Genomic DNA, 144,179 nt, shown 5'->3' with positions numbered 1-144,179 from the left:
CATGGTGGGGAAGAGGAAGCTGCCAACACATGCTCCTAGAAGCAAAGACAGAATAATAGTATTAGTAACGTACCACGTGCCGGGTGCATCTCTACTACCTATCTCATTTAATCCTCAAAACAACCCTGACAGCTTTCTTTTTCTCTCCAAGGGTAATGAGTTTCAGGGCCAGGGTCAAGCCCCAGAGCTCTTGAGTGGCACGAGAGAGAGGCTGACCTCAGCATCTGTGTGGCTTTCTGTTCCAGCACCTCACCTGGCCTCTGGAGAGGGGACGGCCCCCCACTGAAAAAGAAATTACGGAGCTTTCAGAAATTTTGGCACCAGAATGCTTTGGGAAGAGACTCCAGGCAGTGGCTCTGATTCCTTCCTGCTAAGCTTCACCTTTACTTGGGGGTCTTGCAACTTTGATCCCACGGGAGCCAGCCCTTGTAGGGAACAGTGTGCCCACTTGGCCAATGCAAGTGTTCTTTCTTAAAGCACCTGCCTGATGTTAACAGCCTAGAACCAGCAAGACTCAAAGTCCTAGACCCTATGCATTGCTCGTTTTCCTTTCTGCTGAGCAAATTGCTATGGGCCTTTGTCCGGGAGTCTTAGAACACACAGTGCCCTGAATAATCAGACTTGGGTACATTAACAGGAAAGATCTAGCTTTTTTCCTTCCCATCGGAATTCTTTCTACTTAGCTCCAGGAAATTTTGGCTTCTTCAATTTCTCTTCAGTAAGATGTCTCTCTACTAACTACAATTGTTATTTCTCATTTTTAACATTTTTATTGTGTCAAAATACCGTTTACGTCTATTTAAAAACAACTATGATTTTCTTTTCTATTTCCCTCAGTGTAAAACAGCAGTTTTCATCTGATACCATTTATTGCCATTCATTTAGTTGCTAATGTTTCTCTACTTACACAGAATTTTTGTCATGCTTTTTCTTATCCACCTATCTTTTCTTAGAAGAATGAGGCACCAGCCCCAGCCAGATTAGGCTCCCTTATGCTATTAACCATCTGATCTTAGAAAAGTCATTACGTATCTCTGAGCTTCAATCTGTAAAATGGGAAGGAGAACATATTGCCTCCTTGAAAGCGGGAAGGAGGACGAGGTCATTTCCAACTACAGGGAGCATGATGAGTCCCCCCTCAGGACATTCTCTGGTGTTCTGTGTCTTCTCAGGTACTTGTGTCCTTTTAGAACCTTTCTATCATTATTGATCATTATCTTTGATTTTTGGTTGTCTATTCCCCAAGCCTTTGTATAAGCATTACTTTTCCCTGCACTTCTCGCAATCTCCATTTGCTGAATAAATGAATGGATTTGCTTTTTTCTAAATGCCTACCTATCTATCCACCGCCACCACCATTACCACCACTGTTCCTGTCGACTGACTTCACCTACTATATGCCTGACTTTGTGCCAAGTGTTAAACATTATTTCCATTAATTCCTTTCAACGACCCTGACAGTTGGGTATTGTTATTCCCATTTTACAGATAAGGAGACTGAGGCCCAACAAGGTGAAATGACTTGCCTGAGGTTACTCATTAATACGTGGTGAAGCCAGAATTTGGGCCTGGCTAACTCTAACTCCATAGAACATCACATCTTTGGTGGCTTCCCTGTAGCTACCATTTATCCAGCACCTGCCCCATTAGCCAGGTAGCCCACATCACCTTTTCCATCCTCCCAGCAATATTGTAAAGTATTATTATTCCCTTTTACTGCGGAGAATAATAAAGCTTAGAGTGAGACGTCGGGTGAGTTGGCCAGAGGAACACAGCCAATAAATATTCTCAGACCCTGTGTCTGGTGACCCCCTGCCCCCACCTGCTCCTTCCTCTCTGCTGTCTGCTTTGTGAATGAATCCATGAGTGGATGGGGCACCTTGCTTACTCTTTTTTTTTTTTTCACTATACTTTGCTTCTTTTATTCTCCTTCTTGAGAGGGTGGGGGGCGAGAAGAAGAAGATATGAGTTTACTCTTCAAATTAAAAATCGTAAAACATGCTGCAGGAAAAGGCAGGGTGGGGTGGTGGGCCACAGAAGAGCAAAAGCAAAACAGAGCCAGGCCACGATAACTTTCCACCCAGAGGTTACCTCTTTCCTTTCTTCCTTCTTTTTTTTTTTTCTTCCCTTCCGCTCCTGCCCTTGCCTTGGCGTCCTCTTAGCCAAGAGTCACATTCTTTCTCTACCTCTTCCAGCACAAACTCCCTTTGGGGGTCCGAGTTTCCCCGCTGCAGCACTTGGCATAACGTGCAACACACACATTTGCAAAACTAATCAAGTGTGGAAGGGACAGGGAGTCCCAGCACAGCTCGGAGAGGCAGCGACCGTGGCCACAGCAGCAGATTCCCTTCCTGGGGCCCCCGGGGTGGGGGAGCTGGCGACTGCCTCTCGACGAGCCCCAGCTGCCTCTCGCCCGGGCTGTGAAGCAACAGACACCCTAGCAACGGAAAAATGCCACCGGACACTCCAGGCTGCAGCATGTGCCGGGCGGCCCCTGGGAGGCTTTCGTTCTAAGCCAAAGTTCAGCTGAAGGGCAGTCGTCAAGCCAGAAAGTCATGTGGCTCTCATGTTGGTTAGTGTGTCACTTTGAACAGCGCTTATCTGATATTATTATGACTAACCCGGTGCTGACAGCATGGGACAGATTATAGGGGCCATGTGACAATTATTTAAGGCATCACTGAGGGCACTGGGCTACTTAGGTTAACCCTTTCTTTCCAGAATCACCGTCCTATGTGACTTGATTCCCCTGGGAGTCGTGGGTACAGAGAGGGAGGACAAAGAAACAAAGAAGTCCACTGGCCCTCCGAGGGTCTTAAAGGTCCCCATTTGGGTAGCCCCTCAGCAACAATGTATTTCTGTCCCCGTCGCTTGAGTGGCAATATGCTCTTTGGGCTTAAAGAAAATCAATGATGATGGTTGTTCATATTTCAAAACCTTTCTTTTCTTACACCTTGTACTGATAAAATCCTGTGCCTTTGCTGTTGTTGTTCTACGGTTGATCTTTAAGATATTAGAGAACTGCGCCGGAGTCCTAGCTAGAGAAATAGTCCTTCAACATTGTACCTAAATGTCAGCAGCGAGAAGGTGCTACTCGCCGCAATACGACTGGTGTCTTGGATGGTGCAAGGCAAGCATAAGAAGTGCTATTATTTATTATTTATGTGCTGCCCTGGGTGTACACGGAATGGCACAGTGCTAGGCAGCTGCACGAGGGCTGTCGCACCAAACATCAAATTCAGAGCCACTCACGTGGTCCAGAGGGATTTTGTCCTGCTCGGAGCCAGTGAAACGGTGCAAATGATCTTTATGTTGGAGTGAAAAAGGAGTTTCAGACCCTATTTGGGGACTTAAAAGTAAAGGAAACAGAGTGTTTGGATCAGAACTCACATGACGTCATCTAAAAGATGTCCCTGGGGGCTAAAAATAGAACTATGTTCAGTGGGGGACCCTGGGGGACAAATGGTGGGTTCTGCAAACCTATAGGAGATGTTGGACAACAGCCAAGTTTTGAGGATTTCCTTGGTGAGTTCATGCCCTGTTCACATTCAGCTGCAATGTAGAATAATAATAGTACCTTCCTCATGGGGTTGTTAACAAGATTTAATGAGAAGAGGCTTAGAAGGGCTTAGCCTGGGGCATGAGTGCTCAGGGGAAGGTGGCAGGTGTTATTCTAGTTATTATTATTTTTTGCATGCTCGGTAGCAGAAGGAAGAACACTGAACACAGACTTGAAATGTTGACTTCCAGATCTGCCCGCCAGGGGTGAAGCCACTCCCAACCTTGCCCTGCCCCCACCCCCCATCCCCAGGATGAGTGCCACACTTCATCCCCTCAATAAGGTGCTATTGCTTTTGTCCCTGTTGACATTTTGTTACTGTCGTGAGAGCAGGACCACTCCCAGAAAAATGATAGAGTGAGTGGGACAAGCCTGGAAGCAGCATGAACTTGCCCCCTATTGCCCGAGCAATTCAACTCTGCCCCCAAACTCGCATATGCCGCTCAAGCATTCCAAAGGTCTATGGGTACCTGAGCCTATATCCTCAGCTGGTGGCTTAAGGAACATTCCATATGATGTGAACGCATCTTTGGGGGTTTCATTCTTCCATCACACGCAACTTATGGCTTTCCTTCCTCCACATAGAATACGCTCATTTCTGTCTCATTTTCTCTACAACAGTGCTCAACGTCCTATATTGATTGGTGCTCTGTATGCCTCCCCAGCTAACCTCACATTTCATCCAGCTTTGCTGAGCCCCTTATTCATTTATTTGGCTATACTTATTGAACTTGCCTGTTTTGTACTAGGTACACTTCTATGGCTTGGAGATACAGGAGAAAAAGGACCTAGAAGTCCAGAATAATTTTGCTGCTTCCACTCTTCCACTAGAAATCATGCATTTGCCCTCTAAGGATTCTACTCACTGGCAGTGTTCCAAGGATGATGACCTTGAGAGGGGAAAACCTCAAACTCTGAGAATAGGCCAGACCCTTTTTCCTGATACCCTTATTCTGATGGGTCAGATCAGAGTTGGTATTCTGCTGATATGGCAGTCGTCAAAATATTGAAATGCTGGTGGGTGAATTACTGCTGGAGCCCTCAAGTGCCCATGTCTCTGGCACCATGGCTCCTGCTCTTAGAAGTCCTTGGTTACCTCATGATCCAGGAACCAAGGTATTCATTGTTACAGCAGCGGCCTCTAGGACACATTCTGATTGGTTGCTGCCCATTTCCATATTGGCCGTTATGATGATAAATGATTTTGAGTTGTAGCACGATTTTGTCCCATGATGTGGAAGTCTGTCACCGTGAGCTGAATTTTGATGGCAGGCAGCATAGCACCCAATCGAAGAGCCTCAGTTGCATCAGGATTCCATCCCTTCTGACCCATGTGGTTGTAGATGTACTATCCCAATGCTTTAGTTTCCCTTAGTGTAGATGGGAAGATTAGTAATACCCAGCCCCCTGCCTACCCAAGGCTACTGTAAGGATAAATTAATTAACTCAGACATCTAAGGCACCCATAGTAGTGTTTCAGCACAGTAAGTGGTCATCAAGGATCAGTGTTCATCATTGTTATTAGAGATCATGGCAAAACTCATGCTCAGATTTGATTCATTTTAAGAAAAGGTAACACAGCTCCAATTGCCCCCTTCCCTAACTGCAAAACAGAACAAAACGAGGGACAAAGCCATGAAACTTTTCATGACGATGTGAAGTAAATGTATGTGAAATTGTTATTTTACTGGCAGGATCAAATGATAGGATCCTTATCTGTGTATAGAATATATGTGCCTATGTGTTTTGGCACGAGAGAGCATGTATTCAACAATTGCTTGTTGTTGTGTGTAGGGTGGATACAGAGGTGAATAACAGAGTCCCAGCATCAATGAGTTGTCTGTTGGAGAAACAGGTGTATAAACCAGTGATTACAATGTGTGGGGTGCAGTAGTGGACAGGGACACCAGGCCCATGGGGAGTCCTGACTAGGAGGACCTAACATCCTCCAGGAGTCAGCAAGACCTCCTAGAAAAGTGGACATCCTAGCTGATTCTTAAAGGATGAAGAGGTGTCAGGTAAGGAAAGAAGGCCCAGAAAGAGATTTCAGGGGCAGCCCCCATGGCCCAGCAGTTTAGCACTGCCTTCAGCCTGGGGCGTGATCCTGGAAACCTGGGATTGAGTCTCAGGTCAGGCTCCCTGCGAGGAGCCTGCTTCTCCCTCTGCCTGTGTCTCTGCCTCTCTCTGTGTGTCTCTCATGAATAAATAAATAAAATCTTAAAAAAAAAAAAAGAAAGAAAGAGATTTCAGGGAGGGCTTGAACAAAAGCCTGAGAAAGGATGTTCTTTTGGAAGCTAGAAGCAGGGGGTAATAAGAAGTTGGACTGTGGGTGTGGGCAGGGGCCAGTCTGAGAAGGCCTCCCGGCCATGTTGAAGACCTCCTGCCAGGTCAGCGGCACCGGAATGATGCACATGGAAGTGTAGTGTGGCCAGACTTGTATTTTGGAGAGATGAGGTTGATGAGGACCCCACGCAAGGCACAGAAAGTATAATGGAAGATAAAAACCAAAACAGATTTAAGCATTATGAGGCATGAGAAGCAAGCTCCCTATTTTTGGTTGAGTGAAACTTGTTGCTACTTTCCAAAGGATGCCAAAAGCAGAGACACGAGGACAGAGGAGCATCTGGATTGGGTGAGGATGATCAGGTCTGTTTTGTGAACCTTGACCCTAGACCAGCAGGCCATCGATGGTCGGCAGCCAGCTGCTGCGGAGCCCGCGAGGGGGCATCGGGACAGCAGTGAAGGTGGTGAACACCTTGAGGGGCAGTGACATCCTCCAAGGAAGAGTGAGAAGCATGGGCAGTGTGAGCTGAGAAGGCGATCACGAGGAGCATCAACACTGAAAGGGCAGAACCCTAAGAAACAGCATTTAGAGAGGCAGGAAAGCCAGAAAACACAAGAGGACCAAGATAAAATTTAAGATGGTCGGTAGACATACAGTCACGCACAACTAATAATACTCTTTTTTTTCTCTTTGAGCTTTTTTTTAATAATAAATTTATTTATTATTGGTGTTCAATTTGCCAACATACAGAATAACACCCAATGCTCATCCCGTCAAGTGCCCCCCTCAGTGCCCGCCACTCAGTCACCCCCACCCACCGCCTTCCTCCCCTTCCACCACCCCTAGTTCATTTCCCAGAGTTAAGAGTCTTCATGTTCTGTCTCCCTTTCTGATATTTCCTACCCATTTCTTCTCCCTTCCCCTCTATTCCCTTTCACTATTATTTATATTCCCCAAATGAATGAGACCATATAATGTTTGTCCTTCTCCAATTGACTTATTTCACTCAGCATAATACCCTCTCTTTTTGAAAATATTTTACTTATTTACTTATTTATTACTTATTAATATTTTACTTATTTATTCATGAGAGACACAGAGAGAGGCAGAGACACAGGCAGAGGGAAAAGCAGGCTCCCTGTAGGGATCCTGATGCAGGACTCGATCCCAGGACCCCAGGAGGGATCACAACCCAAGCCGAAGGCAAACGCTCAACCACGGAGCCACCCAGGTGCCTCCTCAATGCTACTTTTTTTTTTTTTAATCACACTTCTCTCCTACCTCTCTGTGATAACATTTAGGTTTGAAATTTAATGGCAACTGTCTTGGCTGCCTTGACTGGAAATTTATTGGGTTTTTGTTTTTGTTTTTTATTGTTTTTTTTTTTTTTTTTTTTTTTTTTTGGTTCCCTGATTGTTTTGGTTTGGTTTGGTTTTAGTATTTTCCTTATGTATTATTTTTCATTCCAGGTAAGTATTAAACACTAAACTGATTTTTTCCCCTTCTTTTTGCCTGTAAACTAAAACCAAAATGTAAAGTGGGGCATAAAAGTGATCTTCCTATATCCCCTCCTGTCTCACCTCTTCCAATGACAACTACCTCATAAAACCTTTCATTTAAGTCCTGGACTGAGTTTAGGTCAATTCTTCTTTTTAACTGAATCTATTCCATTGTCTCTCATCGTCCTCAAAATATGTTCCCTTCTCTGCTCCTCACATCCTTTTATGAAATGTTTGTCCTAAATCTCTTTTATTTTGAGTGGCACTTATAAACTAGACTCTAGCACGGAGCAGATGTATTCATTTAATAGTTTGCTTTGATGGCTCCTTTAAGAGGCTTTATAATCTTTATATTTTACCATTGGGTTTGGAATTTTATGCTCCTTTAACAGGTGTATTACCTTCATCAGATGTTTTCATTTTAAGCTGTTGACTTATAAACACATGGCCTGCGGGGATTGATGTGCAGAAAATTTATTCACTTACAGATTTATTCTCCTATCCATTTTGGTATTTAGTGCAGGGGTATGCAGAGAAGCTCAGATTGATTGATAATGACGGTTCGTTGTTAAAAAAAATGACTCTTTCAATGACCAAAATAATGGTTTCCCCTAGTTGACAATGGGTCAGTGAAAGATCACTTGTATTGAGAGGATTTTTAGAAAAGTTAATTAAAAACAGAATGCGCTCCGGCTCCTGTTTAGTTGCCCAGGTTTGCATTTTAGGAGAAAATTGTGCTTACGCATCTCTTCTGAGGACACTTGCAGGTTTGTCTTTCAAACGATTTTAATTGTTCACGTAGTTCATACTCTTCAAGACAAAATGTGTCTTGCTTGAAATTGATGTGTCGTGTTCTGATCTTATGACCACGAACCCATCGTACTTCTATACAAGAGAGGAAAGGGGTGAAAGACGTCCTTCTGTTTGCCGTGTGAGAGGAAGGAGCAAGACTATGTATAACCAGAGCTGTAACAGACGGCCACACGCTTTATGAAACCTTCTGAGGGTGTGGATGAGGGAGGAATGCAACGGAAAAATGGAAGCTGGCCCTGCCTGGGCTGGTGCTGCCTGGAAGCGTGTGTATGTGAGGGGTGAACTGTCCAGGGCCTTGAGATGGAGTCCTGTCTAAGAAAAGAAATGGAATAAAAACAAAACAAAAAACAAAAACCCTCTTCCTTTACTTTTTTCCTTACAACCTTGAACATCTATTACTGACATTGACTGGATAACCCTTTCCTCAAACAGCACTAGTCCTTGAGAGTAGAGTGGGGAATCTCAGAGGAGAGTTAGGGCCAAACGTTCGTCTGTCTATACAGAAGGCGGCTAAGAAGTTTAAGGCTGACCCATTTGGTGTCCCACCTGTGTTGCAGTGTTATGAAATGAAGTTGATGGTCACAATCAAATCTCCCGTGACTGATGATCTGCATCGTAAAACCACTCTAAGTGATTCTACGTAGTTTGGTATCATTTCTACCCGTGCCCAGGAGAGGCCAGGACTGAGCCAGCATGGAAATGGAATTACTCTCACTCCCCAGATTCAGAAACGACATCCTTCCTTAGTGAAGGATGAGAGTGTAGACCAGCCGTGGAATGGGTTGTGGTCCTCTCAAAGAAGCCACGTGGCTTCAACCAGAGCGTGAAGAAGGTATAGAGGGTGGGAGTAGAGTTGAGAAAAAGGAAGTGGACGGATGATTTCAAGAATGAACTTTTCTGGAAAGGCCAGGGAGGGTATAATGCCTCTTTCTCATCTCAGAAGGGGAAGATAAAATTTTGCTTAAGTACAATTGGAGTATTTGGGGAATCTAATTCTAAATAGATGCAGATCAGGTTATACTCCCTTCCTTTTTATTCTGACAATACTTCGATGCACTTCTTGTCTGGTACTTATTTCATTTCCTCCTTCCTTCCTTCCTTCCTTCCTTCCTTCCTTCCTTCCTTCCTTCCTTCCTTCCTCCTTTTGCATCAGAAGCATTTGTTGGTGTACATGTTCCCTCCTGGACTGTGGATTCCTTAAGAGGAGCATCCCTACCTTATTCACACTTGGTTGGTCACTAGCATCATACCATCACACAGCAATCTTTCTCTCATTGAGGGCTCATTTTTTGAATGAATGAACAAGTGAATACTTGAATGTATAAGTGATGGGAACAGAGATACTAGAATAGGATGGTTTCTAAGTGGGTGAGCTCAGGGTTCCGTTGGCCTGTACACGATTTAAGGCTCCCAGATTAATTTCATACTTTAGTCTGCCCATCTCCCCGGTGTCTCCACAAATGCTTCTCTCACGCTCGAAGCCGTGGTGAGACACTCCATTGTTAGAGGCGAGGAACCTTGACCTCTCTCTGCCGAAAACCCCCCACTGTGGCTGGAGGCTCTATTACTTTCAGAAGAAATAACCTGGTGTTGAACGGCACCAGAAGAGTTAACAGCAGCCAGCAAAATGAAAACCAAAAGCTCCTGGGGAAAAGTCAAGAACTAGAAAACGCAATAGTTAGCTGATAAAATGTCTGCTTTGGTTTTGGCCAACTTCCTTGAACCTTGCCCCGTTGCAGCGGCCCCCAGTTGAAGTGGCAAAGAGGTGTCAGTGATAAATCACCCTGCCATGAAACAGCACAAACTCTAGTAAATTACATGTGGAAGGCAGAGTGGATACAATAATGGTGTAGAATGGGCGAGCCAGCAGGCCTCCGGTGGGGTTGGATATTTATCCCTCCTTAGCCATGGGATGCCTTCTGTTCATTCATAGATGGAAAATGAGTTGGGTGTTTTCCATTGAAGCATTCCATTGTATCCGTCAGGAGTAAACCAAACAAACAGGCAGAGAGCTGAAATGCCAGCAGGAGCCTCCACCTCAGACCAGAGAGTCAGTGCCTGACCATGAACTCCTGAAACAAACTGCTTCTGCTATTGGTTTGTGTCCAACATTAAAAATAAAACAAAGAAAAGTGAACCGGTTGAACTAATAAAGCTAATCCTCTTAAAACGTGACAGTGCTAAAAAAAAAAAAAAATGAAGCTTCCCTAGTGTGTGAACACGTCTACCCCTCCGCCGTTACTGGAGGAAGAGGGAGCAAGAAAACCCCTCGATCCCCATAGAAATTCAGCCCACACATGGATGTGTACCTGCATATCTTGGCAAGAAAGTGAAGTTGTCTTGGAGATGCTCCTTTCTCCATGTGATGGGAGGCTGAGGGCTCCCCGTCTTCTGTTGGATACCAAAGCTGAGCAATATACTTTGTTTTGGCTGGACCCAATTTCTTTCTGAGTGCCAGACATCCAGTCGTCCAGGGCCCGTTTCTGAACATGCCGAACATTTTTTCCCTTGCACCGAAGGATCTTCGGTGTTTGCGAATCATTTCCCCTATCAGACTGTGGATCCCCTGGGGGCAAAACCCAGCTCTGATTGCCCGGGTCTCCTTCCTTGCTCTGCCCACCTTCTGACGCGGGACGCACATTTCACCAACACTGGGGTATTCAGTGTGGATGGGGTGATGAGCGGCTGGCATGACTTCCCGTTGATGGGTAACGAGCGTGGAGAAAGTGACCCCTAACGTTCCCAGCAAGGCAGGGGCCTGCGGTGAGGGGAAGGCCGTGTTTCCCTCGTAGCCACACACCTGTTATGATTTTCCCTTTCTGGCTGAGCTTCCTTTTGCAAAACAGAGTCTAAATGACTTTCCCTCCCAGCGTATCCATGTGCACCGGTCTAGTTTCCCCCGCGTAGGCTCCAGGTGCCTTCTACAGAAAAAAATTCCAGAAGGACCCTGCATGGTGGGCCTCTCTTGTTGACCCCTCCCCGGCCACCTGCCCGCGCCTGCTGCAATCTGAGCTGTGGCCAGTGAAGTGTCAGGCGGGGTGGTGTGGGCCTGCCTGGGCCTTATAGGAGAAGCTGCTGGCACCCCCCGGGGGTGACCGTGGGGGCGGCCCACTCCCAGCCCACGGCCGCCCGGCTCCGCCTGAGTCCAGGGAGGCCGGGGAGACGCGATACCCCACGCGCGGGCTTCTCTTCGTGGCCGCGGCCCCAGAAGTCCAAGAACCCCCCGTCCCTCGGTTCAGCTCCCTACACCCTGCACCGCCCCGACACACGCACACACACACACACACTGTTGGTTATCTGAGGACAAGAGTTGGGTTGTTTACTCTTTTCCCCAGAGTACAAAGCCTTGAAGGGCTTAATTGTGAATGTAATCTGAAGAATCAAAGTCAGCCCCATTCCTCAGAAGAATGTGACAGTGGGAGAGAGAAGAATTGTCCCTTTGCCCGGTGCTCAAAGTGGTGTGTCCCACTGGGTGGTAGGGAGGGGGTGGGTGGGGGACACGGGGCACTCCATTGTCCTTCCTAGACGAGAGCCCCCAGCGCCCGGCTCCTTGCTGTGGCCTTGGAGGGCCGGCCCAGGCCGGGTGGCGTGGCTGGGGTGTCCTCAGCGGAGATCGGGGCCGGCTCTGGCTGGGGCAGGCTCCCCGTCGCTGGAACTGGTGTGAAGAAAGGGAGGGACCTCTTTGGTTTTTTTTCCCAAACAAGATCCGGCCGGGCTCTGGTCATTTCGATAGCAGGACAGGCAGGAAGGGGGATTCTAGGAGCTGAGCGGTGCCCCGTGAGGATAGGGGAACCCACGTCAAAGAGCTCCAGCCGGGGACGGTCTTGCTCCCCAACTTCCCTCTGCTGAGGGTTGGGATTGGGCAGCTGGGAGGAGCACAGTTGAGATGGGAAGACAAAGGCGATGTGTGTCCCACTGGGTGTAGGGGTGCAGTGGTGTGTCCCACTGGGTGGTAGGGAGGGGGTGGGACGGGGAATGATTTCAGCGTTCTTCCTACACAAGTTGAGGGTTCGAGGGCAGATGAGGGTCTGGTTTATCACGGACTACTTAGACCAAAGGGTCATGATATTTTCAAGGGAGTCGAATTAGCCAAGGGCAGGAGCCATCACCTGCCCCGCTCCCGGGTTGTTCCATTTCCCCTGCTGCACTGCCAAGCTGGCCAGGTGGTGTTCCCCGCACTTGAGTAGTTCAGCGCTGAGGGATGGCACAGGGGAGGCTTAACGACAGCATCATACAAACCAACTACCATTATGGTGACGGATGTAGATTCTGACCTTGGCTCCAATTTTTTTTTTAGACTTTAGATAGATCAAGTCATAGTAGCCAGAGGCTCCTTTCTGGGGACAGGAGCTGGGGGATCCCTGAGTGAGTTCGTCACCTGCCGCAGCAGAATACAGCCCCACCGATGGAAGCTTCTCTGCACCTGATGTTAACCCATACTATTATATTTATGAGGCTGCCTTGAACATTTCATGTTTTATCTTCTAAAACCAATCGATGGGTCTTCACAGATTGCGATGGGATTTCTTTATGCATATCACTGTCCGGGCTGAGTCAAAAAAATTATCTCACGTGGGACTCGAGGGTCACACAGAGCAAGTCAGGCTTTTGGATCTTCCCTCTTGTTGTAACCTCTCACCCACCGCTAGTGCGTCTCGCTTCCCCGGTTCTCGTTGCCTCGCTGAATGTGTTGGTTCCTGTCACATCCTCTTAGCAGGGTCTCTTATTAGCAAGGAGCTCGCGGTGCTGCCTTGATCCGTCCAAGCTGACCCACGTTCCAGGTACTTTCTCTTTGTCCTCCACGTATTCTCTAGCTCGGCGCTCTGCAAAGCTACTTTATCAGTGCATGAAAAGGGAGAATGTTCTGTCAATAACAATATTTTATCTAGGGCTCCTGACCAATTAGTGTAAGGGCCATCACTCAAATCCTATTTTCTATTAGTAAGAGGGTCGACTTTTTTTTTTTTTTTTCAGGGCTGAAGCAAGAGGAGAGAGTCACCGTTCATTTATTGGGAACTTAGACTAGAGAGGGAATGAAAGCTGAACTGCCTGCCTCTCAAGAGGATTCATGATTCATGTCCTTTTTTTTTTTTTTGAAGGGAAAACAACAACAACAACAACAACAACAAAATCCTCTTGTTTTTGCTAGATGAAAAGAGCTATTTCAAACTGCAAAAGTCCTTCTAAGGAGTCAGGTTTTTGGGGCTCTGAGACCCATTCTTTCCCCATGCAATCATACGCAAGGTATTTGTGGAGGACTCGTGAGAGAGCAAGCAGTGTGCTTGGTGCTGTAGAGGCTGAAAAGGATGAGGGCTCCTCCCTGCCCTCAAGGAGCTTTATGATTTCACTTTTATTTTTTATTTTATTATTTATTCTTTTTTTTAAGATTTTATTTATTTATTCATGACAGACACACACACACACAGAGAGGCAGAGACACAAGCAGAGGGAGAAGCAAGCTCCATGCAGGGAGCCCCACGTGGGACTCGATCCTGGGCCTCCAGGATCACACCCTGGGGGGAAGGCAGGCGCTAAACTGCTGAGCCACCGGGGCTGCCCTGATTTCACTTTTAAAAGCAAGGCATATAAAATAAAAAAATAATAATAATAATTAAAAAAAAAGCAAGGCATAGCCAAACGAAGAAACTAGAGAAGGGTGAAGCCGGACATGCCATCCAGTGCTAGATGGTGCTATGTCGGGTCCATCTATGGTTCACAAACTAGATGAGTCCTCAGATAGTTCACAAAGAACCAATAGAACAGAGTTATTCCCAAAGAATAGCAGAAGGCAGAGGAGCAGGGTCAGTATGAAATATAGGGAATAGGCGAGCCAAACACTTGACGTGCAGGCCACTTGCCCCACTCTATTCACGGTAGACACCACTCACTGGTTGCAGGACTTTTCCCAGAACCCAGACATAGTTGAAAGTTTTCCAAACACTGAAATCCTGGTAGTCATCCCACCTTTGATAGTCGTGAGTCATATTTATCCTGACGATCCACTGTTAAGAGACCCGAAATGTTTATGTATGATCTATGTGAATTTAAATTATTATTATTTTTTGTCATGTCAGAATTTTATCGGTCAGTATTTATTGCAGCGCCCGGTACATTTTGGGCACGCGGTAAATATTTGTCGAATGAATGAAACTCACGGAGAAGTTAATTGTAGCCTTGAAGAGGGGAAAGGCCAGAGTTTTCTAAGCTGAATCTATCCAACGCATGCTGGGACCCGAGCCAGGAAGTAGTATATCCGTAATATATCTCAATGTACAAACCACCTTCTTCTGTAAAATTGGTATCAGCAGGGCCCTCTGTTTCCTGCCATGCACGTTGGCTCTAAGTCACAACATTAATTAATAGAGAAAAAATTTATGGCAAGAAACGAGTAGCAATTCAAAGTTACTTGTTTTCATGTGTTTGGTTGCCCTACCAGACTGCATCCCACCAGAAATAATGTGGCAGGTTTTATTTTCAGAGAATACGTTGGCACTTTTATTTTAATACCGGTTATTAATCAACAAGATTGTAAAATTCACGAGATCAAGAACTTCAGATATTTTTAAAACTGCTCACCCACACGTGAACATTAAGCATCTACTCTTACATTTTATTTTTTTTTATTTTTTCTATTTTTAAAGATTTTATTTATTTATTCATGAGAGACAGAGAGAGAGAGAGAGAGAGAGAGAGAGAGACACAGGCAGAGGGAGAAGCAGGCTCCATGCAGGAAGACTGATGTGGGACTCGAACCCGGGAATCTGGGATCACGCCCCCAGCCAAAGGCAGGCGCTCAACCGCTGAGCCACTTGGGCGTCCCAAGTCTTACATTTTATTAGAGAAAGAGGCTACGAGGAAGGCTAGGACTTTGTTCGTGGTCTCAAGGAACTCTGAATATAGGGAGAACGATGGGAATTATCATAGCTGCAAAGTGCCACATACGACATGAGTGCCTTAGGTGGTAGGGTAAGCCCTCGGTGTGTGGATCTCACTTCTTTCATGCTCGATATACTCAACATGGGCTTAGCAAATACATTTCATCTCTCCTGCCTGTACCGACCGTTTCATAATGGTTACTTGGGAACTGTTGTCAAAAACGATCCTGAGGCCATGGGTGGGTTCCGAGAGGGGTGGCGGTGAGTGAGTATTCAGTCTTTGAGCCAAGGAGAGGGAGCCGGGTGGACTGTGTTGGGAAGAGGTGCACAAGCTTTGTGCTGAGAACTAGGCCCTTGGGAATATTCCCCAACACCCCCCCCCCAGTTCTGATGTAGTAGTTCATGTTTTTCCTGTTCAGATGTGGCATCCCTAAATGTCATGCTTCTTGAGTGATGATGTGAATACAATTAGATCGAAGCATCATTTCCAGGGAGTTAAAGAAATAGTGAAGGAAGACCTTTCAGGAGTTTAATGGCGATGCCTAGATATTTATTTTAAAAATAATGGTGATGATAGCTAACATTTGTATATTACTTTGTAGTTTACAAAGCACTTTCACAAATTGGAAACAACCTAACTGTCTGTGAATGGAGTATTGGCTAAATAAATCAAGGCACTTGCATACAGTGGAATAGTAGGCAGCTATTTTATAGAATAATGTAGATCTTTATTTGCTGATATCAGATAACACCCATGATAAGTTTTTAAAGAGCAGGTTTCAGAGCAGTATATTATATGTGTCTAGCTCTGTTTAAAAATTATATTTTCATAAACACATATCTGCATGTGGATCCGGTGTAGAAAGGAATCTGGAGATTTCTACAAGAAAAGGCTAATCGTGGTTGTCACTGGTAACTGGGGTATGGGGGATTTTAACTTTTTCTTTTCCATCTTTCTGTGAAATTTATGATGAACATACACCACTCTCATGAAAATAAAGAAGAAGTATCCACTAAAAACATCGACTAAACGCATTAACACGTATTAAGATCTCTTGATCCTTATGAGTAAGGGTAGTTGTTACCCGTGTTTTACAACTGAGGGGCTCGAGTTCACATTAACTCAGTACTTAGTCTCACCATGTGCCAGGCCATGTTCTGATTGATTTTCATAGATAAACTCATTTAATTCTCACAGTAATCCTTCAAGGGTGGTTCTGTACAGATGAAGAAACTGAGACACAGAGAGGCTAAGTAAATTGTCAAAGTTCACACAGCTCATGAGTATATGGAGCCAGGATTTAAAACCAGTTTGCCCAACTCCAGAGGTCCACTTGCTTCACAGTCATGCCATGATGCTTGGTAGAAGGCACAGGGTGGGGGGCGGTGGCCTTGCTAGCTGAATTTAGCTCTTCTGGCTCCAAATTTTGTTCCTTGTCACTACACATTTGCGTATGCCTTTTATTTCACGCTTATTACAGATTGTTAGGCCATTTATTTCCTCCCTCCTCCAAAATAGCCTCATAGCGTGGTATACTTTATTTAGGGGACTTCATGATAAGGTTCTACTGGAATTCAATATTGAAGATAAAAATCACTTTTGATCGCATTTATAGAGCACAGAGAATGGGCATCTAACCTTTTCTGGAAGGGATTCATTCATTCATGCATGCATTCATTTCTTTAAGGAATCCTTATTAAGGTGAACTCCGTGCCAAACACAAGTAGAATGCACAGGTAGTGAATGAAACAAAGCAAAACAAAATAAATGATCCTGCATGAGCCTTACATTTGTTTTTTCTTCTTGTTTTTAAATTGAGATATAGCCGACCCACGATGTCACGTTAGTTTCGGGTGTACAGTGTAGTAGTACTTCCATGACTCTATTCGTTGTGCTCACCACAAGTGAGGCTACGCTCTGACACCGTGTAACACTATTATAATACCATTGACTATATTCCCTATGCTGTGCCTTTTATTCCCATGACGTTCATTCCTTGATTGGAAGCCTGTATCTTGCACTCCTCCTCCCCTTCTGTCCATCCTCTTCCTCCATCCTTTCCTCTGGTAGCCATCAGCTTGTTCTCTGTGTTTACAGGTCTATTTATGAGCCTTAGAATCTAGTGGAAGGGGACAGGAAGCCAAAGATAAAGAATATAGAAAACTGATCAATAGCTATGGAGAAAAATACAGATGAACATGGGTGCTGATGGGGGGGCACCGGGAATGGAGGTGGGGTTATATTGGAACTGGAGAGGACAGGAAAGTCCAGTGTCTCCTTTGGTTGAATAGTGAATATTTATTTAACCTGATACATTTATATTTTCATCTGAATAGCCAGGGAACTCAGAGCTAAATTCAGAACTCGGTTATTAAAAAAAAAAAAGTGATTCATTCCAAGTCTATACAAGCATTATTACATCCTTGCTCTTTTTAACCTGATTTGATCTGGTTTTCATTCTTATTGCCTTGTTTCATGTGTCTAACTCTGTATGTAATCCAGAATCCCATTTTTGGAAAGAGGATACACATTTTAAACATAAAAACAAAAAAAATGAGTGGAGTCCATGAGAAGTACCAAACAGTAAACAGCCCATTTTCCTGTAATCCAAAGGAACCTCTCCTTCCTTTTAGCCATATTGACTGTTGAGTAATCTCATCTCTGATTTGATTGGGGATTCTTCTGTCCTGTATTGCTTGCTCCCCAATGTGCACCACATGTGCTCGCACACACGTGAGCATTCTCTCTGTCTCTCTCTTCCCTAATTTTCACTTCCAAAAGAAAGTCTAGGTTTGTGTTTCCTGGGTAGAGTGGGCTCTTTTCTTTTCTCTGACATACAAAAATCTTTACTTTTTCATTGCTGTAAACATTTTCGGTGACAGTGGAACTTCCTAGGGCCACAGTGATACTTAGTAGGAGTCGTGAGTGTTGATGGATGTGGTAGTTCTCTCCAGTAATTAAAGCCACAGTTATTTATAAGGTTCCACTTAGAATTGTTGCAATCTATAGTTGCTGTTAATTGATGACAGATTCATGCTATTTATCAATAATGTATGATATTTATATCAACATCTTCTGTTGCTATGCTCACAGTTTTAAGCATTGAAATTTTTTTCTTTTCTCTCTCTCTCTCTTTTTTTTTCTTTTAGAAAAAGAGAGAGTGAACAAGCAGGGTGGGGGAGGGAAGATGTGTGGGGAGGGGAGGAGAGAATCCCAAGCAGGCTCCACCATGCCCCGTGCAGAGCCTGATGTGGGGCTCCATCTCACGACCCTGAGATCGTGACCTGAGCTGAAATCAACAGTCAGATGCTTAACCTACTGAGCCACCCAGGAGCCCCAAGCAGTGGGATCTTGAGAACAATGCATTATGCTAGTCTTAGTGCCTGCAAGGTACTGGAAAGCGGTGGTGTTGCCTGACATCCTGGGTATCTGTGCTAGCGAGGCTCAGACCATGTTGAGCTGCACTTGTCCGGTCCTTGGTCACAAACAAGAGTTTTGCTTTCAAACATAACTGAAGATCTATCTTTCATGCATACTAATAGTATTTCCTTTTGGTTATTTTTCTTGTAAAAGGAGAGGACCCTCTCAACACATTTCTGTTGGTTGTGTTCAACATCACATTCTCAAGTTTTCGGGAAGTTTTGGAAATGGCACACTTATGCTCTGACGGGGCCTTTGCAAGACAGTGGGAGTCATCCAGTCTGGAATTGTGGTCGTTTGTGGGTAGATTTAAGGGCAGAGATAATGCGTTGATCAAATTTGTGCCTAGCAGTGTGCCTTTTACATAGTAGGTGATCAATTCGTCTTTGAACAAAGAGTAAATATATGAATTTGTGTCTATATGATTTCTTAGAGGAAAGGATGTAGAAAATACACTCTGATCCCCAGGGGTATGAAGAGAAGCAGTAGATACATTCAAATAGCTTAGACCAATGCCTGAAATGTAGTAAGCACTCAACAAAATCTAGCCGTTATTAATATCTGAGCAGGCCCAGGGTATAGCATCGTGCTTGGCACAGAGTTCACCTCCATAAATATTCATCTTGGAAATGAATGCATGTATGCGGAAATGAATGAATCTCCTTCAGAAGTTAGGTGTCCATGCTCCAGTGCTCCCTAGCACCTCCTGCATTCCTTTACTCCAGCGTACTCTACCAACATCATTGCCCCTCTTTGTTCATCTGCTCACTTACTAGGCTGTGTTGCTTCAAAGCGTAGAGTTTTGTGTTCTTTGTCCCCATAGTCCAAAACCTGGCACCATCCGGAGAAAGAGGCAATTCATGTGCTGTGAATGGACGCATATAGAGTGGATGAGTGTATACTTGCCTTCTCCATAATGCTCTGTTAGCTCAGAAGTAAAACTGTAGATATTAAGAACAGGAAACAAAATATTTAAAAAAAAAAAAGAAGAAGAAGAAGGGCAGCCTGGGTGGCTCAGCGGTTTAGCGCCGCCTTTGGCCCAGGGCGTGATCCTGTAGTCCCGGGATCAAGTCCCACGTTGGGCTCCCTGTGTGGAGCCTGCTTCTCTCTGTCTGTGTCTCTGCCTCTCTCTCTCTCTCTCTCTCTGTGTCTCTCATGAATAAATAAATAAAACATTAAAAAAAAGAACAGGAAACAATTTCCCACCTTTCTCTCCATAGCTGTACAATTCTAGTATTCATTCACTTTCATACGTCTTCTAAGTTGTTTGGTCACCATTTTAGACCTAGGAATGGAATTTTGAGTAAGTCAATTTCCTCGTCTTCATGGAGATTAAGTTCTAAATGTCTTTAAGCCTCATTTTATTTGCAGTTCCTCTTTTTCAAGAGTCCAAAACTTATTTTTGAAATCACACTAAAAATTGCATTCCTGGGGTTTTAGACATTTTGCCAATTGGAGTACTACTAAAATGAAAGACCTGTGTTTTATATGCTTATTTATTATGTGGGGGTAGGGTGGAGGAGAGGGAGACAGAGAACTTTGAAGAAATTGGCCCATTTTTTTTGAGGGCTAGCAAGACTGAAATCTGTAGATCTAAGGGGTAGGTTAGCTGGCTAGAAACTCAAGCAGGATTTTTAAGTCACAGTCTTGAGGCAGAATTTCTTCTTAGGGCAACATCTATTTTTCATTGTATGAGCTTCAACTGATTGGATGAGGCCCACCCACATTATGGGGGTGGGAGGTGTCATCAGCTTTACTTAAAGTTAACTGATTGTAGATGTTAAATACATTTACAAAACAGACCTCTACAGCAACACCTACATTAGTGTTTGAACAAACTGCTGGGGCACCATAGCCTGAGCAACTTGCCACATAATCAATCAGATGTATTATCTTTTATGATCCTTATAGAGTCTTAATAAGACCTAAGGAAAGGGCACAGTGAACCCAGTTTTACAGATAAGGAAACTAAGGCACAGAGAGCCCTCATACCTTTCCATGTGGTTATGAGCCAACGTCCGTGTCAGAGACAAGGGTATGACGCTCTGCTCTGTACTTGCTGCCCTTCAGCCCCGCCTAGTAAACCCAGAACACACTTTTGAAAACACCATCTTTTCACCTGGAATTCTCTCTCTCTTTCTTTCTTTTATTTATTTTTTTAAAGATTTTATTTATTCATGAGAGACGCATGGAGAGACACACAGACTTAGGCAGAGGGAGAAGAAAGCTCCCTGTAGGGAGCCTGATGTGGGACTCAACCCTGGGACCGTGCCCTGACCCAAAGGCAGATGCTCATCCACTGAGCCACCCAGGTGTCCCTCTCTTTTGAAAAACACCTAAGATGGGCAGCCTGGGTGGCTCAGCAATTTAGTGCCACCTTCAGCCCAGGGTGTGATCCTAGAGACCCAGGATCGAGTCCTACATCGGGCTGCCTGCATGGAACCTGCTTCTCCCTCTGCCTGTGTCTCTGCCCCTCTCTCTCTCTCTCTCTGTGTGTCTCTCATGAATAAATAAATACAATCTTTAAAAGAAAAAAACACCTAAGACATTTTCCTACTTAAAAAAACTAGCTTCTCCCGTGGAGTATCTTTTCAAACTTAATCCTAGTGACCTCCGTGTGGTTAATATTCCATTTTGTGATTGGTCAATTTGTATTTAGTTTCATTTGGGACCACAAGTCCCTGAACAGCCTCTAGGATTTCATGTTCTTAAAAATAGGTACTTTTTAGAAGCTACCAGAATGTATTCTAGTATACATTTGTGGATGAAATCATTGATACCCATCTATCATCATTTCTCCAGTCCATGATAGGTACTGTCAACATTTTGTCCAGCTGGAAAGTTGTTGACTAATTATAATTTAGCATGCATTTCTTGGTTAAGTTCATGGTCACTGATTTCAGTTTATCTCCGGTTAACAGCGTATACTGGCAGATTGACAGCCCATGAGAAAGATCATCAGGTCACTCTCAGAATTTGGTTTGATGACATCAGAATTCTCTCTTTTTAATTTTGAAGTTTTTATTTAAATTCCAGTTAATTAATATACAGTATATTAGTTTCAAGTGTATAACACTGCGATTCAGCATTTCCATACAATACCCGCTGCTCTTCACAACAAGTGTGCTCCTTAATCCCCAAAGAGTTAAATTTTTTTGGTAAGATGTCAGGTGTGTGTCAAAGTTTATCATTTTTTACACACAGGTATCCAATCTGTCCAGTACCATTTGTTGAATTGCCTTTGTATCTTTGAAACAAATCAGTTGGCTGTATTTGTGTGGGTCTACATCAGGATTCTTATTGCGTACCTGGCTCCCATCTTGAGAGTTTAGGTCATTGCCCCAAACCACATAAACGCATATCAGAATTATCTGAGTCCATCCATGTCTCTGTGTCCACAAGACTGTAAGCTTCTATTAAGGATATATTATATTTTATTCATACTTCTGAGTAAGAACAGTGGAAAATATCATTATCTCGAGAATCCAAAGATGACAAAGGCAATTATTTCTACCGAGTGCTCCCCACACTCCGCTAGACACATGCAGAATTCACCGGTGGTGAATCCGGCCTCCACTCACTCTTAGACTGTAAGCACTCTCCTTTCAAAGAAGGAGAGATGGGAGAAGGGCTCTGTTCCCATAATACCTGCTTGTCCTTTCCCATGCTCTTGCAGGCAGCCTGGGATTCTCTGTTCTCTGTGTCTCAGTCCCTGTGTCCTGCAGCTTCCTCTGTTGCTCCAGACTCATAGATTCCATTATCCTTAATACACAGTGGGCTCTGTGAGACCGGGAGCCAAGTCTACTTCAACCGTGTGTGTCATCTTTAGTTAATAAACATTCAAAACTATGTGAGATGGAAGATTCAAAACTATATGAGGAGGCAGTTTGGTGGAGGGGTTAAGGGCACATACCCTGAAATCAGACAGCCCAAGTTCAAGTCTTGGGCATGCCACTTAGTTAACTCTCTTTGTGTCTATTTCTCCATCTGAAAACAAGAATGCAGGAGATAGCAATAGCACCCATTTCATGAGATAATATGTGTGAAACACTTAGAATAGCAGTAGGGGGTGCCTGGGTGGTGTAGTCCTGGGATTGAGCCCCACATTGAGCTCCATGCAGAGTCTGCTTGGGATTCTCTCTCTCCCTCTTCCTCTGCCCCTCCCTCTTCAAATAACCATATAAATAAATAAAGCTTTTAAAAAAAAGAATAGTAGTGGGTACATGGTGGGAATCATATGTTGCACTGTACTTTTAAAAAATCACCTGCTTCCATTTTAAACAATTTTTCATTTTGTATCTGTGGCCTTCTAGTGACTTCCTGGAATTCTGTGAGTCAAAGACCCATCTTCAGTAACATCACATAACCAGCTACATCCCACCACCTAGTTAAGAGCCCAGTCTCGGCTCTTACTATTTTTCATACTTCTTTGTATTTCCCTTAGCAGCTGACACTGGACCTTGTATGATTCATCATTTGGGACTTGTTATTTCCTAGTCCCTTAGTATTGAAGAAAACTAACATTTACCAAATACTACTGGGTGCCAAGCGAGGTATCTGATCCTTACATTCTCCATGAGGATAATGGTATCATGTTCATTTTATAGATGTCCAGGGAGACGAAGCACCTGGGCGCATTTCAACAAGTCAGGAAGTATGAGAACCCGGTTCTACTCCCAAGTAGGTCTTATTCCAAAGAAAATGCTGTCTCTCCTTCATTATCCTTCCTCCTTCTGCTGCTTCTTCTGGGGGCCTAGCAATCACCCCCAAAAGCTAGAAAAATCCACATGGTCTTCTCTAGTCAAATATGCTTCTTGTAGTACTTTGTTCTGGACCCCACAACTTTTCTTGGAGGCCCCATGAATGGATGGGCAAGGTTCTGGCAAGCCACATCTCTGGTTCTCTTTATTATTATGTTGGTACCCACATAGAGCTGCCCTATATTATACTAAACTAGTAAGTTAGGACCCCCAACAAAGCAGAGCACCCATGCAGGGGCAACAAAATTTTCCTTTGAAAGTCTATTATAGTTGATCCTTTAAAGTAAACATTGAAGCAGCTATTACAACAAAGATTAGAACTCTGTTAGGCTCCTCTATACATACATAACTGAGTGATGGGTCTAGTTTTTATATTGATTACATACGGGGCAGGGGCTCCTCAAAGTCTTCGTAGGTTCTGACTGACATTCTCATTCTAGGCTGTTTATGAGCTTAATTAGATCTATTTTCAAACCCTTAACGATCCTCATCTTTCTCCCTCAACACTTGCTATTGTTCTCTTCACATGTGGGCAGGTTGGTGGTGAATCTGGCCTCCACTCACTCTTAGACTGTAAGCACTTTCAGGGCAGGAAGATATAAAATCTTAACATTGGTTAAGAAACTGGCATGCTGCTGGACCATCTTTTGGATCATAGTAAATTATTTTATGTTGCTATTGATTTACTGGCTCATAACTGCTGGTTGCTTGTCTTCCTGTCTTGTGTGCTTTCCCGTACCTGTGGCTAGGGGTACAGAGAGATATGAGGCAGGCGTGTCTTTCTCTTTGCCACAGCCTTGTGGTGCTAAAGTAGTTCTTGGACCCCAGTGGAGTCTTTAGCCAAGATTTTTAACTTTAATTTTTAGGACCAGCCTTATTTATCTTTACAAGGTAGAAAGACTGTGCACTGTTAGTATTAGCTAAGCAGAATCCAGGCGCATGAGAAGGAAGTACATTCCACACCTTTTGACAAGTCTAAAGTTACTGTCTGAGACTATAAATAACAACAGTAGACATGAATTGGAGAGATGGATTCTCTGTGGATAATTTTCTAAGCAGTAAGGTATTTTCTTTCCAGTGGTGTTGGTTATTGATAATATTTAGAAAAACAATATATGGATTTTGAGAACATATTTCTTTTCTCCTCTGTCACCCATTTAATATATTTTAATTTTTTCAGGCAGTGAGCATTTCTAGAGAATTTTATTATGCAGATATTAAAAGAAAGCTTTGGTGCATATGGATAATCTAGCTTTAAGGTTTTCCTTGGTTATTTTTTTTCTGAGTGGGAATTATTGAATGTAATCTATTTTTGAGTTTTCAAAATTTTGATTTTTCATATTTAGTCCTTGATAGCTTTGCCTTGAAATACCTAAAGAGATGACTGAGTTGGAAAGTGCAGACATCGTCACTGGTTCTTTTAAAGAAAGTTCCATTTAGTGGCAATTCACACTGCATCTTTAGTCAAACTTTTGCCCAAACTTGCAGTGACTAAGCATTGGCAATAAATCCAAATATCATTTTTTTCCCCATTGCAAAGTCGTCAAGACTTTTCTTTTTCACACGAATCTTTGATCTTTGAAAATGCCTCTGTACATGTTCCATTGAGGCTCACTCTATGCCCACGCAGAGCTGTTGTTTCTTCTCCCCTCGACACGTGGGCAAGGCACCTGCAGAGAGAGGGAAGGGTGAGCCCTGTTTCCCGCACATGTTTGCTGCATAAATTATAATGTCCAGTCCATGGAATAAAAGGCACAGAAGTCTTATTGCATATATTTCATTTTTAAAAATTCTAGGAAAAGAAGGAGAGGCTGGGAGGACAGAGAGATAGTTGGAGCTGAGAAGTGTGAGCAGTGCAGGAAATGGGCATGCGTAGTCCCCACTGCAGATGAGGCATTCTGCAAGGCTCCTCACCCACATCCCTTCAGCTCTTCCTGTTGAATCCCCCTGATAAGCCAGTGAGGTGGGTATTATCCCTTTTCTATAAGTGGAAAAGCAAAGACTGAGAGAAATTAAGTAGCTCCACTCGTGGTATTGAGGGAGAGTATATTCACTGAGGTAAGGTGTACCTCAGAGTATATCCTTGTTCCTGGTAGTCTTTGCAGAGTGCGCAGCCTCCGCACCCAAAGTATTTATTCTGTGTCCATCTGAATTCTGAATCTGCTTCAAAGTGTTTGCTCCTAGGAGCATAATTTGCATTCTGGATCCTGAATGTGAATTTGGCTTACTGCTCTTTTGGAAACTGAGTTTATTTTTTTTTTAATATTATTACCTCTGGACCAAAGGCATACAACATCCAAAGAATACCCCAAAACCAAACAAAAAACAATAACAATAACAAAAAAAAAAAACAACAAAGACATGAAGCTTCCATTCCCACTCAGTAATAATCAGTGTGGTTTTGATCGTTTTAGGTGTGGTGGTGGTGATGGCCACAGGATGTCAGAATTAATAATTGCATGACTACCTCCCCAAATGGTCATAAGCCATCCCTGTTTGCCTTTGTTCTTCTAGGTTCCAGAAAGTGTGAGGATGTCAGAGGGGGCAGCTTACTCTGTCTTTGTATGCTGGGCCATTTAGTTTGGAAGCTGGAGCATCTGGACCTTCATTTGGACCTTGGTTATAATTGTCTTAAGACCAGATCCAAAAGTTCTCAAAGCCTACATTTTTTCTGGCAATACATTCAATGGAGTTTATTTATATTTCCAAGATCAGAGGAGGTTGGAAAACCAGGTATTTTAGCCTCATGTTCCAAGAATTTGGACCATAGTGAGGTTCGAATGGCTCTCACTTACGTGATATTTTCATATTTGACCACACTTCCAAGCAAAGGCTGTAAAATACATACTGGAAGTTGATTCAATTATTGCTGTGGAGTCAAGGTTAAGATCTGTTTGCTGAGTTCTGGTGTAGAGTGAGATAAACACAAATATATGTACTTCATCGTATTGACTTGCAGAGAAACACGTCTGTAGCGTGGAAAGCATCTTTGTGCTGTGGCTTGCCACGTGGTCTTGAGATATGTTTTAACCTGGCCTTTATTTGCCATTGCCATCTTTAAAAGGAATCTCGATTTCCTTTAGGGAGAGAGGTGGCATTACCTAAGGGCCTCTTCTCCCCTGGGAGCGCTCTCTCAATGATTGGAATCAGACTCCCCCCAAGTTAACCTTAGAGGTTGGTCTACAAAGAAAGGTGCGTTCTTTTAAAGGCTCCTCTAGATCACATTCAAAGACACTCGCAGTTTGGATTCTTCGGGCCAGAGCAGGGTGCCATGTATTGGCTGGGTTCCTGTGTGAGTCGTGCCTTTTCTTAATTTCCCTGGTTGTTTGGACTAGCGGTGTGCGGCGTTTTGGCTTTCCATCAGGACGGGAAGCTGTGGCCCCCTCCTGATTTGTGGGGAGACTCCTAGATGTCAAAGCCACGTGGTCCTCGGGGGCAAACAAAAGTTCTGGAAGTCAGACAGGAGTACCTGCAGGTCCCATGTCTCCCACAGACCAGCTTTTTGTCTTTGGAAAAGTTCCTTAATCTCTCGAGGCTTCAGCGAGCTGATCCCTAGACTCAGCCTAATGGGAGTACTTGCTCCTACTGGTCGGGTAAGAAGCAGCTGCGATCTTCTGCATCACCACGCAGCACGGTGGTTGGCACGTGGTGGATGTTCACCAGGTGTGGGATGTCGGGTCTTGGTGGCTATTATTTTCCCAGCAGCCCAGGTAGCTCTGAGCTATGATGATGGCTAGAAGGTTAGGGATGACCCCGTTGCTTGGAAGTTGCAGGAGGATGGGGAAAACGGGAGCACCTTGCCTCATTTCTCATGCTTCAGGCTTGTTTATTACAGTGGCAGGTTACCATGGAAACTTGGGGGATTAGGATGGCATTATTGAGTTAAGCATTCAAGGAACACCTCGGGAAAGGAAAGCTATAGCATGTTCGCGCGCCCTAAGTAGTTTTCAAGCGCGAGGGTCATTTGGGGGCGAGGATGGGGCGGCAGTCCCCGACCCGCTCGACTCACAGACGGTCCTGGGCCCACTCCCAGAATTGCGATCCCGGGGTTGAAAGTGCGATCGACCCCCGCCTGGGCCCGTGGCGGACCGGTCCCTAAGTGGTCCGCAGAGAGAAGCCAGGATTTCCAAATGGGAAGCCGCTCTTTACGTGGCAGGGAGTGTGGCTTTTCAAAATAGATTCTGAAGTCGAAAAGGACTCCGAGGGTTTTTTTTTGAGAAGGGTTGACCTCCTTTCATGCCACTTACTGTGAATTAAAGCTGCGAGGGAGAACTAGTTTGGGCATGTGGTGGGGCCTGGAGAGCCGAGAGCCGCGCTGCCAGGGAACAAGATTTGTGTTTCTAAGGAGATACAACAAAAAGGAGAATGCTTTCAGAGCCAGCGGCTGTCAGAGTGTAAAAGTATCCACGTTCGGAAAGGGAAATAGAAGTTGAATTAAGTAATTTTATACACACGTTACAGGGTGCCCTTCTGCTAGTAATTCTTAAATGCAAAAGCAAATAGTTGTGGCCACAAAGGGCTTAGTGCATCTCAGCTGATTTTTAGTTCTCAGACTCCGACTGGATCTGGTCGGTGCTGACCTGCTCTGTGCATGTGATTTTAAGCTGATCTGACTCGGGTCTGTCATTTCGTGGGGTTGTATCAGTCACAGGGGACAAAGGGTGACATATCCCGGCAGAGGGTTGGGCAGCCACTTGACAATCCATTCTGAATAAACGGAGAGGAGGAAAAGCCCTAGTTGTACCAACTGGGGCGGCAAACAGAGTCTTCGATGCCAGTGGCAGCCAGTTTGCAAATGTGCAGCCCATTATTAGTGCAGAGGAATGTCCTGAATGGGTTCATCGGATGAAGTCTCATCACAGGACAGGAATCACAGGGAGAGTGCACCAAGGAAAAATTACAGTACAGCTATATTTACTTAGTGCCTCTGCAGTACGGTTTTATTTTCCACAGTTGGAAAGGGAACCACCTGTCTCAACTGCTGATGTCAGAGAGCTCCCTCGAGACTGAGGGCTGTTGGAAAGCACATGATACTGTATATATTTGCTCTTACGTCCATATCTGGCTAAGATTGGGTTTCAGATTTGTGCCCTATTGTGGAGTTCATTGAGCAGTGACTCCGAGGTGCCCTCCTACGTCACGTGCCCTTGTGAATTAAAAAGTAGCTCGTGCAAGGCCCCCGTCGTGAGTGTTCCCTCAGCTTGCGAGGCAAGTATTCACACTGCAGGAGAATGAATGACATGCATCTCGGGGTTATCAACTATGGATTCAGTTTTGAAAGTGAGTATCAAGAGGCATTACCTCTGCACCTAGGGGCCAATACGCTGCTGGTGTTTCATCTTCTGTTTAATTGCTAATGATCAGGAATTAAAAATATATATATATGCATCAATCAGATTTGGAGGTTTTATGTGTAGATTGCTAAAGAAGCAAAAAAAAAACAGAATAGTATGTGTTCTTTCTTTCTTCTTTCTTTCTTTCTTTCTTTCTTTCTTTCTTTCTTTCTTTCTTTCTTTCTTTCTTTCCTGATAGCATGTCAATATGGAGAAATTGTTGTAGAGTGAATAAAATGCTTAATGCCTAACTTGAAAGAACTGGATATTATGACCATGCATTTCAAGGGACCTACTGCATTATTATTATTTAAATTTTTTTTTGTTTTTTTTGCAAAAAGTTGTATCATCGCTGGTCCAGCTCTTCATGCTAGGGTGGGGAGGGGGGAGGAGATTAGGCTTTTTAAATGTTGTTCCCTAAGGAAATGTGAGGGCCACTGTACTGCACAACTCCAGGGGGCACACCGTTTGTGTCACAGTGAGGACTCACGCTTGAGCTGTCCCGCTGACAATATGTCCAATCCCAGAAAATATGATGCTATCAACATTACTCAAACATTACATAAAAATAGAATTGTTACCAACAATTGCAGAAGGCTTGCTATTAGTGAAGTTGTTCATTATTTTAATAGTGCCATGCATCTCAATTTGAATATCTCTACCAACTTGCAAATTATATGGCTGTTACAAAATAGGTGGAAAACGGAGTCTCTGAGAGTGTAAATTACATTCTTGGGCCACATCAAATCAATGTCCTATTAGGGATCAGAACCGGGGTTCATAATTCCCAGCTTTCCCATGATGCACGCCTTCAATTAAATTAATATTTGAAACGATGCTTGGTATCTTTTCTCAAATCCTAAAAATAGAGTAAATAGGGTGGGTTAAGACCCCTTGGTTCATCTAATCTTTCCCCCAGTGTAGGATTTTCCTCTGAACCATTAAAAGTGTTATAATATATGATTGATATTAATTAGTTTTCTGTAAAGTACTGCACTCCTTAACATGAACTGAACTAGAAATAAATATATTACCATGAATTAAGATTTTATTAGTTGCGAAGAAGAATTGGATGAAGGCACCTATGTGAAATCCTAAGTACAGGCGTCAAATTGAATTAATGCCAGCACTGCCTTGAGATTAATTTGAGTACTGAATAAGAAATAGTATACCATAACATAACTGTGTTTACTGAATCATTTTTGGCATCAAAAACTAAAGCTACATTACAGATGCAACAACAGGCTTTTCTCCCTTGGAAGAGAGAGGCGGGTGCATTTTGTAATTAAAGTGGATGTTATCCTCTGAAAAATGCCTCTAGTCTCCAGGAAGAAAACTGTCTTCTTGAGAACACTGCATCCCCGTATATATCTCAGACTTTGCATACTTTGCATTGCTCTGGACTTCTGCATCCTATTAGAATTTTATAATGTGATTAGTAACGTTTTCTACCCTCCCAGTCCGAGTACTAGGTAGACCTCACTTTATAAATTTGCATCTCATTATTATGTATATGTTTTGGAAAACTGTGGGAAGTGTTGAAAAGATGTATGGGGTTGCCTCAGGGATGTTCTAGAAGGGATTCCTGATTATGTAGGGAGGATGGATTACACAGCGTAGAATGCGGAGCTGTGCAAGCGGAAGACTGCAGAGCTCCAGTGAGCACTCCTCCCAGCCTGTGGGGTGAATGGTGCCCCCTAGAGTTGTGCACTGCTGTGGCCCTGCTCTCATCCCCCATATTCATTCTGAGAGTCCCTGATGCTGTATTTTTTTTTTTAAGATTTTATTTATTTATTCATGGAGACACAGAGAGAGAGATTGAGAGAGAGAGAGAGGCAGAGACACAGGCAGAGGAAGAAGCAGTCTCCATGCAGGGAGCCTGACGTGGGACTCGATCCCCGGTCTCCAGGATCACACCCTGGGCTGAAGGCGGCGCTAAACTGCTGAGCCACCCGGGCTGCCCTGATGCTGTATTTCATTAATTTTATTTGCACATACAGTATCACTTACTGGAGGAAAAGAGTGCAAAACTTGAGACAGGACTGTCAAATAGGGAAATTCTGCACATTACGTGTGTAATTTTGAATTTTCTAGTAGTCACATTAAGAAAAAGTAAATTTAATTTTAATGATATCTTTCATTTTTCCCAGTTCATCCAAAATATCATACTAACATATAGTCAACATAAATTATTAATAAGATGTTTCCCATTTGATTTTTCATGCTAACGCTTTGGAGATACTATGCATAGTTTACATTTATAGCACATCTTAATTTTCATTAGATATACTTCAAGTGCTCAGCAGCCATATGTGGGTGGCGGCCACTCTATTGGATGTGCAGTCTTTAATTTAAATGCCAACTTTTCAGCATTTCATTACACAGAAAAATGACTTGCAAGAAAAAAAATCCTTAAATATCTGAGACAAAATGCAACATATCCTTTATGTCGTTTTATCAATTTAAAAAGTGATTATATGATTGATCCCTCGTTTTTGGGAAGAGTATAGATTTTAGCACGATGTAGTTGATAGGCCAGTGGTGGCAATATTGACTTGATATTGAATTATTTTGCTCCTGTGGCTTTGTTTTCTGTTCTTCCCTCATATATATTATTACTTTAAAACACAATTTGATACTTTGTGGTTCTTCTCACATATGCAAACTCCTGGGATCCTGTCAGTTTCTATGCGACATATGGATGTCTTGTTCCTTAACAGAGAGACTCTTCACAGACTTCTGGCTCAAATAACTTTTGTGGCCAGCATAATGGAAACTAAAATTGTTTTCTGCACTTGCTGTTTCTGGTCTCTTTGGAGGTAGAGCCAGGTCAGGGCCAGTATGAGACTGGTTTTACTTTTCTTCAGGTAAACAGAAAAACCAACAGACACTTGGCGTTCCTACAGCTTAGGTGATGATTCTGTGTGTACTCTCATAGAAAGTCAACTTAAAGTAAGACTTCAGAAGAAAGTGCTCTGCATTGTTTTGTTTCTAGACCTTTTTTTTTTTTTTTTTTTGGTTGAGGAAGCCAGGCAAAGAGCAAACTTACTCTTTGTAGTGTTGGTTGATGTTAAATTGAGTTTCAAGTATTCATATGTGAATATAAGGTGTCTTTATTGAGTATTTATTGTATGTCAAGCACTGGGTTCATATACAACTCATTTAACCCTTACCACCAACCATGAAAAATAGGTGTTTATATTGCTATTTCCATTGCTGAGAATGTGAGGTCAGATAGTCCTCACCTGGGATCCCACAGCTAGCTGCTAAGTGGCAGATCTTCACTGACTGACTCCCCAAGGTCATGTTGGCAGAGAATGGGACCGTATTTTCAAACCAAGTCAGTGACACCTTTCAGTGATGAATTCTGAACTACAGGCAAAATACTAGTTTTGAAGTTGGAGGTTTCCTTCACTTACTTTATTTAAGAAATACATTCAGAGAATACATAATCCTAGCCCATCTTTTGAAAGAAAGTATATCTAGAAAGCTGAAGGGGCTTTGTCCAAGGGCAGGCAAATACACTTAGACATCAGGTCGCTTGATTCCTACTGCATTGTGGTTTGTCTATGTAGGTTAATGGTTCTTTTGAGAAGATCCATTGAACATTCAGAATTTTTTTTAAAACAAATCTAGCAATCATTGGAACTTTGAAGTATTATAGGAAGACTTTTTTCTTTCTTTTCTCTATATTTTAGAGTTTTTATTGAAGTGTGATACAAATACTGAAAAAGTGCATATAATACAGGTGTTCAGCTCTACAGATGTTCACTAACTGGACATACCCATGGAACCAGCACTGGACAGCAAGAAATAGACCATAACTAGCTTTCTGGAGCCCCTTCCCATGGCCCATGGCCCCAGCGGCCAACCATTACCAAAGGCAACCCCTTTTCAGACTTCCAGATGCATAAATTAGGTATAGCTGTTTCTGTACTTATTTATATATAAAGAATAGAATAAGGTATGCACTTTTTTTTTTTTTGGCATGTCCAGCTCCTTTTGCTTCACATTATGTTTCTGGGATTTATCTGTATTTTGACCTATCACAGAAGTTCATTCATTCTCAATGATGTACTTGGCTATAGTTTTGAAGTATGGGAGCCCCAACAACCTTACTAGTGTAAGTGGAATCACTAAGTGTATTGAACATTATTATTCCAACTGCTTTTTTTCCAGAACATCACTATCCATAGTTTCATTTGATTCAATCTAAAACACAATAACAAATAATAAATTGGAATAAAGAAACAGATAAAAAGTGTAGGTGAATCTAAATAATAAATCTTTTTACACAGCAGCAGAGCAGCCACCTTAGTGATTGTGATGCAAGGTCCATCCCAGCAAGCCACTCTTGTCCTGTGTTTTTACGCCATAGTCAACATGGGCTAATATAATAGAGAAGACAAAGAGCACAGTCTGAAAATACCCACGGGAGAGTGCCGAGTTGGAGTTCCCACTAAGTAGCTTCGAACGGCTGTGCAGAAGGTTAGGCGGGGCCTATTTTTAGGTGCCCTACGTGGAAATGGCTCCACTAAGATGGATGGTGGAAAATTAACACCTTAGGGGCTGTCAGAGATTTTTCCTTTGAATAGAGGTAGGGAAAGAATCCATTCTGATGAACTACTTGGGGCAAAGTACAACCTGGTATCCTTCAAGCATAATAAAGCGTTCGAACTGTTTAAAAGGGAAACTCATGCAAACTGCCTTTTGGAGATTATTTCCCAGGCACACAAATCAAGCTTTCTTAGGTCAGGTTTCTCATTGTTTCTTTCTTCTGGGGGCAGGAAAATGTGAAGCGAAGTGTGTCATGTCAGGGAATCCTGTTTGGACGCCCAACATTGTATGAAAATAGCTGGTGGTTTATCAAGGCTTTGTTCTTACCAAGGTTTATCATTTACCTGGTCTTACTTTGCTTACTCCATTGTCACCAGGGCTATCTCTCCAGATGTCCTATTAGGGAATTTAGCATACCTGTGGCTACTAACTCAGCCCTAAAGGAAAAATCTCCAGCTGGGTAGCATTAGATGACTCTGAAGCACAGATCTTCCATCTCCTGCTATGTTGGGTTGTATGTGCAAAGAAAACAGCCGGCCAGGAGACTCTATTGACTCCGAATGAGACATCACCTATCCTGCGATATGAACTTGCTTTAGTACATTTGCTAATAATGTCATGATTATATATTTTTGGCACATGACCTTTTCTCTCTCCACACCCTGCAGAGATATATCATGTGATTTCCTTCAAATTAAAAAGGGGTAAGGTCTCCTTTGACCAAATAGAGTGAGTTTTTCATTTAAGCAAGGGGGGTGTCCTGGTACCAGGAGGCAGAAGGGTTACTTTAAGCTCTATTTCCCTAGATGCTGGGGACCTTATTCCTACCTACAAAACCTTAAGTTCAGGAGGATCCCTCCTCTTCTAAATCTTCTTTTTCCTGGTAACACCTTTTCTTACCCTTTGTAAAACCAAATCACATGGTATAGCATGTTAAATTGCATCTATATGCGGTTTAAGTAAATAGTTACTGTCACACCAAGTATATGGTTTTCATTTTTATTGTGCAAGTAGGGACTTGGTCTCACACATGACTTGTGCTGCTTAATAGCATTCATGATAAACAAGATGAAAACTTGCTGTTTATCTGGGGCAACGGCTGGGGTCTGTAAGAAACTCAGGTCTGCAGAGGCCAGTTTTCTTGTAGTCAGTGTGTGTGAAAGTAGTATTTCGTAAGTTCTCCTGTATGCCGTTCCTGGAATGGTTAGGAAGTTAAATATCCATATTGCAAGGAGGTGATGAAGCTATGCTCTTTCAACACAGTTGAGCACCAGTTACTTTTCTTGCATAGGCTTCCTGATTCCAGTGTCTTTGTGCAAAGCAACACTTGGGTTTGCTTTGTGCAAAGAGGTTCTTCTAAATTTCCTGTCTGTGTCAAGGCAGGAATATCACCGCTTTTGAGACGTGGTGGGGATCTAAGATGTAGTTGAGTCTGGCCATCTTTTTGACACGTAAGGAAACTGAGGCTCAGGGCCATGAAGTGAACTGCCCAAAGCTTAACTGTGGGCTAGTGATATAGCTACATGAGGACCCATGTTCTCCCCATCATCCTTTTCCTTCCATCTTGGGCTAAATCAAGATCCACAAAGTCCCAGTCCTTCTCAGATAGAGTTGAGTCACATGTAATGACTTTTTTTTTTTAATTTTGTTTTTTTATTTGCATGCAGTTGACACACAACGTTACATAAGTTTCAGGTGTACAACATAGTGATTCAACAAGTTTACATGTTATGCTATGCTCATCACATGCATAGCTCCCATCTGTCACCACACGAGACTATTACAGTACCATTGACTATATTCCTCTATATTCCTTTTGCTGTGCCTTTTATACCCATGACTATAAATCTCATGAACTTGGCCTTGGTTCCAGCCTCATTACCCCTTTTCTCATGAAAATTCTTAATAGTCAAAATAATGATCATCCAAGTGTAGGAAGAATGCTTTGCAGGAAAGGACCACCACGAAACTATGAGAATGCTAACTCCAAGGGGCCAATGGTAGAGCTTTGTTCCTGTGGAGCTAGGGAGCCTTCCTGTGAAAAGAGGATAGGTCAACCTCCCCCAGGGTTTGAGGAGGGTCTAGAATGAGCTTCCTGCCCAAGAACAGGGCTGCCACGTGACAGCACGCACACAGAATAGCTGCACATTTAGGAACAGATAGCATGCCAGAAGTTCACTTGCAAGTCACAGGTTTGCAACTAGGAAGCATTTTTCTCACCTTGTCTACTTAGGTTCTCCAGAGGAGGTCGCATCTACAAGGACTCTTCCCTCACTTTCCAGGACTGCCCTTTCCAGTTCCCCAAGTGCCAGACTCGCTTCCTGAGTAATCTGCTTGCTAGCATAGCCACACCACTCTGAACACATTTACTATTCTTTTTCTTGGTCTGTGCTTCTGACTGCCTTTAGATGCCAGGAAGGAAGAAAAAATATGTCTAACAGGTAGATGCATTTGTATACATAGCTGGAATCCCTTGACCCTACTGAGGAGGATGACATTTTTGAGCTGAAAGTTTATTTAACTTAATTGATGAAATTTCACATTGAGAAACAACATGAAGATGCTAGAGGCATCTGAGGGTCAGAGATTTGGGGCCCCCTGTGAGGCCAGCTAATCAGAGTTGAGAGCTCTCCTCGCCCTATAGTTCAGGGCTCAGAGGCTTTTTCCCAGTGCTGAGGAGTGACTTCTCCCAGTTGCTCATGAAGCTTGCCTCCTGAGTGGAGTGTCTGTTACATTTGGTGTGATAGACACAAATGGCTTCCTTTTAAACATGTGATGAGTATTTGAGACTTATATTGGATGTCAGGGGCTATTTCGATTTGCTACGATCCCTGCATGTTAAGAAGACCTCCCTATAAGCCTGAATCTCTCTTTCTTTGAGAAATAAATTGTTTCCTTTTTATTTTGAATGTGGAAGTTATACATGTTTATCAGAAAAAATTCAAAAATTACAGAAAGACATACACACACACACACAAAGAAAATTAAAAAGAACTTACAATATCCTCAGACACTGTTGAGCACTTTGTTCCCCTGGTCCTCCTTCCTCTTTTCTTTCTGAGTGTATATATTGATATGTAAATTGTTGTGATTATATTTTTTCAAACACAATTTTAAACCTTAATGTATTTTGAACATTTTCTCATTTGCCATTAAATGTATTTTGCAACAGTTTCTAATGTTAGAATTGAATATACATATATATAATGAATATATAGAAATATATGAATGGATACATATATACCTAGTGCCTTATAATTTATTTAACTGGACGATTACTGTTGGACATTTATCCTGCTTTCAAGTTTTCAGTGATATAAATAATGCAGCATTGGCTCTCTTCACACCAAAAATCTTTATGCACATCCCCCCTGCTGCGTCCTTAAGATGAATTGCTAGAAGTAGAATTTCTGGGTTTATGGGATGCCCATTTTTAACATTTTTGATACATATTGCCCTCTTGTCCTCTAGAAAAATTTGTACCCATCTATAATCCTACCAGTAGTATTTGACATCTACTTTTGATTGAGCTGCTAAATGTGGAGGTCAATCTTAGAAATATTCTTCTTGGTTAAGAAAGTTTTCCCAAAAATCCTGTGTGCAGTGGGGCAAGCAAATATAAAGGAAGATTTTATGTAAGTCATTATAAAATTTAGTTTAGGCCTTAAACTAATTGCTTTCTAAGATGAGAATTTATTTCCTTTCTACATCCTCACATTTTTAGGATATGTATTAGCTCTGCTAGAATTAAATTCAAATATCAAAGCACTGGAAAAAATCTACAACAGAAACAAAAGCAAAATCACCACACCTTTCCAAGGCTTTTCTGATGGAATTGAAAAAAGAAGAAAAAGAAAGAAAGAAAGAAAGAAAGAAAGAAAGAAAGAAAGAAAGAAAGAAAGAAAGAAGAAAGAAAAGAGAGAAAGAAAGAAAAGAGAGAATGTTCACTTAGAAAGTTCACTTATTTATTTCTTCCATCTTGAGACTAGTTGAAAAATACAATTCAGTTCCCTAAAATCAAGAAAAGTTAAGCTTATTAGAACCCAAACTCTAGAAAAAAGTATGAGAGGGAACTGTTTGACTAACAAATTTTTTTTTCAGCTTAATAATTTTTGCACCTCAGTTTTTCCTGTCCCTCACCATGTTCCTTAGGGGATAAAATAATATTCCTGAGTGAACTATTATGTTAGTGGGGTTCAATAGCACTTTATATTTTTAAATAGTACCAAATTTAATAAAATATGATGTGCCTTGTTTTCAGTTTTAGTGAAAAAAAAATTTGCTAAATAATCCTATGGAGTATTTCTTGTTTATATAATCAGTAACTCACTGCATTACAGATGAATTAACCTGAAATAATTAAGGTAAATGTAAATGTCTGTAGAGGCACAAATTCTGTGGAATAAAATATCAGACAAGAGCAGATTTTCACCATCCTTTTATTCTCTCTTATCTGTGGCCCTAAGAAGCATACTTTTTTACTTTATGTTTAGATTAGTCCAATGAACTGACTGTGGCTCACATTAATTTTCACATTATTTTTGTTCTAATATGAAAAATGGCAAGAGCAGATTTTGAGGTCTGTGTTAAAATATAGCCTGACTCGTTTGCATAGAGCTGTTGTGCAGGTTTTATTGGGGATAAAAGATATGTTGCTGAGGTTGTCTATCACCTTCAGCTTACTTAAAAAATAAAAAAAAATAAATGAACGAAGGAGGCATTAAAGCTGTCCACTGACTTTTTTCTATGTAATTCCCCAAAGGTACTTTGTTCAAGTGGATGTCATCATGGCAGTTTTGTGCAAAATAAAAGATTTGATTTGAGAGTGTTTATAGGCTAGAGGTCTTTGATATCCCCTGCCCTGCCACCAACTTTTGTGCCCTGCAAGGCCTTTGCTTTAGACGTGTCCCAGAGGCTCAGAGCAAGTGCTCAGAAACATGGGGTATCAGAATCAATTAGCCCCTCGAGGAATTAAAAGCAAGCAATTGAATGCCTGTTAACAATGATTAACTTTAAAAATATTAGCAATTCTGGGAAGATCCCTTTCCTTTCTGGAAGACTGCTCTAGGCAGGCAGCATTCCCAGGAATGTTGGTTTCCAGCTATGTAGACACTTTCTTGGATATAAAGCTCATCAGGGGTCTTTTCTGGGCTTTTTGATTTGGGAATGTACATTATTCTTATGTATGAAACTTAATTCTTCCTAAAAGGGTTTTCAGAGATCTATATACCGTCTTCAGCTACAACCTAAACCCTTGCTTATTAAAAAAAAAAAATGTTTTCTCAGTTATAAAATGAATACACAGATAATATTTACTGAATCATTTTGAGGTCCAAGATTGATTGAAATAGGCTATATAAAATGCTGATCATGTCAAGCTCATGTAAGCTCTACTCTAGATGTTTTCTTCTCCATTTTTCTTTCTTTATAAGTTTCAGCCTTAAATTTGTCCTTGTATGTCTATTTAAGTTGATAAAAACAAATGGGCAAAGATATTTATATCAGTAGCTCTTTACTTCTGCGTTCTCACCTGTATGCAATGGTATCAAAACAAATCGTCTTTGCTGCTGTCTTCTTGGGTATTTGAGTTTGATTGTGTTTATTTATTTTTAAGTGAAAATAGAGAGGGTGGGAAAAGCCCGTAGTTTGGGATGGCGGTGGGGAAATGTTGCGTACTTTATCAAATATCTTTGCTATAGGATGGAATTACCCTCTTGGAGGTGTGTTTTCTCTCTTGTTATCAATTGAGGCTAGATCCCTTGCCTTCACTAGTATTGGAGTCTTGGGAAACGTTAACAGAACTAGCGAAGGGAGGAATTCCATTGGGGTGGACTCTAGGCTCTGGGAAGATATGGAACATGATGGGCACTCAACAGATGTTAATAAATACCTCCTTCTATTGTTGGGACAAAGTAGGGTTGATTTGGGTGTGAATTGTAATGGTCAGTGAGAGGACCTTGTACTTAAAAACCGTGTGTTTTAAGGAGAGGAGGAATCTGGATATTGAGAAAAGTAGCATTGTTTCTTCATATCAAATTATTCTTTGTTTTTCAGGGCTGTCATCCCCCTAAAATTGTCAGCTCCCTTGTGTCCATGTCGTATGCCTTCTTGGCAGTCCTTGCCATACATTGCTGTGGACACAGTAAGATTTCAATAGGTCCTTGTTGATTGAAACCAAACATTTGGGAATCTTAGAGGCAGAGTTGACGGGTGAGGTACGAGGAGGGCTGCAGGGAGAGAGGGCGAGAAAAAACAATCAAGGCAGAGAGAGAATTAAATATAGAAACCGCCTGAGAAGCCAGAAAAGAGCAAGGTTGGTGAGCAACTAACAATTTATGTTCTCCTGAGAAAAGAAAAAAAAAGGAAAAAACTGGACAGGGGAGAATTTTTAATCTGAAGAGCTAATTAACCAAATTATAAGACCTCAAAAATATCCCTCTCGTTAGAGTTATAATTTTGAGACTTAGGGAAAAAAATGGTGGAAGCTACTCTAATTCGTCCCAAGAACCTATTTAAACTTTGAATTGTGCAGGAATAGAAATTTGAGGGGGAAAATGGAACATGCTGTAGTTTATAAATCATTTCAATGTTTTGACTCCTAACTAACCCTCTTTGTGATGGTGAAGGGAAAAAAAAATGTATATAAAACCACCTGTGGTCTCTTAAATGTGCTGATTTGATGAAGAAAGAGTGGAATTAGGTGGCAAAAAGGTGAATAAGGAAACTCCAAAATCACAATGTGAGCAGGTTAAAATATCATAAACTATAATACAAAATGTCCCCGTGTAAAGAGCTTCTCCAAAATGTGTGAACATGACTTAAAAATATATATTTTGTAAATATTATATGTATGAAAATATATGCATTTTATCAATATATAAATATATATCATAAGTATCTATGTAATGGGTGCCTAGCGTTCGATGAACACCATTAAAAGTATCAGAGACTAATCACTGCAGGGATCACCTGATAATAATTAATAAACATCAACTCTTCTTGGTCAAGTGACCAATATTATTTCACAGTTGACTGTGTTGAGGGTTGAGCCAATGACCTTTGCCCTGAATTTTAATAATTTACTGTAGTTTTACATTAAATCGGAATATAATTGGGAAGAAAATTAGTGTTTCTTTGTGGGGAGTGCAGAGTAATGCCACTAATTGCATGTATAAAAGCCTTCCCGAGGTTGTATTTTCCTGTTCTTTCTTGATTTAGAAAATTAAAACTACAGTAATTTTCCGCTATTTGTAAGAGGGAAAAATGTGCCAGTGAAATTGTATTCAGCTAACTTAAAATGTCAAAGCTTTGGGCCATCTTTTCATGCCCAGTAATGACAAACTGTCAATTCATCACATTATTCAGGAATTCACCAGCAACTTGTTGCAGCTATCAGAGTTGAAAAAACACCTTATAGCACGTGTGGTCTGAGAGAAGAAATAATCTGATTTTTGTTTGTTTGATTTTTCTTCCTTTCACTTTAATATTTGACCAACTTTACATCTACAATGTGTTAGAGCAAATCACCACTTCTTTTTTTCTTTAGAAAAAGATGGACAAGAGAGAACACATTAAATTAACCTCAGCAGAACAGGAGATTAAATGAATAGGGCTTTAAAATTATTTTTAGATACCTGGGGGATTTTTTTTTTCATAGAAGTTATTATCAAGTAAAAGAATGGAGCTGATTTTAAAAGTACATGGGGTTTAAAATTTTGTTAAAAACACATATATTCACAAATGTCTATATACCAGGCGTACCTCTCCCTGGAACTTGGAAGGGTTAAATCAGACCACTGTAGTGTTATGGGAAGTGTTTTTTTTTTTTTTTGGCAATATCTAGTACCTTGAGTTTGTTATGTATTCAGTTATGTATGTCATCATAAAACAGTGCACCTGCATTAGCCTTCATTGTCTCAGGGTAGAAGCTGAGAAATGAGAAAAAAAAAATTAAACAGCTCAAGAAATGAATATTTCTGCTAATAGCGTGTCAGTATTTTTCCCTTATTCCACGGCCATTCTTAGTCTCAAATGCAAACTGCACAACCCAGACACTAGGGTTGGAATCCAGTGTTTATTCAAAAAGGCACCCTAAGGCAGCTGGAGTGGAAACGCTACATGTATGAAAAAAGGCAGCCGGGAAACTCAGCTGATCTGGGCACAGCAGCAGCAACTGTATTTACTAACACTTGTTTTCTGGGAGCCTATGAGAGAAATGGAAATAATTAGAAAGGACCTGAAAGGGTGGTATTTTGTTCCTTGTTTTCCTTATAAGGAGCAAAGCAAATTGCAGTAACACTTCGGGAGCTGGTATTCCCTATTGCCACGGGGACAGCCGATTCCTGGGTGGAGGAGTTTGTTTATACCTTAACAAATACAGACTGTTTTGTTGATTCAACAGCGCAAAAAAAAAAAAAAAAAAAAGGAGAGAGAGAAAGAAAGAAAAAGAAAAGGAAAAAAAAAATGCTTGCCCCATTCTTTGCTTTCAAACACTTCCCCCAATTAGAAAATGTCTCATAAAAATGCATCATGTGATAAGCTCTTGCTTTAGTCCCAAACCGAGCTGGAGTCCACTGGAGGTCTTAGAATTTGAATCCTTAGGGAGCACACATTTTAGCTCAGGGTGTAGTTACTCTGTCATGAAACAGGGAGCTTTGCCACTTGCTTGTTTTGGAAGGAAAATAAATTAAAAAAAGATTGCAGGGGATTTTAGTTATTATATGGCCAGGGCTCCGTTTAGAGTCTGTGGCATTCAAAGCTGGCTTTAATCACAGCATGATGCTTGAAGCCTCCAAAAGTCCAAGTGTTTCCTTTCTTTCTTTCTTCTTTCCGTTTTTTTTTTTTTTTTAAGCGTTACTTCACTGAGGCAGAGGGCTGCCTTTGAGTGACGTCACGAGTTTGAGCAGCAAGCTGCACAGGAGAAGGGAGGCTGGGTGAGTGACAGCCCAGCCTACTTTTTAATAGCTTTGTCATGTGACTGGGAACTGTAGTAAGACAGGTGCCTTCAGTTCACTCTCAGTAAGGGGCTGGTTGCCTGCATGAGTGTGTGCTCTGTGTCACTGTGGATTGGAGTTGAAAAGCTTGACTGGCGTCATTCAGGAGCTGGATGGCGTGGGACATGTGCAACCAGGACTCTGTATGGAGTGACATCGAGGTGAGCCGGGGCTGGGCTGGGCATTGCAGCCAGGACCGAAGCTTCCCTCCCTCCCGATGCAATGATTCCTGTAAGGGGGGGTGGGGGGGGAAGGGCTTAGACGACGACGAGAGGAGGAAGAAAAGTAGCCCGGGCAGGAGCTTTTGGAAGGGAATCTCAATCTTATCTTAACTCCAATAAGTTTGCTATTTTAAGGTGGCTCTGAGATCCCTTGAGCAAATCAAAGCTGAGCTGCTGTCACCCATATCTGTTGCAGTTGGAAACTCTTTCCATGTGCCTTTGGCTCTGTTTCTACTCATATGCAATATTTATGCTCTAAGATATTGATATGAATCAGAAGCTGAAGTCTTTCCAGTGGTGTTTAGTGGCCCGGTTGGAAAAATGCCATTTCTATTTATAATAAGATGAAGATAAAAATATTAAAATGGATGTGCTCAAATATAGTCAGTTTTGACTCTAGTCCGGATTTTTTTTTTTTTTCCTTCCCTCTTCCCCTCTCTTCTCTGTTCATCAGACAGAGAACTCACAAAATCCTAAATAATCCTGCTAGGCTATTTTAGATTGCTTTCCCCACGGCACACAGAACAACGAGGCCGCTTCCTTTAAAACACCTAGATGTGGCTGAAAGATTTGGTCAGCAAATGAAAAAGCCCATCCGTGCCTCACGGTGCAAGGTTTTGCACTAGCGTCGGTGGCAGGGAAGCCAATGGTTAAATCTGCCCGGACCCGGAGAGCCGCCTGGAGCCGGAGAGAGGAGTGTGTGCAGGGAGGGCTGTGTGTGGGGCTGCTCGCTGCTTGTGTAAAAATAGACGGCCATACATCAATTCCACAGTCTGTGCTGGCCACGATTCATACAGGGGGAGAAAAGCCAGCCGTTTCCTCCTAATCTCTGGAGCCTACGGTGACTAACAGGGGGACGCAGGACCGCGGCGTGGCGTGTTTGCATTCAGCACAGTGGCACGTTCTCGGAAAGTTTGGGCAACTTGGGGAAAGAAGCTAAACTTTGTGTGCACCGCGACGAGCTGGAGCCCGACTGCATTGCACGGGGGCTCGGAGCTGCTGCCAGGAAGGAGTGTGGCAGAGGGCTGCGAGTGCTCCCCCCGGGGGGCTGGGGCCACGGCGGGTGAGGGGGAGGATCGAGTGCCACACGTGATTAGATTAAATAAGATGTCCATGTGGTGCAGCCACACGCATCTGAAGTGCAAACGGTTGGGCCGGCCGGGCTGCATCGCTGCTCCTCTGCGGCCAGGCGTGCCCTGGGGCCCTAACCCTGCACCGGGCTTGCCCATGCGGGCTCGGCTGGCCCTCTCCTGCCTCGGCCCACGGCCCCTGCGGATCCCGGCTGCCCTTCCCTTGCTGTGATTTCTTGGGCAGGTGGAAGAGATCCAGATGTTCCGTAGGTCCCGCCGCTGTCGTGAGTCGGGGTTGCAGGTGGCTTCCAAGTCCCGGCTGTCCTGCAGCGGCCGGGGCGTCCTGTGGCCGGCAGCGCGGGGCTCAGCTGCTATACTTTCATTTTTCCATCATGTGTTATTCCTGATGCTGTCGGGAGTCGATATGGAAATGTGGAGGATTTGTTTTACTCACCGGGATTCCTGCAGTCATTTTCAAGGAAGCGTCAGAAGCACTTAGAACCGTGGCCCTTTCGTGCTTTTCTCCAGGAGGTGAGCTCGCGGGCTGGGCGTCCGGCCGGGCCTGAGCCGGGCCTGAGCCGGGCCTGAGCCGGGGCCTGAGCCGGGGCCGCCCGAGCCTGGCCGCTCGCCTCTGTGTTGCACCGGAGGCTGCAAGCTGCTGGGAGCCCTGCCTCCGCGGCGGCGGCTCTGGGAATCACCTCGGCCAGCCTGACAGATTACGAGCAGCAGGTAGCATGGGCAGCTTTCATTTTTTGAGTCATTAATGTTTGCTGTCATCCTAAAACGTATTATGCCCTTTTGCACATAATGACAGGACAGCGCAGTGGTTAATAAAGGCCTGTATCACTACAGCTACTCGGAGTCCCCGGTGTTTCACAGTTTAATGAAGGTGATGTACAATAAGGTTACCAAGATTGATAGAGACAATTCACATGCCACGCACTCCACCAAGACTGTCATTCTTTACTGCCCCCCGCCCTATTCCCTTTTCCCTGTCCTCACGAAATTTTTTTTTTCCTAAGAAGTAAGAATTTTTTCTTCCCATTAATATAATTAATGTGGCCAAGTCCACTCTTTCTTCTCTCTCTCTTTAAAATTTACCATCAATGGCACCAAAACCTCCAAAAGGTTAATGGAGAATTATACTTAATTATGATGATTCATTATCATCAGCGCAGTTAAGCTAATTTATTGTCTGCTCCTTAACTAAGAGAAAAGTCTGTTGGGGTGAAAAAACGTACAATAATTAGCCTTTTGTGTTTAGTGACTGCTTTATCCTCTTAAATCTTATTATAAAATTAAGGCTACGGTCGTGAAATAGCTGTCATAGTTGCAAAGAGGCAGTGGAATGTGTCTCTGTAATTGCGATAAAGCACACCTGTTACAGATGTATAGGGAAGCAGTAAATATCAGCATGTCAGATGAGGACAGTTACAGGGCTCGGACTGTTAAGTCTGGCATCATCCAAAGGCCAAATATAAATTAATAACAGGAACACCTGCTACCACTAATGTGTTTTAGATTATCAGGATAATGCCACATTCAGAAACCCTGATTTTATTAGCGTGTCAACATTGGCAAAAACACAAGCGCATTTTCAACCATAACCTAAGAAGCAAAAATGAGAGAGAAAGAGAGGGAAAAGAAATGTTATGAAGTAACAGCACAGTAAATAAAATGCCAGAAGTTGATCTGGTCGTTTTTTAACGGTCCTTAAAAGTTACCGGAGGGGTCTTGAACAAGCCGTGCCTCGAGGAGGCGGGCGAGGGGGGGAGAGAGAGCAAGAAGCTGCTCACCAATCCGGAGGGCACCCCAGCGTTCCAAGGCACAAGTCGGGTCCTCCACGACGAGAACTTAGGCCAGATGTAGAGCTCCCGTGTTTTCTACCTTCATTTTATTTCTTTGTTGCTGTTTTTGTTGTCTATGCTTTTCCGTTTGAGGACTATCCCGCAACGAAATCCTAGTGGGTTTTGCACCGTTGGGGAAAGTTATCCCCTGGTCTCTGAATCGATCATGCCGTGGAAGAGTTAACACCGTGTGTTTGTACCCGGAGGATAAGCAGCGTGGGCACGTAATGGAGGCTGGGAGGTGTTACACCCGTAACCAAAACGCAAACCTTGCACCCGAACAAAACCTTCCCCCCCCAGCCTGGCCTCTGCTTACTTATAACCTAGTCAAGTATACCGATCTGCAACTTTGGGCTACTCCGATAATAAAAATGTAATGACCAATAAAACGATAAGGAAAGAGTTTAGGTGGAGAGGATTGCCCCTTCTTTTTGCATCACCTGTGTGCCCGCGGTCTGGGATCCCACCGGGGCCTGGTGGTCTTAGGGAGGAAGCACAGTCATCTGCAGGCTGCTCCCAGCCTCTCCCCTTACCAACTGCTGACTCCATTACCCGGTACCTACTCCTCAGCGTGGGGCTTATGATCATGCTGCTGCATATGACCCGTGGAATGTCGCCTGCCAGGGATGACAGGGGTGCTCGAGAAAAAAAAAAAAATCTGCATAAAACTTATTTTATTCAAGATCTAAATGTCACGCGGGATCTTCAGCTTCGTGCTCAACTGCTGCCTGGATGTGAACAACTGCACAGCATCTCTGCTGACCTTGGAAGGTAGGGCTGCGAGGCTACCACTTCAGACTGTGTGAGGTAGACACCGTGGCTTGCAGGTGGATAAAATCTTGATGGCCCTGGCCTCACCAGACCCCCGCAGTAGGAAACTTCTACAGGGTTCTTCACAGTATGCGGGGAGGAAATCACCCCGATTGCCAATCTGAGGCTAGAAGCCCATCTCTTTGCTAAGGTGGTTCACTTTTTCCAAGAAGCCACAGTGTGGGACGACTGAAAGACCACCTACTCCCTGCAAGGAAGTGAAAGACTATTCCAATCTGAAAGACCCTTGCTGACAAGCAGCCCGGCCCTAGTATGGGCTTTTTTAAACCTCTCAAAATATGGAAATCATGTAAAAACTCCAAAGAAAAGTAGTTCTTCTGAGTTCACTTAGAGAATAGTTAGGGATACATAAATGATGGGGAAAAATACAATTGTGGGACGCTATAGTGGTTTTTCCTTTGTAGATGTCAGGCAATCCCAATCTTACACACACACACACACACACACACACACACACAGAGTTGTAAGTTAAACATAATGAAAGATGTGAAGATCATACAGAAGAACTCCGACTTTTGTCCTTATCTTAAGGAACTTGCTTTTTTAAAAAAAAAAATAACTTGTTTATTCATGAGAGACACACACAGAGAGAGAGGCAGAGACACATGCAGAGGGAGAAGCAGGCTCTATGCGGGGAGCCCGAGGTGGGACTCGATCCCAGGACTCCAGGATCATGACCTGAGCTGAAGGAAGACGCTTAACTGCTGAGCCACCCAGACGTCCCAAGGAACTTGCTTTTGACCTGTGGAAGATGAAGTGCCGAAGCTCATGAAAAGTCAAGTTAAGAGCAAAAGATTAAAATGACAATACAAGAAAACCATAGACCAGTTGACGAGCTTGCGTCATCCCTTGCTGAAGGAATTAGAGGATTCTACTGGTTACGAGGAGCGTAAGTGGGTGGAGTTTTCCTAGTAGAGTTCTCATGCTTTTATTTTTCATTGAGCAATTATTTATTTTGTGGTGGTGGCAAATCCGAGGTAAAAATCAATTTTGTATCCTTCCGTCAAAGAGATTATACTCTAAGGGTAGCATAAGATTCTGCATACGGTTAACCGGAAAACAACTTGAAACTCATTAAGCACTAACTGTCAAAAGGGTACAAATTCAGTTGGTTTCTAGCTGGAGGCATGAGAGAGGGCTTCATGGAAATATAGCACTTACCAAGAATTCGGAGGCAGAATTTTGGATGGAATGGGTCAGGCACAGTATCTTTTTTTTTTTTTTTTTAAATTTTTTATTTATTTATGATAGTCACAGAGAGAGAGAGAGAGAGAGAGGCAGAGACACAGGCAGAGGGAGAAGCAGGCTCCATGCACCGGGAGCCCGACGTGGGATTCGATCCTGGGCCTCCAGGATTGCGCCCTGGGCCAAAGGCAGGCGCCAAACCGCTGCGCCACCCAGGGATCCCTGGCACAGTATCTTTTAAGAGCAAAATAAGTAAAGGAATTTAGGATTTTTTTTTTTCCCTTCTTCTGGTGACTAAAACCCTGGAAACCAGCTTTGGTGGTGTGGTTGAATTAACCAGGCTTAATTCCTATCACATGCTATTGCAGTTTAATAAATTCCTGCAGTTAATGAAGGCTTTTTTTTTTCCCCCCTGCCTCCTGCAGTGTGCTGCTCTGGTTGGTGAAGACCAGCCTCTTTGCCCAGATCTTCCTGAACTTGACCTTTCTGAACTAGACGTGAACGACTTGGATACAGACAGCTTTCTGGGTGGACTCAAGTGGTGCAGTGACCAATCAGAAATAATATCCAATCAGTACAACAATGAGCCTTCAAACATATTTGAGGTAAGGGCATCCCTTGGTGAAAATTAATTTCTCATTGAACTTGGCTTGGGCCACGATATGATCGTTGGCCTGAAAGCGTAATGGGTTCTTAACTTTGTTGTCATGTAAAGACTTTTTCTCACAGGTAGGCACTTCTGATTTTGTGGAGAAACAGTGTTTGCAAAAATAAATGCATTTCGTTGTTATTTTTTTTTTGAGGATTCAGGGGCTCAGGCCCCCAACAGAGTGCATTAAACTGTGTTGAAATAGTAAGGGGTTGTGAAAGAATTCGTGACAAAGGAGAACAAAAGTCTAAACCTGTTTATTCCTGTCTATTTCCCACAGAAAAGGGCCTAATGTAAATTAATGTGAAATGTAAAAGAATGCAATGTTTTTTAATCCAAGAGATTAGACGTCTACCTTTATTTGCCTCACCAAGTAAGTGAGCCGTTATTCTTACTGTTATTTTGTGACCAGACCTCTGATTTCTCTATGTCATAGAAACTTTGAAACCCAGCTATTCTAATATCTACTTAGAAATTAGTAAAAATTCGCTTACCTTTCAATAGTGAAAGTTACCTCCCAGGCTCCAGACTCTTATTATAAGCCTACCCTATAATAAGGAATGTTAATCTACTCCTATTAAAGTGTTACTTTGAAAAAAGAAGTTCTTTCTCACAAGATCAGCGCTCATTTACTTGAAAATAAGCGGTTTCTTGTAGGGACAAACATCGAATGCTCTGGCAAATGAGCTGAATAAGGGTTGTTAAATCAACTACTTTTCAATATCACAACCACCCGCACCAGCATCATCATCTGATATCCTCGCCCTAATATGTGTCAGGCTCCATGCAAAGCACCCTAAATGCATCTTTCAAGCCACCAGCAGAGACATTTCTTAAACTTCAATGTATTTGGTTGAAATCTGGAGTCATTAAGAAAGCCAATTTTACAATATCTATTGAGGTTTTCCAGCACCCAGCACATAAAAGGCACTGAATAAATGTTTATTGAGTCATTAAGAAAACCAATTTTACAATATTTACCGGGGTTTTTCAGCGCCCAGCACACAGAAGGTGTATTGAATAAATGCCTGTTGATTAATGAGTGAATAGTGACTATAGTAATATGAATTAATAACAGTGATAACGAACAATAACGACGGTGGCCAACATTTTAAGATCCCCTGTGCTCTGTATGTGTCACCTCACACATCCCTCCAAACATCCTATTTTTTAGGTACCCTAAGTATCATTCCCACTTTCCATAGGCAGACACCGAGTCTCAGAGAGGTTCAGTGATTTTCCCCAAATCACACAGCTGACAAATAAAGACCAGGGATTTGAACCCCAAATTGATCTGACTTCCCAGTCCACATCGCTGATAAAAATAGAGTAACAGCGAGGTTGGGTGACAACCATCCCCTACAAAGACATACCAAGCTGCTGTTTTGCTGAATATATTTAAAAATAGAACAGACTCGTTCCTTTCAGTGTTGGTTGACATGGAAGCAGGGATCGCTGGGGGGAGCCGAGGAGGCTGTAGTTTCTGGCCACAGCTAAGATTTTCTAAATACGTCTGAACAGAGTCTTCGAAGGGCGCTCAAGGCGGTGGGGTCAGGGCTGGGGAGAAGGAGCCCTGAAGGTCTGGGGTTGGTTACGCTTCCCAGGCTTCTCGGCCGGGTCTTAGAAAGTTCATGTGAGGACTTGGCTAGTTAGAACTGGTAAATTGAACATTCCTCATTCAGTACACTTGTCAGGCGACAGGCCCGTTTTAAGTCATGCTGCATTAAATAAACAGTACTTTAAAAAATGTCCATCTCTATAGACCTCTTATCTAAAAATCGGCTATTCCCTGTTGGGTGACTGCCACGCATTTCGTAGACGGTGGTTAGGGAATTACTGAGAGGTGGGGGCCGCGGGGGAGGTGGAGCGCATGTCATGGGAGTCAGTGCCTCCCTGGTGGGCTAGTTTCAAAAAGTCCCTTCTCCATGACCTTGTGTCCCCATATTTCGTGTTGTGGCATCTTCATGAGGTACCTTGTCATGTACACCTTGGGGAGACCTGGTTCACCAACGCGTTACCTATAGATGCCTTATCCCATACGAAGACACCCCCTTTGCTTCCTTGTATGACTCTGGACCACTGATAGAATTGTTTTCAATGCTCTAAAACACAAAATTCATTGGATTTAGTTTCTCATTAGCTCGTTTTAAACCAGTGACTCTCAAGTCAAAGCCGTTTGGACTCAGTGTCTGGAGATAGGTTTGATTTTTTTTGGACTGAAGGCAAGAGGCTGCTACTGGCATCTCATGGGTAGAGACCAGAGCGGTCGCTAACTCTCCTCCAGCAAACAGGACAGGTTCCCACGACGAGGAGCTCTTTGGCCCTAAAATGACAATACCGCTGGGGTGGAGAACCCCTAAAAAAATAGCCACTGAAATTCCCTTTTATAAAAACACCCGAGAGGAACTGGGCAGCTTTCAGAGAGAAGATAGAGTTAAGATACAGGATATGAAGAATCAAAAGCCACATAACATCATGGAGATGCCCTGGGATTGAGCTGTCAGGAATTTTGTTAGTGACAGCGAAAGTGACCGTTTAGATAACCTGTAACAGTTTTCCCTGATGTCACAAAACTCCTTCTTCTTTGTCTGTGCAAAGGGTAAGGGCCATATGTGGCAACACCGAGACACAGCCGCAGCTTCCCGAGCATTTGCATACGGCCCAGATGCCTCTACTCTTTGCCCTCTAGCGTTAAACTCAGACAGCTTTTCTATAACGTTGGGGGGCGGGGTGTGGAGCATAGGTGGAATTCGAAAATTGTGTCTCCCTGGGAGGCAGGTCCCCAGGCAGCACAGTAACCCTCGAGTGGCCGCGGCCCTGGGCGGCTTCCTCCAAAGCAGCCTCTCCCGGAAGGCCTCCCCGGGCCTGTGCCTTTAAGCCTCTCCCCGTGGACTTTACCCAGGCTCACTTTCCTCCAGTTCTCAAAGCCCTGCCTCATCACATTTGGGAAAGCCTTGTACTCGGGCAAGCCAAACAGTCACGGTTTCCGCCACCTCTGATCTGCCAATAACAAGCATTACCTACCTCCGATTCCCAGAATAAAATAAGGCACCGAGTAGCTCAACACGCTGCCTGACTTAAGGTAGCACCTCGATGACAACCCTGGAGACTGGCCCCCGGGGTTCTGAGTCTTTTTTTTTTTTTTTTTTTTTTTTTAGATTTTATTTATGTATTTGAGACAGAATGAGAGAGAGAGAGAGGAGAGAGAGAGAGCATGAGTTGGGGGGCAGAGGGAGAGGGACTAGCAGACTCCCCACTGGGCAGGGAGCCCGATGCAGGGACTTGATCCCAGGACTCCGGAATCATGACCTGAGCTGAAGGCAGATGCTTAACCCACTGAGCCACCCAGGAGTCCCGGATTTCTGAATTCTAATCAAAGCAGAGAGCAAGGGGGGGGGAGGTATTTAGAAATCCATATAGGATGCAGATAGTTGACAGATAGTATAGCCAAATGTTAGCACCTTGGGAGTAAATAGAAATCTCTTCCTTTGGCCTCTTTTTTACATTTGATCTAAGCTTAATTTTTTTTTTTGACCTCGTGTTTTAGTTTTTTTTTTTTTTTAAGGTTTATTTATTTATTTATTTTTATTTTAGAAAGAGAGCGCATATGCAGGGGGAGGGGCAGAGGGAGAGAAACTCAAGCAGACTCCCCGCTGAGCTCGGAGCCCGAGATGGGGTCTCGATCTCACCACCCGGAGATCACGACCTGAGGCCACACGAAGAGCCAGACGCTTAACAGACTGAGCCAGCCAGGCGCCCCTATTTTTGTTGGACTTTAAAAGAAAAGATGAATGTGATTGAATGTCCCACACTGGGAGAGTGAATTCCTCAGCGGGGAGCAAGGGATGCCAATACGCCGTTGTCCACGTTGGTTGAGAAACTGGACACACAAACAGGAATCACTGCTTGCACAACAACCTGTGTTGGATGTGTAAATGCAGGTGACCAGGTTCTATTCAGAAGCCACTTAGGAAAACAGGACACAGGCTTTTCTAGGTGCAGTCTCCAGTGAATCTGATCCGTGTGTCAGGAAAACAGGATGCTGTCTCTGGACCCGTAGCAAGATTTATGTTTCAGAATATTGCAACATAACTTCCTTCCCTCTCTTGCCTTTGTGCATTGTTTGAAGAAGGAGAATAAAGGAGTGCTTTTAGAGCATGGCAGTACCTAAGGATGGGTGGCCCGGGATTAGTTTAAATAGCACGTTGGCCCTTGTGGTCACCATGGGCCACCTTGTCCCCGTTTCATGTAAACATCTGCTTTCAGTGCCTCCTTGACACAACTGCATGTGCATCTTCCATTCGTTTGTGTGTTACCTCTGAGTCCCACTACTTGGGGTCCTTCAGAGCATGGCGAGTGAGAAGGTGGTTGTCTCTAGGTCATTACTCATAGCATGTTCTGAAGTCTGCCTTTGCTAATAATGGGGGACAAGGGCCCACAGCCGCAGCCAGCATTCATGTGGGGTGATCACCGGGACGCTCGGTCAGGTCTGAGTCTGTGAACTTTTGTGGGACCAAAAGTGGGGGGTGCTTTCCCGTTATCTACTGAAAGATGTCCTGTCATGCCAAGGGTACAATGGTAGTTGGATGCTTCCAAGAATATTTGGTTATTCTGACGGGAACGCAAGAGATTTTATATTTCTTCTTTGGACTTTCTGTTGTTTTCTCATTTTTTTTTCTAAAATGGGCATATATTATGTACGTTTCAAAGTTTTTTTTTTTTTTTTAACTTGGCTATTCAAATGACCCTGAGTATTTTGGGAGTGGGGAACTTGCTTGTCTGGGTCACGGAAGTGTTTCTAGATGTTGTGTTAGAAGATGACAGAAAGTAAGTACCCCAAAAATATTTGCAGCAGAATGAATGAATTGATCAAGACATCTATATTGATGATGGAACCTCAGTAGGTGATATATATAATTACATAAAGAGCACAGAGGATCTGTTTCCTAAAGAACCTAGTTTGGGAGAGCAAATGCAGAAATGTGAAACAGTGAGCAAACAACAAAAGACTGCCTGTACTTGTGTAGATATGTGTGTGTGTGTGTGTTTCTGTATATATATATATATATATATATATATATATTTCTATATTAGCAATTAAAAATAATTTAATACTGTCTATTTATGTGTGTGTACATGTATATTTATATACAGCGGGTTATATATTATATATATATATATATATATATATATATATATATATATATATATATATTAGCAATTGCCAGACTGCGTGTATGCACATATACAGGTGTAGGGGTGTGTGCGTGTGTGTGTGCGTGTGTGTCCTAGCTAAGGAGGGAAGCAGCAATAAAAACATCATCGAGGCTGATACAAACAAAAAAAAAGAATGAAATGTTTCCGCAGGGGGAGCATGACGGTGAGGAGCTTGATTTGCCCAAAGTGAAATATGTACTGATGGGAACAACAGGGGTAGGAGAGGCAGGTGTGGATTTAGGGTGGGTGCAAATTACAGCAGACCCCCGGGAACCCAACTGGGAGTGTTCCGAGTTTACACAGGAGGAATTAGGGTGCCAGTGAAGATTTTTAGTGCTAGAGAGCAACATAACGGGGATCGTATTTAAGAGCGTGCTAATTCCCCTAGCGGGAGAGCTGTGGGCAAGCGGAAAGCGGGAGGAGTTGGACGGCAGGCCCTGCTGCATTCCGAATCCCGTGCAATGCAGGTGCGGGGAAGGGACAAGGTGACAGCAGAGGGGATGGTGTCCAGGGAACAAAGGCTTGAAGCATCTCGAAGGAAATTTCCATCAGCCCTGATGAATATGAGTTAGGTTAGAGAGGGAGGTGGCAAAGAATGCTAACTCAGAAATATTCCAAAGAGAATCAGAACTTCGTAGATCTCTCCCCGGTTACGTTTCTGCTCACCTTTAGGAGCTGAAGTTCTTTCTTAAGACTTGTGAGCCGTCTTACAAGGGGGCTCTCCGTCTCTCTGCTGCCTCAGGGGCAGAACGTATTTAACCCAATCCACAAATTTACGTGGTGTCTGCTTTTTTTCACTTGTCTCCTTGGAGGAAATTCTGCAGCCTTCCATGGTAATGAATTCCTCCTCCTGACTGTGCCTGTGGTCAGAGACTTTTCTATGAATGGCAAACCTCTTGGAATTCTTAACAAAACAACAGAGAGGAAAAACCCGCGTCAAAACCACCTCACCTTAATTTTCATCATGGAGAGAATAAATTCTCCTTTGTTATTCGGAGACACCAAATTAGTTGGCAATAATCACTTCTCGGAGGTTCCTGGGATTTCCAATTTGCAATCAATAAATGTTTGTCATTTGAATGAAATTTACAGTCCCCAACCAGATTTTTGCCACACTTGGCGATGACACTTAACGGAGAGCATCGACTTCAAGGAAGAAAATAATAGCCATTTAAGTGGGGAGATAATTGGCTGTAACATAAGAACATTGAAAAATGTTGAAACTCATGGAGACTTATGGAGTATTTTAAAAATTTATGTCGTACTTATCTTTGCATTTGTAGTCTACCACAAAATTCCAAATTCTGGGTATAAATCAGTTAGATGTTCATCTTGGAGAGTCACAAATCAGAAAGCAACAATCTGACCCAGCCCGTGTGCCGCTTTATTTTCCAGCGTCTACTGTGGGCTTATCTTGCAGGGGGGCACGACATAGTGGGGGGTGTGTGTGTGTGAGTGTGTGTGTGTGTGGTCATCTACACACACACACAGTTAAAGACTGTTTTAGACTTCTTGCCTTGATAACATCTGCCTTATCTCGGGAACATCTGGTTTATCGCCCTGTTTCCTCCCTGCCATTATGCTGACCGCTGGAAAAATAGGGCTCAGGAGTCCGGGCCCACAGGGCTCTGTCTACAGGCACCCGCCCCCGCGAATAAATCGCAGGTCGCAGGTGCCGGTTACATGACCACCTTCTCCCCATGCGTCACTCGCCTGCCGTTTGCCTCTGGTAACGCAAGGTGTGGTTAGGAGAGATGAGGTTGGCTGCCGTTTTTCTTGGAGGTCGATCCGACTCTTAGCCATTTGCAGTTTGGAAAGTGAGAATCCATATGTTTAATTAGGCACAATGATTGTAGAATGTACTGTTGTGTGTTGGGGGGGGCTGTTTTTTTATATGTGTTTTGGTTTGTTTGTTTTGAGAAGAGACCAATTATTTCATGCCACATACTCTAGGTGCTTCCAGTTGTAGGTGAGCCATTTCATGAATGTACCTTGTTTTTTTTTGTTGTTGTTGTTGTTTTTTTTTTTTTTTTTTTTTTTTGTGTGTGTGTGTGTGTGTGTGTTTTTTCCACCTTCTGGATTCACCAGAGGGTCATTTCACTACAAATGACTCTGCCTAGATTTCTTTGGGGCCAGACAAGTGGAGACCCACCTTCACAAGGAGGAAACACCTAGAGAGGAATCAGGAAAAAGTGGCTCATGGCCTCTTAGATTTACTTGAAAGATACTCGTGGAGGCTAAAGTGATCAACATTCAGGATGCTGGATTGGACAAACTGTCTATTTGTATAGCAACGGTGTGTGCTTGTATAGTAACCTTACACATATGTCGCGTCTGTTTGTCCATGTCCCCCTGTCTATATGCAGTGTCGTGGAGACACAGCCCAGCAGATGGCTCACCTCTGAATGAGATCAACACGCAAAGCAGATAAAAAGATGAACTTTAGAGACCGCCTTGTTAAACAGAGAGCCAAATTGTTCTACTCTTCCCTACCCCAGACTTCACATTTTTAACAAGTTTAATTTGTCCCTCTAATTATGGGCCTATCCTTCTATCAATGAAAACTTTTATTGAGGGTCTCAGAAAATGAATTGCCTGTGATGTAAAACAATTTTGTAAGGACCATTTTTTTCCCCTTCTTTTTTTAACCTATGAGGTTACTTTCGAGATTGTGGGCTCTGACGTATAGTTCTGAAAGCCAAGCAGGATGCTGTACGTTACGTAGCCTGCCAAAGATGCCGAATTACGAGTGGCTAGAACGAGAGCTGGGGAAAGGGGAAGAGAGATACATGATGAAATAAACACACCCTCTCGTTCTTGGCAAGGGCAAAATTTTATGAAGATAAATGACTTCTTATCCATCACGCCATTTGTCCCAAAACAATGATCAGAGATACTTTTGTGCCTTTTCTGTTCCCAAGTGATAGAATAATTTGCATAGTTGGAGCCTCTAAACACTATCACCTTGTAGATCTGCCCATCTCCATTACTACTGCAAGTTATTCATTCAAGGTTTGCGGCCGGATGGGTTAATGAATTACCAGATCTTGCGTAAAATGACTTGGCTTGACTTTTAAACAACTATTTTTTCCTTTTTTTTTCTTTTTCTTTCTTTCTTTTTCTTTTTTTTTTTTTTTTTTTTTTTTGGGCAGTCTTGTGATTGGTGTTAATTGGCTCTAGGGACCAAGCCTCCAATCAAGTTTTTTTTTTTTTTCTCCCCCCACCAGAAGTAGCTTCATTCAATATCCACGCCCCACCCCCCGTCCCCTTTTTCATTCTCTTCCAAATTTACGCTCAGAGACAGTGGGTTCGAGGAGCTGCTGCATGCAGGCTGATAGGGCCTGGAGGAGGGAGGAGACTCAGTAGCCAAATCTTTGGTAGCTGAGGCCCTTCCTTGTGCCAAATCAGCATGATTTATCATCAGAGCCCTGTCTTCAGCACAACTAAGTTTAGAGTGAGTTCCTCGGTGTTCTTCACACGATATGCAGAGCTGGAGCTCTGAACTTTGAAGGAAAGCCTCAGAGCAATTTGCAAAGTGCTGGTGCTTAGTGAATACTAAATTACATTTAGGAAATAGTGTGCTGTTACCAGTTATACTTCATTTTTATTCTTGACACAGACACCTAAATCAGAGAACAGTAACATTTCAGAGATTATGGAAGCAGTTTGGGTATGTTCCAACACTATAATAGGATCAGAATTTTAAGGCCTTTTGTATTATTACCAATAGTCACTTAGTTTCTGCTGCAGTGTACTTTGTAGGGAATTACAGCTTTTACTAAAAAGATTAAAATGCTATTATGCAAATGATTGCAGTATGTTATTATGTTTACAAATTAACATCCATGGCTCAACACACAAATTAACTAACTATTCTATCTATGTTATTAAGGATTTAATAAAGTAACTGTTAATAAAAATGGGTAGCTCGGAACACTTAATAGGAAACAATTGTGATTTAACACAGAACTCGAGCATCGTGTTTAACGTTCTAGGTGATATAATGGTAAAATCAAGTTGAGCAAAGCACACGGAGGCACCGGGACCGTGTGAACCGCAGACCTGCTCATCTGAGAGGCTGATGGCTGCGAGCGAAGTAGCTGCAGGCTACGATGTACAGTGGGCAGCACATCAATAAATCTAAGCAAAGCACACAAACCATCTTCTATTAATAAATAGTTCATTGAAATGATAATTGCCCTCCCGTACGTGTTTGATATGTTCCATGCACGGGGAGAATACTTACATTATTCTAAAATGGAGCTCAGAGCAAATTTTCGATGTTGGCGGATGAGATTTAGCTGCAGACTATCGCCGTGTGATAAAAGGGGAGAAGGCTAGGTTCGGACTAAGATGGCTTTACAAACAGGCTGCAAATTGCTATTCCTGGCTGCTCATAAGAGATCATAAAAGCAAGGAGATAAGAACCGCCAAGGTCCCTGAGAAATGAATGTATGTGATTATGTTATCTTGTGGGTTGGATTTACTAGACAGACCGACAACACCTTCGCTTTAGTCCAACAGGAAAAGTAGAGATGCAGGATTTGGACAGCAAACTTTGTTAGAATGGGGACATTCCACAACACTGTAATTAAAATGCTTCCAAAGAGACCCAGGATTCCAGTCACTGAGTCCTTTGCTAGATCTCAAAACGAGAGTGAGAAGTATTACCCAACACGAAGCCAGCAAACAAACAAGGACACAGAAGAATTGCTCTACAATCCTGGAGGAACTTGATTGATATTTCAAATGTCCAGGGCTTGTTTTTCTTAGCCAAGTGAGAGTGTTGGAGACTCCTATGGAAACTGTAGCCTTTTTAGGTCAACCTAAAAATAAATAATCAAATTAAAAAAAAAAAGAATAAATCAACAATTACCTTTTCAGGTCTACCTAGAGAGGACAACTAACGTGAGCTTCTTAGTGGGAATATCTGGGCCTACTCAAGAAACATGAGCAGGGAAGCAACCACAAACCTGGTCAAGGTTTGTGTCCTTGCATACAATGCAAGCAATTTATTTTGTTCCGAATAGCACCTCTGTTGTTGGAAAACTACTTATGCAAATTTTTGATATCTAGCTTTAGCAAGGCGCCTGGTTCCTTCATTTCCTTCCACATTTGGATAAATTGTGTTGTTCTTCACTCTTCCAAATTTGTCCTTGTGGAAGCGAACACTTGCAAATTGGTTGAAGCTCGCTAAGGGAAAGAAAGGGAGGGGAGCGGGAAGAGGAGGGGGAAAAAAAAAAAAAACCTGCCCCCAAACAGTTGCTGGGGCAGCTTCTGATCTGATGGTCTGTGGCCTTGTCCCGTTCCCAGGCGCCTGATCAAGAAAGTGGTACAATTCTGTTTTGCCGGCATTCCGGAACTCTTGCCAACATTTACCTGACATGACCAAGGTTTAAAGTACTTGCTGTAACTTTAGGCAGCGTAGTGGAAATGTGCACCTGTGTGTGTGCGACACACTTCCTTTTTTTTTTTTTTTTTTTTTTTAAGGAAAACAAAATGATACTTGCCATACAAGGGTGGTAAAATAATTAGTCCGGTAGACAAATGCCTTGGCCCATGTTTGAACAGAGCTTTAAGGACACGGTGTTCTCAGCAGCCACATATCTAAATACAAACCAGTGTCAGCTGCCATGCAGACCAGAATGTAATAGCCCGTTCTCACATAGGTCATCGCCAATCCATTTTGGTCACACCGCACATCTGTGTCTGTGCGCTGCAGCTTCTTAAGGTGGTATTTGGACTTCATAAGAACACAAACAACCAAGCTATAAATTCCCACTGCTGGAGTTATTTTGAATAAGTGTATACTGTTTCATATTTATAATGGTGAGGCTTCATAATATTCACAGCGAATATATAACACCGATCAGTTCAACAAGCATGAAATTGTATGTTGTCAACTTGTCACATAAATAGAGTCATATTCAGGCCTGCGATAATGTTGAACTAACATTTTTTTCCCCCACAGTTGTCGAGAGGGTCACAAAAAAGTGGGGAGGTAGCACTTCCTTTGGGTAGATCGACAGTCAGGGCCATTGTAAAGTTGATATTAGCGTTGATGGGTCCCTTTTCTTCCCTCCCTCCCAAGCGCTTGTTTTCCTTGGGTGAATGCTAATTGGCTAATCTGGTGTGTTTCTTCTGTCATCCAATGGTATCATTTTCGGCAAGTGCTAGAAAGCTTTTTTGGGTTGTGGATGTGTGAGTGGCTTTTTCTGTTCTCCTTTAAAACAATTTTTTTTTTCTATTCTTGGAGCGCAAATCAGCGTTAATTGTCATGAAATTCTCTAGCTCTACTCTGGCAAGTTTTCTTGTTGTCTCTGCACCTCAGTTAACTCTTAATTCATTACCAGATCACTGGTGAAAGCTCGGCATTTTGGGTGAACTCTCCTGCTAGAGAGAGGATTTAGAGAGGGGGGAGAAAGGAAATTTGTGAACCCAAATTGCACCTAACTGAAAGGGGAAGGGAGGACAGAGGGAGCGTATTCACCCGGAGCTAGGGAGCTACTGCAGAGATCACTCGCCACAGCAGCTGATATTTCTGTACCAGAGGCAAGAGAGGGAGCCGATGCCCAGTACTTTTTCACTTTTGAGAAATTCTTAGATGTGTTCGATCCTCCCCGTCTCAAATGCCCATCCTCAAAGGGCCTGAAGACAAAGTGCTGCGGGCTGGGTCTGCAAGCACCGTGGTTTATCCCATGAGGTTGCTAACTCAACACCTCAGGGCAGTGCATGAGAAGGCAGCTATTAGCAAGCATGACTTCTCCCACCAGCCTTTTCATCCCATATCACTTGTGATATAGGTGGTCACATTTTCTCCTCTGGTTTCCAACTTTTGCCTAGTTTCGCATGACTTCAGGCTTCTGGATCTTAAAAGTTCCTCTATTACTTATTTACCCATCCATCAACAACTAATGCTTGTCGACTGCTAGCGTGCTCACGTCCTTGCCGATTTCTGGGGAGGCAGTGGTTGAGAGTAGACGCAGTCCATGGCATCATGAAGCTCATGGTTAGTGGGAAAGACAGGTCATTAAAATCAAGTGAGATAAGCTGTCTGATAGAAGAAGCGAAGCATTGACTTTCTCCACCTGCTTGTTATCCTGGTCATCGCTAATAGATCAATTCTCCCCTTCTCCGAATTGGTACACTTATCATCTTCAGGAAGGCCTTTGCCTTGAGGTGGGATTTTTCTGGAGTGCATTTCTCCTAGTCGCTGGGGACTTCTATTCCAAACCGAGAGCCCCGGCATAGAGTCCAATAGGCTCAGGGCAGTGGAAGAGAATATTTGAAATTGGAAGAGCCGAGATTTATGGTGTTCCACACATAGCACATTAAGGAAAACAGAAGTTTGCCCATTGGAATTGCTGAGGGAGGACAAGAAGAAGCCAACCTAAGGGAAGAGAGCAGAGCTGTCAGCAGAAAGTTCTTTAACCTGTGTGCAAGGCTGACGTGACCAGAAAGTTGTGCCCTTGGCAGAGTGTGTGGGGCTCCTTTGGATGAAAACCATTCTGTACCATTTTAGGCCTGTTGACTTTTCTCTCTGAAAATGATATTTCTGTCCAGCCGGAAGGGCTGACATGCCTTTGCCTTGATGCGACCTCCCAATTTGTGGCTTTTCTCTCGCTTGGAGCGCTCTTCTCATGGTCTCACGGGCTAGTCCTCTAGAGGGACTACTTGTCCCCTTGAATAAGGCAAGCACAGGGGGATTGTAGACCTCTCCTTTTCTTCTCTGTGGGGGTACCAAGCATTACACCTCTACTGAGCTGTACTCGGTATTTCCTGTAATACCCCGGCTTAAATCTCTTCTCCCCAGTCCTTTCCGAGAAGCTGATTTCTGCTTATGAATGGTGCTTATGTAGGGAAAAAAAAGGTGCCTCTATTATAAGAATGCCCTTGGTTTTTCCACGGGCTCTTGGCCTAAGGACATTAGCTTCCCTGGATGCCATTTCATTTGTTCAGATGTGAAGTTGGAGCTTCTCTTTTCCAGAGATAGTTCTCCCGGGTGTCCAGGGATCCCGGCCAATTCCGATTCTGTCCAGAAATGTTCTCATGTCAGGATCCTCTTGTGTCTTGCCAGCACATGCTTAGTGGGGACACCCTGCTCTTCTCTGAGCTGCATCTCCCAGCCTGGGTTTTGCTTTCGGGCCGTGCTGCCCGATGGGCAGGCTCGCCTCCTGTTTGTACCGGAGAAGAGTCTGGGCGAATGCCTGAGCATTAGAATGCAATGATGCTGCCTGGGCTAAGTGACATCTCTCTCTCCCGCTGGTCCCCAATTCCAGGGCTCTGCGTGCAGCAGATTTGAGAGTTACGTTAGGTCACAGCGCCACTTTCCAGCTCCTTTAATCCCGTCACCCGGCAATCCCACCAGTAGGGCGTGGTGGCTGCCCCGGTCCTAAAGGAATTTGTGTCAGCTTCTCTGGGACAAATCTAGTCTGGCTGCTTTGCAATATTTGTTCCAACCGAAAGTTTTGACAAAGACTTTCTATCTGCACGGAACCAAAGAATTGTCTGTGGTTAGATGCACCGGGAGGTAACCGAATGTTGCCTGGTCTTGGCAGATAACTGAGTCTGGTCATCCACGTAGCATGATCCATGCCCCATTTAATTTGTCTTTGAATGGCAAATGTGTCTCTTCTCTGAGTCAGCAAAAGGCGTGATGATACCCTCTAACAGCACCGTGTGACCTCCATGCTGCTTTTGTGATCCAGAAAAACAAAACACCGATCCCGCTTTTTCCCTTTGGTTGCCGGTTCGTTTTTATTTCCAGCTACATGCTTCCTAGCTGAAAGAGAAGATGTATGTTCCACAGATAGGATGCATTTTTACTTAATCACGGCGGTTATTTTTATAATTCATATGAGGAGACCTCATTTCTTTGACCATTATTAACTTAGCATTATTAATTGTCTGAAACATAGCTGAGAAACACACCATTTGTAAAAATGTCTTGGAGAAGCCAAACCAGAGGCAGAAAAATCGTACCCCCGTCCTTAATGCATTTTATTCCCAGATAAGCTTCTCCAGCCCTCACTTAGCACTGGCTTCCTTTTGTTTTACTTACAATTTAAGCCAATCTAGTTATCTGTTCTCCGAGCAAGCCCACGGAAGATTAGAAGAAATGATTTAGCAAGCTAATGAGCTGGTGGAGGCAAGGAGATCATAGCAGGAAGTGGGCCCTGACCAAAAGACAGGAGACCAAAAATGATCAAAAGTAGGCAAACACTCAAAATAGGACTGTCTGGGACTATTCAGTTAGTGGGCACATGACCCTGTATTTCTCAGGGCTGTGTTTCTAAGCAGCTCCCTGTAGTCATGTTGCAGTGTGACACAATGCTACAGAAATCAACTCTCAAAATTTTTAAGATGGGGGAAATACGAGAACGATTCTGAAATCTTTCCATTCAGTGCTTTTAATAAAAAAAAATTTGGTACTTGAGCAAGTCAACCCCTCGATTCCCCTGCACAAGTGCCTACGTGGATTAATGGCTGATGAGGAGAGATAAACGAGACATGTCTACAAACACGCATGCATATTTTTAGACCTGGAAGATTTTCATGGAGTCTTGATAGCGTTCCGTAAGACTTTCCCGTGTAACGGCACCAAGCGAGACAATACCCCATGAAATGTTGAACTTCATTGTACGATCTGTCAGATTCCTTGCTCCCTTAAAAAATACAACTGTTAAAATTTCCTCTGATAAAGAGGCTGCTGATTTCTTTTCTCTTGTCAATAGTGAAGCTCTTTGGCTACAGGGCCATTAGTCAAGACAAACACAGCTCAGCGGAGTTATTCGTAAATCAGTAATTCCCCACATTACTTTAGAACGGAATCACCCGGACCTTCCCCCTTTGTTGCTCTCTTATCCAGTCCTCCAATAAACCACCACCCCAACAATGCGTAATTCACGGGCCCATATTCATTTGGAGCACACTCAGTTGCAATATCAGTGCTATAGGTAACTCCCCCTTCTTTCTCATGTTGCCTGGAGATCCTGAGGAAGAAACCACCAACCTCAGGGCTTATAAAATAATCCTTAAAATGCGCCGTTTGATTTTAGATAAAGGAATTCAGCTAGTGTACAGGACTGAGTTCCCTAAATTTAGTATCTGTCTAGAAACCCAAGGAAGGCGATGACTGTGACTTCTTTGTCCAAACTCTCTGGCCCAGCTACGCCACCTTTCACCTGAGGGGACAGAATGGACAGCTTGGATTTCTCCATGTGGACTCGGAGCTTTGGTTAGGCCGCGACCCCTCATTAATATTCAAACTTTGGCAATTTCAAAGAATGCTGTCTACCCTGACTACGGTAAGCAGCCCAGCTCCCCTGGTACTCTCTCACGCTTATCCTTTGTACGAAGGCATTTGTGTCTCCCTTCATGTCCCTTTCAGGAGTAATTCTTCCCTTGTTCAATTTTTCCCTTTCTCTTTATGGCTGTCATAATAGCCCCTGATACAGTCAGGCAGCGATGACCCTGTCCATCACTCACCTGCAAGCTATTCTTGAACTAGCGGATGGTCCCTGAGTGACCAGATTAATTGTGCCGGTGGTGGGTCTTTCTACCCGACCTTTCATCCAGTAGCATAAAAGCTGATTCCAGGCTGTGTGCAAGGCTGGCGGCCCTGCCATCTCAGTGCCCTCCGTGGAGCCAAGCAGTGGAAAGGAGAGCATCAATGCAAATTAAGTGCAGCGGCAGGGAGAGAAAAAGTGTGTAGTTGGGGGGTCACCAGAAATGAAATCTGTTCTTCTTTGAGTGAAAAGAAGTCTTAAGGAGTGAGCGTCCAGAGGAGGTTTTCCACAGACACAGTTTTCAGATGCTGCCCTATAACAATGTACTATTCTGAAGGCTGTTTTGTGCGGGTCTGTGTTCAGTTGGAGCCTTTACCAGGCAAAGGGTAGCCTATTAAGTCCCTACCCTTGGGAAGGTACTTGTGGCCCTTCTTGGGCACCCAGTGGGCTTTAATCGTTACACGCGCCTTAGAGCATCTTTTCCTTTTGTGAAGGCCTTTGAATTGTGGCAGTAGCTGTTTGGATGTAGGTTTCCGGCAGTGCCCCTCAAGCCATATTATAAACTGCATGAGGGAAAGGATGTGTCCTAAGTGCTGCCCCATTACCTTGCCAGTGCCCAGGACGAAGCCACGCGTGCAAGGAATTCGATCTCCGATGTCTGTTAATGGTTGGATTTGCAGTGGTTGGACCAAATACCAAATTCAGAGGGAAAGACAGAGAGATAGAGAGAGAGAGAGAGAATAAAATGACCTTCCCAGCCATTCAGACCAATCATGCTAAAAATAAGACGTATCAAAGATCTGAGCGCACGTTCTCCAAGAGATGGTTTGTAAACAGAGCCAACAGTGACAGCAGTATGTTGTGTGCCTGCCAGAGAGGCTGTGAACTTACCTTCTAATTCACTTGCTGCTCAGATTAAGATATCTGGGTGGTTTTAATGGCAGTTGGGAGACATGTGGCTGTGTGAAGCCAGTGTGCGTTGGCACATGAAGACACAGTTGCACGTTTGCAATGGGTGTTGAGTACTCACTCCTGTCCCCTGTAAGAGGGGGAGTATTTCTCACATGCAATGAGGAGCTAAAGAACTGGGATTTTTCCAGGGTTCCAGAGCATCAGGGGAACTGCCTCTGCACAAGGAACCCGCTGTGTGGGGAACCTGTTGCCACGCGATGTCATGAACTCCCGGGTAACAGCCGGTTCCTTGTACACACTGCCCCCAACACTGTGCTCATATTCCCTGGCCTGTTTTAACTCTCACAGCAGATCCAGGCATCAAGTTTTTGCAAATATTTTGGTGGTGTTGTGGTTTCCTTGTCAAAAATCACAGTGGAAGGAATTTACCCCTCGTGGAAAAATGATTGCATGATTACACAAGTTCCTCGTGCCATAGTTGTCTGGCAGTTACCTGATTTCTCAGAAGAATCCAACACAAAGGCTGGAGAGAAATGGTGGGATGGCAAAGGGTGGCTAATTTCCCAAGGCATTTGGGCTCTTCAGAGGTTGTGAATGTTTTTGTCCTTGCTTTCCTTTATAGGCTGGGATCATCGAAACCAGGGTACAAAAATAGCAAAGATGATCCCGTTAACCTGAATTTCCTAGTAGTTTTCGTAGAGCAATTGAATTCATGGCCATTTTTGCTATTTTAGCAAAGACCTTGGTGACTTGTCTTTGTTAGAAGGGAAAGGTTTGTTCAGTCCGGGGCTTCGAGTTGACTCTCGTGTTATAATTCAGTAGGCTGCTATACAGGATGCTCTAAACCAGGGACTGATTTTATTCATTCCTAAATTGATCCATTTATCAATCATGTGCCAGGTTCTCATTCAGGCACTCAAAATACCTAGATGTGTCTACTCTGTGCACAGTACTTCAGACACAGGAGTTGGTTGTCCGGTGAAAAAGACAGATTTAACTAATTACAAGATAATGGGGTGAATTCTGTGGTCAAGCTAAGCAATGGAATGCCATGAAGATGAAAACAGAGTAAAAATGCCTGCTAAAACAGAGAGGAAGGGGCCCCTGGGTGGCTCAGTGGTTGAGCATCTGCCTTCGGCTCAGGGCGTGATTCCAGGTCCTGGGATCGAGTCCTATATCGGGCTCCCTGTATGGAGCCTGCTTCTCCCTCTGCCTATGTCGCTGCCTCTCTCTCTGTGTGTGTCTCTCATGAATAAATAAATAAAAATCTAATACATAAATAAATACATAAATAAAAAACAGAGAGGAAAAGTGGTAAGCGTTGATAGAGTACTTAGCCATGAGATTTGATCCCATCAGAGGCGAAACATTCCCATTGACTTATAAGATGTCATCAACTGCGTTTCTCACCCCTCAGGAGGAAAACAGAATGGTCAGGAAAAAGGATGCACATAGTAGGCTCTTCCTAATATTTCTGGCAAGGCCTGTCCACGTCGTGCTTAGCCGATCAACAGCTCATTAGATTTTAACAAAAGCAGAAGAGCTAAATAAGAATTCCTCAGTCAGGCACCCCGGGCACTATCTCTGAGAGCAAATGTGCCATAGAGAATCCGAAGTGAATTAAATAGTCAGCTACAGCGAGCCAGACTTTTAAAAAAAGCCCCGAAATGACCAAAAATGGAAACATATTACAGTTATCTGCATTCACAGTACAGAACAAGTTTGGTCGTATTTAAGATAATTCTCTAGTGCCTACTATTTTTAGCCGAAGGGTAAGCTTCTGTAAGAGTCTTTCCGCATTGCAACCCTTTAACCTGGCCTAACAAACTAAGCCAATAAGCTGTCTGATGTTCCCCGTCCGTCCGGGAGGAAGAGAGATAGCTAAAACAAACCATTTGCGGGGAAAATGTTCGGCCTATCTTGTATTAAGAGCTTTTTTCATATAGATTTTTAAAACATCCCAATATTAAGTGTTGCCTGTCAGAGACCAAAATGTCAAGCTTTGCTGTTTTGAAATTGTAGGCTCGTGGTTATAAAAAGAGGATTTTATAGGCCTAGTCTAATGGAAATAAACATTACTCCATTACCTTCGGTAAAACCAAATCTTTACAGTTCAAGCTATCGTTATTAGTGTCTATGAGAAGAAAGAAACGTTTCCAGGGGGTTTATTTATTTTTTTTAGGCAAAGAAAGGCTGGCGAGCTGTACCATAGCAAATGAAAGTTTTCTTAAAGCTTTCCCCTCAGTGACTTTGCAGTGTGTAATTTAAAGGCAGGAAGCAAAGAAAATGCAGTTTTAAAACACCAGGCTGGCTATTCCTGGTATCTTTCTTTCTTACATATTAACAACCCTTTGTGAAACTATTGCTCTTATCCATTCTTCTCTGTCTCTGTGCAGTGCATGCAAACGCCTTTCTCAGCTCCTTATCGTGCACGCTTCCTTAGTGTGTGCGTGTGCGTGCCTGCCTGTGTTTTGCGCGTGGTCGCGTAGCTGTGAGCTATCCCAGTTTAAACGGTATGACCACATATGTGGACACTTAAAATCTGTTTTGTAAAAGATTTTATTTATTTATTCGCAAGAGACACACACAGAGAGGCAGAGACCCAGGCAGGGGGAGAAGCAGGCTCCTTGTGGGGAGCCTGATGCGGGACTTGATCCCGGGACCCCGGGGTCACCACCTGAGCCCAAGGCAGATGCACAACTGCTGAGCCACCCGGATGCCCCGGACACTTAAAATCTTATTTTCTACTTGGTTTACCAAAAAAAGGGCTGCTCATCCTCAAAGTTTGAGATTGTTCCAAGGTTGACCCTTTCACTGAAGTTCAGAAGGCTCAACTTGTCAGTTCAGGACAGGGTAGATTTTGGCTGCAGATGCTACCTGTCAAGCCATCCTTTGCCAGATGTGTATTGAGCTCCTATTATATGCAAGGTTATGCCAGGGTCTTGGGGGTACGGGGGTGTAGAAAGGGGTTTAAAGCAGGGCCTGGCATGCCCGGGTGGTGCAGCGGTTTAGCGACTGCCTTCAGCCCAGGGCGTGATCCTGGAGACCTGGGATCGAGTCCCACGTCGGGCTCCCTGTATGGGCCTGCTTCTCTCTCTGCCTGTGTCTCTGCCCACCCCCCCCCGTGTCTGTCATGAATAAATAAATAAAATCTTTATAAAAAAATAGATAAAGCAGGGCCTGAGTCCTCCCTCAAAGGCCCTTGTCAACCACTTGCCGAAGGAAGATACCCCTGGCCGCAGAGGGGCGGTCAGGGAAGTGTGGGCCCTCATAGAGCTCCTCGCAGGCCCCTGTCTGGCAGAGGGGTCCTGCCCTGGGTACCAGCCACTCGCTAGCATCCTACTGACCCCTGTGAGGTGCGCCCCCATGACTGCCTCCCGTCATGCGTGGTTTCTGTCTTCCTACGGATTCGGAATTTAGAAGTTAGTATTTAACCAGAACTCAAATTGCCTGGTCACCGCCGCCTCCCTTGCAGTAGCGTCAGCAGGTTGGAATCACATCCCGGGTGCAGGCCCTGCCAGGGAGGTGCTTCGGCCTTGCAAGCTTGCCCCTGCTCTTAACTCCCCTTTAAGACCGGCTGTCACTCTTTAGCCCTGGCTGACTGTCACTCAGCACCCCAGGCTGCCTGACTTCTTGCTTGTGTGCTCCCAGGATCAGAAACCAGTCTGCTGGGGCTTCCCGCCCCAGACCACACAGGGTCACTGCCTCTGCCTCTCCGTCCTTTGTTCTCCACGTTTGGTCTGTTGCTGAAGACCCTCTCCTTGTCCTCGTGAATGTTCACCATCTTCCTCCATCATTTCCTTTCATTGTTTAACTGCTGCTGACACGATCGCAGCCTCCCCTACTGCCTCTCCCGCCTCGGTCACCCCGAAGAGAGCACATTCGGCACGACACCTCTTTTGATTATGACACCGATCACTATTCTTCAGCTTCTGCTCTGTGCCAGGCTTTGCCAAAAACTGTGGTACTGATAGGGGTGCCCGGGCGGCTCGGTTGGTTAAGGGCCCGCCTCCTGATCTCGGCTCAGGTCTTGATCTCACCTTTGTGAGTTCGAGGCCTGCATTGGGCTCCACGCTGGGCACGGAGCCGACTTACAACCAACCAACCAACAAAACCCAAAAACTATTGGGAGGGGTTCAGAAAGTAGGGCTCAAGTGCTTATAAAAGGAGCTTAGGGATTATCTTCCTTTGGGGACGCACTTCTGTTTATGAAGAGACAAACCCCACCCATGTGATAAAATCAGACAGTAGATGAAATGTCACTCAACAAGTCCCTATTCTAGGCACCTCGTGGAATAGAAGAATAGGCGATTTAGCTCCTGACTTCAGTTTCCATTAAAAACTAACTGTACCATAAGGAGATGTGCTCACTGGGATGATGATGTTAGCAAACTATGCTAAGAGTTTTAGGGGTGGGTAGAGAACTGTAAGACCAATGAGTCAATAAAAAATAAATAAAAATAAATAAAAAGACCAATGGGACAAGTGGGAAGACAGAGTGGTAGAAAAATAGATCTTTAAGATGGAGAGATATCTTCATTGGCCAAGAGGAAGGAGGAATACAGCTGACCCTTGAACAACACGGGTTTGAACTGCACGGGTCCACTTACACGTGGATTTTTATATATATATATATATATATAACCATAAACATATTTATGGTATTTATAGAACCATAAATATATATATATATGTTACCATAAATGTATTTACTCTTCCTTATGATTTTCTTAATAACTTTTTCTTTATTTTATTGTAAGAGTACAGGGTAAAATACATATAACATACAAAACATGTGTTAGTTGACCATTTATGTTATCGGTAAGACTTCTGGTCAACAGTAAATAATTAGTAGTTAAGTTGTGGAGGGTGGCAAAGCTTATATGCAGAGTTTTGACTGCATGAGGGTCATCCCTGCCCTTAACCCTACATTGTTCAAGGGCCAAGGGAAAATTCAGATATTAGCTTTCTTTTTTTCTTTTTTCCCAAAGATTTTATTTATTCATTTGAGACAGGAGCCTGATGCGAGTCTCCATCCCAGGACCCAGAGATCATGACCTGAGCCAAAGGCAGACACTTAACCATCTGAGCCACCCAGGAGCTGCCAGATATCAGCTTTCATCTCATTACCTACTTAATACTTATTCGTCACCTACTATGGGCCAGGGCTTAGGTTGGGGGTTGACATACCCGAATAGGGCAGAGACAATGTCATGAACAAAACCATTGGTGAGAAGAACCCTAAGGATGTTTGAGAAGTAAGGACTGATCCAACTGGGCAGAAGAAAAAGTGACATATGTTAAATAGAATCTTAGAATTGTACTAAATTAATATCTCTAGCAATAGGGAAACTATAGGCCTGGGTATGTTAAGCAAGTTGCACAAGGAACAGCAGCCTTTCCTCAGGACAAGCAGGGGGAAGACAGATTATAGTTATCACGGAAGAAGGGTTATCTTGGACAGAGATTGCGGGCAGGGGCCCGGTGGGCAGGCTGTTGTGGTTTTCGAGCCTGAGGTAATAAGGCTGAATTAGGGGGTGATGGTGACGACGAGAGGAAGGGCTGGATGTGGGCGACGTTGTGAAGCAAGAATCGATACAGATCTTTATCACATAAAGTGATAGGTTCAATGTCGCGGTGAGAGAAAGGGAAGTGAAAATGACTGTGGTTTCAAGCCTGGGTGATTTGGAGGATTTGGGGTCATTTAAGGAAAATAAGAGAATCGGGGGAGGATCTGATTCAGGGAAGGAGATAAGAGGAAAGATCTAGAACACTATGTGTATAGATGATAAAGCACATGGTGTAGCCGTCGTTGGGAGTTTGTGAACGAAATATAATAATTCAGCTGGAGAGCAGTCATGGAAGCCTTTGAGGAGAACCATCTTGAAGGAAATGTTTGTTTGGCACACACGGGGGGGGGGGGTAGCAGGGTTCCCCTTTGTCTGACATATTACAGATTTTGCACTTTTGCTTTGAGCTTGATAATTTGCCAGACTCCTTCTTGCCAATAGTAATAGTAACTTTGGGTATCTTCATGTGCCAGACACTGGGATTAAACATTTTTTTTAAACAGTGTTTTAATGTGAAGAACTCTTGGTTTTATAACATTTAATTTAATAAATTAAAAATAAATGATCTCATCTAATTTTCATAATCACCAGGATGGGTTGGAGGTGTTACCTCATTTTACAGTTCAGAAAGTAAGGCTCAGATAAGTAACTTGCCCAGGGCCAAGTTACAAAAAGGAACCAGAAGGACTGAGATTGCCTAACTCCAAAACTTAAAATTTTAACCACTCCCTTACACTGCCTCTTACTTAATACCTCTATCGTCAGGCGCTAAGCTTCTCATCCCCTCCTACTCCCAGCCTTTTTCAAATTTTCCAAATGCCTGGAATTATTTCTGTCCTCTTGTTTTCAATCCTGCTGAATTTTAAAATCACAGGAACCTCTCAAATTCAGGAAGTGTTCCCTGATTAATTCCACCTCTACCTAAACAGCTAGCAGAGCCCAGACCTGATCTTGTTAGAACAGATTTCATGTTATTTAGTGGAGAGATTAGCATGAAGCCGTCCTGCCACAGACTGGTCAACAGATCAGAGTTCATGCCCTACTGCCCAGGGATCTGGGGACGTTTTCATTTGCAGAGAACTGCACTTGAAAGCATATATTAGAATTGTAAGGCCAGGAACTATTTGTGGCATTCTTTGTCTCCAGCGTGTACATTCTTGATACTTGTTGACTGACCATGATTTTTGTTGGCATTTGGTTGAGGAGGAAGGCAAGTCACAAGTACTGATAATACATCCTAAACTTGGCTTTAAAGTCCCTCATTGAACTCTTGGGCGTGTCTTCATAAAGTCGGTTTGGTAGAGTATGCCTGTAAGATAAGTCTCTCGAAAGACAAGTTTAGTGGAGAATAGAACTCTTTTAAAATGCAATAGCAAATAGGCATATTCCCCCCAAATAAACTATTTCTTACAAATTGCACTTAGCTCTGATCATTCTCCTTCCTTTAGCGGGCACCAAATCATTTTGCAATTGTGGCTGCGTATTTTTTTTTTTTTTTTTGTCTCTTGGCTTTCTGTTGCTCCTGGTTTAAGGAGTGAAACTGGGCCTTATGCATCTTTTTCTCTTTTTTTTTTTCCTCTTAAATATTTTGTTTATTGATTTGAGAGAAAGAGACAGAGAGCAAGAGCAAGGGGAGAGGAAGAGGGAGCAGCAGACTCCCTGTTTAGCAAGGGAGCCTGACACGGGGGCTCCATCCCGGGACCCTGGGATCATGACCTGAGCCAAAGGCATGCACTTGACCACCTGAGCCACCCAGGTACCCCTCATCTTTTTCTAATATGTGATGCCTTGCACATAATAGAAGCTCAATAAATACATGCCATAAGATTACATATTATTACCTCAGTTGATTTATAAGTGGGGATGATGGTTTTTATTTCCTTTGGGTCCTGTGCCTTCCTAGCCATTCTTCAGTTCTCAGCTCAGAATTCTGGACACAAAAAGGTCCTCAGTCCTGCCTAATAAATGAATGAATGGCATGTAACTTGTGATCTTCTAAACCATCCTGGAAATATTTTCAGGGGCCTGCAAAAATACCTGGGTAACAAGATCTTTTGAGTAGGGGCCAGGCTGGGTCTGGTGACTGTATCAAAATCTTTGGGGAGGCCAGTGATTCCATTTCAGCTTGTTCATTCTTTGTTTCGAATAATACAGGTTTTTGTGCATTGATGTTTAAGATAAAGTGGTGCCCATTTTGCATTTCTGGTTACGTTTACCAAACAGTGTTTTATTGCTGTCTAAACAGGAGAGTGCTCTCAACCACCCCCACTGCAGCACACTGAGAAAGGACTGTTATGTGTGCTTGCCCTTCATTTGAAATATGTTGTATTTAAAGGTCATAGTGTTCTGGTTTGGTAGCAAATTATTGATCGGGGTATTATGGTAACAGCTCTGCTGCTGTTGGATGAAGATAAATATCCAAGAATGCAACTGGTATCACCTGGTGTTATTGTTTTTCCCGGGAGCCTGGTCATTCTGTGGAGGCGAAGAAGGGTCTGCAGGTGAATGATGCCAGGTAGAGTGCAAGCCAGTGGTACTCAGTGCCCTCTAAGCCCCACTCTTTGTGTTCTGCATCTTAACTTGTCCTACATATGTCTTTTTAGTCTTTATTTAGAATTCCTTGATTTTTAAAAAATTTCTCTGTTACTCCCCACTCTTTTTTCTCCTTTAAGTCATATATATTTTTTCTTCCAGTTTTTTGAAGGATTATGGGGAGATGCTCTCCTTCCATCTCATCCCCCTCCATCTTGAGTTTAATGGTCCTTCTGATATCATTGGAGAATTCTTAATTGTCTAATATATAAGGCTTCCATTCTTCTGGAATTTTCTGTGCTATTTGACTATTCCCTGTTGACCAAGATATAGTGAAATCTTTGGCTCCTCTTGGTATTTTATTTTAAATGTTTTAAATATTTGAAATGTTTTACTTTTTGTTAATATCGCTCTTTGCAATGTTTTACGTTTCTTTCTACTTTTTTGGAACACATCTTTTCTCTTTCCTTTGCTGAAAGATCCTAAGGATACCTCTCCCTTACACTTTCGGCATGTAGGCAGACTAGAGCTAACTGGACAAGCCAAAGATCACATCTGAAACGGCCCGTCAGTGGCTCTGTGTTAATTGTGTTGGCATCATCTCTGCGTTGAGTCTTGTCTTGGTCTGACTTTGGGACTGGCTTTTTAAGCAGTATTATTCTCCCTAATTAAGAGGCAGCCCAAGGAAGAATGGTTTTTGAAATGACACTTGAGCAGTTTCCTAACATAACTTTATTCCCTGGGAAGTCCAGGGAATCCAGTAAAGTGGATAATTCATGAATACCTGGAGTGGGCTGGTATTAAAAGGTATTACAATTATACCTTTAATTTATAACTATGATTATTTGTATCATATAAATCTATACTTATACGCTACCTTAATTTATGTTTATGATGTATCTTATAAAATAGAAGTATAAATTTATACTTAAATTTATACAGTTTATATTTATGTAATTACATATTTATATACCTTAACTTACATTTACAATTCAACTCACAGAGTTAGCCCATGAACTATCAGAAATTCTCCCTGCCTTTCTCAAAGGACTAGAAGGCAGGTGTTTTGAGGTATGGAACTCATCTCATGATTGCAAGGCTTACCAGGCCATGAGGTAACAGTGGCCAAGATGAGAGCTGACTCTCCATGGCCTCTTTTAATGTTTTTTTTTCCCTCTTTTAATGTTAATGCATTATCACTCCATAGCATTCTCCATATGTACAAAGAGACTATCACAAACTTACAAAAGCCAAAGAGGGCCGTATTTCCACTTCACAATGAAGAGACCAGGAATCAGAGGGGCTTGCACCAGCAACTAGCCATCACAACCCCCTCTTTTTTTCCCTCTGTTATCCCCAAAACTTAAAAGCATAGCAAGATGTTTAGGAGGTAGAGCCCTGGAGTCAGAGAGGCCCAGGTTTTATTTTATTTTTAAAGATTTTACTTCTTATTCATGAGAGACACAGAGAGAGGCAGAGACATAGGCAGAAGGAGAAGCAGGCTCCCTGCAAGGAGCCTGATGTGGGACTCGATCCCAGGACCCTAGGATCATGCCTTGAGCCAAAGGCAGAGACTCAACCACTGAGCCACCCAGGCATCCCAAGACCTGGGTTTTAAATCTTATTTTCACCACTTACTTGCAGTGGGACCATGGATGTATTAACTCAACTTCTCTGAGTCTCAGTTTCTTCTTTCATATAATACTGCCTGCCTCATAGGGTTATTCATTAATTTAACAAACATTCACTGATCACTTATTACAGGTGAAAAATCTGCTACATGCTGGGGGTTCAGTAGTGAAAAAGGGAGTAAAAAAAATAAAAAAAAAATCCTACTTTCCTGGAGCTGATGGGCTGTTGCTAGAATTAAATGAGATAATGCATTGAAAGTGATTTGCACAGGGCCAGAATGTAGTAGGTATACATTAAAAGGTTTTCTTGGGCAAAATGAATAAAAAGTCTATAAACAGCTGTAGGTGATGATACTTGTCTTTATCCATAAGTATATCTATAAAGAAAGTAGGTGTAATATTAATAAAGCCTTTACTTTTCTAAGAATCAGTCAATTACATGGAAGCCATTCTAAATTTAGCTATAGTAGCTAATTATGGTAGTATAATTTCCAGTGCTTTGATTATCAACAACAGAATTAAAAAAAAAAAAAAAAGAATCGACTCTGTTTTCCTCAGAGGAGCAGAGGGATATCAGTGTAGATAAGGTGAGGGTATTGAACTGGGAACTGAACTGCAAGAGGATTCCAATCACAATGCAGATTTCTGTAGGTTTCTCCCTGCTTATATATCAGCCCCCGGGGTGGTGAGCAGAAAGTGGGGTTTTTGCTTTCTGGCTCTTAATTTGCATCTAATGGGGGAAGGGATCATTTTGTAAAGGAAATTTTGGTACTGTGATAGTTAGGAAACAACATGTGAAAGCTCTAGGGTCTTCAGAGTGGTTGGAGGATCTTGTCAGCATAATGTGCTTGACACTGAGGAAGCAAATGGGGTTCTTGTTCCCAAATGAACAGTGAGAAGTCAACTGCCCAGTGGCATCCTCTAGAATTCCATGAATGGAAAATAATGCTGGTATTTTCATTATTAGTGCCTTTAAAATGGAAATGTGTACATCCACACGCTAAATATATTTTATGAAACCTTACCTCTGACATCATGTGCCAAAGGTGAGCTCACCCCCTTATAGTCTGTGCATCACATTGGCATTTGGCTCTATGCACTCATTGCCTTTTATGGTGATTGAACGCTTCTAGAAACGTGTATGGAGCACCAGTGATCAGCATCTTCTGTGAGCCCATTGGTGTGCTGGCTCCAGGAATATGGAAGGATGTGTTACATTACATTCTGTAAATCGCATATATTTGCTATCCCTGAGAAATCGCTTATGTGTCTCTGCCAAGAAACATTAGTCTTTTCATTTAAAAAAAGTTTCAAATAATATATGTAGAAATAATGTAAGGGAAGTGCACAGTCCAACACTTGTACATAAGTGGTAGTCAATAAATGGCAATTTGTAGGAGCATTCAATACCCAAACTTCCTGGGTAGCTCTGTAAAACTGAATGTGTCCTTGGGGGAAACAAACAAACAAAAAACCCCCAAAACAACAACAAAAAAAATGTAGGAGAATTCTGGGCGAGATTCAAATTCTGGAGAGGGAATGTCCAACAGCCTACCCCTGGGCTCCGTACCTGCCCTTGATGTGGGGTGAGTGGGGCTTCTGCTTACTGGCTTCTTAGTGTGTATCCAATGGGTACCTTTATTTTTTGTTATAAATTAATTTTTATTGGTGTTCAATTTACCAACATACAGAATAACACCCAGTGCTCATCCCGTCAAGTGTCCCCCTCAGTGCCCGTCACCCATTCACCCCCACCTCCCGCCCTCCTCCCCTTCCACCACCCCTAGTACATTTCCCAGAGTTAGAAGTCTTTATGTTCTGTGTCCCTTTCTGGTATTTCCTACCCATTTCTTCTCCCTTCCCTTCTATTCCCTTTCACTATTATTCATATTCCCCAAATGAATGAGAACATACACTGTTTGTCCTTCTCTGATTGACTTACTTCACTCAGCATAAACAATGTACATTCCATGAGGAAGGGGCCCTGTTTCTTTTTATTCATTACAGTGCCCTTCACTTAGCACGGTTCCTAGCACATGGTATGCACCTAAGACACATTTGTTGAAGAAATGACCAAATTGGGAAGCTCTAGACAGAGTCCAAAGGGAAATGAGTAAGCTCCTTGCTTGAGTGGCTATCATTAGTGCATAATTTTCAAAAGCAATCCTAGAACGGGCAAGATGTTTAATCTCTGTCATGAAATGTAACCTTTGGAGGGAGGACAAGCAACCACCGTGTGACTTCTCAGAGTGCCCTGCAGCTTTGAGCACGGCCTGGGCCTCTCTCTCTCTCATGTGGCCGATGAGAGCCAACACGCAAAGGCATTTTGTATGTTCAAGTGGACCACATTTAGTCAATGATGTTTGCGATGACTAATGAGTCCCGGGTACGCAGAAGCCGGGATACAGAAAATATCAACACAGAGAATCCTCGCTCAGAACGCTGGTTGCAAAAGTTCAGCATGTGGCATTTCCAACAACTACTGCGTGATTTTCTTTACAGTCGTAATGGCCCATTCTAGAAAGCCAGTCAGCTCTATTATGCATTGTATGAGCCATTTGGGCAGAGGGGAGGAGGGGTTAGGAGATATAAATTGCTATTGTCCTTTTTTTATTATAACTATGGCAACAAGTTTGCAGCTACCATACTTAATTTTGGTTCAGGGTGGGAGAACCTGGTGCCAGTTACATATCAGGTGGTTCCTTTCCATGACATGACGCTTGCGTAATCATTACTTATTCGATGACTGTTGAACGTCTGCTGTAATATGCCAGGTCTGGTGACATTTGGGGTTTTTCTATGTGTAAGTTACATTGTTTTGCTTATATACAGCACGTCTCTTTATTCCACCTCTTTGATTGCCTGGTTCCTTATTATCATCTGCATGTTCCCTTCTCTGTCATTTTTCTCAGACTGTCTCTCTTTGGTGTCCTGAGGAATCTCGGTGCTTATACTGAGGGCCCTGTAGCAAATGATACTTTTGCCCCTGACTTTTCAGTTTACCTTTTTCTAATCTATTCTCCCTTTCTCTCTGGATGGGAAGCTGTTTGAGGGTCTGGGCTGTGGCTTCCCTAATACCATCCTCTTACTAGCTCAGTGTCTGATATTTAGCAAATTCTTAATAAGTATATGTTGAATGAATAAGGAATTAAATAAATCTGAAATAATTTTGGGAGTAGATTATGCCAAGGTATAATGAAAGTATTTGGAGAACCATCAAGCATAAGTAAGTACTTACTTGTCCTAAAGGAGCTTCCAGTGAACTCGGCCATTCTTATATTTTGGGCAAGTGCTTTTTGAATACCTACTATGTTTTGGATCAGCATCTATTTGAAAGTAAAAATGAGCATTTTAAAGGATAACTCATATTAGGTGTTCTTTGCCTTGAGTGCCAAATTGTAGGTTCAACTAAGACAATGATAAGTGAAGAGTGGCATAGGGAAGGAGAACACCAGAATCTGGTAAAATAGTTGAACTTATTTTATTTTGAAATAAGGACTTACTTTTCTTCCTTCCCTGTTTTTCTTCATATCCATTCACTCATTCATCGGGGACTTATTTAGTATGAGCTGTATTAGATGCTCTGAAGGCAAAATTAAGTGGTACATCTGTCCCTAGGAAATACACACAGTTAAACATTATTTTTAAGGTGAGCCCTGCCTTTGAACCAAACATTTTTTTAAAGATTTTATTTATTTATTCATGAAAGACACACAGAGAGAGGCAGAGACACAGGCCCGACATGGGACTTGATCCCAGGACTCCAGGATCACGCCCTGGGCCAAAGGAAGGCACTAAACTGCTGAGCCACCCAGGGATTCCCTCCACCCTTTTTTAAAAAAAAGATTGCCAAACATTTTCATTCAATGCATCTAATTGGTATTAAAATACATCTTTATTATTGACATTCAGATAATGAACTAAAAAATATAAATGATAGCAAAAATGTTTATTATCATTTTTATGTCGTTGGTCAATGCCAATATGTGAAGTTTTCTATATGGAGTTAATAAACTTCTATTATATTTGATATCAACAAAATCATACTTTTCCCCCCAATTGTGGCTTTCCATTTTATTTTAGATCATTCCTAAATCGTAAACAAAATGTGAATAAAAAATAAATAGATTGTTAAAAATAAATAAAATAAAAATATAACTTATCTTTGTAGGGCAAGAGCATCTTGGTTTGCGGTTTTATTCTTCTCTCAAGCTATGTTTCTTTGCTAAGCCTGTGGAATGATTTGACTGTATGGCCTCTCTGTCAGACCACATAAGTTGGGAGGCCTTCAGAAATATGCTTGTGCTTCTGATGATGGGAAAGGTCCAGAGACGATTTTTATGTAAGGCCTAGATGTGCCCATGATGTGTCTTCATTATCCAGGTCAGAGGGAAAACCCAGATGTGTTGACACATCAAAATATTAGGAGAGGTCAGTCTTGCAATGGTAGTCAAAGGGATTTCCTTGGCCAGAATAATGTATCCTATGGTAACTTATGCTAAATACTCTATGCCTTGATAAGAAATCCCTTGCCTAGATTCCTGGCAATATTATTTGAAACTAAAACTAAAAAAAAAAAAAAAAACCACTAAAAATGATTCGCCCTTTTCAGAAGTAACCCTCAGTATCTGAATGGCTTATCTGACACTTTTCATATATACAAGCCTTGCGGGGTTAGTGCTCTTTTCATTGTCCTATCCCACTTCCTTGACTAGACTATAAACTCACTGAGGCTAACAAGCATGACACTTAACCATAGTATCTATTGAAAGCCTCAATGTGAAAAGGCAGTGTTCTTAGCACTTTACCTGTTCTAATTCAATAATCTTTACAACAAACTTGGGGCAAATACTTTAGGTATTTTCTGCATAGAATTTGACTTCCTTATGGATGGGAAACTGAGTCCCACCATTCAGTAGCTTGCTATGGGTCCTCGACCCTAGTAAATGGCAGAACCAGGATTCTGGCCTACACGGTGTGACTCCAGATCTGCACCCTCAGCCACTTCATTGCATGACTTCACTAGATATCACAACGCTTTTCTGCATGACGACTCAGAGATAGAAGGGGCTCCAAAAATATGAAATTATTCATTTATCAAGTAATTCTCCAAATGTTCTCATAATTTTTATCAAGTTTTAGAATATCCTTCTGGATAGGAGATGTAAGGCAGTTGTTATTACCTTGATATTCTTGATGAGACTTTAAATAAGGAGCAAAGGGCAGCCTGGGTGGCTCAGCGGTTTAGCGCCGCCTTCAGCCCAGGGTGTGATCCTGGAGACCCGGGATCGAGCCCCCCGTCAGGCTCCCTGCATGGAGCCTGCTTCTCCCTCTGCCTGTGTCTCTGCCTCTGTCTCTCTCTGTCTCTCATGAATAAATAAATAAGATCTTAAAAAAAAATAAATAAGGAGCAGAGATTATTTCAGGTACAACAGGAGAATTTTCTACAGAAACCCCTCCTTGTCACCACCACCGGAAATTCATAGTGACTAAGCATTCATCAGGTTCAGAAATGGAAACATGGGTGACTCCCAAACTTGAGATTCATCTAGTACCATTTCCTTCCTCAAAATATATCTCATTTTTCCTGAGGCAACATAGCAGATATAACTTAGGAATTTTTTTCTTTTCACTTGTTTAGTACATTTCATGATTCCGTGGCCCATTGTAATGGAGCACATAAAGTATCCTACTCTAATGTAACTATTGCTTTGGTGCAGAATCTTCTGCACCACCCATCTCTTACCTGTCTCCCATTTTGTCCACTCTAAGCGATGTTTCAGGGAGTGTCTTCTACTAAACACGATCCTCTCTTTCTGTACTTGGCAGTAGTTAAAAGTTCTGATAATACATCTTTGCTTTCTATAACCAAAATTTTCTTCTAATGTAGAAAACCAATATCCTAAAATATCCTAAGTGCAAAATGCTTAAAGGAAAAAAATTCTTTATGAATCCCTTATTCAAAAAGGAAAACTGACAAGAAGTTAATCATAGCTCCATAATATAATCAGAAATGACTTTTACTTATAATTACTTCATGGGGATCATCCTGTTAACCTGCAAAACACCACTTTGCAAATCCCCTGAGGACAGTGACAATCTAGTTGAAAGTTGTGGCAATTGGAATGCGATGGCACATTGGCACGCTTGCATATCTGCATCACAGATCTCATACATATCTACTTCACTGATTCAGATAAAGGCTGATAAAAATGTGCTTATAAAAAGATGAAGACTGGCCTTTATGTGATAAGCACAAACTGTGATATGAGATGCTAAAACAATTTAAAAGAGTTAGTTTTTAATGGGACAGGAAAAGTCCAATGGGATCTTCTCTCTCTCTCTCTCTCTCTCTCTCTCTCTCTCTCTCTTTTAGAGAGAGAGTGAATGGGGAGGGCAGAGGGTGAAGGAGAGAGAGGATCTCAAGGAGGCTCCATGCTCAGCACGGAGCCCAGTGAGGGGCTTGATCTCACGACTCTAAGGTTATGACCTGAGCCAAAATCAAAAGTTGGGCGCCCAACTGACTGAGCCACCGAGGTGCCCCAAATGGGCACTTAATCCACACTTGGGAGGATGGCCACAGAACGTCAAAGTCAGCACTGTAAGATGAGGGGAGCTGGTGGAGAGCCAGGGAGGGCATCCTTGGTGTAAAGTGATCATCTTTTCCTCAAATTTCCAGAATTTCCTTCTGGACTCTTAAGAGAAATTTTAGATAATATCTCCAGTTTGGTAAATATTATTAGCTAGTATAATAGTGTTTAAAATCTTTCAGAGGCAAGTACCACGCTATTCAAACAAAACATATGTTTGGATTAGTTCTGGCCTGAAGACCTTCAGTTTGCAACCTGAGCTAGAAGGAGTGAAATGGTATCACAATCTAAGTCTTTTTTTTTTTCAGATTTTATTTATTTATTCATAAGACACACACAGAGAGAGAGAGAGAGAGAGAGAGAGAGAGACGCAGAGACACAGGCAGAGGGAGAAGCAGGCTCCATGCAGGAAGCCCAAGGTGGGACTCGATCCTGGGACTCTGGGATCATGCCCTGAGCCAAAGGCAGTTGGCTCAACTGCCAAGCCACCCAGATGTCCCAGAATCTAACTCTTAATTCAAAACATTATGGCATGCCTTTCCAGTGAGGATTAGTTGTAATTTAAACAGATTTTTTTTTCTGTACACATGAGGGGCAGTAGTAGAGAAAATGTGCTGAGTTGAAGAAACTAGAGTCATGCTACTCAAATTGTAGCACTTGGGCCAGCTACATGAGCATCATCTGGGAGGTTTTTAAGAGACTGAGAATCTCAGGCTGTACCCGAGACTCCTCCATAAATCAGAATCTGCATTTTTCTAGAACCTTCTGGTGGTACGTATGCATGCTATTGTTTGAGAAGCACCATAGATATAGTATACTTAATGTTCTTATTTGTAAGTAGTTTCTGTAGGATGCATCATACACCAAGAATTTGGGCAGGTAGCAATATTTCCAAGAACCTTTAGTATTATTAGGGAAACGTGGCACCAAAAATTTCACTCTTACTGAAGTTTGAACAGAGTTAATATGGTAACACTGACGTATTTAGTAATGTTTTCACCATGTTAAGTTCCTCGCAAGAATTTGGTGAGCCAATACAAGGCTCAACACAGGTAATGCATTTATTTGGTAATCAGTCAATTACTTTGTATAGGCAGTAGATGTTGAATCCTGGACAACTGATAAGATCATTCAGTTTCATGTGTTTTTTTTCAATATTGTGCTCAGCCTCAAGTATAAATTGAATAGAGTGACCTTTTGATACTGTATGAAATTGACTGCATTTCCTAAGATTCTGTGGTTTCAATTACCATAAATGTTTTATATTGGGTCTACAGCCATCGCATTGGCCCCAGTCTATCCACATCTTATCCTCGGTCCTACTAATGCAGTCGGCACCAGTAGAGTTTGCTGTTATGTGTGTGAGCCCACGTGTGGGTGTGTGTTCCCAGTCTGAACTTCATGTCATGTATGAGAACAATAAGCAATTTCCCCCAAATCAAATCTACTCCCTACGTGGACTGCAAAACATGAATGATTTCTGGTCCGGTGATGGAAATTGTGTTCTAGGGTGCTAGCTGGTTCTTGGATTTGTGAGATGGATAAGTCAATTAGTGGTTCCTCAGTTTATTAGCAACTTAATTGTCAGAATGCAATAGAAACTTCTGAACTGCAGCAACTCATTAGAAGCAGTGAAACATGTGACTTTCTTTTTCTTGAAGCACATTCAGCGAACTGTGTTTTTTCCCCAAAGAGATCTTGAAAATAAAATTAATGCGTAAGTTCAAACGTACACCTGTGAAGTAGAAGAGTTTTGAATCCTGCCCCTGGAAAAGTACTCTGGAAAAGTTACGGATAATGAAGAAAGGGGAAACCTGCCTTCAGATTTCCACTCTGTTTGGTATGGGATCTTTGGTGCGTTTCTTAACCTCAATAGTCCTCAGTCTCTCTCTCTCTCACTCTCTCTCTGCAAAATGGAGATACTGAAGATATTTCAAAGGATTGTCATGCAGATAAGAGGAAGTAGCACATGCAAAGTGCTTAAAAACATCCCTGGCACACAGGAAGAACTCAAAAACTACTATTCCTTTGTCAACCTAGATATTTTTCTTCACCTGCCCTTTATCCTGAAAGAAGTCAGAATTTAGAACAACCTTATTTTCTTCCAAGATTAAAAATGTAATCATTAAAAAGCACACAGCCACTGTATTATCTATCAGAAAGAGAACAGTATCTTGCTGTCATGCTCGTTCTTTAGAGAAATTGACAGTTTCTGCCAAAACAAGAGTTTCCTTTTTAGCGGCTTGGTAGATTGTGGTTTGATTTTATTTGGCCTTCATGGTAATAATACTCTGATCACTGTCACAGAAACTGAAAGAAAAATCTTACTTCTCCTCTGATGTTTTATAATAGCTGTAGCTCCCAAAGATCTTGGCAATGTTTAAGAATAAAGAGCAGTTGACGAGTTGTGTGTGGTGATTAAAACTTTAATTCACATTTCAAAGATCGTGATTATTTTCTGAAGCCCATAGCCCAAATGAAGAATATAATATGAAAAGAGTATTTCATCTCCAACTAAAAGTGATGATAAAATTATGGATTATTCCACTCTTTTCTAATTCCCTTTTCTCTGATGTTCAATTTTCTTTTTTCTCTTTACTGTTATTTTTTTAGTCTATTTTTCCTTCATTCAGCATTTAAGTACTTATGTTGTGTTATATACCAGTGACTGTGGGGCAACTAGGATGCTGTAAACATCATGAGGACAGAAAACTGTGTTGATTAGAACCACTGTGTGCCTGAAACACCTGATATCCAAAAACTGCTTTCTAAATCTACAAATGAATAAAAGAAGAAATGAGTGGAAAAAAGCCAAATGGACTTCACGCAGCTTAAATATGCATTGAGGCCTTCTTTCCTTTTCTTTAAAGATGTTATAAAGAATTTAAGTAAAATACCTGCTGCATTTACCGAGGACTCTATTTTATCTCATCATATTTTTAAGTAAAATGAGTTATTCCTCTCCCTTATCATCTTCAAATGGATAAACTTTTTTTTATATATCTATATCCCCCTTCATATTTCCTATGACTCAGTGGCACTTATTTTTGTTTTAATGATGTTTTTGTTCTTGTTCTGTTAGTCCAAATTGGAGGCAATAAGTCACTAAACCCAATTCATTATAGAAGAAGAAAGGGTATTTAATGACGAGTAAAGATGGTAAATGGCTTATCGTAGGTAGTTGATTAAATTCTCATTACATAGTGTTTCTTCAGATTTCCTCTTCCGTTTTGCTCTTTAATTGACAGGATAACATTTTGAAAAGGGACATCATTAGAGAAATAGCAGGAAGTACTTACGTAGATTTTCATGGTACCTGTTATGCCAGTGGTATAACAGGTACCATGTTGTGCTGTGCTACCAGTACCTCGTTCGCTCCTTCGCAGGCTGTGGTGGGGCACCTGTCTCTGCAGGACAGTTGATGGTCCTGGGGTCACAAGGCCCAGATGCCTTTGAAAGACATAGGCTTGCATGAGTCAGAATTGGAACATGAGCCTCATTCTTCAAAGGCCAAAGCTTGAGAGATTTTGGTTTCTGCTTTGGAAATATTCGCAAGTGGACATGGTACCAATAGGAATGGCAGCAAAACGAGAGGCCTTGGATTCACGTTTCAGAAATATTGAGCTGCCGGATGCTCTCAGGGCCAGATAGATATGTAGCAATTGATGCTGTATGGCACAGAACTATTTCTCTGTCAATTGCTGAAGCCTGATGATTTCATCTTATGCCTGGAGGTGAAAGGATCTACTTCAGGGGCCACCCTTAGCTGATAGCATCAGATCTTTCACCTTTGAACAGATTGCCACTGGCTGACTTCATCCCGGCAAGCAGACCTGGAAAGTGTGTTGACAACCATGCAGGTCACCCACGGCAACGAGGACTCCGGAAGAGAGCACCCTGGCAGTCAGTTCCTCCTTCCCTTCCACGGCTTTGCTACAGAGTCTCCAGCAAACGGTCATTGTTCTTATGCACGACGTTATGGTCTGCTTGGTATGGTAGGGTGTTGTGAGGGAGAAATACACTTAAGTGAGGGATGCAAAGATAGCCGTGTAGGACAAACTCGGTAAATGTTGTTTGATTGACTTTATCTGAAATGCCTGTATCTTTCACATAACATTTTTATATAATGCTTCCTCAAAGCGCAGAGGTATTATGCTACATTTACTTCCAATTACCTTAGGGCATAGATAGCCTTGGCAGATTTCACTCCTGCCCATTTACAGGTGAGGAAATTAAGGCTCGTAAAAATCTGGTTAGAAGCCAGGGCCCCAAAGGTGAGCGGACCTGGACTGACCTTGATGCGTTATCTCATCACGCTCAAGCTTTTTCTCTGGTCCCTTTTATCACACACCACAAACGTTTTATATTTTTATATTTGTATTTTTGTAACTACAAAAATGCTCCCTTTTAAAAAGCTTAGAAAGAAATAGAATCAAAGTCATCTGAAGTCTCCCGTCCTTGTAATACTTTGGAGTTCATTCTTCCAGATGTTTCCAGTATCCACGCATAGGTCAAGGGCTGAACAAGTGCTCCTTGCTAACTTTCTTGATTGATTTAATACTACTTAATGGGTATATTTCACTTTAATGACACACGTCTATGTCATCATTTTCATGGATATAGACTCTCTTGGTGTGGGGTCTCCTGGATGTCTTCCTACTTTAAACTCAAGCTTTCATAGCCTGGCCAGCCTATGGTCATAACAATGAGGCTCTTGGTTGATACGTGTCCCTGACATATGCCAAAGAGATCTATTTGCTCTTGTGGGTACTGAAGAAGCACTGGAGGAAAGTATTGGCAGGCACTAATCAAAGGTCAAAGCTCAGCTCCCAGCTCCAAGTGAGCAATTGAGGCAGGGACCCAGGAAGGAAAGTCTGCATAATTAAGGGCACAGACTTGGTATGTGCTGGATGAGGATGGAGCATACACATTTTACCACTTTATTAAAGACGTAAAGGTTTCAGGGTTTCAGACATCTCGGTGTGGGACAGCTGTTCTGCACCGATGGGAGAATCTTCTCGGCTCCAGCCCATATGATAGATCATGGCAAATAGTTCCACCTTCCCTCAGAGGCTGTACCACTCAGGTCTTTTATAGGAGTAATTCTCAGGCTTGGTTCCCATTAGAGTCCCACCAGGGGAGCTTCTAAAAATACTAATCTCATCCTCCAAACAGACCGATTTAATTGCTCTGGGCTGGGAGTGGGAGTGGAGGGCAAGCATAAATATATATTTTTTTAATGTTCATGTGATGTTAATATGTAGCCCAAACTGAGACTTACAATGTTATAGGCATCTTTCACTTTGTGTAAAAGGTGGTCAACAGGAAACTTTTCTTAACATCAAGTTTTCACACTAAGAACTATAGTATCAACAGATTTAAGCATTTCTAAGTTATTCCAGTCCTTTTCTAAGAAAAAAAAAAAAAACTACATTCTGCTTTCCTCAGTAAATCTGACCTTTTTTAAAAAGAATAAATCTGATTTTTAAGAATATTTGGCTTTCCTTAAATAAAAGTGGACTTCTTATTGTTTTATCCACTCATTTCTTCCTCCTAGTTGTTTTATTTTGTTTATGGTAATTTATTTCATCAATCATCTGTCTTCCCTGCTAGAATAAGCTCTGTGAGGGCAGCAATTTTAAATTATTTTGTTCATTGCTAGATCCCCAGTGTCAAGAATGCCTGGGACACAGTAGGTACTCAACAAATATTTAATATTTTTTGACAACAGTTTGACATGCAAATCATGATTCCTATTTTCAAGTTGCTTATGATCCGTTGAGAAGCACAGACATGGAATTTTGTTGGAGCCCAGGATTTCTATAGAGATCTGAACTGGGAACTTCCCATCTGCAATATTTGTAAACAATATTGAGCCCCAAAGAAGAAAAATGGCAAATGTATGAGAAAGATTCTTTGCTCTTATTTGCTTTTATTCTCCCGAGGAAGCAACATGGCATTGCAGAAAGACTAGGGAGCCCAGAGGCCCCAAACAAATGTAGATTTAGATCAGTTATGAATTGACCTTGAGGAAGTCTGTTTAACACTTTATTTATCTGTCTTCTCATCTCCAACATCATACAGTTGGATGAGTTGACTCTTTTCGGCTCTCACTCTTCCATATTTCAGTTACTACATCCTATCATTATGTGAGCCTGTTGTTAAATGACTTTTTTCTCCTTTTATTGTCCTATAACTCTTGAATTTTTATCCAGTTTGGTTTTGTACTTCTTTTGTCATTTCCCACGTTGTGACAGGCATAGATGCTTCTTTAATCCAGTTATCAAGGTCGCTTTAAAAAATGTCCCCTCAAAAAAAAAAAATCTCCCCTCAGGTGTCATTAGCCACTTTGTCTAACTGGGTGTCATATGCTCTCCTACTGTGCGTACTCACCACATATGCATATAAATCACTGATAATCATGAGTGATTCTGCAGCTAGAACTGATTCAGTATAAAGTATTTAAAGATTCCTCACGAGGGGTACGCTCATCTGGCATTAAGAAAAGCTCAGACTCTAAATCCTAGGAGATGGCAGCCTTACTCAGATGCTTTGGAAACTGAAACCCACGTGGAATGCTTAGACACAAAGTTGTGGCGACTGCTCCTATTGTGTTCATTTGATAAGTATTTACTGACACCCACTACTCTGTTCAGAACATTTTAGTGGGAAATGAAAGTTGCTCAAGGAGTCTAAGCCCCAATCCCAGGCCCTACATGGCTCCTGTTTTCTTGGGGGAAGGGCCCCTGAACAGCATCAAGGATTACCATGGAAGCACACTGATTTCCTTCACCCTAGATGCTCCCACAGAGAGGACAGCCTTGCCTCCGAATAGCTTCTAACCACCTTGAGACAATTTTCTCTTTTAATGCTATTGCCAGAATATTGCAGTAATCAGATCATTTGATGTCGCCTGAATCTTGGCGTCCCCAACCTTAATATACCATGTACATCCAGGTGCCAGGGATCTGCAGCTGCATGGTCTGCACACATCTTGTGGTGCTAAGTCTATGAACAAACAGCATTGGCCTGTGTAATAGTGCCTCATAAGCACTTCTTTTGGGCAGAAAATATACTATCTTATAGAGAATTTATTGGTTCTAAGGAGAGATTATTACAAAATGGCTTACAGAGTCAGCCTAAAAAACATGCTTATACCCAGGGTTAATATAATCTGCTAATTTGCCACAATAAAACTTTGTGTCATTTGCAGTACAGGCCTTCTTTCTGACATCCTGGTGCTGCTGTTCTGAGCGATCGGTGCTCATGTGTAATGTTTGTTAAATATTGTCAATATCACCTCCCTCCCACTTATACCAATATGTGAACTACAAAAATATTAATGTCTTACTCATTGCAGGTTCTCACCTCGGAACCTTTGCACCTATTCCTTTCTCTGCCTAGAGCATTTCTTTCTCAGCTGTTAGGGCTTGCTACTTCAAATGCCGTGTGTTGGTCTGTCTCTGTCTCTCTGTATATGTAAACACATACATATACATTATTGGATGTATATATTTCACTATCAAGCATGTGTACATATACATACACACACACATATTCCATTTTTCCTCTCTAGAAAAGAGAATTTTTCTCACTCCAAATATATTCCTCTGTCTCTTTTTCCCTCTTTATATATTAAATAATGTATAATTATGTATATAATATATACAGCTGATATTATTAAAATTATATATAAACTATATTCTCTCTCTACATATATACATTCTATGTAATGTATGTGTGTGTATATAAATGTGTGTGCACATATATATATATGTAGTGTATATGTGTGTGTATATATATCCTATCTATTTATTTTTAGAAGGGGCTCATTTATTTATTATCTGCCATCCTCTCTTTACCAAAGTAAAATGTAAATTTGTAGAAAATAGATTATAGCATATAGGAGGCACTCAATAAATATGCATAAATAATAAAAATATATGGGGGAATTCCTGGGTGGCTCAGCAGTTTAGCACCTGCCTTTGGCCCAGGGTGTGATCCCGGAGTCCTGGAATCGAATTCCACGTCAGGCTCTGAGCGTGGAGCTTGCTTCTCCCTCTGCCTCTCTCTCTCTCTCTCTCACTCTTTCTCTCTCTGCATCTCTCTCTGTGTCTATCATGAATAAATAAATAAAATCTTTAAAAAGTATATGTATTTGTACATATGCACACAAATATGGTATAGGCCTGCATGTGTGTATGTGAATGGAGGGAGTGTCAAATGTAGATATCATTGTTTGGCTTGGTATGGATTTCAGGTGATCACCCCATACAGCAAACATGCAAGCAGCCAGTGATTATTGCACATCACATCTGTTAATTCCCACATAGAGTCTTAACACGTAGCAGGTAGGCAGTGACCTTTATACAGATTGTAAGGATTTCTGAGCCTTCATATACTTAGTAATTTTGATGCCACACTTAAAATCTCTATATTGTGTAGGATTAATTGTATAAAATGGTCTTCCCATTTCCCTTCATTTGTTCGTATCCTATGCCAACCTCAAAGTGTGCTTTAAGTGTCCCCCCCACCGCCACTAGAATATTTTCCCAACAGATCCATTTTTTGGTCTCACTTAATTTTGAACTCAATCTAGTGCATAAGGACTATAATAATGATTGTATTAACAGTAGCAAGGATAAGTCCTCACTATATAATGGGCCCCGTTTTACATGGATTTGCTCAAAATAGCCCTTCCAGGTACATCTTATTAATATAGCGCCCTTCTCAGATGTGAAATCTGAGACACAGAGAGGTTAAGTAACTTGCTGAAGGCTCTGCCCCTTGTAGGTGATGAACTCAGGACCCAAACATAAGCAATCTAACTTCAGAGTCTATATTTTGCTTCACTGCCTCTTTCATAATAACATCAAACTTGTGTAAGGCTTTTATGTATATCTTGAGCTTTAAAAAATTCTTAAGACGTCTAGAAATGTTTAAGGACTCTGTGAAAGTATATAGACGAGAATCCTCAAGAATCACTTAGCATGTTAGTCCATGTAATCAAATAGACTAAAAAACCAAAATGAACTTTATGATAACGATGATAGTGAGAAAATGTTGAAAAAAGAGGAGAATGATTGGCAATAAAAAGAGTGAAATGCCATCGGACTAATCAAAAAGAAATTCAGGGAGTAAATAACCAGTAACTTGTAATCAACAAAGAAGCATAGACGATAAAACATCGAGGCACATAATGTAAGATATCGGAAATAAGCATTCACATAGAATAAATAAAAATATGTTATTAATAACTATTAAGAACTGCTAGAACTGCATGTGTTAGAAAGGATAAATCTAACATACTCAGAATCATAAATTCCAATCATAAATTGATTTATACATTACTCAACAGCCACAAAACAGCAAATTACCCAAACTTGCATGATTCAGAATCACTTGGGGTGCTTATCAAAGCTACAGAATTGTGGACTGTTCCTCCAGGACAATCACTCTCAACTGGAGGCAATTTTGCCTCCCAGCAAATATTTGGCAATGTCTAGAGATGTTTTTTTTTAGGGGATAATTTAGGAGGTGCTACTGGCATCTAATAGGCACAGGCCAGGGATGCTAGGAAACATCCTGAAATGCACAGGACAGCCCCTAACAACAAAGAATCATCTGGCCCCAGATGCCAAGAGTATCAAAATCGAGAAACCCCGATCTAGAGATTTTGACTTAGTGGCCTGCGATGACACCTAGAAATCTCTGTTTCAACCAGGGATCCAGGTTGTTCTTATAAAGGTTTAAAAGCTCGAAGATAGGCTTTGAGGTAGAGAAAGGATATAAAGAAGTGAAGGGAAATGGAAAGAAGGGCAGATCACACCCAGTGGGACTACAGACAGGCTCCATGGTGACACGGGGCTGCCAACACATACTGAGAAGCAGTGCCAAAGCACTATCCTCTTTCCACACGGAAGGTCAGTTCTGCTTCATGGGATATAACTGCAGTTCCCCACCTTGGTCCTTATCTGTTGATAATTAACTCATTTTGTGTCCTCTACTATGATTACAGATTTGGCTAGCATATGCCCATTCTTATTTTTGTTCCATTGATTCATCCATAAAATTCTAACATATAGAGAAAGGAGTGAGAACTAGGTTTTGTCAGATATATCTGGTTTGGTATCCAACTCTGCCTCTGATAAGCTACATGAATTTTGGGCTAATCATAGGATCAATGGGTGGTTTAAATGAAATAGTATGTGTAGGGAAAATAATACCAGCCACATAGGAAGCACTCAGTAAAAGTCAGCTGCTACTTACTATTACTTTTTATTTAAATAATATTTATCTGTTGTAATATTTATGAAACTATTTACATGAACAGGAAAAAAAAGTGAAGTTGAGACTTAAGATGATGATCGGTATCTTATACCAATCTCCGCAACTGATTATTTTGTAGTCTGTTTTGATCTAAGAGGATTGAAAAAAATCCTGCTTCGTAGAAAGGAGTGTTTGTAAATGGCTCCAGGTTTTAAGCTGCTCACCCTCACTTCTCAAGATATATATTTTTAAAAAATCCTGAGACCAACATAAAATGATTCAACATGGCGAGTTAACATAATGCTGGTCTCCACTGCATTTATGATGAGAGAAATAACGCATTTGAGTGTGCATGTTGCTTTCTAAAAACAAATTAGTTATGTTGGCACATGAGCTCAATTATATAAGTGTATAAAATATATCATATACTACAATGTTTATCATCAGTCCTTACAGCACTCGTAAGATGGCCATGGTTCCATGGCACGCGGTGTGAAAAGGCCTCTGGCTAAGACTATATACTCTCAGTTTATAGATGAGTGTGCTATGCAGTATGGAATAAAGAAGCTCACTCTAGTCCAGAGAGATTACTTCAATTGTTTTCTCTTGATTAGCGAGCCTGATGCTTCTGCATGGACAGATAGTAAGTTGATCTGGCATGATTTTCTCTTCACAAATCATCTCGGCTCTTTGGAAATTTTTGCAAATTAATTGCTTGATGATTCATTGCAGTATCCTCTCAAATAAGAGTTGGGGTGAATTAATCCCTGCATGTATAGGACCCATCCCAACCTCTTCCTTTACAAAAGATGTACATTATGTTGACCCAAACAGAATCAGCGCTTTGGGGGCTTATTTCAGACTCAGCCCCTCTGTAGTTCTGTTCAAATTGCCGTCTCTCCCGCTAAGAATATATTGGCTGTTTGCCTGGCCTATCAGCTGATCTATGAGAATGAATGCGAGATAATTTTAAATTATAGCCTAAGATAAACACCATTAATTGGATGGGGGTGGGAAAAGGTGGGACTTACAGAGCAAACAACAAAGATAACAACTGGAGAATGAAAAGTCGCATTATATTTTTAGGCTTGGTTCAACATTTCAGATCTTATTCTTACTCATTTTTAATAAACATCTACTCTATGCCAGATGCCTTAATAGTGATCAGATAGGCCCCACTTCTATTTTAGATAGACCATGAATAAGTCAGTAAAATATATATTGAGTTATAGAAATTAGTGCCAAAAGGAAAAAATAAAATCGGATAACAGATAGAATGTTAGGAGGAGTTGGGAAGAGCTCACTGAGAAGGTGACTTCTGAGTAGATGAAGGGATGAAGGGGCAAGCCATGTGGCCATGTGGCAGAAGAGCCTTCTAGGAAGGGGAAACAGCAGGTGCAAAGGCCTTGGGGGTGAGAATGCTCGGCACTTTTGTAGAGTAGTGATGAGGTCAGAGTGGTTGGAGAGGATACAGACAGATAAATGGGGGCACTGACGGGGCAGATGATGTAGGTCTGATATAGGGCAACCAACCATACATCTCAGACCATGACAGTCTGCATTAACACCCACGTGGTTGAGTATTTACATTCTCAGAAGTGTTCTGGCTTAGATGATAAATTATGTGGTGATCCTCGGCTAATAGGTCACTCTGAGGATTTTGACTTTGAGTGGCATGAAAAGCCATGGAGGGCTTGGTCACAAGAGGGGCAAGGTATGACTTCGGTTTTATCAGGACTGCTTGGTCTTCTGTGTTGAGAATAGACGATTGGGATGGGGAGCGAGTGGCAAGGGTGAAAGTCTGGGAGCCAGTTAGGTACCTACAAGATAGTCATTGGGGCACGTGCGCTACAGCCAGAGTTGTCATTTGACTTGAAGTTACATAACTAGCTCATGGTGCAGATGGAACTCGGGTCAATTTTGTTGACTTTCAGTCTGTTGTCATTTACACAAGACCCAGCTTCTCTTAGTCCAAACTTGAGAACAGAGTGACAGGCTGGATCTTTACAGATCCATTATGCCTCCTGTTCCGTGGCACAACTTGGTTGCTTCCTCTTCATGTTGTGAGAAGAAGACATTGAAACATCTCCCTGCTGCCCGCCCCCCCACCCCAAAATAGCTCGTTTTGAAGCATCAACCAAGATTTCCTTAAGCCTTTCTCTTGAATGACTATATTTACACTTTTGGATCATGTAACCTCTTCAGAATAATGAATTCCACATGTTCAGTGCATGCTTATTAACTCATGAATGTATGATATAAGTGAGCAAGTTAGAATGGAGCCTAATATAGATATGAACACATATTTTATGTCTGCTTAAGTAGGAGCATAAATATTAACATAGATTAAATGGACTCTCACAGGTGTAAATATATCTATGGAGGGAGTTCTTCAGTTTTGCTTGTATTTATTTCCACTTGGTTCCTGTTTTATTTTATTGTTTTCGGAATTGTCTTCAGATTTTGATCATTATTTTCCTCAGCTATTAGTGGATAACTGGAGGGAAGAATATATGTCTGATTATACACATGTATAGTCAATCGCAGTGGAATATATGAGAATATATCTAAAAGACTGAAATGCACATATACATAGATTCCATTTTATTTTTTTAAAAATATTTTATTTACTTATTTATTTGAGAGAGAGAGAGATAGAGAGAGAGTGATGGAGAATGAGCAGAGAGAGCAGCAGAGGGAGAGGGAGAAATAGACTCCCCACTGAGGAAGGAACCTGATGCGGGATTCGATCCCAGGACCCCGAGATCACAACCCCAGCCAAAGGCAGACGCCTAACCCACTGAGCCACCCAGGAGCCCCTAGATTCTGTCTTAAATATGTATACTTAAGAGGCAAACTTTTGTGTGTTGGGGGTGTGGTATGTATAGACACACTTATGTACATGTTATTTTTAAGTAGCCTCTATATCCATGGAGAGTTACCCAAACAGTGAAATGAAAATTTATGTTCTTTCTACTACCTTCTCTGTCAGTACAACCCTAAATTCCAGCAATTTTGGCATCCAACAGAGCAAATCCAAGGTCACATAATGTGCTTATCTTCTCTCTCCTGGGAATTAAATAGGGGAATAAGCTAATTCTCAGGGCATTTGTAAGAAGTGGATAGATACAGAAGTATTTTTCATAAGACATGTGCGATATAATGTAAAGTCTTTATTGTCTTGGTTATTTTTCTGCTGCACATACACACTTGAAATTTCTTAGGTCATTTTTTTTTTTCCTGTCTTCAAATGTCCATCCCTTTTTCAGAGCCATCCCATAAACCAAAAGTTAGTGGGTTATTTTAGGGCCTTCTCCTATTGAATAGGAGGAGGAGTTAATAAATTTCAGAAATGCCATGTAGGGATTCCACCCATTTTCTGTTGGGTTGTGAGAGGGTACAGACATGCTGTTGGTCCATACCTGGGTATAGGCGAAGCAGGAGAAAGCACATTGGATTGTAAAACATTTGAGGAAAGAAAGAGGGGAAAAGAGAGGGAAAAAAAAAGAAAGAAAAAGAGTTGTCTGAGAGTGAGTATACAAACTATCAACCTTTCCAGCTAAGGCTTAGACCCTTCAGAGCAGACATGTACAATAAACAATTGGTGGGTGGTACCTGTCCTGATTAAAATGCTTTAAAGAAAAAAGCTAAAAACCTCAAACTCTATTTCAGTAGTCTAGTCTGAATTGTTATTTTTCTTTCATTTCAGAAAAGAAATTGTTTTTTAAAATTTTAGTTCGGCTTCTTGCAAATTTGATCAGACTTTATACATTAGAGCCAAAATGTGTACATGTAAAAGTTTTTTGCCTTTTTGTGCGTGAAACAGAGATACAGAACTTTATGTATAAAAATTCAGGAAAGGGACTCCTTCGGTCAATTGTATTTCTTATTTGAACCCCTGCATCTATCATAAAAGTTACTTTCTCATTTATTTATTTCAGCTCCTGGTTGGGGTCTAGTGGGAGAAATAATCCAAAATAGTGGATAATCCAAAAATGTCATTTATATTTGGCTTCAGAATGCATTACCAGATGTTACTCTAGCAGATTTCCCTTCCTAATTAGGCCTCACTTAAAGTAGGAGTTAATTTTGTCTTCATTAGCTGCTTCCAAATCAGCAGGATGGGGCAAGGAGGAAGCCCAAGGCATGCTGGGTATTTGGGAGGAAGCTGGCCCAGTGCTAAAAGTCGGCGGTAGATCGTGTTCAAAGAAGGAAATTCAACTATGGGAAATCAAGACGTTGAGCATATACCCTGGAAGTGTTTACTGAGCACCTTCTTGAAAGATTCTCAGGCTTTCATCCATTCTTTTTTTTTCCTCCCTATTAACCGTGAGTGCAGAAAAATTCTGTCCTAGGAAATAGGGATATAATAACCTGAAATTTTGTACAGAAAAAAAATAGAGGCTCAGAGAGGTTAAGTGACCTCTCACATAGATTGATCTCTGAGTAAACAGTACCTAAGATACTGAAACTGATTAATGAATGATAAGAAGACCCCACTGTTTCCTTCTTATTGATGATTTGAATAATGAGGAAGCAGGAATTCTTCTGGCCTAATTCGCATTAAGAGAGCTAAGATAATGAAGCTGTGATTAAATGGCTATTAAACTATTTTTATCAAACAGAGATCAAGCGAGTGTGAGAATCTGGGGACGCAGAGTGTAATTGCAATTCTACAAGATGTGGAAAAAATTACTATCATAAGCAGGGCATGGTCCTTCCATAATAGCCCGCATTTAAAAATCTTTGGGATACCACATGCAGGTTTCGCTTTGCAGTTCTCCCTTCAGGTGTCTGGTAGCATCTCGGAGTCCCTCATTTCCTCCTTAATTTAGTAGATTTATTCTTTCTTTATGCACTTGGGTGAGCTGAATGCACTGTCTGCCCCATCACGCATAATCAGTTGGAAGATCCTTTTCCCAAGTGCTCACAAGGGAAGAAAGCCCAGGTATCATATACTGGACCCCACATTTCAATCTGGAGGTGACTCTGAGCACCTGCAGGAGCAGAATCTGCCTTCCTTTAACTGTGCCCTTTGAATCATATCACACTTCCTACAGGTCAGGTAGGGACCCAGCAGTCCCAATGGGCAGTAATGAACCTTCTGGTTTTATCGAGTGTTCTGAACTGTCGTTTGTAAATGACACGGCGCTGCCTCGGGACTATTGCGCTTCTGGATTTTGGGTTGTTAGTATACATGCATTGTCTGTTAGTGGAAACTCTTTACAACTTGAGTATTTGTTGATGTGGCTTCTTAACTCCTGGAGCGTCCTCAGAGAACAAGTGTTAGAGGTCACCCAGAGTTTTATTTACGGGGGAAGAAGAGCAGCAGACTTGCATTGCGTCAGGAGAGCCCAAGGTTGACACCCACCATGGTAAAAGCTGCTTGAGAGTCACAGAAACGTGACTGTGGAAATGCCTATTGGCCTGTCCCTACCTTTCCTTACCCCTCTGCTGCCGCCCACAGCACTGAGCTCAGCCGTGTACTGTAGACCACTACCTAATTGGAGGCCTGCTCTCTCTCTCTCTTTCACCTCTCTGCTTTTCTCTTCTTAACGTATTAGAGAGGTAATAAGTATATTTTTGTAAAAACAGTAATTTCAAACAATTAAAAGGCAGTATCAGAGCAGAGTCTTTGAAAGGTTATTTTGCAAAGTCGTTTTACTGGCTGATGTATTTCAATGCCCCGTCACCTGTGAACAGACATGTGTTCGTAGGCCATAGTGCTTCATCTGCAGTGACTTTGATTTATTTGCTCTGTAAATTGGGACCGAAGCAATAATGGGAAGTGACATTAATTGTTTACCAGAGTCCTTTTTGTCACATCCATTGCCTTCTCTGGAGTGTTTGATTGTTGAAAGTCATGCTAGACTAATTGAAATTGCCATAGTGAGGAACAGTGTCCACTCAACTTTACATACAGGAATATCTATTGAGCTTCAGACCAACAATGTCACAAGGAAATATCTTAACTTTTTCCCCAGTCTTCTACTGTTAGACAAAACACAGAGAATTTGAAATAATAGCATTCTTTCCTTCCAATGTTCAAGAACAACTTTTACTAAAATAAGATGGTTTCCGAGCACCTCTCTGAGTTACCCATGTTTCTGATGAACATGGGCTGTAAGTAAGGATTACAGCCCTACTGGGCTGCGCTCCCCAGACACACACCAAAACACCCACACACACCTCCACAGCCCCCAACCCTCCACACACTGAAACACCCATACACACCTCCACAGCCCTCCAATCCCCCACACCTCCCTACCTCCCCCACACACGACCACACACCCACCTACACCCACATACACATACTGCCAGTCTTCCCTTGCACAACCCTCCCTCCCATTGTGGTTCCAGTAGAGAGAATTTAAATAGCTGTGGCTTAATCAGATCTTGTAAATTAATTATGACATTATCAGGCTCCAATATTTCTGCCATTGTTTTTGATGTACATTCACCCGGGCTTATTAAAGAAATTGGAGAAAACTAGTTAATTTAAGTGTTCTTTGTCATTCTGACTTGATTGGAATTATTGTAGTTTGTTTACACTAGGGATAGAACTAAGGCGCTATTGTATTATGTGATTGAAAGCAAATAGAGGCTTGTAGTGTTGCTGGAAAGCCAAATACAAAATTTAAATTGGGGTAAACAAAATTACTCATTTATTGGTAAACATTCTTAACTGTTTTTCTTGAGCTATTTTTGAACTTCAGTGAAATAAGAAAATTGGGATACCTGGAAAAAAAAGTCCAATTTACTGAAACTGTGCATGAGTATGTGCATGCGTGTGTACTTGAGATATCTTCAAAGATTGTTTTTATTAGATAATATGGATATATTTATTTTAATGTAAATCTCATGATTTTAGATTATTTAAAATACTATGCATTTAATTTAAATATGATTTCTATTTAGGATGGATTAATAACCCGAATTTGGTTTTTCATATGTGGGTGGAATCCGAATAAAAAGGGGAAAGATTAGAATCTTTGGACACTATATTATGATCCTGGGCAGAAAATAAGTGAAAACATTTCAGTATCTTTATTATTCAGATGACCTGGAGAGATCCAGAAGAATTGAAGCTGGGTACTATGCTCAATAATGTTTTGTTATTATTAAATCAAGTAATTTGATTTTTAAAGAATTGATCAATTTATGGAAGAAGCGGTGCGATTTTGAAGTTAATATTTCACCCCTTTGATTGGGATTTACCTCCTACAGTGGAGGTAAAACTCAGACAGTTGTCATTCCATCCTGTGTGCCCAAAACCACTTGACTCCCAATGCAAAGTCCAGGGGCATTAGGGAGACACATTATGGAAACGTTAAGAAATGCTAGTAAAGTCGACCATGAGTACAAATGGCTCTTTTTGGCCTCTCGAATTCAGAAGAGAAAGAAATCTGTAGTTTTACTCCTGGATGGGGACTCATCAGTAATGAGGGAAAACAATTTTTATGTGAAAATAGAATGTATACGTGATAAAGGCCTGCCTAATTTCTCTAGTAATACAATTTGATTTTCTGATTAGCTGTCTTATTCTGTGATTCTTGTAATTTTGTCAGGTCAATTAACTGGAGTTCAGTGCTAGAGAGAAAGGACGTGTGGGCACTGCTGGCTTCATTAGATGTCAGCAGCTTAGGTGCATTTTGTAATAGAATCTGTGTGGGATAATTTAGCCGATATTGTTAATGTCATAGCATGCGGAACTTTAAAAAAAAGATTTATGAAGCAGGTCAAATTGGACAAACAATGTGAAGTGCTAACAGAAGGAAGAGAAAGTGATCTACACAATGTATATTCTAGGCAGTAAATGCAGATCGATGAATTATTCAGCAAGTCATCAATGAGCATACTGTGTGCCTAGCATCGGCACTGGCTGCCCAGGTACATGGACTCTAACCCATTTCCCTATAAACAATGGTGTATAAGCTCCAATTTGGGAGATCTTGAAAGATTTGCAGAGTCCTGAAATAAATGTTTTTAAAATAAATTATTCACAGGGTCTTCCCTTCCACTGGAAGGGTTTTTGGAGGGCAGAGGTTTGTCTTCCTCTTTCCATCTCTGACGCCAAGCATGGCCCTGGTGTAGTAGGTAGGCAGATGTGTTTATGGAATGAATACCTGAGGATTAACTTTCCAAGGGTGTGTGGATGGGAGTGATTGTGGGAGTTGGGGAAGGAAACAAGTGAGAATATATTCGCAGGAGCCCCCCGTCCAAAGTAATGTTGCACGCGAATGGTACCCTGGCCACAAGCCATGAATGCATTTAAGTGACATTGCAAAGTAAGACTCTAATTAATGACTGACCACATAAAGAGGACTCAAGGTAGTTGTATAGGTTGGGTGCAAAGAATTGTTACCCAAAGTCAGGAAGTCAAGGGAAACAGCAGTTTTGTTGCGAAAGGTCCTATGGTTGGGTTTCAGAGCAAGAAGGAGCTATTATCAGGTAGAAATGTCCAGTGGGCAGTTCTAGATTTATGACTAAAGTTGGGAGAGATGTCAGGGAGGGAAATAAATGGCTGTGGAGTGTTCGGTGATGAGATTATAATTGAAACCATCAAAGTGTATAGTTCCTCTCGCTGTAGATTCAGTTTCTGGTGCTGTTCAAACAGTGGGTTATCTAAACATTTCGGCTGCACAGGAGATTGAAACACTATATCTGAAGATGAAATAGACGATGGTTAAAATTCTCTCAAGTTCTGAGATTCTCTAGACCTTCTCCCTTAGTTAGAGAAACAAGACCTAGGCATGGGGCCTGTGATTGGGAACGACAGTCAAAATCAGCCGCGACCCACCCCAACGTCGTAGGGCTAACTTGGACAGCTCCACATCCGAGGTTGGCACTGAGAGGGACCAGTGAGGTGTGTGACTGAGACCAAACATGGATGTGGAATTTGAAGAAGATGTGGTCTTTGGGGTTCCAGCATGAGCATTCACAATTTTGCAGAGAGTTTACTCATTGGGATAAACGTGAGCCGTCTGTGCTGATTGATAGCGCTCCCTATCCCCCAATGTCAACTCTCTCACGTCGCCTATTTTTCTGTTTTTGTAGAAGATAGATGAAGAGAACGAGGCGAACTTGCTAGCCGTCCTCACAGAGACACTGGACAGTCTCCCCGTGGATGAAGACGGATTGCCCTCATTCGATGCACTGACAGATGGAGATGTGACCACTGAGAATGAGGCCAGTCCTTCCTCCGTGCCTGACGGCACCCCTCCACCGCAGGAGGCCGAAGAGCCGTCTCTAGTAAGAGCCCTTCCTACTGCTTAACAGGAATCGGAGTGGCCTCTGGCTACCCGCTGCCTGGGCATGATGTAGTGACAATCAGGTTTGGACTTTCGATTTAGACTGGGGCCGAGAAACAATTCCCGAGCACACTCAGAGTTGCAAATTCTGTGATTCTGTGTTTGAAAATGTTGGTAATAACAGCCTTCACGTGGACTCACTACACTTTATTTTCATGGCCTTTTGCTACGTACGTGCGTGTGTTTTTATTTCCTTAGCATCGTTTATGTTCACAGTAGAAACGTAGAACATGCAGACAACCCAAAAGGAATAGACCCAGAAATTCCCCTGTACAATCAAGTAGTCTCTAATGTTGAAAAGAGATTGAAATCTCCTCTTGTTTTGAGATACAACGTTATGTTTGTGAATTTGAGATAGACGTCTAGTTGTTCATGTTACATATTATTTTATTGTTTGCAGATGTCCTAGTTCATTAAGAGATTCCTTATGGTCGGGCATTTAGTCTTTTTCCAGTTTCTCACCATCATAAATTATATAATAATCGACACATTTATAGTTTTATTCCGATGCCTACGATTCTAGAAGTAAAAAGGTAGATCAAGGGATATGCAATATTTTCAGGTTTTGCATCCATAATTCTTATGAAGATTGAAAAATAATAGCACATTTGCAACCTAAGTTCCCTAAATTTATGGGAGGCAATGAAGAGTGAATTTGTTGGCAATGAGGAGTAAATTTTCTTTTGGATGCAGTGCTTGACCAGAATTTTATTAGTTCTAAGACACAGTTTACCTTCTCATCTATGGTAGCCATTTGTCATTTGCCATAAATCTGTTGTAAGACCACACGATGTAAATTATGGAAAGCTATCCTCCAAACTTTAATAATGTTCCTTGGCATGCCGCTTAGAGCTGGTCTCTTTTCCATCTCTAAGTTTTTTGTTTTTTTTTTTTTTTAATATTAAAAGCACTCCATGTAAACACATGGAGACCCTACTTGTACTTCCCTGCATTTCGAGATTTGTGGTTTAGAAGAAACAATCTCGTAAGTTGTTTCCTGCCCCCTCACCCCCCAGCATTTCTCCACTTGCCGTTGCTGTCTAGTACTTTGATGTCTTTACATTGATACCAGATGATTTTCATCCACATAATTGGTTCGACTGGGAGGGGTTGTTGACTCAGCGTCACGCTGCCTGCTTAAGCCTGGAGGGCCTAGAAGGCCAGCAAGCCAAATGAAGAAACCGAGGCCAAGACACAGTAAATGCTTTGCCTGAGCCAGAATCGCATCTCCTGACTCTATCGATTCACAAATCTTTTTCAGAGATGGCCCCTCTTTACGCCTAAACATCCTTTGAATCAGTGAAGTTAAACTGGATTGTGAAATATCATTCAAGACATTACAGAATCTTTTATTTTTTTTCCCCCTTGATTCATTTGGGTTATTGAGGGGAAATGTACTATGTTCTGTCCCTAATCCCCAGCTCCTCACTTAGCAGGGCAGCTTCCCTCACCTAATAGGTATTTGGAAATCCTTTTAGGGAGATCCCTGTGCCTTACTTTATAAAAAAAAAAAAAAAAAAAAAAAAAAAAAAAAAAAAAAAAAAAAGACAATACTCAGTCTCGAAGGTAGGGAAAGGACATACCTTCGCAGTTGGTAGTGTGACGCCAAATTTTTTACTTTTAAAAAATACGTTTCCTTTAGCACTATTGTGTTCAGGTGTGACTATAACGAGTGAGAGGATTAATTTTTCTAATGAATGAACTTTAAGTTTAAAATTCCAGTAACTTATTCTAATGCTTAAACGATGCATAACTTTTCTTGCTTTTCCCCTTCTCTGATACGTTTCTAGCTTAAGAAGCTCTTACTGGCACCAGCCAACACTCAGCTAAGTTATAATGAATGCAGTGGTCTCAGTACCCAGAACCATGCAAACCATAATCACAGGATCAGAACAAACCCTGCAGTTGTTAAGGTACAACGTAAACTTTTTAATATAGGAGGGAAAGTAACAAAGGATTTTGCTTGAAGCAGTAAAACAAAGAATAGGTTTATTTCGACGTATTCAGCTGGGATCCTGCAGTTCCTTTATAATGTGAAACAATGTGAAATGGGTTTCCAAAAGCAGCGCTCCAGCTACTTTAAGCTAGAAAGAGTTCATTTGTGCTTTGTCTTTGGATGATTGGAATGGAAGTTCCGCCGTCTGTTACTCCTTGCCCACTTTATTAATACATGCGGCAATGTGGGTTCCAATGAAATTTGCTGATAGGCTGGTATTATCTACGAGTGACTTTAAGATGCAGGATTGCCGTTTTGCCAGCTGTCTAACCTGAGAAAGATTGCTCTGGAATCACCGCAAAAGATCTATCTCTGCCATTAATTGGATGGAATGCTGGCAATGACATAATTCGGTTAGCGGGCTGTATTAAACAATGTTTGTCTTGCCATTCACTGTGAGTGAAAACGGAGCGTTAAGGGGTACTTAGGAGAATTGTGAATACGGGGCTCCAGCAATCAGTGGCAAATTAAGGTTTAAACCAGCTTATTTTTTTTTATTCACAGTAAAGGCGCTATAGGGTCTTGTTAGTTACATGTTGCTGAGTAGGAACATTGAAATGTAGGAGAAATGAAATAAAAAGCTGCATAAATGTCATTTAGGAATTTTAAATGTAATTTTCTTTCCTTGTTCTGCAAACAATTATTCACAGCTCATAGATCTAGTACACTTAGGCTGAACACTTCATTGAAAATCTCATCTCTTCAGAAAACCTATATCCATTCTGATAAGGTTCAGTTCACTAATTTTAGCTTTCTTTATGCCTTGTTTTTAAGACCGAGAATTCATGGAGCAATAAAGCGAAGAGCATTTGTCAACAGCAAAAGCCACAAAGACGTCCCTGCTCGGAGCTTCTCAAGTATCTGACCACAAATGATGACCCGCCTCACACCAAACCCACAGAGAACAGGAACAGTAGCAGAGACAAATGCACCTCCAAAAAGAAGTCCCACACACAATCGCAGTCTCAACATTTGCAAGGTAGGCCGGGGACCGAAACCAGGCTGCGGTGAGGGCGCCGGAGGCAGAGCGAGCATGCACCCGGCTGGGATGCGGCGGCTCCGGGCCTTCGCTCCACCGCTGTCTCTCTCGAGAGGGAATTCAGCCCTTGATTACAGACTTAAAAGCAAAGCAAAACCAAACAGAAGCAACACCTTCCTTGGACACAGGTTGTCCTATTCGGCTGGCACGCAGCCTCATTCACCATCACCAAAAGGCACCTGAAATGTGAGCTTGGGTGGGGAAGCGGGTGGGGGAAGGTTTATGTGAAATCTGAATTACTGAGATAATTGAAATTCGGAGCAAGCTGGGCCAGCCAATATTAAAAAGCTCCCCCCCCTTTCTAATAATGGGAAAAAATGAGGCATTGTTGATTTGCTGTATATACCTTAAGAAATAGTACATGGCATTTGTGCAGCCTCTCCCAATTATTAAGTGCATTTTTTTAAAGACCCCATGTTATGCTCCTAGATTTATTTTGTAAATAAGGATTTGGAAATTTCTGGAATTTATTTTTATTTGCTTTCTATTAAAATATATTGCCCAGATCAAACTATGCATCTGGGTTGATTTTTATTGTCCTCATACATTCTGGAAGGTTGATGCGTTTGAGGCAGATCGGAGTGATTTGGGGAAAACCTGTCTTGGCAGAGATATAATTTTCTTTCTTTTTTGTCTTTTCCCTCAAAACCTCAACACTGGCCTATCTTAGAGGCAAAGGAAGCTTGTTGAAAGTTGCTGTTGCTTTCAAACATCCCGGCTTCCACATGAACCCTACCTTTAACCTGGTAGTGGAAGCAGATGTATTCTTTTTTTTTTCTTTTAAAGATTAATTTTTAATTGAGAGAGAGAGTGTGTGTGTGTGCGCGCGCATGTGTGAGAGAGAACGCGGTGGGGGGAGGGAGCGGGAGAGAGTCTTAAGCAGACTCTACGCGGAGCGTGGAACCCACCTGGGGGCTCGATCTCACAACCTGGAGATCATACCTGCACCGAAACCCGGAGTCGGATGCTTAACTGAGTGCACCACCCAGGTGCCCCAGAAGCAAGCATATTCTAAAATAGCAATTACAAACACCCACTTCTTTTTTCCCTTTTGTTTCCCCGACTTCCCCTTCCAGCTGCAGAGTGGTAGTCCCTGATCCCTGTTTTGAACCATGATTATTTCATACAGGTATGCTGTTGCTGCTGCTTTTAATAAGTATTTTCTTTCCAGTGTTTTCAATTTCCCTCTCTCATCCCTACCTCACCATAAACCTTCAGGAATGTTCTTTTAAAGTTTTAAATTGGCTCTCAATTAGCTCTTCCCTGGTGGATATCTCAAAATCCCTTGGCCATCCTTTTCTGTCAGTTCAGGGAAAGATATTTATTGAAACGGGCCAAATCTTTTTGTAGCTCGCCTTACCCTGACTGGTCCCTTACACACATGCGCTGGACCAGTTTTTCTGAGCAGGACTAACAGGGCTGTGGGATGCAGTGGTGTGGAGGGTCTCAGGTGAAGGGAAGCCAGCTGAGCTCACTCTAGTGAGCGGACTGAAAAATTCACTGGGATCCTCTCAACCTTGTCCCAGTGTGTCCTAGTCATCCGTTCATCTTCTGGAGCTGAATTTGAAGTCTGAAGCCAGCTATTACCCTATAGTCAGTGAACCCAGACCAACAGCACATGTTCTCAACATCTTTATAATTTTTATATTCTTAAAATTTTATTTGGCCCTTCTGGATTTTTAGAGTTTCGGGGTTTCTTTGTTTTTTTTAAATCCACTTACCACGAATATTACTGAAAACTTTTACAAACCATGGCAGTGAGGAGTTAAATTGGCCTATGGAGGATATATTTTTTAGATGAGACCTGCTATATGTGGATTTTTTAAAAAGCTGTATGCCTGTAGCAAAGCATAAAAATTTAATCCCAGAACAAAGCCTATTGACAAAAACACAAAAAACCCCAAACCAAACAAACAAAAAACCCACAAAATTCCTATAGTTATTAAAGGCCTAAAACAAAAAATAAAGCAAAAACATGGCTGGCTGTGAATAACCAACAAGAAATAAATGCTCAGGTTCAGGATTTTTTTTAAATTGTTGTTCAAACTTTAAAAGTAGAAAATATATTAGCGATTAGAGATAATATAACCAAGGACCTACCGAGGTTTACCTTTTTTGTTGTGATGTTTTCTCACTGAACTGCATGTATGCTCTGTGATATCGTGTGGTCAAGTTCTTTTCACTTCCTTAGGATAATGGCCTGACCTTTGGCTCATGTTGGTGTCCCCTGTATTCATTTATTCATTCATTTGGTAACGTATTCATTCATCAAAAAGACCATGATCTGCATGAACAAGATGCATTCCTGCCCTCTAAGGATCTTAGAGGCCCTGGTCTGTTAGTCTTTGGAATAGTGTGGATTAAATTCCCAGTAAACCAGATCAGTCCTCCTCTAGTGGTAGCTTTCGTGAGTGTGGGAAATTCAGGGAAGAGGTTCTCTTACTGTATGTGGTTTGGGGCTGGACCTTCCTAGGGCCTTCACTTCCTGTTTGCCATTGGTCCCACTAAACAAGGCCACTGCCTATGGCTCTCCTTCCAGTGCCCTTGCCATCACCGATACCCAACTATCAGAATGTTGGGGATCTTCCTTTGAGTATTTCGGATAGCCTACCCTACACCTTGAAAACTGAAGTCCCAGAGACCAATTTTCAACGTGTATTTATTGCGTGACATAGCACACAGTTCGTATTTAGTGATATCTGCTATGGAGCCTCTATGCATGATCCTAATTATTAGTTGAATGCCAAAAATGTTGGTAAATTTCTTTCATGAGTGTGTTCTTTTAGAAAGACTCATTATATCAGAGATACAAAAAAATTAATGTGAAACCAGTTCATTTATCTGTATGTATAAGAGCCAATCAATCAATGTACCTAATTTGTAGAAGACAGCGTGAACTTCATATTTCTGGATGCACATTGGATAGATGATAAACCATTCAATTGTTTAAAAACTAAATCTAAATCGACAAATTAAATATGTAAATACTATTTATCCAAGTAAAGTATGTAATTTCAGCCTAATTTGGACATAAATAATATTTTCACATTTCAAAGGACCTTAATTACTGGGGTTGATTAATTTACTTTAATATCTACTGAATGCAATTCCTTTTGGTAATAGGAAAAAGGAAACATATTCTGGGCTGACTCTGCCAGTAACTAGTTTTATGGCCCTGGAAATATCATTTCACATCTTTAGATCTCAGTTTTTTCATCCATAAAATAAGAGTTTATTCTAAAGACCTTTTTAGTTTCAAGTCTATGATTTTCATTACATAAATGACTATCTCTTGACCTTTTGAAAGTAGTTATGTTAATGAGAAAAAATTGACATAAACCTACATACATATAAATATATCTTTATAGTTAAGCATATATATATATATATATATATATACATAATATGTGGATGTATATCCCAAGTACGTTTCTCATCATGTTTTCCCCTCCTTCTGTTCAAAATACAAGACTGCCAAGGAGAAGCAATTGAAATTTTGGAGTGAGAAGAAGATTCTTACTCCACCCTTCCTAATTGGGAAATGCCTCCTGTAGGAGGTAAGATTTAGGAAGCATAAAAGGAAGTAAATGAGCTCTCTTTGCAAGTCTATAGGTCTCTCAACTGATAAATGCAGTTATCTTACTTTAGTTGTCTATAAGATTTGGGAATTTGAATCCCTTTTACACTGTCTGGGTCAATGTCCACAATTTGTCATAATCTTTCAATTAATTTCCAGTAAATGGAATGGTTATTGCTTGAGCTTTGGCCTCATAGAAATAACCTATTCTCAGGGCTAGATATAAAATTCTACATTTTAGGAGAAAAATCAACTGAATATTCATAACGTTCTGTTGTCTTATAGTTATTCTGCTGTTTTCTTGTCTAAACAAACCGTGTACTGTATTCCAAATTAAAATAGAACACATTATTTCTCTCTGATGGTATGATGCAAATTTTGTATCCTTAACCGAGATGCTACATTTTGGGGAAAATTCTGTTTTTGTATGTGTTTTTGAATGATAGTTTACCAATGCAAATGTTGTTTGGAATTTGTTTTAGCATAATGGACTGTTGTCTGACTTTGATCCAATATTCAGGGATTTCCTTACTTGAGTTTTCAGTTTCCAGTTTCCAACCTGATTGTAGTAGGAAAAAAAAATTCTTAAAAAAGAACCCAGAACTCAATATTTCATAATCAGTTTCCTTTTTTTTTCCTTAGCCAAACCAACAACTTTATCTCTTCCTCTGACCCCAGAGTCACCAAAGTAAGTATTAAGAAATGTAACCATTTTCAGAAAGGGAAGGGGGTTCTAATACATTTGGCTACAGCAACTCCATTTCAGTTTGTTTTTATAAATGTGCCATATCTTCCAGTGACCCCAAGGGTTCCCCATTTGAGAACAAGACTATTGAACGAACCTTAAGTGTGGAACTCTCTGGAACTGCAGGTAAGCCCTGTATTTCACTTGGAGCTCTGTGTGTGTGTGTGTGTGTGTGTGTGTGTGTGTGAAATATGTATTAAATAATAGCACATATTCTCTATGTGATTAATGAAATTAACAAATTATACAAGCAACATTGGATAAGAAGTTACCTATAAATATTTCCACTTTTTTTTTTAAGAGAAGACATGTATTGTGTGTCAGACCTGGGCCAGACCCTCTGATGTATGTTATTACTTTAGATCCCTAAATAACCCTATGTCAGATTAAGACACCAAAACTTGACCAGGATGAGAAATTAACATTTATTTTCCTCCCACTCAATAAGTGTGCCAGGCGTATGAGTGGTTTTGACTAGTTTCACAATGACCTCATGAAGACAGTGGTAATTTTCTCATCTTTAAGATAAGGATGTTAAGGTTCAGAAGTGCTAGATAATTTTCCCAAGATCACAGAGCTAGAAAGCAAGGAGCAACATTTTGAATGCCACTTTATTCATTATATCAATGTTTTAATTGGAATCTTGTGTCACTCACCATTATACTTAACAGTATAATGCTTTCCTATATATGTTACCATTTTTATATCTTTTCAGCAAAGGAGAAAACTGAAAATGTGCCCGTTCACCAAGACAAAATGTGCTTATGTGTTTTAAAACAAGAGTGATTTTCTTCACCATTTGGACTTCTGGACTCATTTAGTCAGTCTTACTTTATGCACTGTAGAGAAAGGAGCTTTAAAAACTTGGAATAAGCCCCGAGTAACTTAATAATCCACAGATTTCCTAGGCAGACTTATAAGTTGGTTGTAAATGGTGCCTTTGCCCTGAGAGCTTTAGGTTTAGATACTTGAACTTTCTACTCCAGAAGGTGAATCTTAGGCTGCCTGAACAAGAAGTTCCTTGACTCTGGCCATTGCTGATAAGGGTAAAGGAACAGTAACTTAAACAAGGTGCTTTCAACCAGAACTATAGTGTCTTCATACACCATGGTCATTGTCCCTAAGTTTAATTTCACACTTTGAGTTTGCTAAACTATGAAAGGCATAAGGAGTTTGCTTCTTATGAAAGGTCTATTGCATGATCGCATGATTTGGTCAAGCAGTAGGGTAGTTAATTTCATGGTGTTTATATATATATTTCATGTGTGTGGACACATTTATGTGTGCAAATGTCTATCTTTATATGCATGCATACATGTGTACATATATACTCACCCATAGGCATATACATAACATCATTTCTTAAATAAGTTATAATTACTTATATGGTTATAAGTAACTTTTATGTATATATATATATATATATCATATTCAGTAGAGGCCTTCTTATCTGACCAATAAGAATGAGTATCTGGTGGGTTTATAAAAAAAACTGATTAAAGTATCCAATGTCATTTTGCTTTTGCCTAAGACATATAAAGAAACATTCAAAGATCAGATTTTTTGTATAAGAAACAGAGACCTTCGCCTTGAACTTAAAAATCCTAACTGGTAATCCATTAATCTTTCTGGCACTAACTGTAGTCATGATGTATCTTAGATGGTATCCACTGTTCATTTCTTGCTTTTTAGAGGAAAAGAATTAAAGATCTTTGTGTAGTAGTCTGAGCGCAAAATCAGTCTAGATTTTTATGCTTTTCCTATAAATAAATAATAATCATAATTCACCATGTTTTCCCAGTGTTTCCAATACCACCTGTCTATAACTGATTGGACAGCTTCTTCTTTCAATGACATACCTTTATTGGTTCTTCTTATGGAAACATTTTTTCTTATACTTCATACAATGGCATAGTATTTTGTTATCTTACATAATTCCAGTTACCACTATAATAGACATCAACTGGTTTGGGAAATACTACTGTGGCTCATGATAACAACTCCATTGAAAGGAATCTATTAACTATGAGTATTCAGAATGTTGTATTAGTCACTTATTTTGTTTCAGAGGGAATTGAGAAAGCTTCCACTTTGCATAGCCACACCGAGGCTTCTGTTAAAAGGTTTTTATTAGAGGCACCTGGGTGGCTCAATTGGTTAAGGTTTTGCCTTTGGCTCAGATCATGGTCTTGGGAGAAGTCCCGGGATCAAGCCCCACTTCAGGGTCTCTGCTCAATGGGGAGTCTGCTCGTCCCTCTGTCCCTCCCTCTGCTTGTGCTCTCTCTCTCTCTCTCTCAAATAAATAAATAAAATCACAAGCAAAAGGCTTTTTATAATTCCCATAAATAATAAAGCTTACTATAAAAGTGTCAAAAAATATAAACTAGTGGGAAAATATTCATAATTCTTTTTTTTAAATTTACTTATTTATTTGAGAAAGAAAGAGAGAAAGAGAGAGCATGAGCAAGGGGAGTTGCAGATGGAGAGGGAGAGGGAAAGAATCTCAAGCAAATTCCCTGCTGAGCACAGAGCCCGATGCGGAGCCTCTAACCCACAACCCTGAGATCATGACCTTAGCAAAAACCAAGAGACAGACACTTAATTGACTGAGCCACCCAGGTGCCCCTATTCACAATTCTAAGGTGCAAAGTTATCCATAGCATTTTCTTCCTATGGATAATCTTATACATTATATTTATACTACAATCATTTTGTATATATAATTTTGCATCCTGATTTTTCAGTTAACATTTTAATGAGAAAATTCTTTTATTATCACAGACCCTTTATTATCAGGTTTTTAGTGTGTTGTATGACAGTAATCTTAGTAGTTACATCAAAATTTATTTAATCACACTCGCATTATAAATTTAGGTTGTTTTGAAGTGTAACCATTTTGAAATAGCACTGCTTTAGAAATGTTTGTTCATAATTTTTTACAGAAGTATAGTCGACATACGATGTTATATTAGTTTCAGGTATACAACATCATAATTCAACACTTCTATATATATTGCAGTGCTTGCCATAATAAGTGTAGTTACCACCTGTCACCATACAAGTTATTACACTATTATTGATTAATTCCCTATGCTGTGCTTTTTATCCCTGTGACATGTTTATAACTGGAAGTTTGTACCTCCTCATCCCCTTCACCTATTTTGCGCATCCCTCCACCTCCCTCCCCTCTGGCAAACATCAGTTTGTTCTCTATATTTATGAGTCTGTTTCTGTTTTTTGTTTGTTTGTTTTGTTTTGTTTTTTAGATTCCCTACATAAGTGAAATCATATGGGATTTGCGTTTCCCTGTCTGACTTATTTCACTTAGCATAAGACTCTGTAGATCCATTCGTGCTTTCACAAATGGCAAGATTTTATTCTTTTTTATGACTGAGTAATATTCCATAATATATGTATACTACATCTTATTCATTCATCTATTGCTTTTCTGTTTTGGTTATTATAAATAATGCTGCAATAAACATAGAGATGCATATATATTTTCTAATTAGTGTTTTCATCTTTGTTGAGTAAATACCCAATAGTGGAATTACTGAATTATATGGTACTTCTATTTTTAATGTTTTGAAGAATCTCCATATTGTTTCCAGAGTGGCTGTGCCAATTTACATTTCCTCCAGCAGTCACAGGTTTCTTTTTTTTTTTCCCTACATTCTCATCAACACTTGTTATTTCTTGTATTTTTGATACTAGTCATTCTGATAGGTAGAAGGTGATATTTCATTATGGTTTTAATGTCCATTTTCCTGATCATTTAGTGATGTTGAGCATCTTTTCATGTGTCTATTGGCCATCTATATGTATTCTTTGGAAAAATATCTATTCAGGTCCTTTGACCATTCTAATCAGATTATTTGTGGGTTTTTTTTGTTATTGTTGCTATTGTTCTATTCATAAATTTTATTTCTCAAAATAAATTATTAGTAGTTTTTAATAATGACTACAAAGATATAACATCTTGGTGTCTTCTGGTATATATTGCCTCATTGCTTTCCTGAGAAGTTCTTTCATGAATAGCCCTATTAACCCTACATGGATATACTTGCCTTATTGCACATTTCCAAAGATATCCCATGCTAGCATTTTAAATGTTATATATATGAATATATCATTTTAATTGCATTCCTTCCATTAGTGAGATTATGATGTCACAAAAAGCACTTCTATTTCCTTCTTGTAAAAGTTTTAACATTTTTCTTATTGATAGATACCTAATTTTAAATAATTTAGTGATGACTTTGAAAGTTTAGTAGCCTACACTATTGAAAGACAAGTAGAGATTTATAGAAGATACATTTTTTTACATATTTAGAATCCTTAAAAATATACACAGTGTATTTATTTCTGTCAGTGAATCAGAATTTATCTGACTGGTTTAAATCTTTTTCTCTTGGTGCTTTGAAAGATTATTGGGTACAGTGGAAATCAGTTTACCAACATGTTTTTAATATGTGCTCTGTGCTTTCAATATGATGTCTTAGGAGATATACATCGAATAGAAGACCTAGAGACTGATCCATATAAAGCATGAAGCATTGTAGTGGCCTTCTAAACAGATGTTCTTGTGTTTAAGATGTGGGTTTATAGTTTGTTGGGGGAAACAACACACATTGTACAAGTAGCATGAAGGCAAAATATTATTTATTATCTCTAAGGTTTTGTTACCCTTCTAAGAAAGATGGACCCAGAGGGTGTTTTTGAGTTTATTGAGTGTGGTAGTTTTAAGTGTGAAGGTGCAAATTAGAGAAACTGAGGTAGGGCCCAATTGCATTACAAAGTAGAAAGAATGTAGAGCTCTAGGAAAACAAGGGGACTGAGGAGGAACTTGGAAGAAGAGAAATTTGGAACTTGATTGGAGGGTGGTGTGAGGAAGAGGTTTTTTTTGGGATAGAAGTATGTTTGAAATGCTATGCAGTATGTGATGCTTATGATCACCATCTCCTCAAACAATCTTTAGTAAAATTTCTTGCATGGTAGGAATTGAAGGAGGTGACAGACACTGATTGCACCTCCAGGGAATCACCAAAGGGAGAAAAGAAGTTATCAAAGGGAACCCTGTAACTTTGCCTCAAGTTAAATGCAATGATTGTGCAGAAGAGTGAAAAGAATTATAAAGATGGTTCAAGGACTGGAGGCAGAATTAAGGTGATATCATTAGTGAAGGACCCAGGTGATCCATGGAGAGGAGTGTGGAGGAATTGGTGCTCTCTGTGGGCTAAACCGCCTTGGGGAGCCTTTGGGAGAGAAATATTTGTATCGGATTTGAACTGCACAGATGGAAAGTGGAGAGGATATTGATGGAGCAGAAGCAAGAAAGTAGGAAATCAAAAAGGTGTTTGAGTAACACTGTACTTGGCATGGGCAGTGAAATCAGCAAGGAACTACAAGATGGAGCATGTACTTTTCCTCCTTCATCTTTTAATTGCTAAAATGCTTTCTCTGTCCTTAATCTTTTCTGGGTTTTAGTTTCCTTAATGTTAAAGTCATAGTTATAATCCCCAAATCAAATTACTGTCTGACTCAAAGGACTAAAATATAGGTTGAAAAATAAAATTGCCAGTACTCAACCATTTTTGACATCCAAAAATGGCAATTACATGTGCAGTCAGCCAGAATTTTAAAACTTTATAAACAGTGAAGCTCCAGGTAAAAGTAGTCTGCTATGATTTCTAAAAGCAGACAGCATAGCTTAGTGAGGTTGTGCAAAACCATGGCTCTGACATTGGACAAACCCAAGTTCAAATTCTGGATCTACCATCTAGCAAGGTGACCTGTGGTCATTTTAATTAACTTCTGTAAGACTTAGGATCCTAATGAACCAAACGAAGATAATAACAGTACCTGTATCTCATTGAGTCACTCTGAGGATAGAGGTAAAACATGAAAAAGGCTTCCTCCAGTGCCAGTGTATGTAAGTATTCAATAAATATTAGATATTGAACTACTAATTCTGCATTAACTTTATCTGCTGAGGTCATTGTACCTTGTTGTTCATCTTTTCAACTTTTAATTATCTTACCTGTTTCCTTTCAGTGACCCTAATGTTTTTTTTTTTTTCTCTTTGGTACACTCATATATGGACTTCTATATTTTCTTTGTGGCAAAATTCCCTCTAATTCCCCTATAAAACTGAAGATGCACTGTTTTTTGGTGTGAGTATGGGATTCACCAAATCAAGGTAGAAAGATCTACTCCTTGATGCTCTCTTAACAACAGCTACTTCTACATTACTATACATTCTGGAGGTTACACACTCCCTAGAAAGCATGTTATACATGTTTGTTTGTTGATTTATTTATTTACATTCTCTGGCCATTTCACTTTCAAGGAAAAAGCTATATGTTGACCCTAGCTCTGTGGTGGACTCATGCTTCAAAGCACATCCATGGGGATCCCTGGGTGGCGCAGCGGTTTGGCGCCTGCCTTTGGCTCGGGGCGCAATCCTGGAGACCCGGGATCGAATCCCATATCGGGCTCCCGGTGCATGGAGCCTGCTTCTCCCTCTGCCTGTGTCTCTGTCTCTCTCTCTCTCTCTGTGTGTGTGTGTGTGACTATCATAAATAAATAAATAAATTTAAAAAAAAAAAGCACATCCATGCGATGAGAGATGATGTCTCTTTACTGAAGCCTTAATTTTAAAGATAATAGTCAACATCTGTTATGTTAAATAGGTTTCATTTCACTTGCCAAATGTCATTGACTAGTATTGGCGACCAGAAGCATTGTGTTGAGGAGAATTCCAAGGCCAAGTCTGTACTCATGAAAATGTCACCATCAATTAATGATGTCTGCCATAGGTGCGGCAAGGAGGTGGACAGAGTGGAAACATTCATGTTGTTGATCTGTTGATCCTTGGTCTACAGGCTTAATCCACGTGGTTCTGGCCAGGGAAATGGATCAAGCTGTTGCCCAGGACTTTCTGGTGTCTTCTTTTTCTTTACTCTCACAAATGTTTGTTTGTTTGTTTGTTTGTTTATTTATTTTCAAAACATTTTATTTGTTTATTCATGAGAGACATGGAGAAAGAGAAGCAGAGACATAGACAGAAGGAGAGGCAGGCTCCTGATGTGGGACTTGATCCCACGTGCTTGGGATCAGGCCCTGAGCTGAAGGCAGACGCTCAACTGCTGAGCCACCCAGGCATCCCTACTCTCACAAATGTTAGTGAAATTTTCCAAACATTTGAGTACAAGTGTAAAGAGTCAACAAAATTCTGAGACCTCCAGAATACTCCCTCTGCCCCATCTGCAGAGTCTTTGGAAAACAGGAGGGATGAGACAGGAAGTTTGCTTTATTAGGTATTGCCAGCTGGTCTGACTTTGTGATTGTCCTAAACTAGCTCATTTTGGCTGATAAAAAAAACACTTCTTTTTTACAGGTGTAAAAACTAATTTGATTTCAAAATAGCTGTTAGTAAAGCAAGATGAGAGTAGAGAATGCTCTTTTGGCAGAAGGCATTTAAATCTATTGCATATGGAGATTTTCAGAGTGCTAGACTTTTTTTGTTTCTGAAATGGAAACGGCAAAGCAATGTCAGTTCAACTAGATGATGGCTTTAGCCACTAGACATGAAGGAATTTGGTTAGGGACCAAGTGGCTGACCCCCAAATTTCACATATATGAATATGTATGTGTACATGTAAATTGTTTTTAAAGTTATTACTATAAAAGTAATAAAACAGAGTATAAATATTTTATAACTAATTAGGGAAATGGAAAAAAATAAAATAGTCAGCAGTTTCACCATCCTAACACACTAGGTCTTAGCAATGTCGTCCTCCATTAGTATTGTATTTCTCTCATGGTTTTGATGATAGGAGACGAGTGATTAGGTGCCATTTTTTTTCCCACTTTATGTTTTCCCTTGGTTTAAATAGGCAATCATTCACATTGCACCTTGGTGGACTTGAGCTTAAGAACCCACTCATTAACCAATCAATTTGTAATTTCTTTTATGTGTAGTTTTATATTATTATCCTTTTTGGACTTCCCATTTAAGAATTTATTTGCTGGACGGAATATTGACAGACAACACAAATTTGCTGTACCCTTTGGGCATATGCATCTTTTGTATGTGCCTTATCTTTGGGGAAATAAACCAAAGCAAAATATGAGCAGTAGTTGGTAGTTTTAAAAGGAAAACCCTAGCATGAGAGAACTGGAAAGTGATATTTTGACAGGTCATATAATCCATTCCTGAGCCCAAAGAATCCAAGAGAGGAAGACCCCACAAATTCTCTTTACAGCCCATTCCAATGTTTGGCAACTCTTACCGTCAGGGATTTCTTCCATATTTCAACTATATCCTTCCTTTCCTTTTTTTGGTCTCATTCTTCTGGACCCAACATCTGGAAGGATCATTCCTTTGTTCTCGAGTTATCTTTTTGGGAAATAGCTACTGTCCAAATTTCTTTTAAGCCAGGAATAACAAAGTACTTACACCAGCTTCAGGGGAGTTTGGTGATAGCCGCCTGGAAAAACAGGTCCCCTCCCCCACTCTCAGCCCAGCTCCCACCCCAGCACTGTGGGAAAGGGCACAGGAGCCAATTAATAACTTCATCTTCCATGAGCAAGAGTTGGAGAATTAGGCACATGTCCTAGAAAGGCTCTGAAGCTTTTCTGTGAGGCCAGTCTGTTCCCCAGAAACCAGGCGTGATGTAGGACACAGTGAGTGGTAAAAGGCAGGGGCACTGGCGGTCAGAGCAGTTTGGGGTGATGGTCACCCCAGGACTGAGCAGGGTAAGGGAGGTTCCTCCGTTTGAACATTAATGCTTCAGTGGCTGGCTCCTCTGGGGCTCAGAAAGTCCTGGGGAGGTTGGGGGCCGGAGAGGGCATATTTTATACCAAATATTCCCACTAGTAGAGCAGTACAGTTCCTACTGAGTAGCAGCCCTTCCTGTGATCTCTTGACACCCACTCCAAGTTCTTGAGGCACAGAATAGAAGAGTAGGATAAACCACATGCCTCTCTGCCCAGTCCTTTCTCAGTAAGGTTTTAAGGAAATTAGAAACTCGTCTTCTCATCGTTTCTCCTTATGAAATATTTCAATTGACATGTGACCTGAGAAAAATCCCACTACCAAAGAAAGTCCAAAGCAAGTCACAGATAGAGAATGAGATTCTGTAAAATGTTATAAATTATTTAAAAAAAAAAGAAAAAGGAAAAAAAAAAACAGAAAACAAACCCTGCTGGAGTCATTGGGTGGATCGCGGAACACACATGCACACGCATCCACAGCAGAGGAGTCATCGTTTATCAGAGTCATTCAATTAAACAAACAAACCCAAAAGAGAACTCCTCAAAGAAAATCGTTTTATAGCACATAATGAAAAACAAAACAAAACAAAACTTGTCTCTGACTTTTTTTTTTTAAATAAAAGGGCTGTTTAAAAAGATGACTGTGGAGTGTGTAGCACTTCTCCCAGATTTGCTGTGCAGAAGTGCATAAGTGTGAGTGATGCAGAGGTACTTGTTTATTATAGAACACATTTCAATGCAGTAATCATAAATATTGCTAAGGTTGTGCTCTGTTGAAATATGACCTACATACTCTTGATTGTTTGTGTTACGTGATTTGTCTGACACCCATTACATTCTGGGTAATAGCAGCCATTTGTTGCTCTGCACAGCAGGCTCTTTTGACAAAAGAAAATAGGCAGTAATAAAAAAGCTATAGTCTGAATTACATTCTGCACAGTGCTGCACTGCTGAGAGTTTGTGCAAGTGTGTTAACAATGCTCTGAACTGCCTCTTGTCAGCCTTCAGCCTGTAATGGCCATCTGTCCTCACATAAATCTGTCAAAACCTGCTAAGTTCAAGAGAGAGCATGGAATATACCTTGTACTGTCAACACCAAAATGTACACATTCCCCAGAAAATCAACACACAGGAAATAATCCGGAGGTTATGGGAGGCATTAGCACTGTTGATTTAAGCTTGTGGGGTGAAATTGAGAGTCTGGCCATTAGAAGGAAGATGAGCAAAGGTAGTGGCATCAAGGAATTGAGTATTGACTGCCCTCCTACCGCAAGGAACAGGGTTCTGGGTGGCGGACGTGGGAGACATCCAGTTCGTTCCGTTGCAGCAAGGGGTCCCTGTGCCCATGAGTGTCTCTTAAAAGTTTGACACCATGTTTAAAAAAAAAAAAAAAAGAACAAGTGCTTCTTACACTTTTATTTTGCTTTGCTTTGTTTTGCGTTGGGTCTCCAGTCTATCTGGAAATAGATTTTTCAATTACGCACTGCTGGTTCCATCCTTGAGATTTCTGTCTTGCTTGGAGGTATTCTCTAAGAATGTTTCAGTAAACAGTAAAAAGTTTAGGGAATTATCTGAATTATCTGTTTGCCCTTACCCACCTACTCACTAATCCTAGAATAACCTCAATCTGTTAAGTAAATATTATTATTATTATTATAAAAAGTTTATGGAATTATCTGAATTATCTGTTTGCCCTTACCCACCTACTCACTAATCCTAAAATAACCTCAATCTGTTAAGTAAATATTATTATTTATTATTATTATTATTATCATTATTATTTTTTAGTAAGGGGTGCCAACAGAAATTCACAGCCCTGCTATATTCATTCTTAGGCTATGTGTGGTTATCTTAGAGTTTCTGTAAATTTTAAGTACGTACCCAAAAACAGGTACCTTACTTCAAATTTTAAAGATTTTCCCATTTATGAAAAGGAACCATGAAGTCCCAGAAGCCCCAGCATCCGGTGTATTATCCAGCACATAGTAGGTGTTCAGTGAATGTCTGTTCCATTGCTACAGGCTGCCTGAGATGTGAAGAATGTAAAAGGTTTGGTTTTTAACTAAAAAAAACTACAATCAAGGTGTCGCCACTCCCAAGAGCAACTTGAGAATCAGTTATTTAAGCAATAATGAGTTTAGGTACTAGGACAAGGGTTTCAAATGTTCAAGACTAAAAAGAATTTCTATATTTAAAATCCCTAGATAGCTGAGCTATTTTTAGGAATAGTCTCTCTTTAATAGTGGCCTAATTTGGTGTTTCTGAAGTTTAGGTTTTCTTTTTATACGTCTAGAATGTCAGTCAAAATACATGTACCTGAGAACAAGGCGATGGGCTGCACAGACATGACAGGAGAGAAGGTCTCTATATGGGGTCCATGAACCGCCTCATTAAAAATGTTTGACCAGCTTCCCCAGTTATTCTTGGGCCACTGAAATGTGAGACCCACTACTAAAGGAGAATCCAGAAAAATTAAAAAAAAAAGATTTTATTTATTTATGTGGCACAAAGAGAGAGAGAGACAGTGAGAAAGAGAGAGAGAGACAGTGAACACACAGGAGCAAGTGGAGGGGCAGAGGGAGAGGGAGAAGCAGACCCACCGCTGAGCAGGGGGCTGGAAGCGGGGCTCCATCCCAGGACCCCGGGGTCATGACCTCAGCCGGAGGCAAACGCTTAACCGACTGAGGCACCCTGGCGCCCCTAGAAAAAATAAAAATCAATGAATGAGTAAGGATTTTTGCAAAAATAAGGCCAGGCAACATTCTGCTCAGAGCATATAATCTATTTGGAGAGACAAGATAAAACATACATTCAAAAAGAGATGAGCAAAAAAAAAAAAAACACCAAAAAGAGATGATCAGGAATATATAGCGTTGTCTGACAAGTACCAAACGGGTGATCCTGGCAATAAATTATTAGGAAAGTAAAAACCACCCTAGTTTGGGGACCATGAGGAGATTCACGGAGTTGGGTTTTAGGATGTCGACTGTCGTTTCCCCCATTCAAGGGCTACGTCATTCGGAATATTTGACTGTTGCTTGCTCAGCAAAGACAGATTATTCATCATTATTTCTCCGAGCATCTTAACCTCCTGGAAGACAGATCTGAGAATCTGTGATTTCTTTGCGGGGCGGGGAGGGCAGCATTGGTACCTTGAGATTTGTTGTAATGGTCCTTGAAGGGGGCGTGCGGGAGCATCAGGGCTGTGAGAGGCCAGCGCAGAGGTAAGGGGAACGAGGGGAAAGAGAGAGGAGAGAGAGGAGACTGATCACATGGGAATTTCTTAGACTAAGAGACATACTTGTCCACGAAAGAGGGATCGGAAGGAGAGCGTGCCTCAGTGACACCGATGTTTCATTCAGTAACGTGTCACCTCCCGGTTATCTTCCTGCGAAGGGCTCCAGGCTGCCAATCGGGGGAGCTTTCCTGGGGCTCCGAGGTGCTCCTTCTCTTGGTGCTTCCACCTCCCTGTCTTTCGGAACCGTTCTGAGACGGATGTCCCAAGTCAAATTACCTGGCGTCTGTGTGGCTTTTCTCCCCTCTGCGTAACACAAACTGCCAAAGAGTAGTGTAAATATTTTATTGTCGAGCAAATATTCACATTAATTTCCTCTATTTCTTTAAAGTGGGAGAAAGAGGCACTGCGCTCTCTTCCTGTTCATATCAAAATTTCATGTGGCTTTCTGTGACCTACTTGGTTGTGTGTTTTGTCACACACACAGATGTATATGTATGTATGTGTATTTTCCCCTTTCTCCAGCAAGCTGAGATTTCTCTGCCATTTCCTTGAAATGTGCAGTTGCCTTAAGTCTAACCCCAGGCTTGTTAGCAGACTTGAAGTTCTTTTCTGCTGAGTAGCCTTCCCCCACCCTCCTAAATAGAAAGTGTGCTGCTGTAAACTCAAATATTCCCTTGTAAGCATAAAGTCATCTGAACTCCAGCCTGCCCTTCTTCAAAGTTCCTTGGACTCTGGAGCCATTTCCCAACTGTCCTCCCTCGGTGTAAAGGGATGCGGAGAACGTCCTCGGGGGGGGGGGGGTGAAAGGTGGTGGAGGCAACTGTAATTCACAGATGCTCCCACGATGGCATCTCATGGAATTTATCTGCTCTTTCATAGCAAAAAAAAAAAAAAAAAAAAAAGTCACCCACTGACGGGGTTTCTCCCATCTCCCTTTCTTATCTTTTGATTTTTGATTTTTGATTTTTTTTTTTTACTTTTTTAATTAGTGGGTTGCTGAAGTTTGGATCCGTTCCAAGCCTCCAGCCTCATCGCCCGCCCCGATGTTGTGCTCTAAATAAAACGGTCCGCTGGCGCTGCAATATTTAGTGTTACTGTTCATTTAGGTTTCTGTTGCAGAACCATATTTTAGACAGAATGTATTAGTTATGCTTACAAGAAAGTATTATACCTACATTAGCCATGGTTTACTAAGTTAATGAACTGTGGAAACAAAGAGTCATTGCCGTCAAGTCGCAGAGTTGTCTGGTCCCCTGCCTTGGTCTGTCCTGTTTCACTGAACTTACTTTGAAGTTATCTGTGTCCCTCTCACCCTGCCCCACATTTGCTGTCAGCCCATCTTTTTTTTTTTTTTTTTTTTTTCTTCTGAGTTGCCTAGTTGTTTGGCTCCATGGGTAGGTATCCTTGATGGGAGAACAATTTCTGGGCCACTTGGATGCTCCGCAGACGCCTCTGCAGACGAATGCTACCAAAGCTTCCCTGTCATTCCCCTGGGCCACGCTGTGTTAATTTTCCATAAGGCAGACAGACGATGCCCTTGGAAATGTGAGCTTTGCTCATGCCTGGTGCCGCGGAGGCCGGTCGTAAGGCGCTAATGTTTTCTGGGAAGCAAGATCGGTTAGCATGGGGGTTTAAAAATACCAAGAATCACGGATCTCACCGCTGCCCGGCAGTAGTGAGACCCATCTTTCTTGGTGCCAGAGGCTTAGCGGGAGAGAGGCACTTTCTCAGGGCTTGTCATGAATTCCGTTTCCCTCTTTCTCCCCATTGTCTGAAATCCTGGAAAAGTTGGGGAAACATGTCCTGGCATTTAACAACATGATCTCTGTCTCTTGTTTCTCTCCCCACACCCCTCGTGCGTGTGTGTGTGCGTGTGCGTGTGCGTGTGTGCGCGCGTGTGTTTCCCCTTTTACCTTCAGGCCTAACTCCACCCACAACTCCTCCTCATAAAGCCAACCAAGATAACCCTTTCAGGACTTCTCCGAAGCTGAAGTCCTCTTGCAAGACTGTGGTACCTCCGCCATCGAAGAAGCCCCGGTACAGTGAGCCTTCTGGCACCCAAGGCAATACCTCCACCAAGAAAGGGCCCGAGCAGTCTGAGTTGTACGCACAACTTAGCAAGACCTCAGTGCTCACCAGTGGACACGAGGAAAGGAAGGCCAAGCGGCCCAGCCTACGGCTGTTTGGTGACCATGACTACTGTCAGTCAATTAATTCCAAAACGGAAATACTCATTAATATATCACAGGAGCTCCAAGACTCTAGACAACTAGAATATAAAGATGCCTCCTCCGACTGGCAGGGGCAGACTTGTTCTTCCACAGATTCAGACCAGTGCTACCTGAGAGAGACTTCGGGGGCGGGCAAGCAGGTCTCTCCTTGCAGCACCAGAAAACAGCTCCAAGACCAGGAAATCCGAGCCGAGCTGAACAAGCACTTCGGTCATCCCAGTCAAGCTGTTTTTGACGACGAAGCAGACAAGACCAGTGAACTGAGGAACAGTGATTTCAGTAATGAACAATTCTCCAAACTACCTATGTTTATCAATTCAGGACTAGCCATGGATGGCCTGTTTGATGACAGCGAAGATGAAAGTGATAAACTGAACTACCCTTGGGATGGCACGCAATCCTATTCATTGTTCGATGTGTCGCCTTCTTGCTCTTCCTTTAACTCTCCATGTAGAGATTCCGTGTCACCACCCAAATCCTTATTTGCTCAAAGACCCCAAAGGATGCGCTCGCGTTCAAGATCCTTTTCTCGACACAGGTCGTGTTCCCGATCACCATATTCCAGGTCAAGATCAAGGTCCCCAGGCAGTAGATCGTCTTCAAGGTAAACCTCGTGAACGGCCCGCCCAGAGCGTAAGGTCCCTAAATGCACTCACAACCTGCAGACAGGCCAGGCCACCCCCAGGCCACCCCAGGGCCTCTGGGGCCGGGCGCCAGGTCGTTACACAGACATGCCTCCCCCTCTCCTCTCAAATCCACCGGCTTTGAGCACAGTGCCCCGAGCCGGCCGGATCACCCGGAGAACCTGTACGAAACTTGCTCAGCTACTTTATCCATTACCTGGAGAGCTGCCCTGTGCCAGGATAGTTGAGATCCCTGCGAGATAAAGCTGACAGGGGATCAGACCGGCGCTGGGCGTGCACAGGGATAGGAGGGGCTGGGAGAGCACACATCGCCCCCCACCTCTCAGCTGACTATCACAAGTGTCACCTGGAGGCCTCACCAGTAGCTAGGAGGGAGGCGCCGCGTCCCTAAGACGGTGCTGCAGGGGACGCTCGCTCAGTGGGCCCATAACCGGGGCTTTCGGGGCAGTGCCAAATGCCCTTTCTGCCCTCCCCTCCCTCTCGCAGATCTTGCTACCACTACGAGTCGAGCCACTGCAGACACCGCGCGCACCGAAATTCTCCCCTGTGTGCAAGATCACGTTCCAGGTCGCCCTACAGCCGTCGGCCCAGGTAAGGCGGGGGGGTCTTTGCCTATCCCCTCTCTCTGGGCCCTGCCCCAGAAGCTCCCCCCCACCCCGTTAACCCATCTCTCCCACCCCTGCTCCAGACGCCACCTGTTACCTCGACCCCCCCCCACCCCGACCCCAGTTCCCCTTTGATTGTGCCGGCGTCGGTGGGGGCGGTTGACTTAATGATGAAGTTGTGTTTCTCAGGTATGACAGCTACGAGGAGTATCAGCACGAGAGGCTGAAGAGGGAAGAGTACCGCAGAGAGTATGAGAAGCGGGAGTCTGAGAGGGCCAAGCAAAGGGAGAGGCAGAGGCAGAAGGCAATTGTAAGCAGCCGGGAGCTCCCTTCTGGTTGAAAGGAGGGTTTCTTTTCCTTTCTTGTTTCTTTTCTTTCTTTCTTTCTCTCTCTCTTTCTCTTTTCTTCTTCGTAGATTAGAAAATAAACTAAAGCTAAGGCTTTAATTCGAATTTGCAATATTCAGCCTGTTGACCTGAAAACATCAGTGGGTCCGCGATCCCCCTGGCCCCAGCTTAGGGGGAACACAAAGTTAAAGGAGCGTATGCTCTTATTCAGACTTCCTATTTCTCAGTCACCTGGAAGCTCATTACTGTTTTCCACTTCTTTTTTTGTTTGTTTGTTTGTTTGTTTGTTTTTTCCAAAATGGAGGGAGCAGGGATTTATTTATTTATTTATTTATTTATTTATTTATTTATTTATTTATTTTTGGTCAAATATTGGTTCCATCGGGTCAGACGATGACTTTTTCTGACTGTTCTCTGCTGCCTTTTTGTCAGTGTTGAAACGAGGCAGTATCAGTGTTTGGTATCAGTTTTTGCCTTTTTGGCGGCATTAGCGTTGGAAGGCCTGTGAAGGGACTGGGTTCGAGTTAGGGCCAGAGGAGGCAGGAAAGGCAGAGAGGCCAAAAAGTCATCATCTCTTATGTGTGCTGGGCCAGCGTCTCACTGGGTCGTCGACACATCCACATATCTTATGACCTACTTTGCAAGAACCCATTCGGTATTTCGGCACTACTTGCTGCAGTGTGTGGTGTTTATTTGATGTGCAGACACTACTGGTTCTTGGGTTTAAGATCCAGGTTACGTTGAACCTGTTTGTTCTCTGCGGGTCAGTAGATCTTCAGCACCTGCTCCCAAGCAGTTGACTTACTCCGCCTCCTTCCTATTGCTCATCAACTTAGAACCCCGGGTGGCAAAAACCCATCCCTGCGATTGTCAGTTTTGTCTCTGCAGACATTCCTAACCAATTCCAGAACTCTTCCCACTGAGCCCTCAGGGAGTTTGGGTCTCTCTCAACTCAGTGCTTCAGGGAGCCCTGAGTAATCAATCAGAAGGGGCAAGGCTTTTGTTCACTTCAGCTGCCTATCTGTGCCAGCTCCTAAGAGGCATTGCAATCGGATCAGCTTTTCACATATCTTGCAGAGAGGGTAACCAATGTTTAGGGAAATGACTTTTAAACTGTAAAGATTAGATCTACATAGTGCGTCTAAGGAAACTGACTGCCATCTACAAAATCTTGAAAAATCCACCTAAAAGAACTGACTAACGGAGTCACAATCAGGCACTGGCCACAATTACCAACCAGAGGGAAGAGGTGAACCGAGAGGCGTGTCCATCGCAGGCACTCAAAAAAAGAAGGGAGAAGTAATTGAATACCTAGACTCAAGGTCTAGGACATTTGCTGTCATTTAATGTTGAATCTACCTAAGACTGCATCAAGAGTCTTGTGTGAATTACAATACTTTTCCCCATTCTTCTCAACTTTCAAGTGAGCTGTGATATTAAGAGCTGCCAGAGTGTCATTAGTTAACACTTAAGAAGACTAATGAAAATTAAAAATTCAATTTTTCTAATTTTGCTGTATTTAATTAATAGCCTGTTCAATAATTATAATAACTCACATTTATATAATGCCATATAGTTTACAAAGCCTTTTAATATGGCACATTACAGTTAATCTTTACAAAAGAGAATCATGTTGAGCAAGCATGTAGGAAAATTGTTATTTCAGTGTTTGCGGATTCATATTTAATGAAATCCTTCATGTTTCTTCCCAAAAGTATCACATTGAAGAGAGGGATTAATAGTTCCATCATGTATTTGCTCATTTGGGCAAAATATACCACTATAGGCAAAGCTGTCCAGATAAATGTAGCTAAGTGGCATGCTTCTTTTCCTCTTTCCAAAGATAATTTAGTGCCAGATACTTAACAAAAGTGTATAAGGGGAGGGAGGGGTCTTTTCATTAGTTGGCTCTTTCCAAAACATCAAATAGTGTGATTGGTCTCCTCTCCATAGTTGATGCCTGTGCCAAAAGCAACCTTGAGGTCACTAGCCCCAGACTGAAAGCAGATACCTCCTGCCTTCCCTTTGTGTCACTAATGTTGACCATTTTTTTTTTTTAGTTAACTCTTGGAGCAAGTTGGCCTTTTTCAGTTCTCTCTGAAAGATGGCCTATATAGTACAAATATCAAGTTGGCTCACATTAAGTCATTTTAAATTAACGAAGCGTTTGTCAGAATTTTGGCTTTCAGATTTTCGTGTTTTTGTTTTTATTTTGGAAAAGGAGATTAAAACAACAACAACAACAACAAAAACCTCCCCAAAAACTGGGACATAGAGATTATTTACTTTACCAACACAGTGAATTATAGTTAATAAGAGCTTACCATAAAGATTTGGGACTTACTCTAAAACTAATCCCCTCTTGGACAATGATATGCTATTTCTGCTTAACATAAGTGAAAACTCAAGATGCTTTATGTGACAAACATTTGCTACGTGCTTGGGGTGTAACATTAGGTAAGTAAGACCTGGTCCACACGTCCAGAGAGCTTCGTCTACTGGCAGATAAAGATATGCAAACAAGCAAGAGGGTATGTTAAGTGCCATTGCAGAGGTTAATCAAAGGTACTCTGGTGGCAAAGGGGCTGGACACCTAGACCTGAGAGTGATGGAAGGCATCCCTAGAGAGGATGAGATTGATCTGAAATCAAAAGAAAAGAAGAATTTTGGAGAAAAAAAAAAGAAGGAAAGAAAAGAAGGGCAAAGGTTTTCTACAACTGTGCTATGGAAGATGGTGGCCACAAGGCACATAGTAAAAGCCGCTAGTTCTGAATTAAGATGCACTATAAACATGATTGGATTTTGAAGACTTAGCCCAAAAGTGTAAAATGCCTCATTAATACTTTTTATATCAATGACAAACTGAAATGATAATATATTGGATATATTGAGCTAAATAAAATACATTATTAAAATTAAATTTTGTTTCTTTTTACTTTTTAAAATGCGCCTCCTAGATAATTTAAAACTCTATATGCTTCATTATATTTTTATTGGACATTGCTATTCTAGACAGAAGCTGTAGCTCACACTAAGTCTCCGGACAGGAGCATGGTGTATTGGGAGACTGCTAGTCACGTAAGCAGAACGATGGGGCACAGGAGCAATAGGAAATGAGTCTGGAGGGCTCCATGGAAGCCAGATCCCCAAAATGTCCTGCAGGTCATGATAAAGATTTTGAAGTCTATCTTGAAGGCATAGTGAACTTAATGAGTTTACCCATGGGAAGATTTTCTGATCAATTTCCTTCTTCGAGAGGATCTACTTTCTTGGGCCACAGTGCGTTTGCAAAGTGTATTTTTATGGACTTAGGTACAGAGGTACATGCAATGAGTTTTGACTCATTTGACTGGATTAGCTTGAGAAATCACTCAGGAAGCAGCAAAAGGAAATAGGATGTTCCGCCCATGCTGGTTAAGTAGGTGATTTCCCTTCATATTTTTGAGACACCCTTAAAGTAATGAACAAGGAGCAAATTACATTTGGAATATCTAGGGTACCGTGCTGGTTATCTATTAATTCAGATCAGGCATATAATTAGAGGACTATCAGAGCAGAGGCTCAAAAAGGAAATGAAAAAAAAAAGTTAAAATCATCTAGTAATTGATATTTTACAAAATTAAAGTAGTCTTTGCTATCTTTGTCCTGTGTTCCATGTTGCTTCCGTTTTGAGTTCCATAAGGGGATGGTTTAGGAGGTCTATAAGCTTTTCATTGCTTAGGAGTCTAGAAATCTTGATCCAGACCAACCTGAGTACAGCAAATCCAAGAGTTAAGAGAAGACTAATGATAAGTTTCTGACACGGAATCTTCCGTTGGGGTTGACCATTGCCATTGTTTGGTTTCTTCTTTTCTCGATTTTTCACCAAAACTTTTTCTCAAGAACTGATTCACCTTCTGCCTTCCTCAGCTTCCTAGGCTTGCAATAATTCAGGTTAATCGGAACTCTGCAAGCCAGAGTTTGGTACTTAATGTCTAAACTGTCACTGCTGTAATTTCTTGTGGAGTTCTAAGTCCAACTCCATTTGCAGTCGGTACAATTTCCTGCCAGAAAACATGATAATGGGATGTTAATTTAAAGGGCAAATCTACACATTATGATATGGCTCAGTGCTTGAAATCCAAACCAGATGTGCCTGGGCAATGACTGTGCCATTTTATTTCTCTCTTCCATTCGTCAGTATATAGCCCAGGAGCCAGGAACAGTGCTTCATCACTGATAATTATCAGCTTCTTCCAAATGAAAAAAAAAATGTGTAATTTATCATAGTTATTATTTTGGGAGAAAATAGTTTTCTATCCAAGCCTTTTTTCAAGGGGTATTTCGTATGGTTTAGAATATATGGTCTATAATGAATTGAAGCTCACTATTTAGAAATTAGCAGCTTTATTGAAAGTTGTCCTATATCCTCTCAGTCTATATTTTCTGTGTTTTCTGCCCTATTGCTGTGTTTACTTTCATGTCAGCTCTAGGTCGACTATTCTGGATTTATTTGCACTGACCCAACTTTATACTCTAAGGAAGAGTATTCTTGGGTTGTACTTGGAGGCAAGTAACTTTGGAAAACCGAGTGCTAATAGTTTTGTTTCTCCCCTCAGAGTGCTCCCTAGTAGTGGGTACTTACTGAATGCCTACTGAATTCAATAGTGTAATCGGTACAAAGAGAAAGAAAGAGAAAAACAACAACACTTTTTTTTTTTGACATTTTGTCAAGGTTCTGGCATTTGTTTCTGTCCATATAGGACTTTTCACAACCATCCACCTCTCTCACTTCATCTTTTAGAAGGAGGACCTAGCTATACCATTCAGCCTAAAATGGCTTAGATTTTATCCATTCATCTCACATACAGTATTTGGAATTTCTAAGGAAGTCAGGTTGGTAGCTAATCTGGAAATGAATATAAATCTTTCATGGCTGAAGTTGACATGCAGTTTCCTTAGCATAGGAGAAAGAATCTTTACATTATCCTGACTTGGAAATATAGAATAAAAGTTCTGGGAACTGAAATCTAAATTATATCAGGCTGTTCCTTATTGTTACCTAGCATTGCAGAGCATTTTGGTGAGATCACCCATACAGAAGCATCAAGCACAGTACTTGGCATATATTAGAATTCAATAAATGTTAATCTCCATACTAAATTCCCTTTCTCCTAGTCAAATCCCTGTTACCAAGACTAGCTTATTAGTTGATGAGAAACAACCATTGAAATGTTTTCCCCAGCTCACTGGAAGGCTCTGTTCTCTTTTTGATAAAGAGTTTGATAATGCAAAGTCAGTTAATTTCAGTCCGTTTTTTTTTCTTTATTTATCCCCCTGTATTTTGATGTAATGATGATTTACTATACCTGTTAATGCAATATAAATCTTCAATTTTGTTATCCACCCCATCAGCGAACTAGCGTTTGTGAAAATTGAAGCTAAAAGATATTTGATGAATGTTCCATCCTCCTCAATAGTGAAAACTGGTCTGAAAATCATTTTTCAAGGAGCTTTTTCCAAAGGTTTAGAGTTCCTCCAAGCCTTTAAGAAGTTGAAAATGTTATTAAGCATTTTGATTTCTTTTCCTTTCATCTCCTGTTTAGAAATTAATGTCTTGAAAAATTGGCTGCAAATGTTAAGGTTTTTTAAAGATATGGAATCTATTCATCTGTCTAATAAAACTGCAACATGTTAAAAATAATCGCTTCTTTGCTAGACATTTTGGCCAATCTTGGAAAGATTTTTGTCTTTGCTTTTAGACCTTCAGATGCCTTTTAGTTTCATTTTTAGCACTAGGAAAACCAAGCACTCTAATCATTTTCTAAAATGAGAATTTCAGCATGTATTCAATCTCTGATCTTTGTAAGGAAGACATGGTTCCATTCCTGTGTTTCATAAAAGGAGATGATAGACAAATAGGTAGTTTACATGATTGTGCACCAGCCCTTGGGGTTTCTGTTTTTCCCGTCTAAATTGTGTCTTCTTTTTACTGCAAAATGTATCAGTATCCGAAAAGGTCCTCTGGTTTATCTTCTTTGTAGGATCATTGTTGCATACAGTTTTGTATAAAGAAGCAATTCAGAGACTGTCCCAATATGTCTGCATATGGACGTGCATATGGTCGATTTTAGCTTTAACTTCAAATTTCCTTGAATACGTAGGCTGTGTGTATTCCCATAATGGTAGTTGAGCAATTTCTTTGTGATGGTTCAATTTCTTTCTCTCTCTTCTGTATTTCCCCCTCCTTTTTCTTTATATAGTAGTAACCTTCCTAAAAGGGCTGATTTAAAAAAAAAAAAAAGCAACTAAAAAACCATAACACCCATGCAAGCAGGCGCCAGAAAGTTTAGATAATGGTCCTATCCCATTTGGCTGTTTGGCTAGAGCTGGCTGCGTAAAAAGAATGGAATGTGGTGTTATGACTCCCTTGCTCAAGTGTACAACACTGCCCCAGGATGAGCCTTGCCATCCATTTGTATTTATTGATCTCCAGGATGTGCTGGGTGCTCTGGAACAATGCAATTACAGCCTTCGATTGAGACGACATACAATCTACATGGAAGGGAATCAGGCAGTCGACTCTGTTCGCTCTACTTCACCTGGTCAATTATTTAGGCCTGATGGCTGTTGTCAGAGGAATTGTGTTTTACTGAGTATTTCAGGGGAAACCCCACCTCTGATTTTCAGAAGTGATTTTTAAGAGTGAGAGTTCTGCAAACATATAGTTATTCTGTACTTCTTCCACTTAAACCTGTGAAAACCATTCATGGAGATCTTAGTCAATTCACTGAGCTGAGCTACCTGGACAGGGTTTTCCCTATGATTAAGCATCAAATGTGGCTTTTGTTCTCCATTGCCTCAGAGCAAGGATTACACGTAGGCACCTTTAATGTAATGAAGGGCATAAGGGTAATTGCTAAAAATGATTAATTGATTGGCAATTGATTGATTCTTCAACAAGTGTTCATTGAGACTCTGGTATGCTTCAAGTACCCTTAAAACACAATAGTCAATGGGACAGGTGTCATTTCTGCTTTCATGAAGATTTCACTGAAGAGGGAGATGGACATTAAACAATGAATTAACTATTTAATTATAATGGGACTTAGAACTATAAATGAGAAATAGTGAGAATACTATAAATACAACCAAGAGGAAGCTTGACCTCATCTCAAGTCTCAGAAAGGAAACGATTATTGAGTCCAATGAAAGTTTAGACGGTATGTGTATGTTGGTGAAAAAGAGGAGAGGCGGTGTGGGGAGGATATTACAAGTTGCAAGGGGGCAGCTGGTGTGAAGGCCTTGGAGAATGAGAGGAGCACAGTATATACTAGTGTCTGATGGAAGCTTGATGTGGCTGGGAAATAAAGGGAAGAGCGGGAAGTGGGAGGTGAAGCCCACGATGAAGACAGGTGCAGACCATGCAGGATCTGGTGGGTCCTGTTAATGCTTTAAGTCTTCCCTTAGACATTATATGAGGCCACTGATATGTTTTAGATAATAATTGACATGATCATATTTCTGTTCCCTTAGCAAAGATTATTCTGTTTGAAGTGAAGGAATAGATTAAAGGAGGGTGAATATAGACACAGGATCCGAGTGGAGAGGCTGTCCTGCTAGTCCAGAAAAAGAGGCTGGCAGCTTGGTTTAGGGGAGATGTAATAAGAGCGGGCAGAGAGGTAGTTATTTAGGAGGTAAAAACCAACAGGGCTTAATGGGTGATTGGATGTGTAGAGAGGACGAAGGGGGAAGAATCGAGAAAGGTTTTTATCCTGAATACCTGGGTAGATGGCATTAACTTCAGTGACACAAAAACACTGGAGAAAGACCCACTCGGGAGAGGGTGGCACTGGAGACCTGGGTTTGGCTAATGTTGGCCTAGCTTGATGTGCTCAGGGGACATCCAGCCTGAGATGTCAGACAGTTGGCGATTTGAGTCTGAAGCCCCGAGGAATTTCTTTGATGAAAACAGAAATATGAGTGTTGCATGTGGTAAAAGAAGATGAGGCCCGGATGATCAGATCACCTAGGAGAGTATATATTATAGATCTGTGTGAGTTGCTCATTTATATCTCACAAGTGCTTTCTGAGTTCTCTTTGCCAGGCCCTTTGCTAAATATTGGGTGTATGAAAAAGGAAAGATATTTGGGAAATAACATAGGGCATCTCTTTGCCATAAGCCCAAATTACTCTTTACATCATCCAAGGCAGGAAACTGCTGGTATATCCAGAGGAAATTCTTAGGCAAGCTGAATCTATATGCCTTAGTCTTGTGTTTCTTCATCTCTGCTCCCATCTAACTTAAACCTCTGCAGCCACGAGTTCATTTCATTCTTGTTTGTTCTTAGTAAGCGTATAGATGAGTTGGTAAGCACAGTCTTTATATTAACTCCTTGCATTCTTGAAAAACCTTCGCTTAGTTTTGAGAGACATTATCACCTTTGGCCTTGTCTTCTTAGAACAACTGATAGAGGATTGCTTCTTACACTAAGAAGGGTGTTTTACTGTTTTGTGAAAAACAGGCTATAAGATATTATTTCCATATTTTGTAGGTTATAAATTGCTGATGACTTTCAGATTACGATGATATTGACTCCATTTGTGAAATTAGGCCACACCCTTCTGGTCTGTTCCTAAAATAAGATTCATTGGCAAAGTGAAATTTATAGCCTCTTTTATAGCTCTTATTCTTCAGAGACCCGGGGCTTAAAATAGCCTACATTTTAAGACTGTATTTTTCAAACTATTGTCTTTGGACCACCTGCATCAGAATCACTAGGGTGTGCTTATTAAAAATGAAGATCATTGAATTGTATGTTCCAATTTTTTTTTTGGTACAGACGGGATAAACCCCCAATAATTTGCATTTTTAGTAAACACTGCAGGTAATTTTTATTTATACTAGGGTTTAAAATCATGATTTTGAGGGAATGTCAAAAATTGTACGTCTCATTATTAGAATCCTGAGTAAAGTGAGAAATTAAACGGTTTTGCTTGCTGGGTCAGTTTCTTACCAATTTTGAAGATTAAGAATCAAGTCACAAGTGTTACAGTATTTAATAGGCATCGTTCAGCTGCCCAGTGAGAAAAAGATCGCATTAGCTGTATTTCTTCCCTAAGATGTAGAAGCTCATGCAAGAGGAGAGCAGAGCTGGTGAGCAAAAGCAGAAGAGAGTGAGATGCAGGGTAGGAGATAGAGGAGAAAGACTGAATTCGGAGTATAGAAAAATGGACACTAAAACTGGGGTCACAGGTAGTCTTTCTTTCAGTTTTAGTGGATGGTTTGCTTTGACTGGCATGCTCTGTGGGTTCTTGGTATGCATGATTATGCATTTAGAAATGTTTCTAGAGGTGCAGCTTCCTTCCTATCTCCAGAACTGGCAAAAGTCTCTCCTTACTCGCCCCCCCCCCTCCCCAGGAAGAACGCCGTGTGATTTATGTTGGTAAAATCAGACCTGACACAACACGGACGGAACTGAGGGACCGTTTTGAAGTTTTTGGTGAAATTGAGGAGTGCACAGTAAATCTGCGGGATGATGGGTAAGAATCTTCAAGATTATTTCTTGTTTAGAAGCTGACATATGTAAAAAATTATGGCCATAAGATTACTAGGATGGGAATGCTTTGACAGATGACATGTTGAGTTCAGAACCTTATTTATTTTCTTTTATCCCTATTTATTAATCTTTCTAGTTGAGATTTCCTGTCCCAGAAATAAGTATTTAGCTGCTTGACAGGACAATCACACTGATAAATGGATGCAGCGGTTCAGACGTTGGCACCAGCGGAGTCTTCCAAAGTAGGAAGGGTTACAGGCATATATGTTAATGCTTCCTCACCAGCTTCGAACCTCTCTTCTTTGTCCACTGCAGAGACAGCTATGGTTTCATTACCTACCGTTATACCTGTGATGCTTTTGCTGCTCTTGAAAATGGATACACTTTGCGCAGGTCGAATGAAACTGACTTCGAGCTGTACTTTTGTGGACGCAAGCAATTTTTCAAGTCTAACTATGCAGACCTAGGTATGGATTTTATTGTACATGGAACGAGGAATCCATAATGTAGGGCTCAAAATGGAAGCAGATGTAAACCGTAGGCATATTGGGTTGGACCATCACTTTATTTTGCTAGAGGGAATGTTTGGATACAGATTTTATCTTACTTTTAAATTTTTTTTTTAAGGTGCAAGACAGTTTCAGAAGCAAAGGGCTTAGGTTTTGGCAGCAAAGAGCAGAAGTAAATTCTTTGTACGGTCTTCCCAAATGCTGAGAGTCTGCACTGGTTGTGTGTGTATGTGCGTGCTTGCATGTGTTTATGTTGTGTGTGCATATGTGTGTGTGTGTATGTGTGTGTGTCTTTGCATAGGTTTGCAATGTGCTATTGCTTTCTGTGCCTGCCCTGAATCCTTCTGTATAAACCTTTGCATTATCATTGTTGTCTTATGGAACAGAATATGCAACAGAATATTCTGGTTCTTTTTTCCTTATTATCCTACAATCTCTTAAAAATGTTAAGACACATTCTACAAATTACACCTTGAGAGGAGAAAATATAATTTCATATGCTAAATCACACTACACTTCCTTTAAAACAAAAGGAGGAAAGAAAACTGTTATTTTTTTTGAGTGTTTCCATATGCTAGGCACTGTGCCAGGGGCTCTGCAAGCATTTTCTTATTTAATTACCAGAACAATCCTAGGAGGTGGTTATTATTATTATCATCCTCCTTTTATAGGTAAGGAAACTGAAGCATTTGTAAATATTCCTTTTCCCTGTTATAAAATTTATATAGACTCAAGGGGTAAATTTTGGAAAATATGAAAAGTATTAAGAAAAATAGTCAGATCAGCTGTCAGCCCATCACCCAGAGATCTGCTGTGTGACTTACCGTCCAGTGTTTTGTCTCAGGATGTCTAATTTTTTATAGGTGGCGGTCACATAATTTAGATCTATCCATTTTTTAAATTCAGCTCTTCTCAATTCATATTACATAAGTTCATTTTCCACCATATTCTCAAGGATTAAAAATAATTTATCAACTTAGTTAAATGGTCGCACAGTATTGTGTTAGGTGATACCGTTATATGTAATCATCCCGTTATAGCTAAACCTTTATTCAACTTCCAATTTTTTGGCCATTATAAATAATGCCAAAATGGACATCTTAATTTTCTTCCCTGTTTTAATTTGGTCCCTTTGCCTGCCATTCCCTATTTAATGTATTGGAAACCTTTAAGTCCTTTGATGAAGGAATGAAGGAACGAAATGGCAAATGTCTTGTGCATATGACGTAAATAATTTAAATCAGTTTATAATCATCATCATCATAAAATTAACATATAAATGTATTCCTCAGCATTACTATATACCTGTCTGCCCTTGCTTTGGCTCGGTATAAAGAAAGAAATGAATACCAAATATAGGGATTTTTTTTCTCCCTTCCACCAAAGTGATGTCTTCCTAAAGTAATTGATATAGGTGGTGTGCATTGTTCAGGGGAATATGCTATAATTCACTTCACAAGCTAAATAGATAGTATGAAGCAGGGGAGAAGCAGCTGACTGTCAGAGAGATAGAGGCCGAGGGATGAAAATATAAAAGGTGGCAAGTCATTTGTTCAAATGTTGGCTGATAAAAACAGTCAAGACGGATTGAAGTCTTAAGTTGATTTGACTTATTTTCCTCAGTGATGAAGGCCAGGGTGTTTCCAGTCTTTCAAAACATCTAGAGTTTAAAATAAGCTACCTAGAGGGGCCTTTAAATCACGATTCATCACTGGTAGAGGGAGGATTGGATGGTATTTCCAAATTGAACTAGAGCCTCCCTGAAATATTTCTAAGAAGAATGCTTCCCCTCTTGTTATCTTTCTGCCTCGCCAGCAGCAATAGAAACTCTGCCGGCGCTAAGCTGGCTCTGTATTTTCTGAAAAGTATGTTTGATGTGTATTGTAGTAGCATGGGTTTTCCCAATTCCCTGAAGCCCTACAATTTCACGAAGGGTAGTCACCTGAGCGTAGGCATGGCGTAGTGGAAAGAGCCCCGGCTTTGGAATGTTACAGACCTGGTTTTGAAACCTGACTTAGCTTCTGACCTTGAGCAAACAACGAAGCTCCCTCTGCCTCCCTCTTCCTTTGTAAACTATCTCCTCATGTCCTTGCAAAGATTCAATAGATGTTTGTGAAGCGGTTGCCATGGTTGTCTGGCATAAAGTAGGTGCTCAAGAAATAGTAGCTGCGATTATAATAAAAAATGACGGTGATGAGAAGTTAGAAATGTCAAGTTAGTTTACAATGAAAGCACCAACGTCAGGGGCCCAGCTCTGGAACCGAACAACGTACAGTCATACGTGTCCTGTGTTTGTCCGCTGAAGAGCTCAAGTTAAATGCTTCAGGGCACGACCAGTGAATTTGGTGAACACGAGACCATATTAGATACTTAAAGGGACTGGGAACTCACCTGCGTGTCTGTTGAGAGTTAGTGAAAATGATGTTATATAGATTAATTTTACCAAGAGTGAAGCAACCTATCATTTTAGATAGATTTAGCCTTTCTTTTTTTTTTTCTGTTTTGCTCCCTAAATTAAATTAGCTCATACATCCTATTCCTCTACTATTGGGACTGCCTAGTGATTACTACAACACTCAGAGTGCAAAATATAACGATTCTGAGTTAATATTATGAGCCGGTTTTATGAGTGAGACTCAGGGTTTAAAGGGACAATCAAGGTTACCTGGGTAAAGCCAGGATTTGAACCTGGATTCCGTGAATCTGTAATCTCTGAGTCTGTTTACTGTCTTATAAACAGGTGGTTCTTTCTCAAAGATAGAAATTAAAATTAGGAGTATAGGAACAAAAGAGAAGGATGGGTCAGTATTAAGAATATAATAATGTATTCATCAGGAATTAGTTTATGGTATAGAACTTAAACATACAGGAAAGATGAAATAAATAACATTCATCACAAATTCTTTATTAAGTCAAAAAACTATATTCCATTATAAGCATCTTGAATATATATATATATATATATATATATATATATAACTTTATATTTACCCTTGGCATTCATTGGTAAATCATCCCAAGATCCTAACATAAATATTTTCATCCATGTTTTTTTTTAAATGCTGGTGTTCATGATTAATACATTCATTCAACAAATTCTAGTTTTAGCACCTGCTTTGTGCCAACAGTTTTCTAGGTGGTAAGAATACATTTGTATTGTGATGTGTTTCTATTTATATTATTTATAACATTTTTATAACATTAACATGTTTATTTATTTATTTGTTTATTTACTTATTATTTATAACAATTTGTTTAAAAAATTAATTAGAGTGGCTTCTGGCTTTTTCCTGTCAAAATTTCATTATCTCTTGCTTGTGTTGCAACATCCTTTAGTGGCATAGATGTTGTCTCTGGAGTTGCATGTAACCATGTATTCAGCAGAAAAGAGTTTGTGTTTGCCTATTGTGTGACACAGTCCACCTGTGTCAGTGATCACATCGATGTAAATACGAGCTATCATATTTTATAGTGAAGAAACTCTAGAGAACCACTTTGTCCAAATATATATATATATATATATATAGCTATATATGAAGAAATATGGAAACACAAAAATTCTGGATTTGATGTAGAGTAACCCAAAGTTAAGATATTTTAAATATTCTCAAAATGTCCTTCAAGGCAAGATCGGTTTGTGTGTTCCTGACGTTTCTGAACTGAACTTAGTGCAGACTCCAGTCATCAGGAGCCTCTTCTTCTAACTTTACTTGTCATGCAAGTGACATTCTGATTTCAGGTTAATCTCAAGCAATGAGCAGGACTTTTTGTATGTGCGTCTCTACAAAAAAAGGATTTTGATTGGAGTGACAGCTGCTCGTGAGGCTTTAGTGATACAAGCCAACTGCTTATCAGGCTATCTATGACGAGAGGGGTGGGAGCTGGTGTGATTTAAGAATTGACTAGGGACGCCTGGGTGGCTCAGAGGTTGAGTGTCTGCCTTTGGCTGTGGGTGTGATCCCAGGCCCCAGGATGGAGTCCCATGTCGGGGTCCCTGCATGGAGCCTGCTTCTCCCTCTGCCCTTGTTTCTGTCTCTGTCTCTCTCTCGCTGTGCCTCTCATGAATAAATAAATAGGATCATTAAAAAAAAAAGAATTGACTCTATAAGATGTTAGTGAGGAAAGATTGGCCATTTTTGTCCTGTGTTTTAGAAATGTCCGAGGCCGACTGCAATTGGTGTTCTTTACCTGGAAAAACTTGCTCAACATAAAGTCAATAAATACAAGGGATGGTAAGAATGAAAGAAAAAAAAAAGTAAAGGAATTTCCTTGTCTTAAATCTAAGATGGCTGAGGTAGAAGCAAGGGCCAAAAATCAGCCTGGTGCTGGAGAGCTTGAGGGACCACAGCCTTTGTGTCCAAACAGCTTGTGAGGTCGGTGAGCGTGCCGCATGCTACCCCGCTTTTTCCTAAAGTTTCCTTTCCCAGAATTGTTTGTAATATTATATCCAAAACTAGTTTTATTGATTCCCTGATTAATTCAGGGCACCTAATATAGCATAGGACTTTGCCTTTCTACCTTCATTAGTCACCATTTGGTTCTGAGGATTCTCTGAATATGGGTAGGAAAGTCAAAAATAGCTAATTCTTAAAGGTGGAGGTAACTCAGTATAACTATATTACCCATCAATAGTTCCCTTTACCACCAGAATTTACACTCACAGGTGCAAAAGCAAAATGGACATCTGTTCAGGCTCCACTGTGAGTGTGCACACCATTTCCTGCAATAAAGGGGAGGAGGGGGAAAAAAACATTTTGCACCCTCAGATAAGTAAAACATGCTGGGGATGCAGTAGTAAACAGAAGAAAAAGTCCCTATAAAATAAAAATAAATAAATAAAAAATAAAAAGAGTATTACCCTCTCCTGTCACTTCGGACATTTCTGTTTTGTAACATTCTAGACAAAACACAGAAATATCCTCTGGGAGTAGGATTCTTCATACTTCCAGAAAGGACTCTTGTTTTCCCTTCAAGGAAGTGCTTTCAAAAGAATGAATTTATTTGCGAGACGCTTTCTGTTATATTTCTAAGATGTCTCTCCTCATTTGCAAGACCAGCAGAAATATTTGATTTTTTTATAAATGTCACTGGAGAAAAATCAGAAATATTTATAATCAGAATTTCATGTTGCATCCGTTAAGGGGCTATGTGAAGTCTGTGGGGCTTTTCACAAGAGCTGACTCGGACTGGTTCAAGAATTCAAGAAAGACCATGGTTTTATTTATACCTGTGTCTTTTCCCTCTTGTTTTACTGAGGTTGACTTTGTCTTCTCCGGGCATGAAGTGTTTCCCTGTACCTTTCAATCTGGGGGTGAATCTGTGCCACTCTCGTTGGGGTGCTCCCAAGGTCCTAGGATAGATGGATGGATCGTACGTTCCTCCTGCCCGAAAGGAGAGCAGCCAGGTGGGGAGTAGGTGAAGTTCTGAAGACTCTCCCCCCCTCCCACTCTCCTGACTCTTATGTTCAGTGAAATCTATCCCATTAGACAGGAAAATTAGTCCAGTGTCTCCTCTGACCTCGCCACTTGAGTTGTTGAGGAACCTTGGGTAAATCATTTCACACTCCAAGAAGGGGACAGGACATGGTTATTTTTAAAATATATTGATTGAATATGTTGCTGTTGATCAGAAATGTTAAAGTTTGTTCTGATTACCTCCTGGGATTGTTAAAGACTAAAATGTGTCAAAAATTAGCGTTTTAGGGGCACCTGGGTGGCTCAGTCGGTTAAGCATCTGCCTTCGGCTTGGATCCAGCCACACATCGGGCTCCCTGCGTGGGGGGAGCCTGCTTCTCTCTCTCTCTGTTGTTCCCTCTGCTTGTGCTCTCTTGCTCTCTCTGTCAAATCCACAGATGAAATCTTTTTTTAAAAAAATAGTGTTTTAAATGCTTACTACTCCTTTTTTTTAAGATTTATTTATTTATTCATGAGACACAGAGAGAGAGAGAGAGACAGAGAGAGACAGAGAGAGACAGAGACACAGGCAGGGGGAGAAGCAGGCTCCTCGCAGGGAGCCCGATGCAGGACTCAATCCCGAATCCCGGGATCACGACCTGAGCCGAAGGCAGGTGCCCAACCTCTGAGCCACTCAGGGGTCCCTAATGCTCACTACTCCTTACCCTCTGTACACATATTACCTAATCTTCTACTCTCTCTTCCTTTCTCTCTCTCTCTCTCTCTCTCTCTCTCTCTCTGTCAACACATATAGATTTTTCAAAATATTTATTTAACATACTATATGTAATTATGTATAAATTTATAGATGTATCATTTATAAATTATACTTAAATGTGAATAATATATATATGAATAAAATGACAATGGAATATTGGGTATATATATTCTCTGCAAATATAAATATACACAAAATATATGCACCAATAAAATGTATGAATATATATATATATATGTTAATAAAAGTTGGGTATATTTTTTACGGTATCTCGATCGGATAAGTTGTTATTGAGCCACGTACTCTTGAATCGGATGATTGAGTTAAAGACAAGAGTGTGTCTAACTCGACGTGGGTTTCTTGCAGATTCAAACTCAGATGACTTTGACCCTGCTTCCACCAAGAGCAAGTATGACTCTCTGGATTTCGATAGTTTACTGAAAGAAGCTCAGAGAAGCTTGCGCAGGTAACATGTTCCCTGGCTGAAGATGACAGAGGGACGGTGAATACCTCACGGGACAGCGCGTCCTTCCCTAACTGACTATTGCAAGTCATACTTAGGAATTTCTCCTACTTTACACTCTCTGTATAAAAAACAAAACAAAACAACAACAATACAACAAGAACAACAACAATGGTTTACATGAACACAGCTGCTGAAGAGGCAAGAGACAGGATGGATATCCAGTAAGCACATGTGTATTCATGGGTGTCAGCTTTCTTTCCCTGGAGTCTCTTGGTGATGGAGTGTGTGTGTGTGTGTGTGTGTGTGTGTGTGTGTGCACGCGCGTGTGGGTGCGTGTGTGCGTGTATGTGTGTGCGCATGTGCACGCCTGGTTTGGGGAAAGCATGTATGTACAGGTGGGGACTGGGGGCACCTGACCAGAGTGTGCCAGGGCAAACCGCTTCAAATGGCAGCAGTTCCGTGAAGACACACTTAAAACCTAGAACTTCAAAATGTTCATATTCTATTCAAAAAGAAAAAAAATGCATAAATTCAAAAAGGAAAGAAAACTAACCAACCAACCACAAACCACCCTAAAATGACAGCCACTGATGTCTGGGCATCAACCTCTGTACTCTGTTTTTTAAGAAAGTGCAAAATCAACCTGAAGCAAGCTTTCTCTCATAACATAATGGTTATATGACAATCCCGAAGAAACCACAGGTTGTTGTGTAGAACTAATACCCCCTCTCTCTCTCTCTCTCTCTCCCTCCCTCCCTCCCTCCATCTCTCCCTCCATCTCTCTCTTCCTTCCTGTCTCTCTGTCTCTCCCCCTCCTCTTTTTCCCTTTTGCCATGGAGTCTGGGTGGGAGAGGATGCTGCGGGCACCGGAATGCTAAACTTTCCTAACATTTTGAAGTTTCTGTAGTTCATCCTCTATCCTGACACCCATGTAAATGTCCAAAATGTTGATCTTCCACTGCAAATTTCAAAAGCCTTGTCAATGGTCAAGCGTGCAGCTTGTTCAGTGGTTCTTTCTGAGGAGCGGGCACGGTGTTACATTACTAATGAGAGTTGGCTAGAACTCTCTGGTATGTGTTCAGATAGTGTAACTGCTACATTCTCTGATGTAGTGAAGTATTTACAGATGTTAAATGGAGTATTTTTATTTTGTGTACATACTATACAACAATGTTCTTTTTTTTGTTACAGCTATGCACTGTAAATGCAGCCTTCTTTTCAAAACTGCTAAATTTTTCTTAATCAAGAATATTCAAATGTAATTATGAGGTGATACAATTATTGTACACTAACATATCTAGAAGCTGAACTTACTGCTTATATATATTTGATTGTAAAAACAAACAAACAAAAAAAGACAGTGTGTGTGTCCGTCGAGTGCAACAACAACAAAATGATGCTTTATGCACATCCATCCCTTCTTAGGTGAGCTTCGATCTAAGCATCTTGTCAAGAAATATCCTAGCCCCCTAAAGGTAGTAACCACTTATGCGATATTTTTCCACATTTTCTTGTTGCTTGTTTTTCTTTGAAGTTTTATACACTGGATTTGTTAGGGGAATGAAATTTTCTCATCTAAAATTTTTCTAGGAGATATCATGATTTTATGTAAAGTCTCTCAATGGGTAACCATTAAGAAATGTTTTTATTTTCTCTATCAACAGTAGTTTTGAAACTAGAGGTCAGAAATCTTTTTAAAATGCTGTTTCGTTTTAATTTTTGTGATTTTAATTTGATACAAAATGCTGAGGTAATAATTACAGTATGATTTTTACAATAATCAATGTGTGTCTGAAGACTATTCTTGAAGCCAGTATCTCTTTCCCTTGGCAGAGTATGATGATGGTATTTATCTGTATTTTTTACAGTTATGCATCCTGTATAAATACTGATAATTCATTCCTTTGTTTACTAAAGAGACATATTTATCAGTTGCAGATAGCCTATTTATTATAAATTATGAGATGATGAAAATAATAAAGCCAGTGGAAATTTTCTACCTAGGATGCATGGCAATTGTCAGGTTGGAGTTGAAATGTTTCATTTGGGAAATTCAGCTTTTGCAGAAGCGGTGTTTCTACTTGCACTAGCTTGGCCTCTGACGTGACCATGATGTTGTTCTTGATGACATTGCTTCTGCTAAATTCAATAAAAACTTCCGAAAAACCTCCATTTTGAGCATCAGGATTTCATCTGAGTGTGGAGCCCCTGGAAAGGAAGTCAGTAAAGTTTGGAGTGTGTATTCAAGTTTCTAAATTGAGATTCGATTACAGTTTGGCCGACACGACTTTTCTGGAAGATGTGATATACCTACTACTTAATCGTTCTTTTTCCTTTCTCTCGCCCAACACAATCTTATAAAACGGATTTCACCCCCAGGCCAATGCAGCTAATTTTGATAGCTGCATTCATTTATCACCAGCATATTGTGTTCTGAGTGAATCCACTGTCTGTCCTGTCGGATGCTTGCTTGATTTTTTGGCTTCTTATTTCTAAGTAGATAGAAAGCAATAAAAAAAAATATGAAATAAAAGAACTTGTTCACAGGTTCTGCGTTACGGCAGTAACATATCTTTAATCCGCCTAATTCTTGTTGTTCTGTAGGTTAAATGCAGATATTTTAACTCTGTGTGAACGCCAAACTAAAGTTTACAGTCTTTCTTTCTGAATTTTGAGTATCTTCTGTTGTAGAATAATAATAATAAAAAGACTATTAAGAGCAATAAATTATTTTTAAGAAATCAATATTTAGTAAATCATATTATGTGTTCAAGGACCAGATGCGTTCTCTACTTTGCCTTTAAATTTTTGTGATCCAATTTTAAATACATTCTCCTTTTTGCCCTGGATTGTTGACATGAGTAAAATACTTGGTTTCTTTTCTTACTTATCAAAAGACAATGCTACAGATTTCACGTTGAGGATTAATTTATCCCCACTCTGGCCTGACAAATATTGTTACCATGAAGATAGTTTTCCTCTATGGACTTCAAATTGCATCTAAAATTAGTGCAAAGAGAGAATCACTAACCCATCTGAATAGAGCTTTTTGTATCTTACGCCGACCCTGTGGGTAGTCCATCAAAATGTAAACTGTGTTCCTTTTATTTTTATTTTTAATTTTTTTTGGAGAGAATATTTCAAGTGAACACATGCACCCCATCATCACTGGAGGCAAATTTCAGCATAGAACTGTAGGATTTTTAGATGACCGCAGGCCATTGCCTTCATGCTGTGGTAAGTACCACATCTACAATTTTGGTAACCGAACTGGTGCTTTAGAAATGTGGGTGTTTTTTTTTTTTTTAAGAGATGTAGCAGAATAATTCTTCCAGTGCAACAAAATCAATTTTTGCTAAACGACTCTGAGAACAACGCGGTTGGGCTGTCAACAGTCAAAGCAGCAGAGAGGGAACTTTGCACTATTGGGGTATGATGGTTGGGTCAGTTGAAAAAAGGAAACCTTTTCATGCCTTTAGATGTGAGCTTACAGTAGGTAATGATTATGTGTCCTTTTTTGATGGCTGTAACGAGAACTTCAATCACTGTAGTCTAAAGACCTGATCTATAGATGACCTAGAATAGCCATGTAATATAATGTGATGATTCTAAATTTGTACCTATGTGACAGACATTTTCAATAATGTGAACTGCTGATTTGATGGAGCTACTTTAAGATTTGTAGGTGAAAGTGTAACACTGTTGGTTGAACTATGCTGAAGAGGGAAAGTGAGCGATTAGTTCAGCCCTTGCCGGGCTTTTTTTTTTTTTTTCCACCTGCCAATTCTACATGTATTGTTGTGGTTTTATTCATTGTATGAAAATTCCTGTGATTTTTTTTTAAATGTGCAGTACAC

General features: G+C 41.4%; 1 protein-coding gene and 1 long non-coding RNA gene across 2 annotated transcripts in view; one reads left to right on the top strand and one right to left on the bottom strand.

Annotated features, from left to right (window-relative positions):
* The first annotated feature begins 42,135 nt into the window (after positions 1–42,135).
* On the top strand, positions 42,136–140,358 carry PPARGC1A (PPARG coactivator 1 alpha). The gene is made up of 13 exons (XM_055326652.1): positions 42,136–42,255; positions 47,674–47,853; positions 100,184–100,378; positions 102,228–102,350; positions 103,208–103,412; positions 107,692–107,737; positions 107,847–107,920; positions 121,730–122,645; positions 123,172–123,276; positions 123,480–123,600; positions 133,038–133,159; positions 133,492–133,643; positions 140,223–140,358. Exons 1-13 carry the CDS (start codon positions 42,208–42,210, stop codon positions 140,324–140,326), a joined length of 2,391 nt encoding a protein of 796 aa, XP_055182627.1. The 5' UTR covers positions 42,136–42,207; the 3' UTR covers positions 140,327–140,358.
* Positions 140,359–142,695: 2,337 nt separating this feature from the next.
* Positions 142,696–144,179, bottom strand: part of LOC129510472 (uncharacterized) — a 3,626-nt gene continuing 2,142 nt past the window's right edge. The window contains exon 3 of the long non-coding RNA XR_008664607.1: positions 142,696–142,814. This is a non-coding gene — a long non-coding RNA (uncharacterized LOC129510472). The remainder of the gene's footprint in view (positions 142,815–144,179) is intronic.

The sequence above is a fragment of the Nyctereutes procyonoides genome, unplaced genomic scaffold (genome assembly GCF_905146905.1).
Source record: "Nyctereutes procyonoides isolate TBG_1078 unplaced genomic scaffold, NYPRO_anot_genome, whole genome shotgun sequence".
In the NCBI taxonomy this organism is placed as follows: domain Eukaryota; kingdom Metazoa; phylum Chordata; class Mammalia; order Carnivora; family Canidae; genus Nyctereutes; species Nyctereutes procyonoides.
Note: the sequence above shows the minus strand (reverse complement) of the source record. Positions and strands in the feature narration are given on the sequence as shown.

What these genes read in the sequence shown, in the direction of transcription:
- PPARGC1A (XM_055326652.1), top strand. Translation starts at nt 42,208, where the DNA reads ATGGCGTGGGACATGTGCAACCAGGACTCTGTATGGAGTGACATCGAG. An exon ending in GGCAGTAGATCGTCTTCAAG is followed by an intron (nt 122,646 to 123,171) that starts GTAAACCTCGTG and finishes TCCCTCTCGCAG; the next exon opens with ATCTTGCTACCACTACGAGT. An exon ending in CCCTACAGCCGTCGGCCCAG is followed by an intron (nt 123,277 to 123,479) that starts GTAAGGCGGGGG and finishes TGTGTTTCTCAG; the next exon opens with GTATGACAGCTACGAGGAGT.